Source organism: Eumetopias jubatus, unplaced genomic scaffold (genome assembly GCF_037043125.1).
Source record: "Eumetopias jubatus isolate StellerSeaLion01/CBP00866 unplaced genomic scaffold, mEumJub1_p1.0 scaffold_17, whole genome shotgun sequence".
Lineage (NCBI taxonomy): Eukaryota > Metazoa > Chordata > Mammalia > Carnivora > Otariidae > Eumetopias > Eumetopias jubatus.
In genome coordinates this window covers 80590872-80699172 of record NW_028274823.1, presented here as the reverse complement: position 1 = coordinate 80699172, position 108301 = coordinate 80590872, and the positions used below count along the sequence as shown (strand labels likewise).

The 108301-nt window shown below is 45.0% G+C and overlaps 2 protein-coding genes across 6 annotated transcripts; one reads left to right on the top strand and one right to left on the bottom strand.

The window, feature by feature from the left end:
- The first annotated feature begins 21792 nt into the window (after positions 1–21792).
- Positions 21793–71199, top strand: STAMBPL1 (STAM binding protein like 1). Of its 5 annotated transcripts, none has more exons than XM_028104511.2 (11): positions 21793–21963; positions 45462–45544; positions 49762–49979; positions 53330–53405; positions 55471–55566; positions 57623–57983; positions 59079–59203; positions 61231–61368; positions 65382–65494; positions 66489–66588; positions 67331–71199. In XM_028104511.2, the coding sequence occupies exons 2-11, from the start codon at positions 45515–45517 to the stop codon at positions 67385–67387; spliced, it is 1314 nt and encodes a 437-aa protein (XP_027960312.1). In that variant the 5' UTR covers positions 21793–21963; positions 45462–45514; the 3' UTR covers positions 67388–71199. The 5 variants fall into 5 exon arrangements, 4 of the variants coding, with proteins under 4 accessions (XP_027960312.1, XP_027960313.1, XP_027960314.1 ...); XM_028104512.2 differs by lacking the exon at positions 21793–21963 and adding an exon at positions 22733–22859; XM_028104510.2 differs by lacking the exon at positions 21793–21963 and adding an exon at positions 32327–32652.
- Positions 71200–76446: 5247 nt separating this feature from the next.
- ACTA2 (actin alpha 2, smooth muscle) lies at positions 76447–88777 on the bottom strand. Its single transcript, XM_028104520.2, has 8 exons — positions 88649–88777; positions 87011–87139; positions 84224–84334; positions 82370–82454; positions 81861–82022; positions 80336–80527; positions 78949–79130; positions 76447–76734 (listed from the first exon to the last, which is right to left on the bottom strand). Exons 1-8 carry the CDS (start codon positions 88775–88777, stop codon positions 76591–76593), a joined length of 1134 nt encoding a protein of 377 aa, XP_027960321.1. The 3' UTR covers positions 76447–76590.
- Between the last annotated feature and the right edge of the window lie 19524 nt (positions 88778–108301).

Sequence of the window (108301 nt, the reverse complement as noted above, 5' to 3'; positions counted from 1 at the left end):
GCCTTATATTAAATTCTTTCAGTTAAAATAACTAGTGTGGTTGGGGCGCCCGGGTGGCTCAGTTGGTTAAGCATCCAACCCTTGACTTCAGCTCAGGTCATGATCTCAGGGTTGTGAGATCAAGCCCCGCCTCTGGCTCTGTGCTGGACATGGAGCCTGCTTACGATTCTCTCTCTCCCTCTCCTTTGCCCCTCCCCCAAACTCACCCTGGCTCGCTCTCTTTCTCCCCAAATAAATAAATAAACAAACAAACAAATACAAGTAAAAATGAAAAATAAAAAAATAAGTTGTATGGTTTTCCTTACTGGGCTCTGGCTGATATGGTACCCTGGAGATGTGTAGAAGCTACAGATGGCCGGCATTCTCAATCCGATATAAGCAACCTGCGGAATCACAGATCAAGGAAGGCATGCATGTTCCCGGCTTGGTACCTTTCACCCAAGTGCAAAACACCAGAAGGGGAACAAGATTAGGGAAGGGCTGGGGAGACACGATCTGTCCCAGTTTGCAGGAGTGGTGTTTGAGAGACATCCAATATCCAATGGGAAGTTTGTCATCCGGTCCTGGAATTTTACAGTAAGAGCTGTTCTAGAGACAAAGATTTGGAGAGTGATCAGCAAATAGATCAGTAGTTCCCAAAGTAAGAAATGAGAGAGTTTAGATACCTTATTAAAGTCTTGCCCCCGCCCCACATACAATCTGTATAAATTCCTTCACTGTATAGGGTTATTTCTTCTTTAAATAACATAACAACTTTTTCTTTTCATTTTAGCACCTTTAAATGGGAACGATGGCTATCCAAGCAAATAAGTACTTTTGCTAATCAGAATGTTTGTTTCTGAGTTTTAATCATTGGAGGCCTGTCATCTCTTTCTGCAATTCTCTTGCTTGTGAAAGCTTTTTAGATCGTCTGTTCACTTAAAATAAAGTCCAGGATTCTGAGGCCAAATGGCAATAATTGTTGTTTTGTACTAAGATAGGGTCTTTACCCCAAGCCTTAAAAAATCTTGTCAAATTTGAAATCACTTCTGAATTTTCCAGAAAGAAATTTATGGTAATGGAAAAGGAAATGGGGTCAGCCATCCTTTAAAAAAAAAAAATACATTGGCATTTTAAGTTTAAATTTAAAGTGGGTCACTTAATTGTTTAGCATTTACGCAACACTGAATTCCATGGTGGGCTCTATTGCTGTGTCATCCTCCATCATGTACTCACAGAATTAGTTATTACCATGTGCTTTAATGGAAACACGAAGAGTAAATATCATGCTCTTGATCCCACAGTCATCGGAACGCTGTGATTTGTGTTTTTCCATTTTTTAGATAACTTCACATATCTGAGATGAGAGTTTACTTTTATTTCTTGGTAAAAGCAGAAAGGAAGCTAAAAAGTAACTATATTACCAACAAATCCTGTTATGTTGGATGACTGTTTCGGGATATAACCACCTAATTTTGCAAACGTCCACTATTCTTCCAGTGACTGGGGAATCTGCTGGAAGAATTAAATTATAAGGCTCTTGCCATTTTGCAGTAAAACCAGTTTCACAGTGTAGACAAGCTATACTCTTGAGGGTGTGGATTTACTACTCTGCCCTGGGACAGAGGATGTTACCTACCTTATTTACACTTTGAACTGCAATTTTCTCTTGCGCTTGGTGCCTTTTAGGGCTTGAAAAAGAGAGGACTTATGTCTACTTTCTCGCGGGGCCTTAACGTTCATCCTATTACATTCTCTTCTGAGGTTATGAAATGCAATCTCAACTTTTTATGGGATTTGGTTTGTTTGGTTCTATTTCATCATAAAGGGTTGCTTTCTGGATTTTTTGTTTTGTTTTTTGAATTTAGCTGTTGTTAGGTCAGACCTGTCAGACTGGTGGGCCCAGATTCTGATCCTTCCTCTTTAGAACTTGACCTATTTCCCCCAGTTCTTGGTAAAGCCCAGATGTTTTTCGGCCAACCATTTCTCATAGAATAAGGCAGGGTCCCAAGGCCATTGTCTCACATACCATTCTTTCGGTTCAAGGCATTTCTTCGTTCTCTGTGTCAATCATGAATCCACCAAAACAAGTGAACCTGAGACATTCCATTATGTTGCCATTTTTAAATTGCTTTGAAAGCATTAAGAATGGCAGCATCTAAAAGGCTGAAAAACCATAGTATAACATTCAGGGCCAACCATTCTGGAAGGCACTTAGCATGCGGACTGATGAGAGTTTCTGTCTATGTTCTTAGCCTCTCTTCCCCTTTCTCCATTTTGCATTTCTCACTCTTACAATTATGTTATGAGCCAGCTGTGTGAAGCACTGCTTAAACAGACTCATAAAACTCTGATGGATAGGCATTCCACAGGCCATTTAGAGTATAAGAAACATCTCACATCCTTATTTTTTAAATCAGATTGTAAGTGGGTTGAGCCTATTTTCTGAGGCTTTGAAGAAATCCAAGATTGCTCAAGTTCCCTGGGGTTTCCCCTCTCTTGGGACTTACCAGAACCCTTGGGGTCTCAGCACATATCGCTCTATGCAAGTGAGTTACCATGGTGATTAGCATCATCCTTATCATTATTCCATAGCATGCCTACAAAAAGCTTGGCAGCTTGCTAAAATGTAAATTCCCTACACTCACACCAGAATATGTGAGGACCTGGGGAACTGCATGTTGATAAACATTCCAGATGATTCTGAAGCTGCTGTCCATGGCCACTTTGAGAACTGGTGATTCTTGATCTTTCTGATCTAGAAGCTTGGATAGGAAGCATTTATCTGGCTCCAAAGACAGTTTTGGACTTGTATACAAATGTATCTGTGAAGCGCCTGGCTGGCTCATTGGTGAAGCATGTGACTCATGATCTTGGGGTCATGAGCTTGAGCCCCACGTTGGGTGTGGAGCCTACTTCAAAAAAATAAATAAAATATTAAAAATGAATAAATAAATGCATTTGAGTTTGAGATTCTAAGAATTCTTCACATAAAATTAATGGAGGTGTGTGGCGCCTGGGTGGCTCAGTCGTTAAGCGTCTGCCTTCGGCTCAGGTCATGACCCTGGAGTCCTGGGATCGAGCCCTGCATTGGGCTCCCCGCTCAGCAGGGAGTCTGCTTGTCCCCCCCAATTCATGCTCCTTCTCTCTCTCTCTCCCTCTCAAATGAATAAAATCTTTAAAAAAAAAAAAGTAATAAGGCTGTATAGCAAATACTATTCCTGACCTTAATGACTCTACTCTCTCGATGATGACGCTCATTTTTTTTAAAGATTTTATTTATTTATTTGAGAGAGGGAGAGACACAGCGAGAGCAGGAACACAAGCAGGGGGAGTGGGAGAGGGAGAAGCAGGCTTCCCGCGGAGCAGGGAGCCCGATGCGGGGCTCGATCCCAGGACCCTGGGATCATGACCTGAGCCAAAGGCAGATGCTTAACGACTGAGCCACCCAGGCGCCCCGATGACAACACTCATTTATCGATATAGGCAATTATTGGGCCAGAACTGCCTGCTCATTTCTATTCCAGACATAAAACCGAACAAAAGACCTTATGGTAAATAACCCATGAAATAGGAACAGATTCACGCATGTATCCGAATTGCTGCTACCAGGGCTTTGACCTACTACATTTTCTACCCTAGGTTTTCCTTCCTTGGTCATAAATATTGGCTTGTTTCTTTTAACTAACGTGTGCTCAACGAGAATGCTATCACTCTGCCCTCCCAGCAAAATTACTGCTTGGAGGGAGAAGAAAAACGTAGTTTTCATGAATATAGCACAGATATAAATACAGTACATAAACAGATAATCCAGTATATCTGCAGTACGACAATTTCATGGAGAAGCGTCAATTAGGGAAGGATGCCTGCAAAGCTTCCTTAAAAAGAAACAGGAAGAAAAGTTTGAGAAATACTGCTTCACCTGATTTCAATCTTAAGTTTTCTAGTTTTTAAAATAAACAACGTTTATGGGGGCGCCCGGGTGGTTCAGTAGGTTGAGCACCTGCCTTCGGCTCAGGTCATGATCCCAGGGTCCTGGGATCGAGTCCCACGTCAGGCTCCCCGCTCAGCGAGGAGTCTGCTTCTCCCTCTCCCTCTGCCCCCCCAACCCCCGCTTGTGCTCTCTCTCTCAAACAAATAAATAAAACCTTTAAAAAATAATATATAAATAAAATAAACAACTTCTAAATTTGGGAAATAGAGAAGAAACTGATTTCCAAGAATCTTGCCACACCGACATAACACATACCCATAGCATTATCAAACACATAGTTGGCACTTGGTGTTCCAGGGAGTAGTCTGAGCCGTTTATATATATTAACTCCTCTAATGTGGTCAACAATCCTTGACCACATTAAACCCAACAATGATTTAACAGATGAGGAAGCTGAGGCCCAGAGACTTTAAGTAGCTTGCCAGGGTGACATGACTCTTAAATGGCAACATGACGGTCAAAACCCAGGACACTTGGCCCCAGAATCTGTCCATAGAGCCATTATATTATCTGGTCTCTCTTTTAGTATACAGCCTTCCAATCTTCCTATGGATGTGTATGCACTTGGTTAATTAACTTGCAAAAAGTGGGATTTTTGTTGTGCAATGATTTGCATCTTGCATTTGCCCTTTACTGGTACTTAGTGACTCCCTTTCCTGTTACAAGAAAGTCCTCAGTATAATTTTTTTGTGACCACCTTAACATTTCTTTGGTATCGATGATAACAGCTCTCATTTACTTAGCACTTCCCCTGGCCCACTGTCTGCCAGGTGCTTGACACTTGCTGTCTAGTTCAAACATTGAGGATAGGAATTCCCCGAGATAATAATAAAAAATAATGGCTAGCATTTATTGAGTGTTTACTATTCCCTGGGCACCTCTGAGGGACCTCACCCACATTAGTGCTCTTTTGCAATCACCCAATGAGGTTGACACTACTCATTACTATTATGTAATGTTACGTAACTACTACTACTGTTATCCCCATTTGTACTGAGGAGGAGACTAAGACTTTGAGAGGCAAACTTATCTGTTCAAAATCAGCAGGTGGCAAGTGGCAGAACATAGCCAAAAGCCTTCCTCTAGGTAGACTTCTTGCTGCCATGATGGTGTCTTGATTTCCAGACCTTGATTCATTTTGGCTCCCCAGACATCCCTAGACCACTGAAGCTCCAGATTGCTCATTATGAGCTTGAATTTCCGGACCTTTTTCAAGTTCAACTCGCCCAGCTACTGTCCTGTTGCATTACAACTTGGGCATTATTGACTCTGACCAAATAAATGGCACAGAAAATAAATCCGTAATTCTGAGAATGTTCCCTTCTCAGAGTGGGTCTTCCTGACGTTAGCCCAGAGGCAAACAGCATCATTTGCAGCATTATTTGTAGGTGGTCAAACAAGAAAGCCGAATTAGCTAGGAGCTAGTGTCAGGTTTCCTGTGCAATTTCAACAGGAAAAATGTTAAACCTATAGGAGTCAATATTTTTCATATTTTATGTTTAAAATATTAAGTAGAAGAAAAGTTACAAAAGTATCCATATTCACTGTGGCTCTGTGATGTCTCCAAGTAGAAGATGGTAAAAAATGCTGTTTTCCAACTGATATCCATATTTCAATGTGTCTTCGAAACTGTAAAAAAGAGAGAAATATGCAAAAGCATTTCCTTAGAGGGAAAAAAATAAACATTCCCTAAGGAAATTTATGGTGTGGCCAAGCAAGTTGAGTTCTCCATGAGCTTTTGAACATGATTTGAACCAAATATTGACTCTTAGTTTATAATTCTGATCCTTAGGGGACTATACTCAGGAATTTGTCAGTGATTCAGGAAGAAACAAAGTGTGGGTGTAGGAAAGAACTATCTGGCAAAGAAGGAGGTGACTTAGCTGGTGCTAAGAAATATGAGACATTCTTATACATACATTCAGCCCACAAACTCAGCACGGGGCCCAAGGGCAGGCAGACCCCAGATGGGCCACTTGGGTATGAAGATCATTTTGAGTTAAAAAGCAATCAAAACCCAGCAGATTTGGGAAAAGCTCTTTTACCTCCTCGCTCAAAATAATTCAGACAGAGGACTTGCTCCAGTAAGAGAGCTATCAGTATTGATAACTATGTTATGATATGAACTAGGTGTGGTAACCAGGGAGGAACCTAGTAAGGGCTGTTTGATCAAAGTCCTCTACATCACGTTGTTTCTGAAGGGCCCAGAATGCATTTGTTTATAAACATTTGCTCTTTTATCTTCCTGTGAATTGCATTCCTTCCCTTTCAAGTCCCAGACCCCTACCCCCTCAGTTCTAACTCATATGTATACTTCATTTTGCCTTTGGAATTTCCATGTCCGTGTGGATTCCACATACACATAAAATTAAATTTGATTTTCTCCTGTTAACCTGTCTCATGTCAATGTCAATTTGAGTCTTACTCCAGCTAGAAGGACCTTGAATGGCAGAGAGAATCCTTTCTTCCCAACATCGGTTAATCACACAAAGAAGTCTGAGGATCCAAGATGGAAGATTCCATTCATCTTCAGAGGTTTGATGTTCCTCAAAGTTTAATCCCAGTGCAGGTGGAGTGCAAACTGTTACAGCCACTCTGGAAAATTTTTTGGAAGTACTACTGCAATTCTACACATGAATATCTTATGACCAGAAAATTCTACTCTTAACATTATACTTAACCAAAATGTAAATACCAAAGACATAAAAAAAATTTCAAGTGGCATTTGCAATGGACAAAAGTTGGACTCCACGAGCTCTGGAATAGATAAATAAAATTTGATACAGTAATATAATGGAATACTATACAGAAATACAAGTGAACAGACTACTGCTACATGCAATCATATGGATGAATCCCACAACCATAATGTTGAGTGAAGAAGCTAGACCCAAAAGAGTATGTACATACAATTCCATTTTTATAGAGTTCAAAAGAGCAAACTGATAAGATATTAGAATCAGAATAGTGGCTCTCTTTGAGGAAGAGAAGGAAATGGTCATTGGGAGGCACTTGAGAGAGTTTTTGGGTACTGGCAGAGTTCTATTTCTTGATCTGGGGGTATGACTTCACAGGTATATTCACTTTAGGATAATTAATTGAGCTTATTACCTGCACATGTTTCTACATGCATGTTACTCTTAAACATACAGAATGAATAGACGAAAACCTCCAACAAATATGATTTTCTAGGACCCTCTCCCCCCAGGACTGCTTCCACATTCCCACCAGCCCACCATCCTCTTAGAGAACGTTCCCATCTCCAGTCCTGCCTTTTCTTTGTCACCCCAGGTGGTGGTGACTGAGTCACTCTCTCTTGTCATCGTAGGCCTTGGACACCTGTAACACATGCTTCCTCCTAGCCCTGAATCACCCATGGCCAGAAAACCCATCTTATTTGAGAAATATGATAGGAACAACTGGAATCTGGCCACATAGATCTTCTTTTCCTAGAAGGATTCTGCTATGCCCTAAAAGCGCACCCAACAAAGTTAGGGGAAAGCAGAAGTACAATTACTTCTTAGAGTGCCATCTGGTGTATTTTTTGCCCAGTAGCACAAACATCTCTGCTAGGAGCCATGGAATTTCAAGTCTTTCCCTGAAGCATATTATAGACCTCTGGCTTTGGATTTAGCCTTTGACAAAGTCCTACGAATTTCTGTAATGTATCAATTTGGGAAATATAGAATAACAACTGATGTAGTGGACATTTGTCTGTGTTTTTTTCCCCTGTCATCCTGAACAAGCTATGTTTGGAGACTGTCCCACTATGGAAACTGTAGAAAAACAAGTATTGGATTTCCCAGACTCCCTTTACCTTAAGCATCACATGACCTAGGACCACCAATTAGAAACATCTGCCACCTGAGCTTAGAATTAGAAGCTCAGAAGAGAAAAAGCTGAGACTGCTGTTTCTGTTCTAATGACTGGCTCCCATTTCTAAAGACAACAATGGGAGCAAGTCTAGCAGCAAGTGCAAAAGCTAAAGGGTATGAGAATTTGCCCTACTTGCAGGCTAATAGGTTCTTGCGGGAGCAGAGCAGATGAGCCAGATAGATACCTGAACACACAAGAGAACATACTGGATCCTTTATAATGGGCAGTAAGCATGTCTACCCCTTTGCTCTGTAGGGAAATACTGTTTTTACTTTCCAAGACTTTTGCCATGCAAGCATCCTTTTAAAAAAAAATTTTAGATTTAAATTCAATTAATTAACATAGAGTGTACTATTAGTTTCAGAGGTAGATTTCAGTGATTCATCAGCTGTGTATAACACCCAGTGCTCATTTCATCACGTTGGCAGACACATCTCCAAAGGCAAGGGAGACAAAAGCAAAAATGAACTATTGGGACTTCATCAAGATAAAAAGCTTTTGCACAGCAAAGGAAACAGTCAACAAAAAACAACCTACAGAACAGGAGAAGGTATTTGCAAATATCTTATCAGATAAAGGGCTAGTATCTAAAATCTATAAAGAACTTATCAAACTCAACACCCAAAGAACAAATAGTCTAGTCAAGAAATGGGCAGAAGACATGAGCAGACATTTCTCCAAAGAAAACATCCAAATAACCAAAAGACATATGCAATCATCCCTGACGGATAGTCTAGAAAACCAGCAACCAGGGCCTCTGCTTGTAAGACATGCAGAAAAGCAAGATACCAATGGAGAAATGTCTCCTAACACAGGGTTCAACAACCAGTGTTGAGGAAATTGGAGGCGTTAATTGCAGTGACTCAACTGAACCATGGTGCCAGTGGTGTTTTCACCAGACCAGTTCTGCAGCATTATTTCCAGCATTGGCCCTGGCTACGTTGTCTACAAACCTAGTTCCTGGACCTATTTGGAGTTAGCCAGCTCTGGCCAATATTTTCTGCTTAGCTTCTTTCACTCACACCTGTCTGTCCTGACTGACACACTAATGAAGCGAAGTAGTGACTTTTCACTGGAAAATGCCTATCCATACCCATCTCTTGCCCTTTATTTTGGTTGATTCATTTAATCTCTTAGATATTGGATAAACCATCTGCCTTCTCATCCACCAAAGGCAGGTGTAAGATCTCTCCTGAGTCCAGTCTTAAAGAACAACGAAGTGGGATCTGTACCACCCAAATGTCCTAGACCTGAGGTTATATCCCCAGATCATATGCTTTCTGAAGGTGTTGGATCCCTGGCCTGCAAGTTGCGAGGACCCTGGAGATTTTGTCTTAATCTAGGCTATAAAGAAACTCAACTTCATGAGCACCACTGATGAGTTTCTACATTTGTTAATTGTGTTCTGCAAGACAGAGCTTCCTAGCATAGTGTCTCACGGTTCTTGCAAGATACAGTTTTTCTTCATGGGTTGTTGGATAAGGACCTGAGTTCTAATATTTCTTGAAGGATTGTCTCCCAAACAGTTCGTAATTTGATATTGGTTTTCATGTCTGAAACTGTTATCATTTTTGCATTGTCCTGATAGTAAAGAATACTTTTCTAGCAGTTTTCCAAGATGGAGTGTATATATTGCATCATCTTGCCTCTACGATCAGCTACCTTGATTGTATTTTAACTGCATATTTCATGTTAATTACATATCAAGTCCTTGTCCCTCTTATTTTAAGGACTCATAAGCTGCTGGAGTGGAAAGGGGCTGAAGGGTCGTTTCTAGTTTACTGCTCAATTTTCAATGAAGGAAGGAAATTTCACGTGCTGTAAGTTTTGATGCCCTTTTTGTTTCTTTTAAAAACATGCCATTTGTTAGATTTATTTTGAAGCAGTAAAGTAATACTTGCTTTTATTTTTTTATTGGAAAATAAAGGAACTAGTTTTTAAAAAGTCATCCAAAGAGTATTTGCTCTCAATGCCTACATGTATTTTTTTTCCAGACACTCATTTCTCACTGCGTGCATATTTTTACGATTTAAATGAAAGTATATATCTCATTTACATCTTGGTTATTTTTCCACTTAGCTGTTTATCATGGCTTCTTTTTCTTAACATGCCACTGCTTCTAAAAACGTTCCCCCTTCTTTCCCAAGTGGTGAGGAAAGTTAATGGTTTTAGGAGGCAGTTTTCAGATTTTAAGTTGCCTGCAAGTTTATTTTTCATTTTCATATACAGAGTCACATGAAGGTTTGGCTGGGATGGTAGGGAGTAAAGTGCATGCGGCTATGATGACATGTAAAGTTAGACTTACGTGTTCTAAATGATGTAAGCAAACGCTGGGCTGGAACTTTCTAGACCAACATGGTCACTAATGCACCCAGGATCTATGTCAGCTGCAAGAAGAGAAAAGTATACAGGAATTCCTACTGGGAAATGGACCAGCCATGCAGGATCGGGATGACAGATGTCACTGAAAATTGTCAAGACAAGCATTGTTTTAAAAGATAACAATGGTGTGCCTGTGTGGCACAGTAGGTTAAGCATCTGCTTTCTACTCAGGTCGTGATCCCAGGGTCCTGGGATCTGCCTTCAGCTCAGGTCATGGTCCCAGGGTCCTGGCATCGAGCCCCGCCTCGGGCCCCCTGCTCAGTGGGGAGCCTGCTTCTCCCTCTCCCTCTGCTCCTCTTCCTGCTCATGCTCACTGTCTCTCTCTCGCACTCTGTCTCTCTCTCTCTCGCTCTCTCTCGCAAAAGTAAATAAATAAAATCTTTTAAAAAATGATAACAATGTTATTGAATCTTGGCCGAGGGTTTATTGCATGCCATGAACCATACCTTAAATGCATTGTCTTAGTTAATCATCCCACAGACATTAAACTAGACACTGTTACCATCTGAGACTTAGAGAAGTTCAGTAGCTTATCTTAAGGAGCTTGCAAGTGACAGAGCCAGGACTCCTGTAGCATCCGCCTCAGTGCTAGGCATTTAGAAGTCACCCAGTGGAAATCTGTGGGGCTGATGCAGTTGGATGCAAAAATTATATTGTAAAAAATTATATCGTATATTTAAAGGGGTGCCTGGGGGGCTCACTTGGTTAAGCGTCTGACTCTTGGTTCAGGTGGTGATCTCAGGGTCCTGAGATTGAGCCCTGCATGGGGCTCTCTGTTCAGTGCAGAGTCTGTTTGTCCCTCTCCCTCCCTTTCTCTTCCCCCACCCCACTCATGAGTGCTCTCCCAAATAAATAAGTAAAGATAAAACTTTAAAAAATAAGAATATATTTAAAGATGTGGGGAATGTTCACCACACATTAAGAGAAAAAAGGAAGGTTATTTAGGAGCATGTATACTCTAATATTTATTTAGTAAAATAAACACATAGAGCTATATATGGCATGCACACACACACATAAATACGTGTGTGTGTGTTTGCCTGTGCAGATGAATCCAACAGCAAATATGCCAAGATGTTGGTTGTCCTTGGATAGTAAGATCACGGATGGTTTTTATTTTCCTCTTCGAGATCTCTATTTTAGAGATATTCAAGTTTTATAAGAAGAAGAAGCAAACAGTTGGCTGTTTGCCTCAAAACGTTGGTTGGGTAATTGGTTGAATGGTGTTATCAGTCAGGGTTCTCCAGAGAAGCAGAACCAATGGAGTAAATACAGACATATGTACAGAGAGACATATTAGGAAGGATTGCCTCACATGATTATGAGGCTGAGGGGCCTCACCATCTGTAAGCTGGAGGCGCAGGAAAGTTGATGGTGTAGTTCCAGGCTGGGCCCAAAGGCCTGAGAACCAGGGGAGCCTATGTCTGAGGGCAGAAGAAGACAGATGTCCCAGCTCAAACAGAGAGCAAGTTGGCCCTTCCTCTACCTTTTTGTTGTATTCAGGCCCTCAGTGGATGGGGTGGGGAGTGCCCACCTACCCTGGGGAGAATGATCTTCTTTACTCAGTCTACCAATTCAAATGCTAATCTCTTCCAGAAACATCCTCACAGACACATCCAGAAATAATGTTTTACCAACTCTGGACTTCCCTAAGCCCAGTCAACTTGACACATAAAATTAGCCATCACAAATGGTATCCTATATCCGAAAGCCTGGGCTAGAGGGAAAGAATATTCGCATCGTCATAAAGAGGGAAGCAGATGTGATACCAGCTTTTTTTAAGCCAGATCTCCAGGTCTCACCCAGACTTATCCTGCAAAACACCCACCAGGGGTTCGTAGTTTAAAGCAGAGTGTTGGGAGGCATATCTTCGATCCCCTTATCAGAAGAATCACCGGAGGGCCTTAGCTTTTTTATAAAACCTCAGAGCAATCAGGTCTGTCTCCTAAAGCAAAGCCTTGACCTCCTAACCCACCCCTCTGGTAGCATCAGAAATCTCTGTCTTTCCACAACGAAAAAAATATTTTTTTTTTTCAGTGAACAGGAAGATGGGAACAGGCGACGAGAGAAAAAAAGAACATATTGGAGATAAACTCAAAGTTTTACCACTTTATGCCCAGACGCTTGCCTCCAGGTCTTCCCCTCCCCAAATCCTCTTGAACACGGTAGCCTGACTGCCCTTTCACACTGGCTTTTCACACTTGTGTGTTAGTAAGATGGGAGATATAGTTCCTTCATAACTTTCAATTTGTACTATTATGCAAGTAATAGATGTTCTTGGCAGAAAGGTTGGAAAAATAACACAATTAGAAAAATTACAAAAGGAAGAGAGGAAACTAAAGATCCCACACAAATCCGTTCGTTCCCCATCACCCAAGCACTTCTGGAATTGAAATCATTCTCTAGGCACTGACATAAAGCTAGGGGATGTTATTTCTCTTGCAACAACTTCCTTAGGCTAGGTCAATATAGATTTTAATCAAGCTAAGTCAGAGCTTAATGAAACATCTGCTGAAAGATGCCTTTTGTCTCCTGAGTCTAGTCTGCGTTGCAGACAATCTCTTTTTGGCTCTGACATGGGGGTTGAAAGAGTAACCTGGGCTTCTAAGCAGAGCACAGCATTTTCCAGGAAAGGCAGCTTGGATATCTGCATGTGAAATGGCCCGTAAGTGCGAAGACAGATTCTGTCTCCTCCTTTCTGCTCCTCCCCCAATGCACATTGCTTTGTTTCACCGTGTGGCTAATGAACTTGCAGGACAGCTCAGGGATGTCTCACCAGCTGACTCTACCCATCTGACTGACTTACTAATCAGAAGTTCTCTTTTACTGCTAGCCGTAATGATGACTCTTTATTGAGGGCCCACGGGGTGCTGATCACCGTGCTGAGCATTTGAGTTTGCCAGATCAGCGAATACTCAACAAACTCCCCATGAAATAGTATTACTATCTGTTTGTTTTTTAAGATTTTATTTATTTATTTATTTATTTATTTATTTGAGAATTTGAGAGAAAGAGAGAGAGAGAGAGATCCTGAGCAGGGGGAGGGGCAGAGGGAGAGAATCTCAAGCCGACTCTGTGCTCAGCACAGAGCTTGACATGGGGCTTGGTCTCCCAACCCTGAGGTCATGACACTGGGCTGAAATTAAGAGTCAGATGCCCAACCGACTGAGCCACCCAGACGCCCCTTACAATCCCTGTTTTCTAGATGGGAAAACTGAAATTCAGAGGAGTTAATTTAACAGCTCAAAGGTCACAGGGTGGCTGCAAAGTGCTAGAACCAAGACTCCAACCAAGTCTGTCTCACTCTAAACTCATTCTCTTAACTGATCTAGTTAACAGGCTCTCTCAGGTATAGACTCACTTGCTAAAGACATGGCTCATGTTCTTGATGCTAAATGGTCCAAGTACAGAGGAAAGCCCTGGACCAAGATACTATAAAGTGTCATCCACTCAAACCTTATCTCCCTAAATATCCCACCTTGAGACGTAAATTCCAGTGCTATGAGGTCAATAACTGCTGTTCGGTTGAGTTCAGATGACTGTTGAATTTTTATATTTGTCAAGTCAAGACAACCCTTGACTCCCAGAAGCACCTCTACCTTATGGAATATCAAATAAAAGAACTTCATTTGGGGATGGATAGGATGTATTTTTGAGTCCATACTTTTCATCCTTTCCTTGTGTCTCAGATGAATTGTGTGTGACAAAGATATAAGTTCGTATGTGTTCTCAGGCTTCCACCATCTTCTCAGAGTCGGAGAGGTAATGGGAGGTCCTGAAAGGACCCTTGCTTGCTAGGTTAATCCTGGTTTCTCTTTCCTTGGAAGGAATCTGGGTAATGTGAGAATACATCAGTAGAAAGAGTCTAGGAAGACTTACAGATTTAAAATGAAGAGAAGGAAGAGGAACACAACAAAAACCTTAGAGTGACTGCCCTTTATAAGACACTAAGAATAAGAAAAAAAACCTAATATTGTGAAAACAACCCTTTCGGCATTTTTGTGACACACACAGCACGGATGCTGGGGCGCCTGCGTGGCTCAGTGAGCGAAGCCTCTGCCCCCTGATTTCAGTTCAGGCCAGGATCTCAGGGTTGTGAGATCGAGCCCTGCATCTGCCCCCACCCCACTCTAAATAAATAAATAAAATCTTTAAAAACTAAAAAAAAAATAAAATAAAGTTTGGAGGCTGAATGGATATTTCTTTGAATGCAAAAGCCTGCTAAGGCAGTGTTACAAAGTAGTAGAACATGACTCAAGTTTGGTCTTCTTCCCTTGAAAACGAGTCCTCGCACCTGTATTACTCATCTCAGCCCGTCCCGACTCCTTCAGGATCTTACTCTTTTCCTTATGCCTTTCCGTATTCCACAGTCTTTCACCTTCTTTCTACCAGCTCCTTCCTTCTGCTGCCCTACCTTGCCGGCAGAAGCTGCCAGGCTCTGAGGGCCCCCTGACTGCTCATCTGTCTCTTGCCTCCCATTGGGATAACTGGTCCATGGCTGGCATCCCAGTCCTGCCCCAACACTCACCGATTCCCTGTGACCCGGGGCAAGGGCCCTCTGCCTGCTGCTGCCCAGGACATGTGCACATTTGTTGAGACTCAGTCTTTGGTGCTCAGGCCTTTCCCATTCACTGTCCTTGAGGCTTTCCTCCATCTTCTGGGTTGTACTTATCACTCCTCAGCAGAGGACCCCTAATTCTACATCTCAAGCTTCATTTCATGGCATTTCCATCTGGCTCTTTGCTGTCTTACTCCAGCCTCCATTATTGCTTGACTCGGAAACTTTTGTGCATCCCTCCCCATGCGAGACACAGCGCTACATGCTTTCTAGATGTGATTTCACTTACTCTTCATAAGAGTTGTACTGTATTTATTACTTAAGAAACTGGGGCTTGGGAGAATTAATCGACTTGCCTTTGAAGTCCAATCCGTCCAAATAGAAGTACCCCCATTCTTTGGGATCAACTCCTCTGCCACCTAATAGTCCACTTCCACAAATTCACTTAGCCCTTCATGATATGTAACAGATGCCCATCTGTTTCTAGGTGGCATCTGAGTCCCACTTTAACCTTGACCTTTATTGTCCCGTGGTTTGCAGATTGGCAATCTTCTCCCCACGCCCTTCTGTGTACCATTTCTAAAAACACAAGCCTTCCACCTTTGCCCTAACACAAGGCCTTCCTTTAACAGGGTTGTGAAGAGAATCCATTGGTATCAAGCCTGGGAAAGTATGTACAATCAGTAAAGGTAAAATCTAATCACACTAGCTGGTGGAGAGCTAATCCCATTAATCAACGCCAAACGTTGAGCATTTCCCAACTATAATGGAAGAGCTGTGTGGAGTCCTCAGTGACCTTGACAACTTAACACCACCTTCTAAGATTTCCGTTTCCTCTTCTGTGAAGTCAGGAGGTTGGACCAGCGGATATCTGTGGTACCTTCTGATTTGAAAAATTGAAGATTCCACTTGTCCAGAATGCACTCTATCTCTCACCTCAAAGAATGATAGATTTTTCTGATAAAAAAAAAAAAACCATTAAGTCAGAGAAAGGCAGTATTAACAAGCTTTTAGAATTTCCCCCTTCTCTCTCCAGAGGAGAGGGTATTTCCTTGTTTATTCGAGACTCTTAAAACATAAGTCATGCTATGACAGAGTGACCTATGATGGCAAAGTTTTGACATTTAATCAGAGAAACTGAACAAATCACTGTGTGCCATGATGTACTCATGAGTATTTTGTCCCTTGGAGTACAAAGAATCCTGTAGTCTCTAAGAGACTCATAGGAAACTATGCGGTTTCATTCATGGTTTATTTTGTACTTAAGTTTAAATGGCAAATAAGTTCTATGGACTGAATTCAGCCCCCCCTCCCCCAATTTCACATATTGATGGTCTAACCCCCAATGTGACTATATTTGGAGACAGGATTACAGGAGGTAATTGAGGTTAAATAAGGTCATGAGATTGGGGTCCTGATGCTATAGGGTTGGCGGCCTTATAAGAAGAGGAGGAGATGGGGCACTTGGCTGGCTCAGTCTGTGGACCATGTGACTCTTAATCTCGAGGTTGTGGGTTTGAGCCCCACACTGGGTATAGAGATTACTTAAAAATAAAATAAAATCTGGGGCGCCTGGGTGGCTCAATCAGTTAAGGGTTGGACTCTTGGTTCCGGCTCAGGTCATGATCTCAGTGTTGTGAGATCAAGCCCCACAAGAGGCTCCATGCTTAGCAGGGAGCCTGCTTGAGATTCTCTCCCTCTCTTCCTGCCCTTCCCCCCTGCTGGCATGCTTTCTCTCTCTCTTTCTCTAAAATAAATAAGTAGATCTTAAAAAAAAGAAGTTAAATAAAATATTAAAAAAAAAGAGGAAGAGAGAGATCTCCCCCCGCCCTCTCCCATGTGAGTGCACAGCAAGAATGGGAGCATCCGCAAACCAGGAGGAGAGCTCCCAGTAGGAAAAGAATCAGCCAGCCCCTTGACCGTGACTTCCAGTCTCCAGGCAGTGAGAAAAAATTTCTGTTGTTCATAGCCACCCAGTCTGTGGTATTTTGTGAGGGCAGCCTGAGCAGGCTCAGACCTAAGTATTATCTACCTTATGAGCCTGAGTTTTAAGCCCTGGAGCATGTGCCCCAATATATATTTACAGATCTGCTATTTTTACTATTTGTCCTTGGAAAAGGTCATGTCTTTGCTTATAGAGCCACAAATTTACGAATTGTATTTTAAAATAGTATTATTCACCCCGGCAAAAACTTTACTGGCACCCTCCCTTCCCTTTTTTTTTTCTATAAACAGAAGATAGCTTCTTTCTCTGCTGACCAAAGAGATTTTAAATGTAAAGAACCAATATCACATGCCATCTTCCGTGTTTCAAAGGGATGCCAGCCGAACCTACTGAATAGCTGTTAAATAATAGTTAAAGCCTACCATGGAAGGATTTCTCCTGCATGGGAGCAGTCCCAGGGGAGGTGTGACTGTTACAGGATTATGTTTTGACGGTGCAGGTCAGATGCTGTTCTATGGCTCCCCCCCTTCTCCCTTTCTGTCCTTCCCCACACATCCTTCATAACTGCAAACAAGCCTGTAAAAAAAGGTCTGTAGAAAAAAGTCTAACAATACCCCAAACACTATTAATACTTTTTTAAGTAAGCTCTCCACCCAACGGGGGGCTAGAACTCACAACCCCAAGATCAAGAGCTGCAGGCTTTCCCCACTGAGCCAGCCAGGTGCCCCTATTAATACTTGTCTTACATTCACCAACATCTCATGGGCCTCAATCCAAGGGATCAAATAATATCAGCTGAAGAGAGAACTTACATTTTCACCACATGTCTGCCTGGGTGTTGAAATGTTTGATGGTAGCAAGTCTCTCTACAAAGCACATGCGAGTTTGCAAAATGCTTGCATATTCATTAGCTTCATGACAAACCTCAAGAACTATCCGGAGCCACCATTCCCATGTTTCCAGGGGGAAACTAGGCTCAGGAAGATAGATGGTAGGCGAAGACACAGTTGCAGGAATTTTGAAGGCTCATCCAGTGTACAGGCTACGGGAACATAGTGATCGCGAAGTAATCCGAGCCTAGAGTAACAAACAGGAAGGGAGCACTAAAATAAATCTCACAAATGGAAAAAGTCAGATGTGCCTCCTGTTTCTGTGTTTGGTGCACTTAAGTCCTGCGTTCTGTGACACGGACTAGTTATGAAGAAATTCCTCAAATGAAGAATAGGTCATTTAGAACTTACCAGCTCCGTAATAGCCTAGACCAGTGGCTTGCAAACTTTTTGGCCTGGGGACTTTTTGACACTCTTCAAATGATCTTAAAAACTTTCGAGGACTCCAGACAGCTTTTGTTTATGGGACTTTTAACTACCCATTTGTATTGCATTAGAAAATAAAATTAAAAAATTTTAAATATCAGTTTATTAAAAAATAAGAAGGTGATCACATGGGAAGCGAAATATGTCATTTTTATTACAATAGAACTATATTTTCCCAAACAAAACAAAGATTGGTGAGAAATCTGGCATTGTTGTATAATTTTAGAAATCTCTTTCACATCTGGCTTCAGACATCCGGCTGCATTCTCCTGCCCGGGTTTGTGTTCTAGCTGTGGTGAATATCATACATGTAGCTCTGGAAAGTTCCACCGCAAGCCATGAGAGAAAGAGAGCGAACAATTCAAATGATGTATTCACGTGTTTATGAAAATGGTTTGATCTTGAAATCCGTCTGAAAGGATTTCCAGGGTCACTGAGCCAAACTTTGAGAACTATTGGACTGAACAACAGCAAACCCTTAATTTTAAGAACACACGTTTTTAAGGTACAGGCTTTTAAGCACATAATCTCTGAGATGAATACCACTTCCTGTAGAATCAACAGGGTATTAGAGTTTTTGTTTTTCCCTTGACTTTAAAGATAATCCAGAGCCAGGAAATTCTAAACAAAGAACAAGGACTCTAGTCCATCTGGACTCAGCAAGGACCCCGGGTGAGGGCAGTTATTACGCCAGGGACTGTCACTTTATGTGCAAACACCAAACAATTACAGGAGTGTGCACAAATGTTAATTTTGGTCTCCTGACTTATGTAAATTCAAGCCTGCACACTTAAATCTTCGTACTGTGAGTGCCAACAAATAAGATTCCCCTAGGATGTCAACAGATGTGGCGATTAGAGATTGTTCCAAACTCTTGGACTTTTGGGGCCCCAGAGAGAGGGGCGGTCCTCCGTGTAGCGGCCAATCAGAGGCAAAAGGGGCCTCTTTGTCTTGAACACCAATACCCTGTGGTTCTTCCACCCCAGATCTGTCTCAGACCTCCTGCCCTGGGACAGGAAAAAGTCTGAGTGCTGGCTCCATGTTACTCCTCCAATGAGAAAGATATTCAATGTTTTGCCACATGCCACAGCTGGGAACCACTCAAATGCAGTATTACTTAATAAAGCAATTTAGGGGGCGCCTGGGTGGCTCAGTCGGTTAAGCGTCTGCCTTCGGCTCAGGTCATGATCCCGGGGTCCTGGGATCGAGTCCTGCATCAGGGTCCCTGCTCATCGGGGAGAGTCTGCTTCTCCCTCTGCCTCTGCTGCTCCCCCCGTTTGTGCTCTCTCTCTCTCTCTCTCTCTCTCTCTCAAATAAACTCTTAAACATAAAGCAATTCAGAATGCGCTGTCTTATTTCTATATATGCCATAACTAAGCAAATGACAGGGGAATCACAATCCCTTAATTCATCATTCTTTGTGAAACAGTGTGACCCCCCCCACTCCCTTCGTCCCTCCCTCCCTTCTTTCTACCTCCGTTCTTAAATATTGATTACGTACCCATTATGAACGAGGCACTGTGATAAACAGAACCTCATATTTTTCTGGCTACCAATTCTGTGTGTTTGTAATTATTAAATAATCTTTTTTTCCTAAATAAGAGGAAGGCATGCCCCTTATAGGATATTAAAATTATAGTAAAGTGTAAAGAAGGCAAGTATAATTGCCCATAGCTAATCTCTAGGGGTAATTTGAATAAATTCTAGATATTTTTCCCCTGTGGTTTCACCGAGTTGAGATTATATGTGGACACCATTTTATATCCTGATTTGTTTAACATTGGATCACGAGCAGCTTCAATGTTATTTAAAATTCATCATAAACCTAACTTTTTAATGCCTAGAGTTGATGATAAATATCTCAATGGAGAATTCTTATTTCTCATTTCAGATTTCCTTAGGACCAGTTCCTTCCTGGAGGTAGAATTACTTGCAGGGAAGGCTACATTTCACAGCTTCTGTTAACATACTGACAACTTCCTTTCCTTGGCAGTATCAAGATTACACCACCAGAGGAGGGGGCTCATTTCATTGCACCCTCACCAGTATTGAGGGCAATGTTTATTTACACATGATCCTTGCTAACATGATTAATAAAGGAAACAAATCCTATCTTTTTTAAAAAAAATTGCATATTGGGCTCACCGTAAAATAAAATCTTTTCAAAGTGCCAGTAGAGGGGCACCTGGGTGGCTCAGGGGGTTGAGCATCTGACTTCTGCTCTGGCTGGTCCCGATTCTGATCTCGGGGTTGGGAATCAGCCCGATTCAGTGGGGGGGGGGCAGAGGGGGCGGTCTGCTTGTCCCTCTCCCTCTGCCCCTCCTCTGCCTCCTGCTCTCTCTGTCTCTCTCTCAAAGAAATAAATAAAATATTTAAAAACAAAAAGTGCAGGTAAAATTATAGAACACTTTAAAATTCCAAGATAAAAGTTGAATAAAGACACTTGTGCCCACTTTTCATTAATTCAATTAGTGAAAGGGAGGCAGACCCGGATCATCCCAAAAGTCACTGGATCGGAGTTTTGGTGGCCAACACTGAAACCAATCTTGATCACTTAATCAGAAGAGAAATGTCTTGGAAGGCCAGCAGGTAGCACACCAAAACAGACAGGAAGGCTGGAGCATCAGGTTCATCAAACAGGTAGGGTGGTTGGAATCAGAACATGTCACCCAGTCCACGTAGGACACCGCTTGGTGTTGCCACTGGACATGTCTATTACCTCTAGCACGGCTGCTTATGAGCACAAACATCACTTCCTAGATAATGACATTATTTCTAAAATGTCTCCTGTTTGAGTCAGACTCTGGATTCAAAGACCTGGATAGGAATCTCTGATGGGCTGAACTGAGGTCACATGATGGTGCCGGGGATGCTAGGGGGTGCAGACAGTGAGTACTGGGCCATTTTGGCTTTTATGATCATTTGGATTCTAGGTAGCAAGACCTTGATCAATGACCACTATAAATATTTATGTAAAATTCTTTGTTTCGTAATATTTTTTAGGCATCTGGTTAATCTTCTTAATTACAGCTGAATTTTTAGATTGTCTAGCCGGTCATGAGATAATACAGTCCAGAACTGCAAACTCAAATGTCTATCCTGTCTTCAAACGGCAGTGGGGTGAGGCATACGGGCGTGGTGGGGGCTGTGGAAAACTGAAGAGCATCATCCCAGGGTGAGCGGGACACCTCTGACTTGGCTCCAGCTGATGGTTGCTAGAACCCACCATGAACCAAGCGTTGCCAATTCTTTCGACTTCTCAGAACACACCAAGAGTCTGCGTTTTTGTGAAATTTCCTGACTTTAAAATTTGGAACTAAATTCAAAATGAGAAAAACAATGACACCATGGCTTTTCCAAAATCAGGGCTACAGGCCGCCTCCAAGAATCAAACTTCTTCATTTTCCAAAACCGAAACAGGGAATTGAGGCCTAAGAAGGTGGGGCATGCCTGAGGCCCAGCAGCTCAGCTGGGGCCAGAGGCAGGGCTGGAAGTTTGGTCTCCCCAAGAAAAGGAGATTAGGAAAAGCCAGTGTTTCACTACCTGTCTCTGCAATCACTTCTCCTGGCAATAACCTCCTCCCCAAATTCGGGAAAAGTAGAACAGTGTCTGTGTTTCTTCCAGCAGGAGCAGTGTTTATAAAATGTTTATAAATTCATAGAATCTGCCGGGCCGACAGAAAGAAATACCGTGTAGTGACGTCAGATCAGAATTTAAATCTTAACTCGTACTACTTTCTAAGTGGGTAACCAGGGACAAATTACTTCTCCGGGTCGCAATCAGGGGAAACGTGAGAGCACTTTTCATAAGGCTGTGGAGAGGATGAAAGAAGATTTCACGCTGATCGTGCCGGACACGGTGCCAGGACCATACTAAAAAACGCCGCACAGGATAATAACACGGTACCCAGAAGGTAGCTGACTCGTCCGCGTTACCCGGGTGCGCGAAGCAGTGGGGGGTGGGGGGGGTGGGGAAGGAAGAGGACTAACGCGTTTCACGGTGGGGGTGAGCTATGGATGACCCTCCAGGCAGAATTCCTAACACGAGGACTAAGTGGGGTTTCCACCCACGCGCCAGCCTTCCTCGGACTCCCGTGCGAGGGTCAAGGTCACGTCCAGCTGCACAGGGCGCGCGTACCCCGCAGCGTTCAAAGGGCACCCCCTCGGGGCCACCTGGGTGAAGCCCACGGTGGCGCACAAGCGAGCCCCAGGGGTTCGGGCTGGGGAGGGGACGCGCAGCGTTTCGGAGGAGAAAGTGGCCGCGGGTGGTTTCACCGGCGCCCTAGGCCCGCCCCGGGGACTCGCTGCCTGCCACCCGCGAGCTTTCTCTGCATTATGCGGGAGCCGCCGCCGCGGAGGAGGGGAGGAGGCAGGGGCGGAGGCGGCGCCCAGGGCCCCGGGGCCGGGGAGGCCGGGACCAGCGCGGCGGCGGCGGCGGCGGCGGCGGCGGCGGCGGCGGGGGGGCCGGCTGCAGGCTCGCGGCGGCCGGCCTGCGCGTGGGTTCCCCAGGGACCTGCTCGGCGCGGCTTCTGGGCAGCGCGGCCGCCGAGGGGCGGCGGCGGCGGAGGAGAGCGGGGCGCGGCGGAGAAGCGGCGACCGCACGGCCAAGGCCGGCGAGCGGGCGCTCCTCACCGGGGGGAAGGGGGGGGGGTCGGGGGGGGGGGCACATCACCCGGCTGCAGGCCCTTCCAGCAAAAGCCACCGCGGCCCGTGCTGCAGCGGCCAGACGGATGCCAAGGCCACAGGGCAGGCGCGGGGACAGCCGCCGCAGCCGCCGTCCCACGCGGGCTCCGGACACCAGGGGCTGCTGGTGAGTGGACGCGCGCGTGGGTGAGTGTGAGGGCGCTCCGGCCCGGGGCGCGAGTGCATGCCGGCGGGGGGGTGGGGCAGGTGCCCGCGGGCCCCTTTCCCGCCCGCGGCGTCCGGTCCCGGGCTTTGCTGGGCGGGGAGAAAAGGCGCGCTGCCGGGGCTCACTTCCTTCCTGGCGGTCCTGCGAGCGGCCGCCTGCGCCGCGCTGCCGGGGCGCGGCCCCCGCCGGCCCCTAGGGGTTGCGTTCACCTTGATGGGGAAGGCAGGAAGCCGTGACTCCCGGTGGCGGGGCGGGACTCCGGCGGCGACCTCTGCGAGTGTGCTTCTGATTCCCACTGGGGATGCAGCCTGGGGGAGGGTCCGGCGTCCCGGAGGACCACGGCTCTGCTTCTGGGGCGCGCTGCACAAACAGACCCTCACCCCTGCAGGACGAGCGGCGCGCCTTTCTAGATGGTGTTTGATTTTGTGCCTTCTCTGAGCGACTCTAAGACACGTCCCCTCACCTGGATCATTGAAGCCTTAACCAAAGCCTTTTAATGAAGTCGACAAAGGAAGTGGAATGTGGCTGAGACATAATTTTCCTAAACTCTCTAAAACAACCCCCGCTGCGGATCCAAGCGCCTAAGGTGCTCTAATTACTGAGAAGGAAAAAAAAAAAAATAAAGTTGTATAAGTAATAAGTTGTTTAGCAAACAGAACCGGATCGAGAGGATTGAAGAAAGTCTCGTGTTTGGTTGGCGTGGGGGGAGGGATGGCTTTCTGGAAATCAGTGTTTGATGTAAGTACAACAGACATCTTTCAAAGTAAGCCCCAGCGATCACCCTGCTTTCCAAACATCCTGCTAATCACTGAGAATGAAACGAAGTCCTGGGTTTTGGGGCTGTCCAAAATGATCGTGGCTATCTAGGGTGCGGATTTACGCTCTCATGATTCAAGGCCCTGTCAAGGTCAATATGGCAGATTTGTTCCAGCCGTTAAATTACACCTGGATGTTTGATTTCCTGTTCCAAGATTGGGGGCGGGGTGGGGGGAGGGGAGGAATTACTTTTTCTCTGGTGGTTTTACACAGAGATTAAGCCACTGTGTTCTGTTTCTTTCCAGCCCTCGTTTCGGTTGGCAGTCTTGTAGGCATTGTGTAGCTGCCCTCTAAATATTTGTTTCTTTTTTTTTTTTTAAGGATTTTGTTTATTTATTTGACAGAGAGAGACAGTGAGAGCAGGAACATAAGCAGGGGGAGTGGGAGAGGGAGAAGCAGGCTTCCCGCGGAGCGGGGAGCCCGATGCGGGGCTCGATCCTGGGACCCCGGGATCATGACCTGAGCCGAAGGCAGACGCTTAACCACTGAGCCACCCAGGCTGTTTCTTTTTAATTCAGGTTAGTGCCTTTGAGAAAGACGCTCCCCTTGTTTCCCATTTTCTCCATTGCAGCATCTTCATTCCAAGACATGAAATGTTACTGGAATCTACCTAGAAAATGAATGGGTTCTTGTTTTCTGTCCAAGCATATAGACAGCAAATAGTTTGCCCCTCAGAAATCTGTTTTTGCGTGTACTTCAGCTGTCTTTTCTGTATGAGCTGGTTCTTGGGAATTTTAAGAAGAAATGTGCTTTTTTATACTCCTTCGTGAAATAAGCACCATTCAGATGATCAGGCAGAGAATCCTAGCCCTTTATTCATATTGCCAGCTTCCGGGGGCCAGTTTCTTACCTACTCTTGGGCCTTTTGGTAGGACCCATTACCAGTGAGAGGCTTGGAGGAAGAAATGGCAGAATCATGGCCCCAGCGTATCTTCCCCAGACAAGTTTCTCTTGGAGAGGAGAATGTGTCTGGGGTTGGCTCCTGAAAAGACAGATAAAAATAGTTAGGGAATTGTTAATAATAGCTACCTCTTTTTACTTTCAGCACATAGGACTTAACACAGCTTGGTTCATATTCCTCCTTTAAGGACCCTTCCCGAGCCTACTTACAGCTACAATCCCGGAAGTGAGGTTGCCTTTTACAGAGAAGAAAAGCCTGGTACTTCTTGCTGGAAATGTGAGGGGGCAGGAGGAATGTGAGAGGTGCCCAGGAATCCCAGCTGCCTACCTGGAAGGATACATTTACCAATTAGACCTCATTTTAATCCTCTGGGTTTATGATTCTGTCCAAGGCTAGCATTTTTTTTTTCTCAACACTGTGAGGGATTTGTAAGTAAGTTGGGTTGAAACTATGAGAAATGACTCATGGTCATCCTTGAGAATATGTGAGTCAGTTTGTGGTCCCTTAGGCTAATGGATTACCTCTGCTTAATAAATATTTGTTACATGAATAGCAGTTCTAAAATGTTGATCTTCCCAATTTAGCTCTATCACCTCTTCCAGTATGGATTATTTTTAGCCATCACTTGGTATGAATTACCAGTCATTTCATCCAGTTGAAGCCCAGTTGATACACTCAACTAAGACTGACTTCCTCCACCAGAGGAACAGTAAGAATCCCTCCAAAACAAAACAAAAACAAACAAACAGCAGTGTATTGGTACCTGTTGACTTGCTTATTCCAGCTATCTGAAATTGTGAATTGTCCAGTTGGACATGTGAGTGGCCATTCAGAAATCCTGAGTTGACATCAGAATGTTCAACTCAGGAATAATCTGGATGTAGCTACATCTGGATGTGGCTTTTGTCAGAAATGATTTGCATTCCTAAGCAAATCAGGTGAACTTCTGGTACATTCCTGTATCTCCTCATGCTAAGTAGAAGAGCCAGTTAAACATTTGGCAAATTGCTAAGTCTTCAAAGCCCATGTTGTTTGATTTTTTAAATTTTAAATTAAATCCATGTTATGTTTGTCCATTGATGTGATTGCCTTAGAGATATGAATTCAGACTGCTGGTTACTTAGTAACTTAGATGTATTAAAAGCAGCCCCTGGATATAAATAACAAATAATTCGTATGTTTTGATTTGCTCTGGTTAGCCTCTCAAGTTACTCTTGGGAATGGGTGCATTCTCTGATCTTGAATATTAAGGGTATTATACCTTTCTTTCTTTTTTCTTTAAATAGGGTGACTTTCCATCCCCAGTCCTTAGAAGTTTACCCTGTGGTTCATGATCTAGTTTCAGAGTTAAAGATTAGAAAGCTGTCCGAAATTTACCTGGTTATTAACATTAGAGTGCACATTAGTAAATGCACATTTTCTCTTTGATATCCTTCCCTTTATGTCTTTCAGTCACGCTTGTTTCATTCTGAACAAAAGTCAGATGAGACCCTTCAACACTTAAATTGGTTTTCTGTCGGGCTGTGTTCAAAATAAATATGTAAAATAAAACATTGCCTATCACTGTGGTTTTGAAGTAACATCAACACTGCTGTTCTCTATGTAATGAAGCGTGATCATTTTTTTTTAAGGTTTTATTTATTTATTTGACAGAGAGAGAGACAGCGAGAGAGGGAACACAAGCAAGGGAAGTATGAGAGGGAGAAGCAGGCTTTCCGCTGAGCAGGGAGCCTGATAACGGGGCTCGATCCCAACACCCTGGGAACATGACCTGAGCCAAAGGCAGACGCTTAATGGCTGAGCCACCTAGGCGCCCCTAAGCATAACTATTCTTATTAAGGATTTATTTGGTAAGTAGGCATTGAGCACTTGAACCTGAGTTAAAGGCATGTTCTTTCCACGTCTTATTAAGGCCCTCGAAAGCCAGGGTGTGGCATTTTGATTGGACGAGGTGGCCAATTCAAGGTCGGGTCATTGAAAGGAGTAAGTGACGAAAGCATATCCTTTTAGAAGAGTATTTGGCACCTGGCTTTTTGGCACTTGAGTGGATTCGTAGAAGAAGGGAATTGGGGTGGAATCTAGTGGCAGAAAATGATGGCCTAATGAGGTAGCATCCCAATGACACCGAATGGACAAGGGAGAATGTCAGGCAGTCAGACCGATGTCATGTGTGGACGAGGGTCAGTGCACCTGACCACGACCACGACCTCACTTGTTCCCCATCCGGTTGATCACAGCATCCTTTCCTGCTGAGCCCTGGTGTAACCTCAGAATCTTGCAAACACTGGCCAGATATTGTCACAGGGGCAGACACAATCCCAAGCCAAAAATCTAGAGAGCAGAGCACCTGTGAGGGGCTAAGAGCAGGAAGCAGTGTGGAGTGGGAGCTGGGGTGCGCCTGGGGGACCAGTCCCTGGGCCAGAGGTAGCCACATTGGGTCTCCAGCATGGAGGATGTGGGGTTAGAGCCAAGAGAAAAGGTGGGGGGGTGCGGCGAGAGCCGAAGCCAGACGCTGAGCCCCCCAGGCGTCCCTAAAGTTCGATTCTTTTTAAAGGAACTGTTTTTAAGTTTTGTGAGTTTAAACCTGATTTAAAGAAAAAAAGGTGGGGCGCCTGGGTGGCTCGGTCGTTAAGCGTCTGCCTTCGGCTCAGGTCATGATCCCAGAGTCCTGGGATCGAGCCCCGCATCGGGCTCCCTGCTCTGAGGGAAACCTGCTTCTGTCTCTTCGCCTCCCCTTGCTTGTGTTCCCTCTCTCGCTGTGTCTCTGTCAAATAAATAAAATCTTTAAAAAAAAATAAAGAAAGAAAAAAGACCCATGGGACGGCCATGGGTCTCCCCCTGTGGCCGTGGTGAGCCTGGAAGGCTTCCTGCCGGGATTGATCCCCGGGAGCCTGCGTGTGGGTTGGGAGGAGCCGGCTGGCAAGCGCTATTTTTCTCACCACACCTCCTGCCCTCGTGGGCCAAGCTAGCTCATCAGTCCCTCTTTCAGTAGCCTGGGGTTATCACCGCCGCACCTAGGATGCCACGCAAGTCAGGAGGTTGAACGAGATGCCCCGTGGCCTTGTCTCCCAGGGAGCGAAAGAGCACCAGAGACCAATGTTTTTCTAAATTAAAAAAAAAAAAAAAACAAAACAAAAAAACAACCTTATTAAGGATGAAAGAGCTTGAGTTCCGGGGGATTTGGTGTTTTGTTTTTTTAAAACTTTTGCTATACTTTTGCTCAGTGGTATCATAGTAACTGAACCAGAGAATCAACTCAGGCTCATACAAGAGATAACTAACTGTTCAGGGACCCATCAGGAATTATTCATTTTGATTGCTTGACTTGATGACCCTCTGGGTCATTTGGAAACAGGAGGCCGGTGATGACTCATTATTAACCCCTCCTGGCTCGGGGTGAACATTGCCTGTCTGCTTTCCTTTGCAGGTGCTCAGAAAGCAACTGCAGTGTGGGTCCCTTATGAGAGTGCAGCATTTCAGACATCAATGGCTGGGGCGACAACCAGCTCTGCACCTTTTAGTTAAAGGCAGAAGGAAAACTAGAATCAGTAATCGCATTTATGGTTACATTCAGCTCATCTAAGGACTGTGTGATTTTATTCACCCTGTTGCCAGAGCCATAGCTTTTTTAACACCGGAAATGTGCATTTCAACCACGAAGAAGAGATGTAGAGAGGGCTTTATGTCTGTGGGTTCATGCTTCAATCTTCTGATAGGTTGACTCAGGTTCTTTTTCCAGTCTGTTTTGTCCTTGAAAGGCTGGTTTATGAACTGTTCCACAAGATAAGTTTTCTTTAATAGAAACAAATAGACAGGATGGGTGGAACAAAATTAGAAGAGAGAGGCCTGCAATCAGCTCTTTTTTGTAAAAATGGGTCAGAGAAATGGCTCACTGAATCAAGATAGCACTTTCAGCAAACAAAACAAAACAAAAAAGATGAAAATCACTTGGCATCATTAGTGGGTGCAGACCTTTGTTTTTCCAATTAATGGAAAATCCATAAGATTAAAATGCAGGTTTAAAGACATGTAGATGGCTATCACATTCTTATCACATAAAAGTTATTTTTCTGTTGCCAAGTGTAACGTTATTGAAAGACTTAGTTAAATGACTGGGGTGATGCGTCTCTAACTAGTCTCCAAAAACCAAAAGGGCCTCCATCCCACTGACATAATTCAGTAAGTTTGGGTGGGGCCGGGAACCTTCATTTTAACAAGCGTTGCAGAGGATTCTGATGTGCAGATGGTCAGTAAACCACACTTTGAGAGAAATGAAACGTGAAGGGCTAGATCTGATTTCATACTCAGATTTGTGTTTCTATTTTTAAGTAATAACGTATACAGTCAGGCCATCTTGGAGTTTTTAATAATGGCACTATAGACTGTGTTTCGTGTTCTTATTAATACCACTTTTTGGATGGAGGGAATCAGAAAACCACAGGGTTGGTGGGAATATTTAGACGGAACATGGCGCATCCTGAATGGCGGATGTTGGGACAGAGCAGAGAGGGTTTGATCCAAGAGGGAAGTAGCCAGGAGACATACACCGGGCAACAGTGGAATACAACGTCTCTCCAAGCCCGAGAAAAGGGGTCAGGTCTCTGGCACTGAAGGGCCTCCAAGCAAGGGTACTTAGACCTCTTCTGGCAGGCACTAGGTTACCAGTGTGCCTTGTCGAGCCGGGGACTAACCTGATGAGAACAAGTGTTAGACCCGCGCTCGGGACACACAGCATCTGGTCCAGAAACAGAGGACTAAGGAAGAGGCGAGCAAAGCCAACTGGTTTGTCACCAAAAGGCAGAAGGGAGCAAGGGGGAGCACTTGGGGCCTCGAATTTGGCAGAACTGACACCGGAGGGTTTATGCAGCGGATTTCTCTGTGTTTCTGAAGGCCTGAGCCAGTTCCGTGCTCTTCCCAGCACTCAGCTCGGACATCAGGCCAGGGCAGCTCCTCTGGATTTAGAAAGCCCCTGAGTAAACTACTGCAGCTACCCACTACCTTAACAATATTGTGAAGGAAGAAGGGCACAATTAAGCTCCGTTTGGACTGGAGGAACAGACTCAGGGAGTAATTTACCCAGATTCACACATCTGGAACCTGGCAGGGCCAGGATTAAAACCTGGAGCTACCTACTCAAAATTGATAGATGTCACGAAAGTAGGATTTGTCTGATTATGAAGCGATACCTCCTGGTAACAAACTGTACAGAAATGAATGACTTGAACGTGAAAGGCCTTCATGATCACGTCCTTGAGAAAACAGCTGGGAAAAATTCAGTGTGTGTTGTTCAGACTTTTTTCTTGCAGATGCCAGTCAGTATACATTAACTGCCTATGTATGAGCATCACAAGGTTGGAGTCATATTTTATATGTTACTTTACAACTGGCTTCTTTTCCCACTTAATAATGCTAGAACTTGGACATCTTCCTGGTTCAGCGCGCGTAGGTGTAAGTCCTTTCTAATGGCTTCATCAACTAGAGATATTCTTTATTTTAAGTAACACCCTTTTGGTGGCTATTTTTACTTCCTAAATTTTCATATTTTTAAGCCATGCTGAGATGAGAGAGAGAGAGGGAGGGAGGCGTGTGTGTGTGTGTATGTGTGCGTGCGTGCGTGTGTGCGTGTGTGTGTGTGTGTGTGGTATATTATATGGCCTAAAGGGAAATCTTAGAATTGGAATTGCTTGGTCACCAGGAATGCATATTATTTAAAAAATTGCTAATTTTTCTTCCAATCCTCATCAATGTTTGGTATGATCAATCGTGCAAATTTTATCAATCAAATAAATGAAGCTGTCTTGTTCAAATTTGTGGTTTCTTAATTATTAGAAAAATGAAGCATGTTTCGTGTTACTTAGTTGTTTATAATTCTCTTGTGACTTGTTCATTCCATTTGCCTGTTTTTACTCAACTCTATCTCTTTCTTATTTTTCTGTAAACGCTCCCTATGCTTCAGAAGCAATCGATGTTCTAACGGTCACAAGGGATACGAACTCTTTTCCTTTTGTTGTCCTTCTCCTTTCTGAGGGAATTTTAAGGTACTAATTGAGCATTAAACACAATGCTTTAAAATAATGTCAGACTTTAAAAAGATTACATCATGTCACACTTCCAAAAAATTGCAAAAATAGTACATGGAATTTCTGTATATCTTTTACCCCCCCTTTCCCCAGATATTAACAGCTTACATAATCACAGTAGTTATCAAAATCAGGAAAGTACTACTATCACACTGTCACTGTCTAACGCACAGGTCTTGTTCACATTTCCCCAGCATCCGTCTGGTCCAGGACGCCCTGCAGGATTGTGCCTGGCGTTTACGTGTCTTGTCTCCGAGTTCTCTTTTAATTTGAAACCGTGCCTCAGTCTTTCTCTGTCTTTCATCATCTTGACACTTTTTAAGAGCTATAACCGGTTGTTTTATGGAACCTCTCTCCATTTGGGTGGGTCTGACATTTCTTCATGAGCATGTGTGTTTGTGTGTGTGTGTGTGTGCGTGCAGTGGCAGATTGGCTGTGGACTTCAGGGAGGCGGCAGACACAGGGGGGCTATTTCCCCATTTCGCCAGGGGTTGTGCAATTGATTAGATGTTGGTACCGTTCACTCAGATGGGGGAGAAGTTTCCTCTGTGCGAATCAGACGCGCCACCATCTGCCATTCCTGACAGTGTCAGCATTGACACTATCTTTGCCTGCTTTTGTCCCAGACCTCAATATGTCTGCTTAACTTCCAAGGTCTATGTCTTTTCCTCACAATCTCCCTCAATAACTATTTGTCCTTCTCCAATCATTTCACCGCTCATTCCAGATCTGGGGTACCTTACTCACAATTGCCTCCTATCCTGGGGGGGGGGGCAGTTCCTCTCCTCTATGATTTTATCCATTGCTGCTAGACTTTTTTTTCCCTTTAAGCTTTATTGAGGTGTAATTGGCAGAGACTAGTTTAATTTAATAAATATGTACTAAGTGCCTAGGTTGGGCAGATCGCCTTATGGGGCAGAGTTGTGAGTTAAATAAGAAGCTAAGTGCAGTCGAGGAGTTTCAGGGCCATTCTGCCTAGGGGTAAAAGGAAACCGTAGCCTTGTCTTACTTCTTACAAAAAACTAATTCCACACAGATCAAAGGTATTTATTCAGAAATATCCAACCATAAAATTACTGGAAGAAAAGATTGGTGGACATATTTTAGGACGTTTCTTTGGCATTAGTGAGTTTGAGGACCTTTAAAACCCAGATCCCGTAAAGAAGAGATGGAACCATTTAAGAGGCTGAAAGGTACACATTTTGTACAAAAACTAAACAACCTTCAACCAAAAATGCCACCTAAACTAAGAAATGTCAAAAGGAGGATGGAAATGAAAATTTGCCATTTTCAGATGCCATAAGAATCATTGTTCAGGCAAGAATCATCTTGGATGCTATAATTAGTGGGGCGAGGTGTATTCGCAGATTCTCGAAGTAACTCCCTAAAGATACTTTGTAATTACAAAGGAAAAAATAGTATCTTTGCAAGGAAGAAGCCTGGCAGGCATGATTTAAAACAAGAGATCAACGTTGCCATCACCGATAATGGGGCAAAACACTGCCTCCCTTTGCACTGAGGAAGACCGCTGTTGTTTCTGAGGTATTGTTTTGCAAAAAAAAAAAAAAAAAAAAAAAAAAAAAATGCACAACTGTCTCTGTTTCCTGTATTTTGTCTTTGTAGCAGTTCCCACATGTCTCCGCCTCACCCTGCCCTTAGCAGAATGTTCGTGTCGTAAGATCTGATATGATCTGTCTCTTTGGTCACCATTGTATCACTGGCTCCTAGCATAGACTATCTGTTAATAAATAATGTTGTACAAATAAATGGAGGGCTGGATTTCCTTGGAGCCAGCAATATTTGTAGGAAAGATGCATTTAGCCGTGGAACGTACCGAGTGAGAAATCACAGTTGGGTGTCCTGGTGGAAGGGTATGGAAGACATTTGAAGACACAGGGCAAACACTCGGATGAAGCATCAGTTCGAGTCATGAAAAACCGTGTCCTATGGAATAAAGGTATGTCAACGGGAAAGACAGAAAATTAATAGTTGAGATGCAGGGTGAGGACAGGTGTGGGGGGACACCTCCACTTCACAGAGGTCTAGGCGGGAGCTCCTTCTGCGGTAGGGAATATGCATCTGGTCAAGACCAGGCTTTTTGGGGGTTATTTGTAGCTGTCTTAGGGCAGGTTTATCTGATGTCGTGAGCCTCGGGTTTCCGTGTGCATCAGGATCTGCTGGGCTGCTTGATAAAAATAGAGATTTGTGGGGCGATCTCAGAAAACTGACTCGGTGGCATCTGGAAATCTGTCTTCTTGTGACCAGGCGCTCTCCTCCTCCACCAAGTCATTACGATGCAGGTGGCCCGGGAACCACAGTCAGAGGAAACTCCACGTAGAGGAGGGGGATGACAGCGACAGGGCGGGAAACTAGGAAGCGGGTGAGTGGTGAGCATGCAGGCACAGAAGCCAGCCGGGCCCTGCTAACCACTTTGGCAGGGCGAGGGGCTCATTAAGCATCTTTAAATGGACTGCCTGCCAGGCAAGGCTACGGAAGGACACAGCGGATTTTGCTTTGGTCCACTGCATCGAAGAAGAGATTGTCTAGTACAAAACCGAAAATGTGATCATTCCTGTCCATGGGAACGTGTCGAACTGTTACAATTCCTGTGGTCAGGGAGCATTGGAGAAAGGCTCCTCGAGAAGTATTCGAGGACAGCTTTTGCTTTTGAGTAGTAGTGCTGGGCTCAATTCATCTTGGTCATGGACCGTCCTTAGGAAATCTATGAAAATTAAATAAAATGGATTCATAATGCCCAAGGACTGACCTTGTATCTCTGAGCTTCGGGCAACTGGCAGGCAAGAAAATGAGGTTATTTTTAAAATTTATTCTGGCTCATTATGCTTCATCGAATTAGATAACTCCTGGATAGTATTTTGTTACAAGCTTATTGCAGCAAAAAAGAAGGAAGTATGTTAAAGTTTACATTAAAGCTTAGTGGCTTGCGGATGGCTTAATTTTTTTTTTTTTTTTGGATGGCTTATTTTTAGAAGGCATAATTTCCAGGAAATTTTAGTACCTCAACAGCAGAACGACAAAATTAACATGCTCGTATGGATTTAAGATGACAAAATAATTGTGTACAAAGGTGAATTTCTCCCTGACACCTCAGATTCATTTTCTAAGTGTTTTATGATGCATATTAATTGGATCATCTCATTAAGAAAAAAAAAAACCAGAATCCTAAATTAACACACTTATGTGCATGTGAAATGCCTTTTGAATACCACAATTTAGAACTTACATTAAAAACCAGCACATGTTTGAATTGAACTGAGTCTTGGTAGAATAATTATGTGTTTGAATTTCTCAACTCCATATTCCAGGTGGTCAATCCACAGACTATAAAACAAGTGAAGGGAATGAATGCTCATTTCTTTTTTTGACATAGACAAGATTATGAATCAGATATTTGTAATGGCCGAACTGAAATTTCCTTTCTCTCTTTTCTCTGCTTAAATACATTTGCTGAAAAATCACGAAACATAGAAAACAAGGAACAATCCTCAGGAAGCTAGAAGTGCAGTGGTATCTTAATTCTAAAGATGGTGAAAATAATGAGATAATAAAAATAAGAACAGAAATTAATCAGATAAAGTTGCGAGGAAAAACCAGCCCAAAAGCTGATTCTTTGGAAATCATTGATGACGTAGCTAAATTTCTGACAATGTTAACCCGGAAAGAAAGAGGAAAACCCACAAATAATTAGTATTAGGAATGAAAACTATAACTACAGACCCATTGATTATTTATTTATTTTGGAAAGCTTTTATTTATTCATTTGAGAGAGAGAGAGCAGGGGGCGGGGGGAGGGGCAGAGGGAGAGGGAGAGAATCTCAAACAGATTCCATGCTGAGCATGGAGCACAACATGGGGCTCGCTCTCACGACCCTGACATCCGGACCTGAGCCGACACCAAGAGTTGGACGCCTAACAGACTGAGCCACCCAGGCACCCCAGGACTCATTAATAATTTAAGACATCTGAAGAGAACACTGACTATCTACATTTGACAAACAGATAAAACGGGGGAAAAATAGAAAATCTGAGCTACTAAAATTGACTCCAGGAGAAAGCAGAAAACCTGAATAATACAATAACCATTAAAACACTCCAGTCAGTACTTAGAAGTTTCTCATAGGGGCGCCTGGGTGGCTCAGTCATTAAGCGTCTGCCTTCGGCTGAGGTCATGATCCCAGGGTCCTGGGATCGAGCCCCGCATCGGGCTCCCTGCTCCGCGGGAAGCCTGCTTCTCCCTCTCCCACTCCCCCTGCTTGTGTTCCCTCTCTCGCTGTGTCTCTCCCTGTCAAATAAATAAATAAAAAAATCTTAAAAAAAAAAAAAGGAGTTTTCCCCAGTTGCCCCACCCCCCCACACACCACCTCCATGTATAATCCTTGGGTCAGATGATTTTAAAGGCGTGAACTTTCATTTCTATCATTCTTATCCAAGCCCCAAGGATCTGACTTTGCCCTGATTTCACCATCAACTATCACGTGCTGCTTGAGCTTGAACTCGGGAATCCTAGGCACCTAGTTCTGAGTCCCTGCTCCACCCCTTACTCAGGTTACTTATCTATTCTGGGCCCCCCCTTTTTTTTTAAGATTTTATTTATTTATTTGACAGAGGGAGACACAGCGAGAGAGGGAACACAAGCAGGGGGAGTGGGAGAGGGAGAAGCAGGCTTCCCGCGGAGCAGGGAGCCCAATGTGGGGCTCGATCCCAGGACCCTGGGATCATGACCTGAGCCGAAGGCAGACGCTTAACGACTGAGCCACCCAGGCGCCCCTATTCTGGACTCTTGTTTCCTTATCTGTAACGTGCAGATAATGGTGTGGTCATTTGTTAGCACCAAGCATCGTGTTCTATGTTTTATAGGCATCCACAGCTTTTTCCTTACTTACTGTCCTCAACCCCACTTTGCAGCTGGAGAAGCTGCGATCCTGCATTTAGTGGTTGGAGTCAGAATATGAACCCAGGTGGTCTGACCCTGGAGGTTGCACATCTGATCTCTAGGCTCAAATGCCCCTTATCTTTTCAGGCTTTGGTGAGGGTTAGCGGGTTATTCCAGTCAACCGGGGAAGGAAAGCTTTCTGTTCATAGTCATTATGATGATGATAACTCTTTTGCTATATTAAAGGATATATAGTGCTGCAATAATCCTTCACCTGCCCGGAACTCACCTTGCTCTTATCTAGGACACAGTGGAGAAAAAAAAAGGGGGGGGCGGTAAGAAAATGGTCTTTGTGTAGCCAGTTTGGAAATCATGTAGCACATTCACTGTAATCAGCGTACAGTTTGCTCACAGGGGGACCCCTTGAGATCCATGTCCAGTCTAAACTTTCATTTTACAAATAAGTGTAAATTATTTCATCAGTGATCTAAAATTAAAAGGACAGAAAGACTGAAGTCAGAGGGAAGTTAAGTAAAGCCGTTCTTTTTTAATTGATTTTGTATATAAGAGCAAATGAGAAATGGAGCAAAGCATTGCTATGGGCAGGTATGTTGAAATAAGGTTGACTCATCAAGAAAGAGTTAAATAGTAAATACATCTTAATCAAAGAAGAATGTAATATCTTGGAGATATTAAAAAATGGTTAAATTTTACAAAATTCTATTATTATTATTATTTTAGTGATACAGAATCACTACTTTTTGCCATTGGAAGGAATTACATAGCTGAAGAGTTTGTTATGTTGCCAGAGAAACCCTGTATCAATAAGGCAATATCTTACGGAATCCTGGGAGTGTCCCAAACAATGGCACTTATATCTTATACGGTAACAACAATTCAGAGAAGGATAGTTGTAGGGTAAAACTCGGCAGCTCGGCAGCCTCAGCAAGAAGCCAGCCTCATTCCACCCTTTGGCTCCACCACCCTCTGCACACCAAGAGCTTCTCAGGCTTGACTCCCGTGTTGCAAGACGGCATTTGCATTTCAAGTCTTGCACGAAGACACAGGTCCGGCCAATGAGAAGGCACATACATATTCTCCAGAATGTCTCCTGGTGTTAGAGATGAAAAACCCTCAGAGTCCTCCGAACGGTGTTCCCCCTTTTGGTCCCATTGTCCAAGATTTGGTCACGTACCAACTCGCCAACTAGTCCTGAGCGCAAGGGACGCTGGGAACGGGAAGGTCTCCGGTGAGGTTAGTGCCTGCCGGTAAGGAAGACATGGCAGGCATGGGGGGCAAGTGGTTGCTGTGTGGATGACTGAGAGTGTCTGTCAAAAACTAATTGCCGTGAAACAAGTCCCTCCACATCAGTCATCTCTGATCTCTGTAACAGAAATCAGCACTGGGAGACAGAGGCAATTAACCTCACTTCCCTAATCACCTCATGTGGGAAGGGGTTGGTTTTCTTTGATTTTTCTACTGCGTGCCAGGAACTGTAATAGAACTTCTATTTATTACTTTGTGTTTTACCTTACATATGTCTCTCTCATATATTTAAGCTCAGTCGAGTTCTTCTGGAAAGTTGTTCTTTCCCCCCGTTTAAGAGAGGAAGATTAAGTACACAGAAAAGGTTATATAAGATGTCATAGGGGCGCCTGAGGGGCTCGGTCGGTTAAGCATCTGCCTCCAGCTCAGGTCATGAGCCCAGGGCCCTGGGATCGAGTCCCGAGCCAGGCTCCCTGCTCATCGGGGAGTCTGCTTCTCCCTCTCCCTCTCCCCACCTGCTTGTGCTCTCTCTCAAATAAACAAATAAAATCTTAAAAAAAAAAAAAAAAGATGTCGTGGCACTCCCAACTCATAAAGGCTGGAAGCTGGATTCTCCTACAGGTGTATATGGCCCCAAAGCCTGAGCCGTTGGTGCTAAAGGTCCCCAACCATTTCATTCTGGTGTCAGGACAAAAATGCTATTATGCTACGAGAAATAATTACTTTATGGCCAAAATGAGACTTGATAGCTTTAAATGTAGCCTAGACTTACCTTGAAGTAATTTAAAACATGCATCAGAGCGGTAATTTATTTAATAACCTTTCTTGTAGCAACTGCATTTTTGCTGATTGATCAAATCTAAAGCACACTACTGTGGTATGTTTAACCTGGACTATCCCTCTAGGGATAAGAGACGAGCACCTGACATCTGGTAGGTACTCCCATATGGTACTTACAAGTATAGGGGGAAAATGCAATAAAGCTATTTCTAATATTCTTATCCAGTTTCATATTTATCTTCTCAATGTTTTAGTACAAATAAGGTGTTATCTTATTTGTAAAGGCATATTTATCCGTATCAGCATATTTCTGATTTGCAGATATTTACAGAGGAGAACAAGAGAAAGTAATCTTTGGTTTTAATGTCTGAATTTTTAAATCTTTTGAAGTGAACAGCACGTGTGGGCCTAGGTTATTTCGTTCCTAAAGTCGGTCCCAACCTGCAAGAGAGTGACTTGGGAGATGCTCCTCTCTGCTCCTGTCCTTTAAGGCATGAGAATGACCCTTTACCTCCTTTTCTCTAAATCAGATGATGACAGTGTAGCTCACAGACTAGCTGATGATCACTCCTTTATTTATCTCCACCATTGTAAATTGCCCCGTGTCGTTCCTGAAAAACATGAACTCTAACCCTGTGGGGACAGGAAAGACTGCTGGTCGGCCAGTTAGAAATGAGAGCCCGGGAGGTGGCATGAGGTGCTCCCAGCGTGTGTCACCGGCCGGCAGCATGCTCCTGCTTTTCCAGTTCACCCCAACATTCTGGTCCGAGGGAGTGCCAGCGAGCAGATGCCATGCCCAGGAGCTCGCCTCGCTGCCTCTTCTATGTGCTGGCTCTCGGAGGAGACTGCTCACTGCCCGCTGGATGCCCCTGTATTCTGGAAAATACGGTTGTGTGCATGGAAGTGGGTCAGAATTCTGAGCTTAGCCACAAAAAAAGCGGGCGCGCACGCGCGCACACACACACACACACACACACACACACACACACACGAAAGTTAAGGGACTTAAAGTAAAAAGTCATGAGATAAACAGTGTGCTAGGCAAGATATTTTCTTCTTCATTCTTGGCATTATCTGCGGCTGGTTTTTCTTTTTATTTATTTATTTGTTTGTTTTTAAGGATTTTATTTATTTATTTGAGGGAGAGAGAGAGCACAAGCGGGGTGAAGGGCAGAGAGAGAGGCAAACTCCCCGCTGAGCAAGGAGCCCGATGTGGGACTAGATCCCGGGATTCCGGGATCATGACCTGAGCCGAAGGCAGACGCTTAACTGACTGAGCCACCCAGGTGCTGCAGCGGCTGGTTTTTAATGCAAAAGCAGCCCTCATAGAGCTTTTGTGGGGGAGGAGCAGTTGAGATTTGGAGACAGCCAGTTGGGACCCCAAATTCAAAAGGAATTCTGCTACTGGGCTATAAATCTGTGGGGACAGAGGGAGAATAAACTCTCACAAACTCAGAGCTATAAGACGTCAGCTAGGAGAGGGTTCCTGCCCTCTCCCGGGCCACTCATGAGTGAGACCTGCTTTGTGTCCCATCTGCCCTGGGCATGGTTGGGAATTGTTCCGTTGCTTGCAGGAGGTACCCCTTAGCTGGACAGCAGTTGGCCTGCATGTGTTCACTGTGAATATATATGGTTTTGACCAGTGCCCCAAGCCCTTGAGGGCCAGGATTCATGGAAGGCAGACACTGCCCCTCTTCCTCTTTAAAAAGTCAGTGAGGGCGCCTGGGTGGCTCAGTTGGTTAAGCGACTGCCTTCGGCTCAGGTCATGATCCCGGAGTCCCGGGATCGAGTCCCGCATCGGGCTCCCTGCTCGGCAGGGAGTCTGCTTCTCCATCTGACCCTCTTCCCTCTCGTACTCTCTATCTCTCATTCTCTCTCTCTCAAATAAAAAAATAAAATCTTTAAAAAAAATAAAAAATAAAAAAATAAAAAGTCATTGAAAGAGGAAAATGATGTGTCTGTGGATGCTACAGGGAGGAAAAGGGGCTGGAGGTCCAGGCAAGAAGACAGGGGGCTCTAAAGCAAAAAGAACTCTCCAGAGGTGTGCTACAGGTTAAATGTATCTGTGGGCCATGGTTCAAATTTATGAAGTCACAGAAATGTGGGCTTCCCTGGGGTGGAGGGAGGCTAGGGAGCAAGTTGAGATTGAAGCCGGTGTTCCTGGTGAATGTCTGCAATTGGTTGTGGGCCACTCCGAAGTGATGAGCCCAGTTGTGCAGGAGGGAGGGGAGCCTGGGAGGGTCCAGGAAGGATGAGCGGCAAGGGGACGATGCAGCCAGGACTCCCAGCCAGGCCGGCCGCAGAGGCTGCCTTTGTTCTGTGTGCCCCTCGAGCCTCCGCTTCCAAGGGAACTTAGGTGTTACTGGTGCATGATGCTGAGTACTGCCCGCCCACCTTTGGCATTCTCTGCTCTTTACTTCTGATCCTCCAAATTCCAGTGTTTGTCTTATCTTTAACACCTGAAGTCATCGTTGGCCTGCTTCCCACAATGCTTGCTGTTGAGTGAGGAGCTCCAGAACATGGTGCAGCCAATGTTGGGTTGGCCGGCCTCCTCCAGCCAGCTGCCTTGCTCTCTCTCAAGCACGTGGTGCTTCTGCCCCAGGGCCTTTGCACCATCTCTCTCCTCTCCCTCATCTCCTTCAAGCCCTTGCTTCGTTTTTGGCTTCGGGTAAGACCTACCTTGAGAATTCTGTTTCCTGCTGGCATCTGCTGCCCAGCCCATCCCCTCCACAAGGCCCCTCACTCCCTTGGCTCTTTTTCTTCTAACTTACGATACAGTTTATTTAAAAGGTTTGTTGTTGATCTGTCTCTTCCGGCTAGAATGTAAACTCCACAAAGGGCAGGAGCCTTTGCCAGTTCTGTTCATGTCCCGCATGCTTGGAACAATGCCTGGTATATCCTAGATGTTCAGTTGCTGTTTGTTGAATGAATATGTGACTGAATTAATGAACAGACATGTGTTAAGAGAATTAAATGAGCTATCCGTAAGTTCTTGAAGGCTGGTGCATTTGGTGGACATATTTTAGCACAGATTTAGAGCCAAACACTTACCAAGCGCCTGGGAATGTGATGGGGAGGGTACTGTAGACTTTAAGGAAACTGTTACCTCATTCACACAACAAATACGTACGAGTAGCGGGCACTGTTCTAAACTCAGGATAGAAGATAAAAACAAACAAATGTCCCAAGTCCTGGGCCCAGTGGTGCCGGATCCTCTGATCTTTTTTTTTTTCTTTTTTAGGAGAAGCTAAAACCTGAATTTTTATATGAAATCTCCCGATTTTTAAATATTGATAACTAACTTAGAATTTTTTTAATTTACTATAACAACCAAATTAAACGTTTATAACAATCAAATGTTGCCCTTGGGGCTGTAGCTTAATAATATCTGAAGAAGTCCGAAACTTCTGGCTGGGCCTGTGGGATCTCCCAGGCTGGGCAGGATTTGGGTGAGTTGTAAGGTCACGAGGAGGGAGGAAGATGTTTCTGCTACTGCCTGTCCCCGGAGCAAAGACGTGGACGCAGCCCAGCCGAGCGCTGGGGCATGGGGGGCATGATGGAAGATTATCAGTATGGGCCACGGTCTCCCTTGGGCCATGCTGCGTCATCCTTTCCAGGTTAAACCACTGCATTTGTCAGGACGCAGGTCCAGCTGCCTAAACAAGACACAGTATTGCACAAGATAGACGTTTGTCTCTCTCACGGTCTGTGAGCATAAGCAAACTGGAGTGCTTCCTTTCTCTTCTCGCTTTGCTCTACCTCGGGCTCCTGACCAGCTCCCTGCACCTGCTCGGCCACATTCCAGCCGGCAGGAAGGGCCGGGGTGGGTGGAGGAGACCGGGTTCCTCTCTCTAGAGGGCACGATCCAGACTTTGATCCCAGTACTCCTGTTCACACCCCACTGGCAGGGCTTGGGCACACGGCCACGTCCAAGGCCAGGACAGGCTGGAAAATGTAGGTTTTTACTTGGGCTATAGATCAGCAAAAAAAATTGTATTTTTCTACTAGAAAAAGAGAGTGGATATGACAGATATCAAGCAGTGTGTGGCATTTGCTCTTCTGGATCTCAGGTTCTGTGAGGTCAGGCACCTCTTACAGTGCCCTCAGTTTTTTTGGTTTTGTTTTGTTTTTAAGATTTATTCTTTTTTTTTTCTTTAGAGAGAGAGAAGGGGGGCGGGGCAGAGGGAGAGGGAGAGAGAATCTACAGCGGACTCCCCACTGAGCCTGGAGCCTGACGTGGGGCACAATCTCAGGACCCTGAGATCACCAGCTGAGCCGAAATCAACAGTCAGACAGTTAACTGACTGAGCCACCCAGGAGCATCTGCCCTCGGTTTTTTTAAATTATTTTAGCGGACCCTAGTAGTGCCAATGGAAGGTGATACTCAACATGTATTTTTTCTCTTTTAGATTCTTCTGGACCATACTATTTGTGTTTAGATTGAAGTCACGCGGCGAGATTTTGTTTTGTTTTATTTTCGTAGTTGGTCTAGAGCAGTGTTTTTCAAATGTCTTGGTCTTGGGAGCCCTTTTCACTCTTAAAAATTACTAAGGATACTAAAAATCTTTGCTTATGTGGACTATATGGATTTATAGTTACCATATTGAAAACTGAAATGGACATTGACAGGAATATGCAAATAAGCATTCCATTAACTTGGGCCCTCTAGAAGTCTCCACTGCAGAATTGTGACACACTGATAGTAAAGGAGCAAATAACGTTTGAGTGATATTATGAAAATAATATTGACCTTGCACAACCCTTAAAAGGGTCTTGGGGATCCTGTACCACACTTGGATAGCTACTGGTCAAGAGAACATAACTGGTTATGTTGACTTGGGTAATAGTTGGTGTTGAAACTGATACATGCTAAGATTAGAGGTTAAAAAACAAATTAAGACAGGACCACTGCCATTGAGTAGTTAGTGGTCCAAAGAAATAAGTCGACCGACCAATCTATAAACTTCTTTCATCTTAGATTTGAGAGGAGTTGGTTTCTATTTCTGAATTATAAATGAATTTATGTGTGGGCGTTAATAGTGATGGGTTTGCATCTATGGCAAATTAATAAAATCTGGTGTTCAAGATATATTGAATCACGCATTTTGTACATTCAGAAGCTCACTACAGAGAAGTTTGTTTGAGTCTTGTGCGTGCTTATCATTGTTTTTGGCCACCCAGGCCTGGCCACCAGGTACCTTTTCTCACTGGGCACATCCCACTGCCTCCTGTGGAAGTGTCAAGTGCTGGGGGTTTGCATTTTTCCGGTGCCGGGCTGTGGGCGTGTGACCTAGGCTCTGCCAGCCACGCACCCTCATCCCATACTTTGAACTAGAAACTGGTGACATCAAGCCAAGATATGGCTGCTGGTGGTGGTGCTGGAAGCTGGGGGGCCCCCCTCCCTATCAGACCAGTGCTGCTGAGTGATTGGGGGGGGTGTTTCTAGATATGTAGCCTCCAAGCCCCATTTCCCTGGCCCTCCTGGAAATCTGTGATCTTTCCACTATCCTGTGAATTCAAGAGTCAGTGCCTTCGCTTGCAACTAAGAACCCTGCTTGATGCATTCCCAAAGACAGCGTCTCTGCAAGTATTGTTTGGAAACCTCGCGTATCGGATTTACCTGGGCCACATCCTAACCATCAGTGCCCATTGGTGGGCTGACCACTGATGGATTCAGATTCTAGGAATCTGCGTTTTAAATAAGCCTCAGGCTTGCATAACTTTTAGATACAGTAAAATTTAAGAACCGCCGTTATAATGTTTTTAATTTTAAAAATTATTTGTTCTCCACTTAAGGATCTGAGTAACCCCCCAAAAATAACTCTAGGCTTTCACAAGACCCTAGTCAATGACTAACTAGCGTTCCGTTGTCCCCTTCCCCCCACCCAGCCCCAAATTCGCCATAAGCCTTTTTGTTCTGTCTCCTTAACTGTTTTAATGTCTTTGTTTCTTTCTCTTCCTTCTTTCCTTTCCTCTCTCCCTGCCTTCCTTCTTTTCTTTCTTTTCCTTTCTTTCCCTGGTTTATTTCTTCTTACTGAGGACTGGTAATTCCCCAAATGAGGTTGCCTACACTCTGTGACACCAGAACACCAGAATTAATTAGGGTTTTAAGCTACACTGTGACTGTGGCACTCCCCGGGTCATTTCTTTCCCAGCCATTTCTGCAGCCTGCAAGCTTAGATCTCCCTGTTTATTCCAGGCATCACTAGAGAGGGTGAAGCACATGCCACGTGACTTTCCTTGGAGGGTTTCTCCGGCATGGATTCAGGCCAGAGAAAAAAAAAAGAAGGGTTGAATGATCTACATGTGGGATTTCTAGAATCACAGAATGCTGTGATCTGAATGAATGAATGTAGGTTAAGCCCCTCTTGTCATAAATGAGGAACTAGAGAGAAGATGTGCCCAGCATCACATAAATGATTTAGTGGAGTAAAAGGCCAAAATGAATTTAGAAGAAGTGAGAAGTGGTGAATGCAGAGCCTGACCTGAAGTAGCATAAGAGAGGAGACTAATTAATATTCATGAATGACTCTTTGAACTTGGGCACATTCACGTAACCCTGAGCCTCAGTTTCTAAAACTGCAAAATAAAGATTTTAATAATAGCTGACACGTCTATAATCTTGACTGTGCTAGGAACTATTCCAAGCACTTCACATGCTCCCTGATTTCATCCTTATCACAAAGATATGACATAGGTCATATTATTTCCCCCACTGTCCCTTGCACGTAAAAAGGCCATATCACTTACGTAAAGTCTCACAGCTGGCATATTTGTTTTCTTGTGCTGCTTTACAAATCACCACAAGCTTCATGGCTTGAGCTACCATACATTTATTATCTCCGAGTTTGGTGGGTCTGGAGCCTGGGCCCAGCGTATCCGGGTGCTCTGCTCAAGATCTCACAAGGCAGCAATGGAGGTGCTGACCAGGGTAACGGTCTCATCTGAGGCTTGGGGTTTTCTTCCAATCTCACATGATTACTGGCAGAATCCATTTCCCTGTAGCTGTGGTATTTATAGCAGCTGAGTCTTCAAGGCCATCCGGAGACTGTCTGTCTTTGAAAGGTCTCCCCTGATTAGGCCAGGCCCACCCAGGATCGTCTCCCGCTGGTTAGACGGCTTAATCTGTTTACGACATCTCTTCATCCCTGCTGTGTGACATAACGTGAACATGGGGGTAGTATTCCATCACCTTTGCTGTGTTCTGTAGTTTAGAAGTCAGTTACAAGTCTCCTCCGCACTCAAAGTGGGGGGGGGGCGGTTTACACAAACCCCTGGATACCAAGGGGAAGGAGTCAGTATTATTAAATAAATAAATAAATCTTAAAAAAAAAAAAAAAAAAAAAACAGAAAACAAAGAAACGGAGGGCCTGGTCTTATAATTCTGCCTTCCACAGCTAGTAAAGCTCAGCCTAGGCCCAGACGGACTCCAGGTGTCGGAGTCCATGGCCCCAGTGTCCAAGCTCTTCACCGTTAGGATCTGTCTCCCTTTGAACAAAGTAAACCCGCTTTATAACCTTGCGTGGAGTTCTGAGTAAGAAAACCCCCAGAAGACACACTGGGTGCTAAGCAATAGTGTATTTCTCGTCACACCCCTGCTTTAAAAGGTCTGCTCTTAAGGTCTGCTTTTAACCACCTGCCGTTGTGTATTTTCAGGAAGAGATTTCCAAAGTCTCTCTAAAAACTCAGGTTATATAAGTCATTTCGATGTGTTTATATTCTGAGCCAGAAATAACCCTGGGGTTTGAGATTTGAGACTCGCATTCTCAAAAAAAAAAAAAAAAAAAGATAAATAACTGTAGCTCTGTGTTTTGTCTTTGAAACAGATGAAGTGATTGAGAAGAAACAGTGAACACCTTCGTTCTGTGGAAAGGACAACATGGATCAGCCATTTACTGTGAATTCTCTGGTAGGTAGCACCAACCGATACCTTACATATGGCCTGAAAACCCAGAAAGAAGAACAGAAACATAGCACATGTGAAATGAGTCACCGTTACTTCACGAAGTTGAGCACTTGTCGCTCCTCATCCATCTGTGGGGTCCTCTCCTTTGAGGAAGTGACTAATAAAGCCATCTTCACTAGAGCTAAAAGTAATTCTTTTTGTCCACAAAAGTGTGAAATTTTAATCTCTCTGGTTAGATTCCAGGAGTGTGGGGGAGAGGAACTTCAGAATTGACTTTGTAAGCAGGGACTTCAACCTCTTTGTGCGTCAGCTTCTTCATGGATAAAAATTGGAAGCTTCCCTTGTGTGGTAATGACCGAGGGAGACGTTCTACATACGACACGCAGATGTTACTTTGGGAGCCAGCGTGAAGTTCCACACACTTGAAACTCTCGTTCTTCTCACTTTGCCCTGTAGAGCCCAGCGCGGTCCGTGCCTTCTCTAGCTACATCTCAGAAGGAACAACATGCCCGAGACGAAATAACAGGAGGCCTGGGATCTCAGGGACATATTGTGAGTCCCAGATCATTCTCTGGGTGAGAATGTAGGCACATTATATAACCAACATGGCCCCATTTTTGTACTTTGCACATTACGACAGTTGGGAACAATATTTTTAATGTTCCCAGCCGATCATGGGGTCTTGATCAAGGGAAGCTCTCACGACTGTTAGCCTTCTCCTGATGACCAGCAGTATACCGAATACCTGCACTCGCAAAGCTTTAGCCCCAGATCACAAGGAAATGGAGGGGGCGCCTGGGTGGCTCAGTCGGTTGAGCTGCTACCTTCGGCTCAGGTCGTGATCCCAGGGTCTTGGGATCGATCCCCGCATCGGGCTCCCTGCTCAGCGGGCAGCCTGCTTCTCCCTCTGCCGCTCCCCTTGCTTTGTGCTCTCTCTCTCTGCCTTTGTCAAATAAATAAATAAATAAATCTTAAACAAAACAAAACAAAACAAAACAGAAAACAAAGAAATGGAGGGCCTGGTCCTTGCTCTGAAATAGGTTGTGACCCACGCCCTCCTTGCCAGGAATGTCCTTCACGGATGCTCAGTTGCTCTGACAGGATGAGGAGCAGAGAACTGTGGGAACTTCTTCACTTTCCGACCTCATGCTGTCGGGGCACTGTGGGGGAATAAAGGCAGCCCCCTTTTCCACCTGCAGAGGAAGGGATCATCCTTTTGGCACGTCTTAGGTGTTTTCTAGAACATTAGGTAGCAATGATTAAAATGTCAGTGGACATGTCACTGTGAAATGAACACTAAGGCTTTTTCACCTGGAGATTTTGTATTTCGTAAGGTATCGCAAACCCAACATTATAGATCTATGAAGACATGAGGCTCTTTCCCCATTTACTTCTGAAATCACTTTTGAATTTGGGAAGGATAGGACCATTCAGGAGAGCGAAAACAAATCTTACTTTTATTTCCTGGTAAAAAGATAATCCAGTTACAATCACATTGCACCTGTTTCTCTCTTCCTCTTTTATTTGGTACATGTTTTGATTATCATCTGTGCTGCAAAGAATATGCTACATCCTAGGGAACAGGGATGGATGGACACTGCACACAAATAATTATAATTCAGTGCAGACTGTACAGTAATAAAAAGTGGGCAAATTACTTTTGCACATTCAGGAGCCTGGAAGCCCTCTTTGGAAAAATGTGCTGATTTCCATAGTTTTTTTCCCCAGTCATTTTCTGATGTCATTGACGCCTTCACCTGTGGTCGAATAGCAGCATTTTCCTTGAGGGCTGCTGGGCGCTCTGGGTGAGGGAAGGGCGGGCTGTGGCTGCCATGTCCTGGGCTTCTCCCTTGGACAAGATGGCACACACTCAGGTCTGAGGCTCAGACGTCAACAAGCTTCGATTCCTGCTTCGGAGGAGGGGAGGCCTCCAGCAGCTTCTCAGAAATTAGGAAGTCTTTTCGAAAAGGAGAGGAGCAGCGTGACAGGGTTTGGCTAGAAGGAAGTGTGCCTTCATGGAAGGTGAGGTCACTGAGGCAGGGCTGGGGGTTATGTTCAGGCACACCTCTCCGTTCTCAGAATTCTGGACCAGGGGGAATTGACTGAAGATGCCAAGGTCAAAAATCCAGTGTATGCTTTATTCTTTATCACTTGGCCCTGGAGACAGACTCTGGGAGACTGGTAAGTCTCCTTATCCCTTCCACTCTAAATTGAACTGGCCACCCAGTTGCGGGAAGGATCGCTGGAGACTTCAGCACCAGGAAGCCCAGGCCCTGAGAGCTTCCTCTTGGGAGAAGGAAATGGGGAAGAGAACAGGTTTATGCCTCTCTGGTTGGTTATAAATTTCACCTTTAGAAACAAGAATCAGGGCACCTGGGGGGCTCAGTGCGTTAAGCGTCTGCCTTCGGCTCAAGTCATGATCTCAGGGTCCTGGGATCGAGCCCCGCATCAGGCTCCCAGCTCAGTGGGGAGCCTGCTTCTCCCTCTCCCTCTGCTGTTCCCTCCTGCTTGTGCTCACTCTCTCAAATAAATAAATAAAATCTTAAAAAAAAAAAAAGAAAGAAGAATCGTTCCAGGTCTCTAGGGTTCTCTCTGTTACAAAATTGCCACCACAGTGGACCCCAGGGCATCGGAAGATTCATTGCAGCCTGCCCTGACAGCTTGGATCCGTCATTCATGGCCAGACAAAAACCATTCCACCTGGATTTCTTTTTTAACTTTATACAGACCTTTTAATCAAATGCGCTGCCCTTGACTGACAGAGGCAGACTCGGGGAGCTAAATTTGCTCTGGGCTAATTCCATTCCTGTGGATCAAAGGTTGCTAGAGGGGTTTAAAGCAGCGTTTCTCAAACTGCAGCATGCATCAGTGCCTCTGGGAACACCAGTTGAAACATGGGTTCTTCAAGCCCGCCTCCAGTCTGTAGATGCCAGGGGAGGCCTGTTGAGAATTTGTACTTTTTTTTTTAAACATTGTTTTTTTAAGATTTTATTTATTTATTTGAGAGAGAGAGAGAGAAAGCAGGAACAGGGGAAGGGGCAGAGGGAGAAACAGGCTCCCCGCTGAGCAGGGAGCCAGACACAGGGCTCTATCCCAGGACCCTGGGACCATGACCTGAGCCAGAGGCAGATGCTTAACTGACTGAGCCACCCAGGTGCCCCGGGAATTTGTACTTTTAAGAAACTCCCAGTTGATGCTGATACTGCTGGGGTCAGCAGACTGGTCTGAGCGCCAAAGTCACCTGCTTGTTTTGAAAACATTTTTGAAAATAGAGCCAGGATCATTTGCTTACATGTTGTGTGTGGCTGCTTACGCATCGGCAGAGCTAAGTAGTTGTGAGGGGACTCAGGGCCTGCAAAGTCCAGAAGGTTTGCTATACGGCCTTTAACAGAAAAAAATTTGTTGACTTTTTTGCCTTTCTGAAGCGCTGAGCTTTTCATTGAATCATTGAATAATTATCCTGAATGCATACGTTCTGTGTCTTCCCAAATGTGTACGGATACTATTTTTATGAATAAAGTACAAATGTATGTCTTAATATCACTGACTTTTTCTTAGTAATGATTTTCATTATTTTCTCACTCAGGGACTAATTAACCATGCCTGTTAATGTACTATCATTATTATGTGCAGATCTAAGAGTTTTTTTTATGTTAAGAAGAAATAGGGGGTATCCTTGAAAAGGACTTATTGGTGAGGTTTCATTCACTTGGTGAAGAAACAGGTCCTAAAAGCATCTTATTAAACTGGATACATTGTGGAAGAGAATTGAATCCTTAGAGTAACTTTTGAATGCAGACCATCTCTTGGAGACCCTTCAGAGGAGCATGACGTGAGCCCTCCCCAGACAAGAGTCCACCTGCTGGACTGCTTCACATGAGCCGGAATGGAAGTATCCATGAGGACATAAGGGTCAATGATACTTTACCTAAAATGACCTAAAGCATTTGCATACCCAGGAACTGCCACATAATTGTACCCTGAACCCTAAAGGAGATTTGCCCCCAACACGAAGGTGTGTTTATCCTAGAGATGCATGTCTTCTTGGTGTCTGGCCCATGTGTTTCTGCACAAAGATTGCACTTCTATGGTATCATTAACTCTTAGGAAACGCTTTCCTTAGGGACTGGTGTCGAGTATTTAGCGCAGAAAACACACCTGTGATTTCAGTCCTGTTCCTTTCTTATTTCTACTCAGGGATTCAATTTTTTGCTTTGCAGAAAAAGTTGGCTGCTATGCCTGACCATACGGACGTCTCCCTCAGCCCAGAAGAGCGAGTCCGTGCCCTCAGCAAGCTCGGGTGTAATATTACCGTCACTGAAGACATCACCCCGCGCCGCTACTTTAGATCTGGGGTAGAGATGGAGAGAATGGCGTCGGTGTATTTGGAAGAAGGAAATTTGGAAAATGCCTTTGTCCTTTATAACAAATTTATAACGTAAGTCTTTTGTTTGGGAGGTCTTCGAAATGGGAAAATATTTACGTGCTGTGTTAGTGAAACGGTCTGGACTTCAGGAATATTTTCATATTCAGACCAGTTTTGCAATCTTCACAAGCATTAAATGTCCCACGTTCTTAGGTTACCAGGTAATGCATTCAAAGGCATCCCCACACCATCTCTGAGGCTCAGGCATGGAGCGAGCCTCAGGGATGTGAACAAGTCTCTCAAACAGCCCCGTGTGGTGGCACGCACGTGCCTGTGTTTGGCACTCTTCACCAAGAAAATGCCCTGTTTTATGCTGTCCTCCCCCCACAGGAATGTCAGCTTTGTGAGAGCAGGAACCATAGTGCAGCTCCATCCACAGCGCCTGGAACAGCCCAGCGCCTGGAACAGACCATTAACGGTTTTAAAATTTGACTTGATGGGTTGGGACGGGGCGGTAAGTTGGCAGCTATAGGAAGGATCTGATTCAGGGATACAGAAAGGAGCAGTTTCACATTGTAGTTAGTATTTTTTTAAAGATTTATTGATTGATTTGAGAAAGAGAGAGAGTAGGAGGGGGCAGGGAGAGAGGGAGAGAGAATCTCAAGCAGACTCCCCACTGAGCTTGGAACGTGACATGGGGCTCGATCCTAGGATCCTGAGATCATGACCTGAGCTGAAATCAAGACTCGGCCACTTAACCGATGGAGCCACCCAGGCGCCAATAGTTAGTATTTTTTAAAAAGGCAATTTACTGGGGCGCCTGGGTGGCTCCGTCGGCTAAGCATCTGACTTCAGCTCAGGTCATGATCCCAGGGTCCCGGGATCGAGCCCCGCATCGGGCTCCCTGCTCCGCGGGGAGTCTGCTTCTCCCTCTGCTTCCCCCCCCCGACTCGTTCACATTCTCTCTTTCTCTCAAATAAATAGAATCTATTAAAAAAAAGAGGCAATTTATTTAGCTGTGTAATAGTGCTATGTATAAAAGAGCTTCCAAAGTGTTGAGTGAAAGCAGCTACCCGAAACCCGTACTTTTAGCTTAATTAAAAGTCACATGATGATTGACTCCCTCGTTCACTTGGGGATTTTTAACCTGAGAACATCTGAGAAGTGGACAGTTGGCAACACTCAGCCTACATGTGGAAACCACTGGTTTCTAGAGAGCTAACAATAAATACGAAATCGGAAGCTGTTGGGTATCACTGACAGCACACATTCTCCAAAAACTTCAATTTCTGAACTCTAGGTCACCAGTTGCTAATATTTCTGTGTTGCCTTCTGCTGGTGTTTTCTTTGCCCACGTTCCTGTGGGGTCATAAGCGTGGTTAAGCGAAAGACCACTGCACTGTCCACATTATCGAGTCACCGGAATGTTGGAGTTCCCTTCTGTCATGAACCCCGTGGCAATTCGTAATTCACGTATCCCCTGTGGGCCTCAGTTCCTCATTACAAATGGAAGACGTAGGGGCAGAAATCTCTCTTCTCTCCAAGTGGAAGATTTCTCTGAGCTGTCTTCAACTCCAAACATTTGTGACTTTAGTCTATTTATAAAGAATAGCTACTCTAGGCAACTTACAATTTCTGTAGCCTCTTTAAACCCATAATTTCCTCATTCAAGAAATGAGTTATTTTACCGTCGCCATGTCCCCTGTAGGCCACAAGACGAGAGCATGCGTGATCTGTAAGCGAGAGGACACCAATTATTATAAGGTATCACGTACTAGTTGATCTTAAATAGCATTTATAGCCCATCATGGTCTATCAAGGAAGAACTTTTCGTTTATTCCGCAAATATTTACTGAACACACATCATGAGCTGGACACTATTCTGGCTGCTAGGGACACATCAGTAAGAAAAAAAGAAACCCAGAATTCCCTGCCCTTGTGAAAGCAAAATCTTCATGTTACGTGGAAGTGATGCATCTGGTTTGGTCTAAGGATTTCCCTTTACCTCTGCTGTGCCTTGTTCCTCAAAAAGGTGATGAAAAATAATGAACTCCTAATTTAGCACCTCCTCATCCGCTGGGGATTCTGACTGTCATTTCTCTTAGTTGTGAATTTTCAGTTAAGAGTTTCTGGTATCAGGGCGCCTGGGTGGCTCGGTCAGTGAAGCGTCTGCCTTCAGTCAGGTAACGATCCCAGGGTCCTGGGATCGAGTCCCGTGTTGGGCTCCTCGGCTCCTCCACCCCGTTCTCCCTCTCCCTCTCTCTCACACACACATAAATAAATAAAATCTTTAAAAAAATAATTTTTGATATAGACACATAGGCACCATGGCACTCCTGATTCATCAGTGGTCCTTTGAGTCTTCTTCAACCGTGAGAAGAGATTACATTGATCTTCCTAAACTCTTTTTTTTTTTAATTTTTTGTTGTTATGTTAATCACCATACATTACATCATTAGTTTTTGATGCAGTGTTCCATGATTCATTGTTTGTGCATAACACCCAGTGCTCCACGCAGAACGTGCCCTTTTTAATACCCATCACCGGGCTAACCCATGCCCCCACCCCCCTCCCCTCTAGAACCCTCAGTTTGTTTCTCAGAGTCCATCGTCTCTCATGGTTCGTCTCCCCCTCCGATTTCCCCCCCTTCATTCTTCCCCTCCTGCTATCTTCTTCTTTTTTTTTAAAACATATATTGTATTATTTATTTCAGAGGTACAGGTCTGTGATTCACCAGTCTTGCACAATTCACAGCGCTCACCGTAGCACACACCCTCCCCGATGTCTATCACCCAGCCACCCCGTCCCTCCCACCCCCCCACCACTCCAATCTTCCTAAACTCTTAACATTTTTACATGATCCTCTGTGTTGCCAGCAGCACACGTGAGTGAGATAGTGCTCTGGCGGATCAAGCACCCAGGACCTGAGAAGGACCAAATTGACACGGTCTCTTAGGGAGCATCCTGACCCTCTTAACCTCAGCGCTCAGTGCACAGAGCTTACTTCCCTGGAATGCCAAAATCAGACTCATGGCAGCCTTTGGTGGAAAGGCTGATGGAAAGAATATAGGTTAAATAATAATGTATTAAGCACGTCCTTTTTGAAAAGGAGTTTCGTCCTTGTATTAGAAACCTTCACTGACGGGGCGCCCGGGTGGCTCAGTCCGTTTAGTGTCTGACTCTTGATTTCAGCTCAGGTGGTGATCTCAGGGTCGTGCGATCAAGCCCCGCACTGGGCTCCACGCTCAGCAGAGTCTACTTCTCTCCCGCTTCTTCTCCCTCTGCCCCTCCCCCTGCTCATGCATGCCCTCTCCCTCTCTTTCTCTCTCAAAATAAATAAATAAAATCGTTAAGAAAAAAAGAAACCATCGCTGAGCTTTTTCTGTCATATAATGCTAAGGATGTGCTTTCTCTTTTCCTAGCTTGTTTGTAGAAAAGCTTCCCGGCCATCGAGATTACCAGCAATGTGCAATCCCAGAAAAGCAGGATATTATGAAGGTATTGTGAGGTCGATTCTCCCCCCGGGGGTCAAATGCTCCACACGTCTCCTCCTCCTCCTTCATCTCATCCTCTGGAGAGTTTGAGCACAGAAAATTCATTCCATTAGCCAAGATATTTCAATTTCTTCTTGGACCTTTAATCATTGTTCCGGAGCCAGTGTGGGATGTCTAATTGAAACTGGAACGGAGGAGAAAAGAAAAAGATCGAGAATGTGCTCAGTCTCTTTGTGGCGTGAGGAAGGAATTATTCACTGTTCTTCCCAGGGATTGCAAGAAAGGTGGTCCAATTCCCCGGATTTGTTTGAGAGTCATTTTGGCGGGTCTTGATTCTTCCGTACAGTCCTGAACCTCAGAAGTGTTTGAAAATCAGTGTTGATTATTAAGGTGGCCCCAAAGTTCTAGTTCTTTTCTTGTAGTACCCCGAAAAGCAGGATATTATGAAGGTATTGTGGGGTGCTAGCCTATGGCATAATCAAGTGTTTAAGGGTAAGCGGTGGCTTGAAATAGTCTCAAGGAAAAGGAAGATGGTTGCTGAAAAGTTCTGAATTCACCATCAACCATCAACCTTGGTGACCGATAGAGCTTCAGGTATTTTTAGAGGAGAATATATATATATATATATAATCCTTTTAAATAACATTTTTAAAATGTTTCCCACGTATTTGTGTTAAGTAGTGTGGGTTGATCTTATGTGGAGGAAGATAAAACGGTGTATACAAAGCCATGAAATTTTAAGTAACTCTCCAGAGATGCTTGACCATATAATGGATGACAGGCTCTCTTACCAGCATGTCTGGCCTGAGGCTGCCTGTACGAACTCAGATTGTGCCCAATGGTCATCTACATTTGTAAAAATTTCTATACACACTTACCTGAAGGGGCACTCACTGCCATGCCTTGTGTAGCCTTTCCACCAAATTCTCTTGTTCATTCAGACTCGGGCTGTTCTGTATGTTCTGCCAAGCTGACTCTTTTGCTCTGATTTAGTTTTATTCTTATTTCTTCTCATAGGAAACCTTTCTCCGAAAGTATATACATTTTCTTTGTTTATGCTTGTTGAATAAATGGATGGGTGTGAGGATGGGAGGATGGATGGATGGATGGATGGATGGATGGATGGATGGTTGGTTGGATGGATGGATGGATGGATGGATGGATGGTTGGTTGGATGGATGGATGGATGGATGGATGGATGGATGGATGGATGGTTGGTTGGATGGTTGGTTGGATGGATGGATGGATGGATGGATGGATGGTTGGTTGGATGGATGGATGGATGGATGGATGGATGGATGTTTGGTTGGTTGGATGGATGGATGGATGGTTGGTTGGTTGGATGGATGGATGGATGGATGGATGGATGGTTGGTTGGATGGCAGAAGATTAAGAGAAAAGAAATTTTAGTGGAAGAGCCTGGCCAGAGTCAGATTTGGATTCTAGTCATAATGGGGCCACTAGTGGTGGGGGTAGTAGTACTTCTAATCTCTATTAGAAGGGCCTTTGTTCCCTCATCTCTGAAAAAGAAGGTGGTACTTGGACTTAATCAGATTTCCCAGATTTTCTGTCCATTAAGAAGAATCACAGAGAAATTGTTTGAGATCCAGATTCCCCAACCCCTTCTCTAAACATGTTGACTCGGGGAAACTGGGAGGAGGCCTAGGAATCTATTTGTATACAAAGTGCCTCAGCCTCTTTTTTGCAGTCAAGCCTAGCAAACCCTACCTACTGTTTTCTCCAGCATCGCTTTGAACTATGATTTCATAGCATTTGCACACAGTGGAATGTGCAGTTACAAACCCACTGCTTGAAAACGGGGTACCTACCTAGACGGAATGCTTACCCACCCGAGTCGACTGAGGTCTTACGAGAGGGATAATGCTTTCCCTTCCCTATTGAAAATTTGTGTTTTGGAGCCATAGCAAGGAGAGGTTTATATGTCCACCATCATCTTTGGTTACTTGTGTCTTGATTTTCTAATACACATACAAGCTGTTTTTCTTTCTCAGCTGAAAGACTATACTGAGACTCCCACTAATCAATATGTATATATATATTTTTAAAAGAAACTGAAGGAGATTGCATTCCCAAGGACTGATGAATTGAAAAAGGACCTTTTAAAGAAATATAACATAGAATACCAAGAATATTTGCAAAGCAAAGTAAGTTCAATTGGTACATTTATTTCATGACTGTTTTCTGTGCAAATATTTTTTTTAATTTCATGTTCATGTGAGTTTTTCGAATGGCTTGTGCACTTAAATTAAAAATTAAAGACACAGAGATGTAAAACCAATAAAAAATTCATGTTGATATACAGGTTAAGCACTTGCACCAAAGATGTGGTATTTTTATTACCCCGCAACATCTAATCATGTGATGCATTAGAAAATAAACTTCCCACAGCGATTTAAATGGAGCTTTTTGACCAACTCTTGCCACTGTAACCTTGAGGCAGATGACTGCTCTTTGGTGATGAACAGAGGCAATGGGACATAGGGAGAACAGTACATAGTTTCTGATTTATCTTATTACACAGGCCTTGGAAATGGGAATTCGATTCTTCCATCTTACAGTCAATATTACATTGAGAGGGAATAATAGCTAACCATATGAGTGAAATGTAATCGTATCACCAATGGATGGTGGCTTCTGCATCATTATTACATAAAGAGTGACAATGATAATGATGTCTAAGAGATTGAGTGGCATTAAGAGAAAAAATTGATCTCTAGGACCTCAAGTTCAAAACTCAAACTCTTAATGTCTTTAGCAATGTTATAAAAATCGCTTTGCTTTTTTTGTTGGACTGCGTGTTTATGTGCTTTGAAATTGTCACCTGTGCTGGCTCTCGCTTGAGTTCAGTCTCATGAATGCTGAATGTGGCCCCGGGAACCTCCGGGCTTCCTGTGGGCGTAGCTGGAAGTCAGGGTTGAGTGCGGCGTTTTGACCAAGGGACAGAGGGAATGTTGAAATCCGAACGTCCCCTCAAGTGCGGCTATGGATGATTTGGATTTGACTTGAACTATGTTAGATGAGAAGGCTCTTGGAGGTTCAGACAAAGCAACCGCAAAGGAGAGAAAGGCCCGGGCCAGTCTTCCTTCCCATCAGCAGTGTGGTCGTCACCTCAGGGTCTCCCAGGGAGGGACAGCCTGGTCTGCCTTTGATGACACCAATTAGGTCCCAGAGGGCAACAGTGTCCCGAAGTATATGTCACCGAGAAATCCGTGTGGAGATAGAGTGGCAGCCTTTATGCCTAGGAGAGATGGACATGCCCATCAGTAAGCCCTTGCTATAGGCAGCATGGGCATCATCGGGAACTTGTTCGAAATGCAGACTCTCAGGCCACCCCCCCACTCCTGCTGAGTTGGAATCAGCCCTTCTGACGAGACCCTGGGGGATTCGTGCGCACCCCCAAACTGCTGCCATAAGCTGTGTCCCCCACCCCGCCCCTCCCAAAGTGACTTTTAATCAAAACCATTTGAGGAGCTTATTAAAGATTTACATTCTCTGACCTAATAATGCCTGGATTTTTTTTTTTTTTAAGACTGGGGAGCCTGGGAATCTTCATTTTAACAAAATTCCTGGCTCGTCGTGATGGAGATGATCGGACCCCATTTTGAGAACCGTTTCCTAGGGCTTCCCCCTTCTCCGTAAAGTTCCAGCAGTCTGAGCTCTAGAGTCCAAGGCAAGAGGTTCTAGGGCAACACCGGCCAACAGAACTTCCTCCCATGGTAGAAATGTTCCGTGGGGGAAGCTGCCAGCCACGTGATACTTAAAAGGTGGCTGGCAGGACTGCGGACCTCAATGTCTAATGTCGTTCGACTTGAATCAATTTAAACTTAAGTAGCCCACAGGGCTGGCGGCTACTGTATTGGCCAGTGAGGTCTAGGGTGAGAGAACCGTTCCCGAGATATTTCGCTCCGGTTATCGGTGAGGCAGGCCACGCCGCCAACCGGGTGACCTTGATTTGCTAATATGCTTCTAACGCGCAGGGGCATGGAGGGGACGTGACTGTCACGGCCTGCCCCCGGTAACATAATGAGTGGACATGGAGCTGCCGCCTTGATCAGACTAAGGGGCTCTTGCCGTGATGGTTTCTTATTTCCCTCGCTGTCACCTGCGTGTCCCTGCGTGCGCACCGCAGCGTCTGTGTCTCTGTCCTTGGCGAGCCGGGAAGTTAAGTGTCTAATCCCAGTTGGCTGGCGCCTTTTCCAGAACAAATACAAGGCGGAAATTCTCAAACAACTGGAGCATCAGAGCCTGATCGAGGCCGAAAGGAAGCGGGTGGCTCGGATGCGCCAGCAGCAGCTGGAGTCGGAGCAGTTCCTATTTTTCGAAGACCAGCTCAAGAAGCAGGAATTAGCCCGGGGTCAGATGCGAAGCCAGGAAACGCCGGCGCTGGCGGAGCAGATTGACGGGAGCGCTTTGTCCTGCTTGTCCGCGCCGCGGAACAGTGCCCTGCTGAATGTGTTCGCAGACCAGCCTCCTAAGAGCGAGGCGGCCCCTGATGCCAAGCACTCTCCTCCCGTAAACCGGGCTTCCAAGCCCGCGGCCGCTCTGAGCGCCGCCGTGCACAGTAAGTGATGGGCGGCCTCCGGGCCAGGCCCGGCCTTGCTTCTGACCGAGCCTCCTTTCCGCGATGGCTGGGACGGGGCTCCTCTTCCCATTATCCGCGGTGGTGGCGCGGCGGCAGGGTGTGCTGTGAATTTCAGTGCCATGCGGCTTTCCCGCGGCGGTAACCTAACGTTCAGGCAGCACGATTTAACCGCCCCCCCCGCCCCGCCCCCGTAGAGCAGCAACCCTCTGATAAACGGGCCCTATGTGGTCATGGGGCCAGAGATTTGAAAAGAGAATTCCGAGCATTTTTTTTTTCTTTCCTGTATTTTCACCAAGAAACACCTGAATCTTAAAGGTGGACACTTAAACACTGGAAAGAAGATGCCGAGAAAATGGTTGGCACAGACCTCGGCTTAAAACGTCAGTGTTTCACCTTTTCCTGCCCCAGGAGGGTCTTGCGCACACAGGTAGTCAACCTCCAGGTGGATTATGTGCTTCTGCTGCCCACAGTTAGGGCTGTGCGGGGGCGGCTGCATCCCCGCTGACAAGTTCCCAAATCCAAAGGCAGACCCTGTCGGATGGCGTCTTGTTTCCATTTATTTTAAAAAGAGTTGTGGTAGGCAACCGCTTTATAAATTACCCCATTGCGAATTATTCCTGAAAACAGTACTCTTATTTAACCATGACCAACTTCCATAAAGACATAAAGTAACATGTGGAAGACGTAGTGAAGAGCATCTATCCTTCGGGTCTGTGAGATACATGCTCTGCAGCCTCAGCACTTAGCAGTGTACTTGCTTTGTGCCGCAAAACAAAACAAAAACAAAACCCTCACACATACGTGTAAATAGTTGATCTAAGGTGTAAAGGTGTTAAAGTGCTGGTGCCTCCCCCCCCCTTGTTCATGAAACAATTTATAGGCAAAGAGGAATTTTACCTTCCTTCTCGTTGATGCTTACTGTCAAAGAGTTTAAAAAAAAATACAGAAAGTGGAGCACCTGAAAATTTCATCGTTTATGTTTCGATGGCCCTGCAGTTGCTTGCCAAAAACAGCTCTGACGGATGGGGTGTAAGATTTGTTTCTTTAGCTTGTTCTGCCTTTCCTGTTTCTTAGATTTAGTGGTCGAAGGACTGCGGTGTGTAGTTTTATCAAGAGACCTTTGCCACAGATTTCTGCTTCTGGCAGAATCTAACACACTCAGAGGAATAGAAACCTGTGGAATACTCTGTGGAAAACTGGTATGCCCTTTGTTTCATATCTTTCTGCCCACGATACATTCAGTCATCGTGACTTTATCGTCATAAGCAGAACAGAATAAACGCATCCTAAGAGTTGCAAAAATTATGAGGTTATCTTTACCTAGATGAATGAACACAAAACCACTGTCATTATTCGTGGAATGGTCCTTCCAGGAAATGGGTTGTAAAATTTTAGGGATACCGTAAAAGCTTGTTGTAAAGAATAAATCAAACCACATGCTAAAACTTTGTTTAGAAAAATGACAGATTAGGGGTGCCCGGGGGGCTCAGTCGGTTGAGCATCCAACTCTTGGTTTCAGCTCAGTTTATGATCTCCGGGTCGTAAGATCGAGCCCCGAGTCCGGCTCCGTGCTGAGTGCGGAGTCTTCTTGAGAGTCTCTCTCTCCCTCTGCCCATCCCCACCTGCTCTCTCTCTCTCTCTCTCTTTCTCTCTGTCAAATAAATAAATAAAATTTAAAAAAAGGAAAAATGATGGATTATAGGTCTCCAGATTTCCAAAGCCATCTAGTTTTCTAAATCAGATTTCTATTGCAATTGTTAGTTTCCCATATATTTATCTAATTAACTCCCTGTTCTGATCCGAGGCAAGTGTCATCTCACCACCATTTTGCAGATCCATATGGAATAAAACTAGGGTTCCGTTGTTGTTGTTGTTGTTGTTGTTGTTGTTTTAGTTGCAGACAGTAGTTTGAGCAAGCTGAAATCTTACGGCACAGGTCCTATTTACGTATGGAAGATTTTACCAGAAATATGTGATGAAACACAATGTCAAAATAGAAGGAGGACCACAGAGAGAAGATGCATTTAATTTGCTAGTTGCAAGAAGGATAAATAATGTCTTCTGGAAGGTGCCCTTTATAGTGTCACTTGGGTCCAGGCGCATTTTCCACCCTAAACATTTAGCTTGGGAACCGTTGCTTAATCAAATACGTTCTATTCAGCACACATTGTCCCCACCGTATTCCCGTTCTGCATCTTCATGTGTCCTCCAGGAGAGAGGAAGCACAGGTGACCGACACAGGAGTGTGACCCACCCTGTGCTCCCCTCAGCCACCTTGTTTGTCCTTCAGGGGCAATGTGCTCTGGATGCTTCCTCAAGACCATATGTGGTACCTAGTTTGATTGATTGATGGAGTCATTCATTCATTCTTCACTCATTCCTTCATTTGTTCCTTCACCCGACGGACATGTACTGAGTACCTAGATGTGCCAGGCACTGCGCTTGGTGTTGGCATTCTGTAGCCTCCAACAGCCATAGTCTTTTCTCACATGATGCCTCTGAAGAACCAGCCAGATGACTAATTCTCAGTGGGGCAGGAAAGCCCTCAGACCAGAGAGAAGGGGGTGTTTGTGGAGGGCGGACAGTCCCTCCCAGCACCAGCATCTCTTCCCTGAGCATCCTATCACTTCTTCTCAGCCCCCTTCCTTCAACTCTTCCGTTGACCTGAAGGGAGTAATGCGTTTTTCCTTTTTCGTTTTCTAAATGCAAACCCAAAACATCACCTCAGTTATGGAAAAATCTCAGTGAGTTCCCCCGGTCGCAGGAGGAAATTTAGGTCTGGATGTGAAATGAAGTATGATTAATAAAATAAAAGCGAGACCATCAACCTCCACAAACCTTAGAAATGTCCCTCAGTAAAGCCACAAAACCATTGAACTAGTATCTCCCCCTCCAAATAAGCCTGCTGCTATTTTGTTCGGATTTTTTTCCCCTGTAAATGTAGTATATCAAGACATTATTTATTAACTGAACGATCATGGACCAGCCCGGGATGCGAACTCCCATTTGTTATACATTTTCTGTTGTGAAAAGAGGTTTTGAGGTCCAGAGAGGTACTCCTCAGCTTTTTGGCAAATTATCTACTTTTAAGTGTGAGGCTTTGATTTTGAGGATGCGGGTGGTGGGGCACTCTCTAGTCTTACAGCAAAACATTGTACTTCCAGCTCAGGCTGTGGGTTTTTTTTCTCCCAGATGCTTGTTATTCTTTTTGCTGATTGTTTTTTAGACACATAATGAGTTTACTATCACCCATGTAATTGTGCCAAAGCAGTCTGCAGGGCCGGACTACTGTGATGTGGAGAATGTGGAAGAATTATTCAGCGTTCAGGACCAACATGGCCTCCTCACACTGGGATGGATCCACGTACGTATGACCTTTGGCTTTCAGTGTATTTTCCATGGGGTGCTGTTTTCCTCCTTGAGGAAATTTAGCTTCCTTTAAACCGTTTCTTCTTGATTTTTTTCAGGTGGAATAAATGTCATCATATTAAAGCATTCTCTTCAATGTTAGGCCATGTCTAAATCTGTCAGGTCTGGATTTGGACAGAGTTATATTAGGCTTTTTTTTCTTACCATCCAATGTTAAAAGAGAGAGAAACATTTGGAAATTGGGTGACTTGCTTTGATGATTTTACATAGTCTAATGGAGACCTAGTCAGATTTTTAACTAATTCGATGAGACCATTATTAATGTTCTCTTTCTCTTTGCCATGGGTCAAAAGTAGATTGTTTTAAGAAAATTTCTGAAAATGTTTCTTTGAAACAGATGTTTTTATATATCAAACAGGAACCATACATTCTTCCGCATCTCCCCTACAGGCCAAGGAGGAATTTATCACTGTACAAACAGCGATGGTGGGGCCAAAAATTTTGGGTTCCAACATCCACTGGGCCATCGTAGGAGCGAGAAAAGGCTTGGCATGAATTAAAAGACATGAGTTTAAATCTCAGTTCTGCTAAAACTTCCTTACAGGAATGTTGGTAAATCATGTAAACAACCTGGGCATCAGCTTTATCATCCATAGCACAGATGTCATAATAATTGACTTCCTGCAGTGGTCCATAGTAAATGAGATAATGCCAGTGAATTTCGTGACACATTTTTCTAGGAACTCAAAAAATGGTAGCCATTGGTTTTGGTGATGATGCTCTACTTTTCCTGTCCATGGTTTAATCTGTCTGGGGGACATTTTTCCATTCAGGCTTAGATACATGTGGACCTGGGGTAGGGACAAGTCATCCCACTATCATGGGATGATGCCCAAGATTTTGAGAGAGAATGTGGAAGAATTCAAGAGCCCTTGAAGAGAGACTAGTGGCCATTTTTCATTTTACTTGCTTTATAAGGATGCAGTAAGGAGGGGCAGGACACACACTTAGATGGCCCCGTCCCTCCCCGCACACAAAATCGGCAAGAGCTTTGGTGTTACATAATTTCAGAGGTAGAAGAGACTTTAGTCCCAGCTCTACCTAAGTTCCTTTTTTTTTAAGATTTTATTTATTTATTTGCGAGAGAGGGAGAGAGCATGAGCAGGAAGAGGGGCAGAGGGAGAGGGAGAAGCAGGCTCCCCGCCGAGCAGGGAGCCCGATGTGAGGCTCCATCCCAGGACCCTGAGATCATGACCTGAGCCGAGGGCAGACGCTGAACCGACTGAGCCACCCAGGCACCCCCTCCGCCTAGGTTCCTATGTGTTCTTCGTCACTTCCTTGCTTCCAGGTGCCGCACTGAGCAGCTGGGGCTAATGAGTGCCCTCCTCTCTCCCTCACTGGATTTGTGTGAGCCGTAAACAAGACATCAAGAGTGAAAGCCCTTTGAAAAATATAAACCACCTCTCAAACGCAAGAAATGATTTATGATGAAGAGTTGGCAAAACTTTCCATATGTCTATTTGTTTTACTTAACAGTAAGTAATGTGCCTTAGTGGGTGCTTAGAAATTGCTGAATTTTAAAAGCGCTCTTTAGTTTAATGTGATTTTCTGTAACAGGAATGTATTTTAAAGCAAAATAAATTGTAACAAAGAAATTATAACACAAACTGAGAAAGAATGACAGTCCATTATATTATACTTACACCGGAGAGTCCATGTTAGTTTATCTTATAAAACATTTCCCAAATTAAAAACAGGTTTTCCCTTTATGACCTGTGTATATAATATATGCAATAGGGAAGTTAAGTCATTTAGATGATGAATTTGGCAAAATTTTTGAATTCCAGGATTTTGCTTTTTGTTTATTTCACCATGGCAAATCATTTTGGTTCAATGCAAACCCTAAAACATTGTATTTCTAAATTTTAATGGTTGCAAATGACATTTTGTGATTTTTTTTTTATCGAATAATAGTAGCAACACATTCCAGAGCTAGCTTTTTTCAGATGTAAGCTAGTCTTAGGAAAGAAGGGCTGAATCAGAATCAAATAGGGCTAGGTTCGCATGTGGACTTAGCTTAACTGGCTCCCTGCACATCGGCATTATTTCCTCTTGTGCTTAGCTCAGTCTTCTCATCTGTGAAGTGGACATGGTAATAGCACTTTTCTGATGTTGTTGTAGGAGTTGAATGAGGTAATGCGTGGGAGCTGATTCGCTCAGTGCCTAAGCGAATGGAATCTGCAGCCATCATCATCATCATGGTTCTGGCCATGGTCATGGTCATTTTTATTTCTATCGAGGGGGTGAGGTGGGAGCGCCATTCTCCCATGGAAGAGCTATTATTATCTGAGTGGCAGTGATTCCTCCTGGCAGAAATGTGCATTCAGTCTGCAAATAAATGGACAGGCAGAGTGATTTGTCTCTTTGACAGTCTGCTTGCTGCCTCCACAGCGCTGGAGTCCCACTGAGCAATCCGTACTTTCTCACCGAGACATAGACGGTTCTATGAAGTAACAGAAGGTTTGCATTGAATCAGATGAACAGGCAGTCAGACCCTCCTACTCATACTCTCACTAAAGCTTTGGGTTTTAAAAGGTAGGATAATTTCCAGTCCTCAGTTGACCTACATCTTTGAGACCAAGACCAAGAGTTACTTTTTCCTCACAGAATACGTAACTTCTGTAAATAGATATCAACAACTTTTACTTTCATTCTGTTAAATCTGTTAGATAAAGTGGAAATGAGTTGTAATATCTTGCATTTCTTTAGCAGACCATAGTTAAGTGTAAGGGCATGAAGCCATGCCCTTTAGTTAATAATGACGATATTGGGGCACCTGGGTGGCTCAGTCGGTTAAGCGTCCAACTCTTGGTTTCGGCTCAGGTCACGATCTCAGAGTCATGAGATCGAGCCCCACATGGGGCTGTATGCTCAGCGGGGAGTCTGCTTGAGATTCTCTCTTCCTTCTCCCCCTGCTCCCTTCAAAAAAAAAAAAAACGAAAAAAACAAAAAACAATGATGATATTAAAATAACAACAGCAATAACACAGGGAATGATTTTGATTCCTTTCTGTGCGAGGCACTTTTCTAAGAATTTTACATGGATTGTCTCATTTAATTCTAATGTAGCAACCCCATGAAGAAAATGATTACTCTCCTTATTTTATAGCTGATGAAATGGGCCTGAGGGGGTTAATCTTAGTGTCATACAGCCAGTGAGCAATGGGCCCAGGACCCAGACAGTGCATGCTGGGGGACCTTGGTTTCATGCTTAAAGTGGTCACATTCCTTTTTCAAGGGTAACTGGGGTTGACTATGAATTTTAAAATCATGCTGGGTGCATGTATTTTTCATATTCAAGTGTGAACCTCTGATCTGTCTCTCGTAAACACAAGCTTGTATATAGCCAAAAACCTGGAAGATACATCTTTCGATTCATAATCTCCCATTCCTTCTCATCATATGGGTATTTACTCACTGTGGAAGATGAGTCCCAAACGCCTCCAACAACCCGGAGAATTCTGTCCTCCCATTTGTAGGGAATGATGATCCACGAAAGGACACACAGCACAATGTGGTAAATTCATTGAAAGCATTCCTTTCGTGTCCATGGTTTTGTATAAAGTATCTCTGTGTTTCCAATCACAGCTGTGTTCCTGACCAGCTGTGTGACCACGGGCAAGTTACTTAAAGGAACCTCGGGATCCTGTGTGTGAAACTGAGATGCTAATAGAAGCATCCCCTAGCTGCGTTGTGATGAGAACAGTTCTGTTTGTTCTAATAAGCAGAAAGTACATGAACACTTCCAAGAGCCTCTTCTCAAAGTCGTGGTTATTCCCAAGGTGCATGAGGGGAAGGATTATGTCAGCGACACATTTTTTTAAAATCCTGATTTGATTAATGACGGTAAAAAAGAAAAAGCCAATTACAAGAGATTTCTCTGCAAATGCGCTGTGGCCTCGGCTAAGACAACTCCTCCAATAAGATTGTCCTCTTTTCTGTCCATAGACACACCCGACCCAAACTGCATTCTTGTCCAGTGTTGATCTTCACACTCACTGTTCCTATCAGCTCATGCTGCCAGAGGCTATTGCCATTGTTTGTTCACCAAAGCATAAAGAGTAAGTGTACCTGTGGGCGGGGTCCGAGTGAGGCGTTGTCCGGGGCTGCTGGGTTCAAGTGCGTCCACGTGGCAGGTGGTGGCTCTTGGATAGGCAGGCACCCGGTGCCCTTGGGAAGCGGAGATTGGTGCCAGCCAGCTCCCCTTTCCCTATAGCTCAGCAGTCTTTTGGTTTTTAAGGTCCTTTCGTAGTAGAATTACTGGTTCTCTTTACTTAGTGAGCATGATCTCCAAGTGGATAAACTGGATGTTGTATCAGTTTGCCTTTTGAGATCGTGATTCTCCTGTTGTAAGAAAATTTCTAGCCTTAGCTTAATGACCTCCAAAGCCTTTCTAGGTTTGGGAGACAATGACTGTGAGACAGTGATTATGAGCAGAAGAGTCAGACTTTGAGTGGAATCCTGCCTCCAGCCTCAAATGGTGTGTGGCTAGCCGGATGCCTGACCACCATGGGCCTCAGTCTCTTTATCTCTGACACCACCCGTCGGGATCGATGTGAAGAAGCTGATGTGTAGAAAGGGCTTAGCGTAGTGTCTGGCCCCACAGTTAGCACTTGACAAATATTTGCTGTTTCTTTAAACAGTGTCTGTGTTATTAGAGAAAGTAGAAATATCTTCCATCTGTGATTTCCTCCCACGGGGCCTCCATTTTCCATTCTAGTCTCACAGGACAGTTCAGCTGCCCCTCTTCCCCATTGCAGCCCCGCAGGTGCGTGGAGTTCGCCTTGGCCCCTCGGGAGTTTCTCTGCTCTGGGCCAGTGGTTGCAAAATTGGTTTAAAAGATCACTATGGAGAGCGCCTGGGTGGCCCAGTCGGTTAAGCGTCGGACTCTTGATTTCAGCTCAGGGTCATGAGATCGAACCCTGCGTCGAGCTCCTCGCTGAGCGTGGAGTCTGCTTAAGATTCCCTCTCTCCCCCTCCCCGCCCCCCACCTGCTCACTCCGGAAAGCCAAATGGTCTTTAACTTATATTCCCTTTGTTTCAACCCTGAAACAGCACGGGCATTTTCAGGCTCACCAACGCTGGCATGCTCGAGGTTTCTGCTTGTAAAAAGAAGGGTTTCCATCCACACACCAAGGACCCCAGGCTGTTCAGTGTGAGTAGACTGCGCTGGCTATGTTTTTTTTTTTTACAGATACTTATTTTTCACCTCTTCCTTTTTTCCTTTCTCCTTGAAGGAGAGAAACAGTTAACAGTGTAATATGGGAAAAAACACTGAAGTGCTTAGTTTGGGGCTTTCTTATCCTGAAAATTGATCAAGCTTTGTAGTTACTTCTGATTTCTTTGCACGATCATTTTATTTACAAGAGAATACCAGTGTTTCTATAGCCCAGCTGATTGTGCATAAAGTTACCTTTCCATTTCTAAATGTTTCTGTGTGATACTTAAGGAGATGCAGTTTTCCTCAGACTCCAAGTAAGCAGACAATGAAAGAAAATGATATTTAGTGTCTCGTGAATTCCTTCTGTCCGATGTGGCCAGGTTAATTTTTTCATAACAGTACACTGAAAACTGTAAGCATACTTCTTGATTAGCTAGTGTAGCCCCAGAGAAACACTATTTGACTACCTTTTTTCTTTCTAACTGCTTGCCTGGTGGTTCTCTGGTGGTAACGTCAGAGAAACATTGTTTTGAAGTTAGAATCTACGTAAAATGACAATTACTTGGCAACCTCTATACGTGTGTTTCGGTTGGAAATGAATAAATACGATTCTCTTTGTTCTGATCAGAAACCTTTTCAAAATTAGGAACGTTTTTAAGCTAAGAAATTCATATTCCCTTTCTGCAGAGAACCAGGGTAAACATTACGATGTAAAACCAATTTTTTTCTCACCTAGATATGCAAACATGTGTTGGTAAAAGACATAAAAATAACCATGCTGGATCTAAGGTGATGTGTTCCGAAGATTAGCACCGTCGACCCCAGACACCTACCCGTGGACGTGCGGTTGTGGATTTTCTTAAGACGTTTCCTGAAGTGACTGATATTTTGTATTTATACATTTTAGATCAGAAAGTTTGATATTTATTGTTCTTGCCCATTTTGAAGTTTCCTTTTCGGGGTGCTCTGTCTCCGGAGAAGTCACAGTTGGGTTACATCAATAGCTATGAATGCACCCAGATACTACAACCGCACCATAAATAATGCTGCAAACAACAACATGTCCGGTGTTCGTAGAGGTCTCCGCGCGTGTTTTCAGAGCTTCCCATGCTTCGCTGTATTTTTCTTTTTCCTCGTTCCTATTAAAGGTCATTCCAAACAAGAGATGCTGAGTACCAGGGGGTCTCCCAGACAGGCCGTCTGTTTCTGCCACGCTTCCCTGTGGTCGAAAATGAGCAGTTTCCCCGTGTGAGAAGAAACGTGGCTGTAGACGGTAGAGCCGTCTTGCGTCCAATGTCAAGCTCAGAAATACGTCTGCAGCGGATCCTAGTGGAGGATACCAGAATAGCGAGCTTCTACTCAGGGAAGGGTACCAGAGGGCTTGGGATTAGCAGACGATTCATTAACTTGACTGAGAGGACTAAAAGCAGAGACGCTTGAGAGAAGAATGAAAAAAGACTCAGATGAAAGTGTACAGCTTGTTCCCGTGAAAGTTAATACGGGTGACGGGGAGAAGAAATGAAGTGTAGGAAATAACTGATCATTCTCAGCCTGAGAGAATAAGAAAATAATTTGGAAAGTGTGCTTGCAATTAAAAGCACCTCCCTATAAATCAAGGCACAGGGAACTGGAAGAAAAATACCTTTAAGCTGAATAAGGTGACATAAATACAGCATTATGGTTTTACCGAGGCTTGGATTGGGATTTGTGACTGGTATCTAGATAATAAAAGCATTTACCTGGGTCAAAAGACAGTGATTAAATAGAAGGAAGGGGAGGTTTGTGGAGACAGAATGTGACTGTATTCAGAGGTAAAACGTTTAAAGGGGCAATTAAGGGGCGCCTGGGTGGCTCAGTCGTTAAGCGTCTTGCCTTCAGCTCGGGTCATGGTCCCAGGGTCCTGGGATCGAACCCCGCATCGGGCTCCCCGCTCCGCGGGAAGCCTGCTTCTCCCTCTCCCACTCCCCCTGCTTGTGTTCCCTCTCTCGCTGTGTCTCTCTCTGTCAGATAAATAAATAAAATCTTTAAAAATAAAAATAAAAATAAATAAAATAAAAAATAAAGGGGCAGTTAAGGGAAAATGAGGCCACTAGAGGGCGCTAATCCAACCTGACTGGGGTCCTTAAGTGGAGAAGATGCAGACGCAGAGAGAAGACCCCGAGAGGACACAGGGAAAAAGCAGCCCTCTCTACAAGGAAAGATGCTTCCAAAGAAACCAGACCTGTCCACACCTTGATCCCAGACCTCCAGCCTCCAGAACCGTGAGAAAATAAATTTCCACGTCGTTTGAACCACTCAATCTGTGGTATTTTATTATGGCAATCCAGCAAACTCATAAAGTACCTAATAAATAGTTACGTTGTTTTCTTTTTTCTCTCGCGGACGGAATTGGAAATGACTTTCTTTGTTGTCGTGCAAAATTGCTCTCTTCTCCAGGGACCTTGTCAATTATAGAAGAGCAAGGCAGGTTTCTGTGGGTTATTCTCAGCTCCTGAAGGTGCTCTTGGATTCTTCTGAGAAGTGTTTTGTTTGCAGAACAATTGGCATTATATTCAAGATGCAGTGTCAGTGAAGGCCATATCCTGGGGCTGGTTCCATATGTCCCCCCAATTCATCCCACGCTGCAGACACACAGGTCATGCCGGAGACTGTGTTATTTACAGCTGCTTAGACTGAGACTGAGGTTTTTTTTGGGGGGGGGAACCAGGCACAGTGACCCCAACACGTGGAAAGCAGATGTTTGTCACCTGGCACGTCTTATAGAATTATGTAGCGAGAGAATGTTTTATGTGAAGAGGATGCTTGAGAAATGTCACGTGTTGGGTACTGATCAAGGAAAAGAGGAAAACGTTCAGCTCCTTGTTCTTGGAGTTTAGTGTGTTATTTGTCACGAAGACAACAGATAAGCCAAAAAACTCTCCTCTGTTCCTTTAAGAAATGTGTTTCCTTTTCTAGCGTCTTGGCTCTTCATGAGGCAAGAATGTCTTTTCCTTGGGGACAGTTGACAAAAACATTAGTGGATGTGAGTCATCATACTGATGTCCGAGAAGACTCTTTTTTTAGTTATCAAAAGGCACGTCTTCTTTTGGATTGTTTTGACAAAAATACCACAGACTGGGTGGTTTAAACAGCAGACATTTATTTCTCTCCGTTCTGGAGACCCAAAGTCTGAGGGAATGCCAGCACGTTTGGGTTCAGAGCTCATCTCCCTCCAGTGTCTTCTTATAAGGACACTAAAGTCCCATCATCAGGGCTCCGCCCTCCTGACTCAGCCACCCCCTCACACCATCACACTGGGTGTTCGATTTCAACATACGGATGTGGGGGCGGGGGAGGGAGGTACAAACATTCAGTCCATAGCAAGGCAAGTGCCAAAAAGCTAATGTTTTATCCATTTGCCTTTTTTTTTTTTTGGAAACGTTGCTGTACATCTGAAATCCCATAATTACATTAAGAAGAACCATTCATGAGAATGTGAATAGCTGTTATTCTGTTCCCTGTAATCTGGTGTTCAAATGCCTTCAAACAGATTTACGGAATTAAGAAGATAGTTGTCAGTTGATTAAGTCATACTAGGTATTAGTTTCCAAGAACAAATTTCTCCAAAAGAAAGGGTTGTGTTTTTTTTTAATTAAAGCAATATATCTTATATTAAAGTTTTATACTTATGCTTTTAATCTTATAATATTTTTATAATTAAAAGAATTTAATAAAATCCATGTTCCTGTATACGATTGATCAGAGAGAAGCTAGAGAAATGGAAAAGATGACAAAAATCCAGGGGAGAGAACATTACTTAGAAAGGAAACTAGCCAGAATTCAGCGTGCAGCTGGGGCAGTGTGGAGAATGAGGGAGAGAAAACAGAGAAACAGGGAAGGACCCTGGGGAAGGGTGGGTAGGATGAGTGTTGTAGACCGCCGTACCGAATTTGCTTGAAGTAAATACCTTGGGCATTATCTAAACCAAAAGACGCTCTAAAACCATGGAGATAATTGTTCCCCTCCACCAGGGAGGATTACCTACACAGCCACATTTATTCAAGTTTAAAAATCTTCCGTGCAGTTATTCCAAGACAGAAGTGCATGGACAGACTGGTCAAAAAATAAGTTTCACAGGGTTTTCGCTCACTAAAAGGCTGATGGACAAGACAAACAAAACAAAAGAACTAGAAGACATTTGCTCTATTCCTGAGTTCAGGCAAGGTTTTCTCACTTCCGGAAATGAGGTGTATGAATTACTGATTTCGCAGGTTCCTTGCAGCAATAAAATGTTGTACTTATTGAAGTTTTTTTTGCAAGGCAATACACTATATTTGTTTCCTGTTTTTAAAAAAACTATCTGTTGAGGTAAAATTCATGTGACGTAAAACTAACCATTTTAAAGTGAACAATTCAGTGACACTCAGTACATATGTAATATCGTGCGACGGTAATATCTGACTGGTTCTGAAACGTTGCCGTCACTCCGAAGTGAAACTCCTCACCCGCTAAGCTATTCCCCCCCATTTCTTTCCCTCTGGCTTCTGGCAACCACTGACTTGCATTGTCTTTATAAATTTATCTATTCTGGAGATTTCATATAATTGAAATCATGCAATGTGTGAACTTTTGTGTCTGGTTTCTTTTACCTTAACACTGTGAAGGTTCATCACGTTGTACCATGTATCAGTACTTTGTTCCTTTTTAATGTCTGACTAATATTCCACTGAATGGGTATGTCACAGTTTGTTCGTCCATTCATCCAGTGATGGATGTTTGGAATATGTCCCCCCTTTGGGCTATTGTGACGAGTGCTTCTGTGAACATGTGTGTAGATGTACTTTTTGAGTATCTGTTTTCGCTGTTTGGGGATATATACACAGGAGTAGAATGGCAGGGTCATATAGTAATTCTATCTTTAACTTTTTGAGGGACCGCCAAACTGTTTTCCGTAGAAGCTGAACCACTTTGCATTCCTGCCAGCAATGTACAAGGGTTCCAATTTCTCCACATCTTTGCCAACACTTATTTTTTTTTTTTTATGATAGCCATCCTAGTAGGTGTGTTTTGTAGTATTTCATAGTGGTTCTGACAGAGCGGTACATTATTAACTTAATTCTTTTAAAGTCAAAATTTTAAAAAAAATACTTATTTATTTAATCTCTACACCCATTGTGGGGCTCGAACCCACCACCCCGAGATCAGGAGTCACACACTCTTTGCCTGAGCCAGCCAGGCATCCCAAAGTCAAATTTTAATAATAAAGTCCAAGCTGATTCTGAAGATGCCTGAGGCTTCTAGAACTCTTTGTCATCACAGATTGTGGGGCACCCAGTCCCAGGCATTTATCAAGTTCACTAGAATATGTTTAGAAGAATTATTTTATCAAGGACAGTCGACTCTTTTGATTGGGTAGGATTAGAAATACAGGAGAGAGGGCCGTCTGGGTGGCTCAGTCGGTTGAGCATCTGCCTTCAGCTCAGGTTGTGATCCCAGGGGTCCTGGGATCGAGCCCCACGTTGGGCTTCCTGCTGGATGGAAAGTCTGCTTCTCCCTCTCCCTCTGCTCCTCCCCCTGCTTGTGCTCTCTCCCTCTTTTAAATAAATGAATAAAAAAATCTTAGAAATACAGGAGAGAGAAGTGACAAGAGCCATACCAATGGCACTTAAATACTACTTTTATTTGTGTGAAACTCAGTGGTTGATGTATTCACACGGGAGAAGGCTACCTGGGGACATCCATCTGAAATCACAAACTTTTTTTTTTTTTTTTTTTTTTAAGAACAGGGGCTAGTTCTTAATTTGAAGCATAGAATTCACCAGCTTCATATACTTTTGTGTGGACAGGTGATGCCATTTTGTAGAGGAAGATCTGACGTTGGATGATTTTAGGCCATTTCTTAAGGGGTTTTAGGTTGTAGCCTCTGCAGAGCAATCTAAGGAGGGGAGGAGATGATCGGTCCAATGATAGGACAGAGGAATAAGCTCCAAAACCAAATGTGGAGTGTAAGAAAGAGACATGACCTAAGAAAGAATACGAAAACACCATCTTTGGATTTGGTGGGTCTAGAGTGCCACCGATTTTTCTCAAAGTGACATCTGAGCTTCAGCCTCTGAAAAACTGTCATTAACTACACTACATAAAAGCCTGTGTCCTCATCAGTTTTCCTGAAAGATAGCATAAGTTACAAAAGCAACTGGCAAACTATAATCATTCATATTCCCTTCAGACTTCAAAGGGGGCATGGAGTTATTACAAGAACATTCTAGAAGAGCTGTAGCCATCAGGAACAAATCCGAGAGGTGGCAGTCCTTGGATGTTCATTTTCCCGGATACATTTCTGAAAACGGGATGACGAATTCAACCCGCCAGACGAAGCACTCGTGAATGGCACATGAATCCGACAGATAGCAACTTTCTCACTCAGCACTCGGCGGAGCTCTCATGGCGTGTAACAGCTGTCTGATTTCAAGACCGACGTTTCACGGAGAAAACGTTACGAACTCCGCTTTGGAAAAATCACAGTCAAGTCATAGTCAAACTTCTAAAGTCTATGTGTGATTTGATGCTTTGGGGTTCTTTTTCCAGTTCCACGTAGGGGTACCCTGCTTCATCCCGGCCTCTGCGGGGAACCCAGGCCACCTACATCCCACTTCTTCCCCAGCCTTAACTCCCCCCCCAATCAGCTCCCCACCCTGTTTTCCCGGTTAACTCTAAGTTTCTTGTAAGCACCACCTCCTCAGGGGGGCCTACTGGTCCCCCATATCCATATTTCCCCTTTTGTGATCCTCACACGGCGCGCTAGCTACCAGTGTAATGTCCGTCTTCCCGACTAGACCCAAAGTTCCGCCCGCCAGAGCCATGCCTATTCCTCGGTATGGTTCACCGCTCTCCCGGTCCTGGCTGACAGCAGGTGGCTCTTCAAGCAGCACCGGAATTGAGTTGGGTCTCCCGGGAATGACCATGACTTGTACATCCGGTTTTCAGACTCTGACATGTAACAGCCACATCTAGGGCTGGGTCATTCCCTCCTCCTCTCTTCTGCATATCTTTTTGAGTAAGCATAGCTGCAGCCATGGCTTCTGGTGGAACCGTGTATGTTGGCGCAGGCAGCCTTCCTCCCTCACTGCAACCGGGACTGCTTCTCCGGGCTGTTCCATGTTAGAAATCCTCCTGAAGATACTCAAGCTCAGCCTGGCTGCGCACGGACAACAAAGACTCATTTGGCTCCCAAAAAATAAATGAATAACGCTCCCACTCATCTGTTCACAGCAAAGGTGTGAATCAATGTCCCTAGAAACCCATGTCATCTTTTGGGGGGGAGGTTTGCAGAAGCCTGTTATAGGAAAATTCATGGGTTTGAGAATCTGGTTCCCTACTGTTAAGGGAGGGAAGGGGGTTCAAGAGGCAGCCAAATATATTGCTGGTTTTATCTCCTCGAGATTCATATGAAGCTCATCCACAAGACTCTGACACCTGTCCAGCCCTTCAGGTCACCGGGCATCTTTGTGGAATCAGGGGGAGGAGGCATTGATCTGAGACTGGGCAAAGGTGCGTAGGCACTTAAGCTGGGTGCTCACAGGGAAGGAACATTTCACGGATGCCCATTTAGTGAATGGTTCTGGCTCTCCTGATTCCTGCCTCTGGCCATGGCGCTTTCAGATTCTTGGACTTTTCCAAGCCCTCATTCCCTTATCAGAGAGCTCGCATCCTGTGGTGACAGATATGAAGTACAACAGTGCAGCGGATTGGTTTTACTCTATGTAAGCCCTATAGTGAGGATGGGAACAGTTGGTGACTTTTGCCTGAATTACAAGAGCGATCTGTTTACAATTATCTGTGCACTAATGCCCAAGTTTAGGTTCTAGTAGGTATGGAGTGCCCTTGCCTGGTAAGTGTAAATCTGCATTTGGGAAATTTCCCTCAATCATAGCATGTTACAATGGTTCTCAAATTTTGATGTGCGAAGAAATCATCAGAGAAATCTGATTAAAACTTAGGCTCCCAGCCTCGGATCCAGAGATTCTAGCTCAACTGGGTTTGGATTATGACCTCGGAATCTGCCCACTTAAAATGAGCCCCCAATGAAGTTGACCTGTGTGGCCTACGTCTTGAGACCCGCTGGCCTAGGGGCTAAGAGTTGGGCTTGGAACCAAGGTCAGGTTGCCCCTCTGCCAGAGGTAGGACCACTCAGAGTCTCAGGTCCTCCATCCGTCGAAAGGCAGTAAGAATATCAACTCCATAGGGTTGTCGTAGGACAACATGAGGTCCTAATATAAAGGGTTTGGTATGTACCCAGCACATGCCAACTCTTTATTATTTGTAGTACTAATATTAATTAGCTCAAGCTACAGGGCCAGAGAAGACCAGGGAAAGCTTGGATTTTCTGGGCCAAACAGGCATTAAGTCTTGGGTAAATCTGTGCAGTCAGATGCTGCAATGGACAGAGACGTCCCTCTCGAAGGACAGCCAATGATTGCTGACCCCCACTTAGACTTTCCCACGCAAGAGAAAAGCGGCGCCCAGCTGGGGGGCTGCGGAGGGCACTGAACAGCCTGGGCAGAAAAGTGCTTTGAGACTAAGGCCCTTATGAGTAGGGAAGATGTTTCTATGCCTCTTTGTACCTCCCAGGCCAAATGGGTAAAAGAGAAGTTGAAGTTGACAGTTTCTCTGTATAATGATATTAAGGGAACAATTTCTGTTTTTTCCTCTGTAAAACGGACACGAAAATAATATTGTGCCCACCTTGTTCTGAAGAACAGATGAGGGAGGCGATGTATAAAACCTTTGTGTGATGACTGACAGAGGTGGGCCTTGGAGAGTTTTGTTAACTTTCCCATCCCTTCTGGTGTGAATATATCTGTAGCATCTTATTTGGACAGATATCGATCAGGGGAAAAGCAACTGATGATCGAGATGCGTAATGAGATTTTAGAGCAGTGTTTCTTATTCTTTTAGGAATCTCTTCCCCTGAAAGATTCTATACTTTCTTTTAATACACCTACAGATGGTCTCAGCTTACAATGGTTCGACTTAAGATTTTTCGACTTTATGATGGTGTGAAAGCAAAAGGCATTCGGTAGAAACTACTTTGAATTTTGATCTTTCCCCGGGCTAGCGCTGTGCGGTAGATACGCCCCCTTGAGACTGGGTGGGAGCAGCGAACAGAGCTCCCAGGGTCCAGGACAAACATATTTCCCGCTATTTCGGACCCATGCAGTCATCCTGTCTTTCACTTTACAGTATTTCATAAATTACCTGAGCTATCCAGCACTTGTTCTTTTGTTTTTTTTTTTTATATAAAACAGGCTTCGTGCTAGATGGTTTTGCCCAACTGGAGGCTACTGTCAGTGTTCTGAGCACATTTGAGGTCGGCTGGACTCATCCACCATGTTCCGTAGTTAGGTGCATTAAATGCATTTCGACTTGCGATATCTCCAACTCAGGTTGGGTTTGTCGGGATGTAAGCTCGTTGCAAGTCGAGGAAAATCTGTATGTTTATTGTTTCATGTGTTTCATATATATTGTAATCATACATCTGTGTATCTATAATACACAGAGTTATTGTAATTCTGTTTTCGCACATCAGGCTCCCAGTACTGAGGTCATAAGACAGCAAGGTAACGTAATGACCCGGCAGGTTGTGAAGTCAGGGTGGGCTATCCTATTGATACACTTTCATCCACATTTCCATTTATCTCCCGTGTATTTTCAATTCTTCCCACGGACAGCATTTAGCCGGACTTCCCAGGTTAGTGTGAGCGAGCCCGTCCTACCCGTGTCGTGCCCCAGGATCCACCACTAGGGGGAGCCACCGGTCCACCTACAGAAACAGGGGCGCGCTGGGTGCCCGTCAGAGGCCAAGTCCGCAGGTTACCAGTAACATATTTCAGATTTATTAAAAAACACATAGGTAACAAGTCAGGGCTTTGGCTAGGAATGATTTGGAAAAGAACTGAAGGCATTACTCCACATAACATTCACAGTTGTGCCAGAGACAGAGAGCAAGGACGTGTTTTAGAAGCATTTGCGGTGGACAATGGACGGCCCGGCCTCGTCGTATTCCTGTTTGCTGATCCACATCTGCTGGAACGTGGACAGAGAAGCCAGGATGGAGCCCCCGATCCAGACAGAGTACTTGCGCTCCGGAGGGGCGATGATCTGTTGGCCAGGATGAGAAAGAAGGACCGTTAGCATACTAAAACAGGGCCGGGCATTCCCCCAGGGTGCAGACTGGGTGGACCTCGCTGGAGGCCCGTGGACAGCAGGGACGGTCTCAGCTGTCAGACGCCTGGCCCTAACCGCCCCCCCTCCCGACCCCAAGCCAAGGGAGGCGACTAGTGAATGTAGAAACTCTCCAATGAGAGTCTCCGAACTTACTCTACGAGTCTTCTTCCACCTGTTTAAGGCCACTGAGATGCACTGTTTCACACTGGAGGGCTCAGGGTCCCCTGCTGGATGACCATTTCCCTGGAGTAGGTGCCAGTAAGCTGCCCTGGCTGGCTCTCCCTGACTCATGCCAGGGGTCCCGTCTACCCGCAGGAACCCCGAAACATAGCTACAGCTGAGCACTTCCCAATCTCACTCCCGACTTGGATACTTAGGTAGAGACGAATATGGACCCTTGGGCAAAAAGACAAGGTATTTCCGAAACCACGGTGGAAAGGTTTAATTTCTGTGTATCCTCCAAGCTCTGTTTGAACGTTTATTTTTCATACACGTAGCTGATATTCACTGAGCACCTACTATGTGCCTAGCACGATGCTAAGCGTTTTACACGTACTACCTCAAGCCAGTTTAGAGAGTATTGAATTAGTGCCATGTTACACATGGGGAAACAGAGTCTGAGAGAGGTTTACGTAACTGATGTAGGTCACACTGGTTGTGCACCTGTCAGACCCGATATTCAAACCTGGATCTCTTCCAGGTGTGGTTTTGTTTAGCTTCATTTTGTTTTAGAAACAACCTTTCCATTTGGGGGTAATTTTAGCTGAACAGAAAGGTGGTAGGTAAAAGACAGTCCAGAGTTCCTATAACCCCCACCATCCAGTTTCGGTTTTCCCTAAAGTCATCACCCTATGGCCCCAGATTTTTTAACGGGTTTTCTCTCCCCACACGGGAGCCCCACATTCCACATTTGTGTTATTCGAGAAGCCAGGTTTGGGGAAGCAGGACCGGGCCAGCTTTGGCTGCCGCTGCCGTCTGTAGTACACCCCCACCTGGGCAGGCTTTGTCAGTGAGCCCAGAGCTGGTTGCATGTCCCTCCGGCAGGTGTCCAAGGGAGAGGGGGAGACAGCCGATCAGAGGAGCATTCAAGAAACACCAGCCTCAGGAAACAGTCTCTCCTCTTACCACGCAGTCTTTCAGAGCCTGTGATGCAGGCAAAGAGCTCCGCTCTCTTTCTGTTATCTGCAAACCCTCTTCAAAAAAGGACAAGGGAGTGCAAATAACAGAGAAATGTGTTTGAATACTTCTCGCGCGCGCGGGTGTGATCTGCAGGCGGAGTGTCCTCTCTTCTGCTCCCTGGGACATGGGTCAGAGAGTCCCAGCGTGGCTTCTGATTTCAGAGCGGGATAACAGCTTTTGAGAAGTCGCCAGGCACATGTAAGTTGCCTCCAAAGAACCATCTCCTTTTAATCTCTGAGTTCCCACGACTGGGACTCAACACATAACATAAGGGTCTTTGGTAGCTCGGGGACCGAGCTTGGCCATCCTGGAGGGATTCCGTGCTTCTGAGCACCTAGATCAAAAGGAGTGCCAGACAGAGAGCTGAAGATACTGCTCTAATTCTTGGCCACTGAGCTGTGATCACTTTTGGAAAAAGAGTACATGCTATAGAATCTACAGCATTTAGACCTCTTTGGAAACACGTCTGGCTCATCTGATTTTTCATAATGTTCTATGTGTGAGATGCACTAGTTCTGTGATGGGGGAAAATGACACCGTGTCTATTTTTAAGAGATATGATGGGAATCATCTAGATTTACCGTGGGGATCATTTCACAATATATGCAAATATTGAATTATGTTGTACACCTGAAACTAATAGAATGTTACATGTGAGTTACATCTCAAAAGAAAAATGAAGGGATATGCGCACACGGGGAGCTCTGATGAACTTCACTCCTGAAAATAGCTGAGGGACAAGAGTAATTACAGATTAAATTTTGTGCAAAATAATTTAGCTTCTCTGATGAACCGGATTGACTTAAATCCTATAAAGAGCAGAACTTGTGGATGTGGACCTACCGCTTAGCCCTGGAAACCACGAGCACACGTGAGCACGACGTGGCCTCTGAAGGGCCCGTCTCGTCTGGTGATGGAGTTGGTCTCATAGCCTGAAGCATAGCCGTGGCACCTGACCCAGAACCATACCTTGATCTTCATGGTGCTGGGCGCCAGCGCGGTGATCTCCTTCTGCATGCGGTCAGCAATGCCGGGGTACATGGTGGTACCCCCCGAGAGGACGTTGTTAGCATAGAGGTCCTTCCTGATGTCAATGTCACACTTCATGATACTGTTGTAGGTGGTTTCATGGATGCCAGCAGACTCCATCCCTGCAAAGGAGACACGGGCCATGATCCTTGGGTGGTGGGCAAAACCCAGGAAGAGCTGCATGAGGGTCTTACGTTGGACTGAAGCTAGGTAGGCATCGCAGTGTGGGAAACCACCCGTCCTTAGAGTCTCCATGCGCTCCCACCTCTCATCTAGTGAGGAAGCCTCGCTGCGGCACCTCTAGGGGGCAAGGGCTGATTGTTAACAGACTCACCACTATGTGGGATTCAAGTAAGGGCAGAGTCTCAGGCTCCCTGCAGGAGGTCCGGTGCAGAGCTGGTGCCCAGGCATAGCTCAGGACTACCCCAAGCCTGCTCTCTTTGCTCGCACCCCTCAAAGCCAAAGGGCACCGAATCCCAGGGAAGGTGCTTCATCTGATTTGGACAAAGTCTCCTTTCCCTTCAATTTTGATAATAGCTGTTTGGTTGGGGTTGTTGTTTTCTTTTTTCTGAATTTTTAAAAATTTCTGATGTGGGTCTTTGGCAAAGAACCTCCAGGTGGCCCTTCACCTTTTGCGATGCTGGAATGTAATCGTAATAATACCTAATTATTCATTATTAACAATATCTAATAGTTACTGAGTGTTTGTTTCGGCCAGGCGTTGGGCTACGTGTCCCACACCGTACTTCTTACAGCCACCCTGTGATACAGGTACCATCACAGCCCTCATTTTATACATGAGGACATGGAGGCTTGGGGACATTGAGTGACCTTCCCGAGATCATGACAGGAGAACTGAGACCCAAGCCTGGGCTCATCCCTCCCAGAGCCCACCCTCTGTAAACAACTATGCTAACCTTTGTCCAAGGTCAATGCTAATGTTTTAACGTTTTCCTCTCCCTCCAACCCTTCACTCCTCCCAAAGTCTCAGCATTCAGCACATTCTTCCCATCCATCGATGGCTCCACTGTGTCCTCAGCACAGGCAATATCTGATTTTTTCATCATACTCCCCACGCCAAGGATGCTTTTGGCTTGACTCCAGCATAGACCATGTTTGCTTAGAAAGAAAACTCCTTTCCTGACGTCCTTCTGCTCTCCCTAGAAATCGGACACTCTTTCCCTTGCCCTGGTTTAGAAATGCATTTGGTCTTGTGGCCCCTGGCCCAGGTCCCCACATGCAGAAGGGTGCTGAGAGCCAGGGGCTGGCTGGATTCGGGGGGCTAGAGTGCTCCCCCCCCGCCCAAGGACAGGACATTGAAGCCTACCGATGAAGGAGGGCTGGAACAGGGTCTCCGGGCAGCGGAAGCGCTCGTTCCCGATGGTGATCACCTGCCCATCAGGTAGCTCGTAGCTTTTCTCAAGGGAGGAAGACGATGCAGCTGTGGCCATCTCGTTTTCAAAGTCCAGAGCCACGTAGCAGAGCTTCTCCTTGATGTCCCGGACGATCTCACGCTCAGCTGTCAAGACACAAACATAAGGGTTTGTGCAGGTGGTGAAAATCCACCCACCTTACTTGGGTCTCTCCTCCAAGAAGGGTTCCTTCAAAAACATGTGTAAATTCGATATCCTGCAACCCCAAATCCATAATGGCAATTAAACTCTAGGTCCTCGAGGGAGCCACTTCTGTCCGTAGCAGAGAGGTAGGCTCCTCGAAAATACGGTCTGGAAAATGCATGACAGGAAGAAAAGGAGCTAGCTAAAGGCACAGAGCAGGGCATCCTTCTATACGTTACATTTGGGATTTTTTTTTTTTTTTCAGGATTAACTATTCACTCTCTGTTACAATTGTCTTATAGTAGTTTGTTACATTGGATTTTCAGTTGACCAGGAAGTCTTATGCTTTGGGGCCCCTACAGTTTTCAAAAAGCTCCAGACACCCATGTTGCCTGGCCCGGGTAGGTCCCAGTTCACACCGCTGGCATATTCATCACCTTCCAGAAGGAGGCAGGCCCTGGCTCAGGACCGGTCCTGACCCGGGAGGCTCAGTGATGCATAGTGAAAGAGGTGTGGAAGAAGCAGGCAAGCAGTACCTTTCAGACTCCTGCACTCTGAACTTCTAAGCTATTGGTTGCACCTGGCCCCTGGGGCCTTTTGGAAATTTTCTGGGGTTCTTTTGTGGCGAGCAGAAGAGGAATGTAGGAACGAATTCAACTCCTTACCCCAGAAAGAAATTTAACACCCACAAGAGCTCAAGCTCAGAGTCTAATAAACCTCAGGCATGTCCAGACATGGAAACGTGTGGACAACACCAGCTCGATGGGGGGGCAGGGCAGGCAGCCAGGGCCATGGGCGCTGAGGACGCCCTAACGTGTCAGCACCTGCTGAGGTCACCTCTTGCAGATACGGCCGGGGCGGCACCAGCTTGGAGGCCAAAGACACGTGTGAACAGCTTCCTGCTGGGTTGGCCTTCAAACTAGCTAACAATTATGGACTTACTGACTTACAAATGTGGAATTACTCAGTGCTAGGAATTCCATGTGCTTGGTGTCATTCAATACGACAATCATGTGAGGGGTGACCCCCCCCCATTCTACAGATGGTTTGGTGAGGTTGGGTCACCCCACTGGCGAGGGGCAGGACCGGGCCCCGGGCCCTTCCCTGGTGTCTCCAAGAGCGCCAACCATCACTTTGAGCCAAAAAGGCCGTGCTTTGTTGTGGGCCTTGGAGTCAGGCCTTGCCACCCGCACGGGCCCCTCCCATTGTTTCCCCGGACGGTCACCAGGGTCCTGCACGGCGCTGTGAAGGAGACGCGGGCCCTTCACCCCCGGCCCTCCCTCCCACCCGTCTCACCGGTGGTCACGAAGGAGTAGCCGCGTTCAGTCAGGATCTTCATGAGGTAGTCGGTGAGGTCGCGGCCGGCCAGGTCCAGACGCATGATGGCGTGGGGCAGGGCGTAGCCCTCGTAGATGGGCACGTTGTGGGTGACGCCGTCCCCGGAGTCCAGCACGATGCCTGGGGGACAAACGGGCGCGATGAAAGGGAGCGCGGCAGCAGGTGCGCGGGCCCTGGCTGGCCGAGCGGCAGGGGAGTTTCTGAGCCTCTGATTTGAAAGAGAAGAGAGAGAGCCTGTGAGAGCGTAGAAGAGGCAGGACAGCGCTTGGGGAAGACAGAGAAAGAGGAGAAAGAGAGAGAAAAAAAGGCCTGCTGGAAATAGGAGCTCGAGAGCTTATTTTTCAGGGTGGGCTGGGATCAGGCTTGTCAGTTCTAGCTACCCCCCCAGTCCGTCCAAACGCCACGTTTACAGCCATTACAACCAAACCCCGTCATGGACGGTGCACCCAACCTGGGCTCCCACCTACCGGTCGTGCGTCCAGAGGCGTAGAGGGACAGCACTGCCTGGATAGCCACATACATAGCCGGGACGTTGAAAGTCTCAAACATAATCTGCAAAGCAAGCCAAAGCGCTAAGTTGGTGACGCTGCTGCCAGTCTCGGCCAGGATGGTCAAGAGAGCGCCCCCTGCAGGTGGGCTCAGAATACAGACGCGCCCGCCGGGCTCGGGGCAGAGGACGCTGTGCCCTGAGGGTGCAGGGAAGGGAGGGGGCGCGGTGCACACATGACGGGTGGGGGTATGCAGCTGACCCCTGTGGGCCTCCTCCCTGGTCGCTCAACTGTAAACGGAGGGGTCTGGACTAGGCGAGCTCCCAGTGTGAGCAGCCTAGGACCTGTTCATGATATCAAAGCCAAAAGACAAAGAGAAGATGACATTCAGGTTCGGACTTCTCTGGTCTTACAGAAGGAGACCTTTGACCAGAAGCTCAGACCGGTTGGGAAAGAGCCCATTTCTGTGATTCGCCTGAGGTTCCTGTTCATCTGTTCCATTTTTTTCATGTAGTTGCTGAGTCAATGTCAGCCGTAGAATCCAAGGCCACTTTGGCTGCAGTGGAAGGGACCTTGATCCTGGAAGATGAGAAATGCCTGCTTGGTAGCAGAGGGCCCTATATGAACACCAGTGCCTCAGCTCACACAGTCTGGGGACAAGACCGGAGCCACCGCAGGTCACTTGTGAGAAGGCCACGCACCCAGAGATGCCCACGGGCCTCCACTTCTCCATCCACCAAACCCTGCCTGGTCTATCCACCAGAATGTCTGACACCGTTTGCTACACCTCCGTGCTTCCCAACTGCTTTTCTGCCCCCACACCATTCCCAGGAACAAGAACGCCCATCAGAAACGACATCGCTCACCACGTGGTGGGACACCCAGGCGCACAGAGGTCCCCCTGCAGAGGCTGACCGCGCCGTGTGTTGATGTAAGCATGCCAATCAAGAGCTCTTCTGAGGAAAAGGCCCTGCAGTATTTACATTTATTGATCCCAGAGATCCAAGGTCAATTGCAGCCTCTGCCGCTTCTAGCTGTCTGACCTGGGGACACTCATCTCGTGCATGCGATCCTTGAATTGTTCATTTGTGTAATCAGATATATCATTGTATACTCATTTATAGAATATAACCTGCTTCACGTGGTTCAGATTTAAAGAGACAAGGCACGTAAACCACTTAACCCAGAGCTTCACCCTAGCAAGCACTAAGCTGACATGGGATGTTTTTATATGATAGTTCATCCAAACTGGAAGGCTTGTCTGGCTGGTGAAATGGATGATCTCCTACTGGAACGTCTTTGAGCTTCAGACAAGTCACAATGATGACAGTAAAAACTATTATTTGTGAAACGTTTATTATATCAGGCACTGCAAAACACGCTTGACATTTTGCCTCATTGATCTTCACATCAACACTTTGAAAAAATAATAGTACTAGTCTTATTCCCGACACATAGACAAGGAAACCAGGAATCCAAGAAATTAAGTGGATTCGTTAAGCTCACGTAGCTGAGAAGCGACAGATCCCTGGCTGTGTGTGACCCCGCATTTTGAAATGATTTCTCCTTAGAAGTTGTTAACTTAACACATCCAACCTTTCCCATTACATATTCTAATTTCCTATTGCTTTTGGAGTCGAGGGGCAGTTCCCCCGGTAAGGATCTGAGTACCATCAAGATGTTTCTGTCCTTGGGAATCCCCAAGTTCCTGGAAAATTGTTGGTCTGCGAGTGGGCTGTCGGGGTGGGCCTCCTCTCTGCTGCCCTGTCCCATCCCTTTCAAATAGGACTCTCCCCAAGCCCCAGAGTGCTGGATCCTGGAGTGGCTATTTACCTGGGTCATTTTCTCCCGGTTCGCCTTGGGGTTCAGGGGCGCCTCAGTGAGCAGAGTTGGATGCTCTTCAGGGGCAACGCGAAGCTCATTGTAGAAAGAGTGGTGCCAGATCTAGTGGGGGACCGGGGAGAAACACAATGAGGTGATGTTGTGGAGGGCTGCGGACCCCCAGAAGGAGCTAGCTGAAACTAGGACCAAACTGCATGTTACAAGCCCTCACGAAACATCCACATTTCTACTGGCCTGGGGACTGAAACTCAAAGACTAGGGGTAACTTACCCAAGGATTCACATCAAGGAAGTGACTCAGCGAAAACCCAAACCGAGGTCAGTGGGGCAGGATGGCTTAGCGGTTGAGGGCACGGGGTCTAGCATCAAATCTGGGTTCAAATCCCAGCTCAACCACTTCTTGGTTGTGCAAGCTAAGGCACATTTTAATCCTTCCCAGCTCACCTCACATGGGTAGTATGAAAATAACTAGTATGTCTTGGCGAGAACCCTAGAGTTACTATTTACTCCAGCACCTGGCCCAGAATAAATATTATTATTATTAATCAACCGTACCTTTGTTTAAAGTAATCTCTACGCCCAGTGTGGAGTTTGAACTCACAGCCCCAAGATCAGGAGCCTCATGCTCTTCAGACTGAACCAGCCGGGTGCCAACTGTATCTTTACCCCTTCTACCACTTTAGTTAATATTCATGGGAAAATGATTTAGTTTAGCAAGTAAAGGGACAAATGAGTGAATGAATGAATAGATGAATGAAACTGACCTGAAAATCTAGTTACCATTTTTAATACTTTTTGGGAAATTTCCCTCTGTAACCCATGCTAAGAAGACAGGTGTCCCTGTCTCCACCTCCGCCCCTCCGTCCCCTCGCTACTCTCCAGGGCTGGGAGAAGCCTGCCTTCACGGGCACGCTCCAGACCTTCCGTTCGTGGGCAGGTATTTGGCCTTCAGGTGTTTTGAAAATAGCCTGTGCCTATTGATAGCGCAGCCGTATGATGCACTTTGGACACGAGTGTGTTTGCTTCATGGCTGAGCATCCTCTTTAAGCATCAATGCCAAAAAGAACAGACCATTGTAAAAAGGGCCAAATTAATTATTTTTAAGGGCCTGAAAAGTCTCCGTTAGCACTAGGAATATTAGGTTCATCCAGAACTGCAACAAACAAAACAAAACAAAACAAGAACTGCTTGCAAAAGTTTTTATAAATCCACAAAAGCCAGATTGACTTTAAAGATTCTTTATCTTGTTCCAGTTTCTTTGGTTTTGAAGTTGTGGTTTCTAAAAAGGAAAGAAGGCTCTTGAATGTTGTACTCCTTTGATGGAATAAAAGTAGCAGAGTGCTCAAGAAATTCTGCCAGTCATACTATATACTGTGGTTACCCCGAAATGTCACACTGAGAAAACAACCAACCCCTCCCCGCCCCCCCGCTGGCAAACCTCTCTCCCAACCCCCTCTCTCGCCTCTCTCTCTCCAGAAGACACTCTAAATTTCAGCTTTAGAAATGACAAAATTCTTTATTCATCCCAATTCTCTAGGTGCATGCATGCTGAGATGCTGCCAGCCTCATGGAGAAACTCTTAAAGAGTATTTCCTACTTAGCTATTAATACCTTCTCCTCTGTGCAAATTGTAGCTTTAACCAAATCCGGCATCTCAGACAAAGCAAACCTAGTAAAATGCTGTTGAAGAGAAGTAGAGTCCTTGGCATTATTACTGATAAATTCTAGCAATACTATTTTCTCTTAAACTGGTGAGACTGTGTGTGTGAGTGTGTGTGTGTGAGTGTGTGTGTGTGTGTGTGTGTGTGTGTGTGTGTAGGGAGCTGACAAATAAAAGTCCAGATATTGTGGTTCTAATATTTTGCTACATTAAAAAAATTAATGTCATTTTCTCATTAGCCTGTCTGCTTTTTCTCCAATCACTTGTGTTTCTACGATGCCTAATAACAAACATTAAAATCCTAGGATTTGGGGCGCCTGGGTGGCTCAGTCGGTTAAGTATCTGACTCTTGATTTCAGCTCAGTTCATGATCTCGGGGTGGTGAGATCGAGCCCTGCACTGGGCTCCGCCGCACTGGGTGTGGAGCCTGCTTAAGATTCTCTCTCTCCCCCTGCCCCTCCTCCCCTCCCCACCCTCATTTGCTCCCCACCAATCTAAAAAAAAAAAAAAAAAAGCCCTAGGATTTAACTCTTCCCACAAGCTCTATTTATATGAAATTGGGAGATAAAGCATTCACTTAATGCGACACAGAGAGGTACTTTCTAAAATATTTAAAAATTTTTGTCAGTTCCTTGTGCTTCAGTATACTGGGGAACATTCAGGAATGTACCAAATCATGGGTCCCGCTTCTATAGTGAAAACTAAAACACTTAAAAAAAAAAAAATGTTCGGGGTGATTAGTGAAAAGCTTTGCAGCATGGGTGGGGCAGAGGTGGCCCGGCTCCTCTCCTCCCCTGGGAGGCACAGCCTTTTTGCTGCTGGTGAGCAAGGGGGGTGGGGGTGGGTTAATTCTCCTGGCTGCTGGCCCTGGGAGGGTAATCCAGTTGACTGAGCCAACAGACTATTAATTCCCACCCCTGGCAAAGGGCTACTGTTCTCATCTGCAAAACAGTCTCCCTCTAACTAGTTTATAAACCCTGTTAGGCAAGGGATTTTTTTATTTTTTTTAGAAGCATTTCGGGATTTTTTTTTTTTTTTCAACAGTAGCAAGATGTTTTGAACCAGGCCACGGAAAATTACGCATCCCAAAGGCTCAACCTACAGAGAAGCTCCCGGTACCTTTTCCATGTCGTCCCAGTTGGTGATGATGCCATGTTCTATCGGGTACTTCAAGGTCAGGATTCCCCTTTTGCTTTGTGCTTCGTCACCCACGTAGCTGTCTTTTTGTCCCATTCCCACCATCACTCCCTACAAAGATTCAACACAGCCCGAGTCAGCCGCCCCCAGAACTTACGAACCGACTATGATCCAATCACAAAGAGTTAAATCATTGCAATAGGAAGTTCCTCTTTTGGTGCCAGCCGCTTGACATTCTGTCTTATGGTCACTATGCTCTTAAACAACGTCGTGCCTCCGTTGATGGGCAACAGGCGTGAATCGGTCTCTAAATAGCAGAGGGCCCCGTGGGTAAAGCAACTTTACATTGTATTTTTTTATCTGCTCTGTTTCTTACTGAGCTCTGTTAGGGCGGAGGTTGTCCTTGTCTTGTTCACCATATTTATCACTCAATAAGTACTTGTTAAATGAATGCATGAAATTTTACATATACGTTAAATGGCACTTTGCCTCTTACAAATCCTTGAAACTATACTGTTAAAGTTGTCACCCACCCAAGAGATGTGAATATTTTCTAAGCACTATATAAGCAAGTGACCATTCAGTGCTTGATTTCTAATAAATAACTCCATACCAATCAACATTAAGACATTTGCCTAGTCAGAAGTATGTTTTTAATCATTAAAGTGAAGCTTAGAAAAAGCAACACGAGAAAGGAAATTCTCATTGTTGGGATTTTAAACAGCACCGGAGTGACTTTCGGAATTGCAAAGCAATCGTGGTTACTAGAGAGCCATAAATAGTGGTTTGTGCAAAGTATCTCCATTGCACACAGCTCAACAAAGAGACTGAGTTCAGATTTCATTCATTGGAAGAGGCTATTATTTACTCTTATGACTATATGCCAAACTGAGAGCCATAAATAGCAATCAGATAGATAGGCTCAATGAGCAACTACGTAGCTGATGCGAAGGAGAATTTCTAAGGTGAAATTCTCCCGTTTTTACCATGTGGCTGCCCCCAACGTTTTGTGTATAATTGTGTAAAATTACTATGTGGCTGTCCCCTCTGTCACTGACCCCTAAAATATGTGAAATTACATTTGGTAGCAATGCCTCCTTCCATCTAATCTCAAGATCTTTGAGAGTGAGTGATCTAGGCATTTATTTTAATTTCTTTCCAAAGAGTGGCTGTGGCATGCGTTACTAGGTAACTCACGGTATTTCTGATGATGATGATGATCGTATTGGGACAAAAAGGAATTGTGAGAAAGGGTTAACTTTACGTCTGATAGACACCCACCAGATAAGCTGTCTACATGGTGTAGGAAATTCATACTTATTCCTAGACATCGATCATCAGAGGTATGTTTATAACAAGGTTACATAATTTCTGGGCAGACAGCAAGAGACGGTCTGTGGATACCCACGGACACACAGACATAGAGGGACCTAATCTACAGCCTCGTTTCTCTCTATTCCAATCAGAATTTTTTTACTGAATACATTTGATGTGCAACATTGTGTGAGTTTAAGGTGCACAGCCGTTATCTTGATACATTAGTACATTTCACTGTTGTCATGTGATTGTCAATGTAGCAATATGTATTGCGTTAGGTAATTATGGTATGATATTGCTCACCTGATGTCTGGGGCGTCCCACGATGGATGGGAAAACAGCCCTGGGCGCATCGTCCCCAGCAAAGCCAGCCTTACAGAGCCCAGAGCCATTGTCACACACCAGGGCAGTGCTGTCCTCTTCTTCACACATTTTGATGGAGCTGCTTCACAGGGTCCTAGGGGAACAGGGACGAAGCCCACGCAGCTATCATCCCACAATTTTGGCGCTTGACTGACCACTCCTTCTCTGTACTCCTAGAGCGCACACCACAGGCCCTTATCACAGCATTTATTTCAAAGTAAGTAGCCTGAAAGCTCTTTACAAGCCACAGCTCAGAAGTCCATGTTCATAACTGGCCTCCAACACAGTGGCTGGCCCATCATCTGAGAAGCACTTTAAACAATGACCAAGCAAGGGGCGCCTGGGTGGCTCAGTCGGTTAAGCATCATCAGCCTTCGGCTCAGGTCGTGATCTCGGGATCCTGGTATTGACCCCACGTTGGGCTCCCTGTTCAGCGGGGAGTCTCCATCTCCCTCTCCCTCTGCCCCTCCACCTGCTCGTGTTCTCTCTCTCTCTCTCTCTCTCTCAAATGAATAAATAAAATCTTAAAAAAAAAAAAAAAAGAATGACCAAGCAAGTGAATGAATGAGCAACTGTAGAGCACAGATGGGAATATCAGACTAGGAGACCAGATCTTCATGGAGACAAGTCATTTGTCATATGTTAAAGAAGTTTCTGGCATTTGCTGTCTGTATCAACCCAAACACATTTTTCTAGATAGGTTATCACGTTTAAATATTTTCTTAACAGGGCAGACTTTGAAGGACAGGCAGCATGGGAAAATTTGGAAATGTTGAGATGTTGAAATGTTTAATGTAAAGCGTTGAGAACTCTCTTCTGGGACCTGAGAACTGTTATTTTATGTTTGGAAAACCATTAGAGCCATTTGAAACTTTCTAAGAAGGTGCTTTAAATTTTAGGGGCCGCCGTTATTCTCCATTAATAAAAATCACAGCTAACCTAAGCATCCCAGTGAGGGAGAGTCTAATAAATTGCACATCAGGTAGTAGAATACCTTGCTGCCATTAGAAAAGATAAAGGATAGGGAAAAGTATATTCCATGTAAGAATAAGAGATTAGAGAAAATAACATCGTATGAGTCTATTTAAAAATGTATTTTTATGCATTGAAAAAAGATTAATTATATTTACCAAGACATTGATGGGTATTATTTTGAAGCGGTGGGTTTTGTAAGTGTTTTTAATGATCTTTCCTGGGTCCTGTCATGGTTTCTAAATTGACCATGTATTCTTTTAGTAATAAAACAATATTTTTAATATTCTACTCTTACGCTTGGATCCTATCACCAAATTTGAAAGGTTGGAGCAAAAGTAGCAACTTTATAGATTTGGGAAATCGCAGGTTTGTTAGAGAGACCGTTTTCATTCACCGCCCTCATTTTTATTAATGAGAAAACCCAGAGGAAGTATTTTGCTCAAGGGCACGCAGGGCGGTTGGAAGGGAGTTGAATCAGAGGTCAGGTCCCTTTGGCTACCTCCTTGACTTTCAGTTTAGATTCCCTTGCATTTTTCCAAGCAGAATTAGGTGGAAATATCTCGTAAAGAGAGGGACACCCAGAGTTCTCTGCTCGACTTCGAGATTTTTAAGATTTCAAGCTGAGGAAGATTCTTCTAAGTTGGTGAACTCCCTGCACACCCAGACCCAGATATAAAAGGCAATTCCTTTAAGGAAATTTCTGGGGTGTGAGGAAAAAAAAAATGCTTTTGCAGTTGGAGTTCTTCCAGATCATTCCCAGGAAATCAGTGTTGTATCTTTCCAATTGCCGTGTAACCCTTTGCAAAGAGCATGAACCTCAACTGAGACCATGCATTTTAAAATCTGGGACGGGTGCTCTTCTCCGCAATTGACAAACAAGGAAATCAAGACTCAAGGAATTGAAGTGACTTGTCCAAGATTCCAACACTGGTAAAGGTAGGACCACGGAGATGACAGAGCGTGATGATTAGGGGCTTGTGCTCTGCAGTCAGACTGCCTGGGTTTGAGTCTGGACTCCAATCCCTTCGAAGCCGGGTGACTTAGTAAAGTATTTAAATCTCTAAATCACAGTTTCCTTCTCTGTAAGACAGCAAGAAAATCAGTACATGCTACATGGAGTTCTTATGATGGGGGGTTAGATTTTTTTTTTTAAAAAGCATGGAAAATAAATTGTGGTGGCATACACACTATGAGTTCTCGATAAATTTTAAAGTTATGATGATTGGTATCAGTATATAATTACCCTCGGTATCCACACCTTTGTATTTCTAGTCTTTGCTTTCTTTCCAAGCATAGTGTGGAGATGCTTGACCTCTGGATTCCACTCGTGAGAATGCTCTTTCCATCCCCACCCACCTCTTCCCTTCCCAGACACCGGATTCCGTTGGGCATTCGTGTGATCTGGCTTCCGTCCTTGCAGAATAAGAAGCTGGAGGAGAAGTGAGAAATGCAGAGGAGACGAGACAAAACAGGCAGTAAGAGTTGGAGGCATGTATGAGATGCAGCCGGCTCCAAGCGGCAGGCTGTCTGTGGATGTGCTAAGCAGACTTTCCAAACCAAAAGAGTTGAAAACAGGATGAATTATTTGGAAATAGGACAGACACTCTGAAAATGTGACGAGACGATCACCATGAGTGCACATGTCCTTACTAACTCTCTTCTTGGCCAGGAGGGCTTGAGGGGGGTGGGGAGTGTCTGAATATACTGCAGAAAAGAGAGGCTGACCCTCAGCATCAGCAAGCATGCAGAAAAAAACATCTCAAAATTCAGTAAATTCAGTTTTTATTTGGCAAAAAAAAATGTCCAGAAGGGATTTTCTAATCTCTCGGATGAGCACTGTCATTAGAGAAGAAGTCTCTGTGTTCCCAGAAGGAAGTTGGCTCAGTGATTTACAACTCTTATCTATAACCTGAATGAGCAGCTCGGTTTGGAGGTTTGGAGCAAAGCATTTCCTAATTAGGTAAAACACACTCGAGTGTCTGCTTTTGGAACTGCCCCCTGGTCAGGGGGGTTGCTCCAACTGCCTCCAGTGCATCTTGTGCCAAAAATGAGTAGTTAGTGGCGGGGCGGGGGAGGGGGGTGGGGGGTTGGGGAGAACACTACAGTTCCCAGCTCATCCATCTTGAAAAGCAAACCATATTTAGTCATGGATCACAAAATGGAAGGAAAATCTCAGCGTGAAAACTCCAGTCTGGGCTGAAGCAAGCCAAACCCTGATTTACAGCGAAGTTGAAGCTCAGCCTGGGGCGGCAGGGCTGGCTCCGCAGTCCTGCCCGCTTCACCAGGGTGAGAGAAATGCAAACCAGACTTCCCATAGGCTGAGATGCGAGAGCAGTTGTCAGATGCACGCCCTGCTCCCTCCCTCTTTATTCACAGAGAAAGATGCAGTGGGTTTCCTGCAGCACTCTGTGACAAATGACCAGGGAACCGTGCGATGCACATCCTGAAGTATAAATGCACAGACATTCTCAGGAGACGTGCCTTTCCTACAGAAGCCACTACCAGTCAGAGCCTAGGAACCCGGAGGCAAACGCACAAATAGTCAACAGCAAAGACCAGGCAAGTAGACTCTGTTCACTTCTAAAACCCACTTCCAGGCACCTTGGCTGCCCCCAAAACACAGTCCAGTGAGAAATCCCCACACCAAACCTAACTGCAAACAAGTGCTGGAGTTTCCAGTGTCTCAGTATAAATAAATGTATGATTTACTGGAAATAGCTAGATTGCATCTCTGAAACGCCCTGCAAGATCTGGGCTGCTGACTTAGTATCAAGAGAGTGACACAGAGATTCCATTCCATCTCCTTTTGCCCTGCTCCCCCACACCCACCTGCAACGTTCGGTAATTAGAAGCTAAGAGCTACAGTCTTTCACTACTACAGTGTTCATTCAGAAATTTCAGAGCGCACCAGCCCAGCCAAATCTCCGTAGATGACGTCTGGTTGTCCTGAGTAATATCAGAGCTGCTGGGATCGGGGAAGTCACATCCCTGGGTCCGTGCCACTTACCCTGACGATGCTTGGCTGGGCTCCTCCGCTCTGGGTGGTGTTCGGGAAAGCTGAACGCTGAAGGGTTATATAGCCCCTTGGCCTGCTTCCCTCCCACTTGCTTCCCAAACAAGGAACGAAGACAGACTTGGGCCCGGCATTCAGGCTAACACAACCATATAGGGACCTCAGCGCAAAACTCTCTAATCTGTGTGGCCCGAGGTCTGGGTCTCTTCCACTGCATTCCACTGCTCTGCTCAAGGAACGGGAGGCAGCTCAGCTGCTTGCGGGGAGATAAACAGCCCAAGCCTCCAGAGCACCTGCTGAGATGCCCAGAGACACTGAGCTTGTGCACCCGGGGCGGAGGCAGGCCCGGGCTGCACATTCCTGTTGTTGCGCTGGCCTTCCAGGGCATTTCCTCACGACCTGAGCACGGAGAGGAGTGGCCTCGAGAAGTAGGGACTGCAAAAAACTCTTCTACAAAGGTGGACTGCAATGAAGATATTGCTTCAACTGTTCGTAAATAGAGAGAGAGCGCCGTGATTTAATGGGCGTCACGCTGTGTTTCTAAATCGAGTCCACATGTGGTGTTAATGGAAATAGGAACTGAAGTGCAGACAGGGTTGATGGGCCCATGTTTCCCAGAGGAGCCTGGGAGTCAGCATGACCTTAACCACTTTAGTCCTTGGGCACATGGGAAATGTCCACCATATGTCACCGAGTGATTTAGCAGAATGATGAGGGGCCACCGTTTGACCAGGCTCCACACAGCGCCCTGTTACAGAAGCAGTTTGAGAGAGAAAGGGGCGTGTTCAAGGGTGGGGGGGGTGTCTCTCCAACCCTCCTCTCTACCTGCTGACCCATTTGACAGGTGACAGAGAGAGACAGGTGACCCAGGCATTTCTCAAAGACAGGGAGTCAACGGGCGTGAATCTGGCTTTAAGCTCTCATTCCCAAGGGTGAGTGGGTAGCCTCAGCGTTTGACATTTGTCTGCTCCCTTCCTCCAAGCCAGGGCTCTAACTACATTCGTAATAGAAATCTTATTGATGGATATCACGAGTGTTTCTGGACGGCTGATACGTGAGAACGGTCCCAGAATGAATGGCTTTATTTTACAGCTATGGCAAGCTATTCACTTACGTTACCGGGTCTGGTACCTTGGATCTGTGGCACGCACGCACTTGCACGTGTATTCATGTTGGAGAAATGGCACTGTTGATTATTAGAAAATTTCAGATGGCTTAAGACTACATAAATAATAACAGGTTTCTCTGTGTTTTTCAGAATCTGTCAACCGTGTCTAGTTTTTATCAACCAGGACACACAACGGTTTGAATGTTCAAGTATGAAGACTTCACGATATAACATAAAACTGGGTTTGGGGGACCAAGCCAGTGGTTTTTGATCCCGGGGACCAGGTGAAGCAAAAGTTCCTTGTTTTCCTGGTTAGAGGGCAATTTGACTAGAGGTTGTCTTCCCATCTCGGGCAGTGTCTGTGTCATGCTTGGTCACTTGGTAAAGTGAATATTCCTTTAAACACCAAAGACAAGAGTTGTGGTATTCACCTTACTAGTTCTTACATCAATTTCTGCCTTGATTATAGTGCAGTACATCCACGGCCCTGACCATAACCAGACTACGATGTAAACAGACATACCGGGAGACTCAAGATTTAGTTTTCCTTATGAGTTTCTTCCTTTTTTCCCCTTTCTCCTTCCCCTCCTTCCCACCCCTCTCCCCTTCCGGCCTTCCTTCTCTCTTCTCGTCCCCCCTCCTTTCTTTTCTTCATCTCTGATACTAACCAGGGAGGACCTATAACTGAAAATAAATTTCTCAGCAAGTGATTAAATGGTCTCATTGTCTGAGTCTGAGATTTATACTTCCATGCCCCATCCAAGTCCCTTCACTGAGAGAAAGCAGCACTGCCTGAGTATGTGTGTGCACAAAGAAATCTCCAGCCAAGGGGCCAGTTACCTTCTGTATCCAAGGAGTTATGAGGCAATTAGCAAAACAGAAGTGTCTGATGACTTGGTTGCAATTCAGGAAAACTCTAAAATAAATTCCAAACCCTAAGCACACAGTCAAGAATCCTCTCCAGATGCACTGTTCTACACACATCACACACACCATCTTGGTGACATTATCTGATGATGATTTATTATTGTCAATCCCTGAAGATCTGGGATAAGTTTCATCCTCTCGGGGGCCCGGTCTAGAGCTGAGTAAACAGTGAGTGCTCAATAATTGCCTAACAAGTTCTAGATTATTCTCTAGCCCCATCACCTTGTTGACTTCAGTTAGACCATGTCAATCCTGGCAAACAGCTATACCATCCGGATTCTGGTAAGGAAGATGATTTTCTGCTGCTATTGAAAATTTGGGCTGTAGGAATTGCTTTCTCCAGACTGATCACACTCACTGGCTATTTTGTATTTTAATCAGCTCGTAGAGTTCATCTCATCTGAGAAGACACAGTGAGAGAAAGGCACCCTACCTGTCTCCCGTTCTTGACATTCTCCAGGTTCTGGAAATCTCAGATCCAAAGGCTGGGTTGTCTTAAGACAGCCCAAGCAGACAAAGGCATGGAGCCCATACCTGCACACAGCCCCTCTCACTTCACCTGCAGGCCTTCGCCGGGCTCTGCTCTGCTCTGCTCTTCACTTGAGCATCACAGGATCTTCATGGCAAATTTGATTTGACGCCTCCTATGGAGGTGGAAGGGCTGGTGTTTGGAGGTCATGCCAATGCTCAGTAGATGGCTTTAATGTTAGTAGGCTTCTCATTAATTCAAAATCTGAGAGGCCCAAGTACTCTCCCATAAGAGAGGACACTTCGCACGCTACACACAAGAGGAATAACGTGCAGCGTAAGGAAGGAATGCAGTGACAATCAGCCCTCACACCTTGGCTTTATACAAAGGCAAACATTTTTGGAGGGATTTCGGTTCAGAGATCAAGTTCTGGATCTACTGCTTACCAGCCCTGTGTCCTCTGTCTGCCTTAGCTTTCTTTCTTTTTTTCTTTAAGATTTTATTTATTTATTTGATAGAGAGAGAATGAGGGGGAGGGGCAAAGGGAGAGGGAGAAGCAGACTCCCCACTGAGCAGGGAGCCCGAAGCGGGACTCGATCCCAGGACCCTGGGATCATGACCTGAGCCGAAGGCAGCAGCTTAACCGACTGAGCCACCCAGGAGCCCCTGCCTTAGCTTTCTTACAGGAAAAATTCCTTTAATAATCCTACATTATCACAAGGTTATGAGATGCAGAGAATAAATGAGCGGCGGAGCCTGGGACACCGCCCTGCCCTCGGATGTTCCGTAAGAGGAACCTGGATCTACAGGTGAGGAAGACTCTTTCTCAGACAACAAAGGCAGAGAGGAAAACCTGACCAGAAGAAGAGGACACGCTGTGTTCACTTCCTGTTGCTTTAACAAACCACAACAAACAGACTGGCTTCAAACAACAGAATTTATCATATTCCGGTTCTCGAGGTTGGACGTCCACATGAGGTTTCACGAGGCTGAGGTCAAGTCACCTCTGGGGGAAAATTTCCCAGCCATCTGGTTTCCAGAGGTGGCCTGCATTCCTTGGCGCGTGGCCCCTCCATCCCCAAGGCTGACAACGAACCATCTTCAAATCTCAATTTCTGACTCTACCCATCCTGCCTCGCTCTTGGAAGGACTCTTGTGATTCCACTGGGCCCTGCTGGATAACACAGGATAATCTTCCCATTTTAAGATTAAAAACTTAATCACATCTGCAAAGTTCCTTTTTTTTCTCTCCTCATCTCAGCTACCAAGCCCCTAGGCTTTGGGATTAGGATGGGAGCATGCACGTGTGGCAAGCCTGTCCCAGCACACACACAGATGTTTCCTGTTGCACGCCAAGGCATTTGTAACAGTTTCTCAGTTAAAAAAAAAAAAAGAGGATTTCCATGCATGATGTTAACATTAAGCATACTTACTAACATTTAATAGACACTTCGGAGATAGTGCCCAGGTCCTGTCTTAGAAGAGGGATCTGAGCACTTTATAAAGCTGTCTTTCCATGATCCCATTAAGCCAGCGAGGAAAACGGAGGCAGCCTGTGGATTCCTAGAAGCTTTTCAGAGTGTCTAGAATGTGTAATCTGTTTCAAGGTTAAGAGAGTGCTCTATTTTATGTTTATTTCATTGCATTGCTTTTGTGAAAGCACAGAATACCTGCTGGACTGCAGAATAGCACCCTGCTGGGTTTTGGACCCAGAACAACTTCAACATTCTCGTTGTCACCAAAAGATGACTCGGGAAGTGCGGCTTTCCCGTGCATAACAGAGAGCTTTAGGAGCTGAGTTAAATCCCTGGAGGAGAAGGACAATCTCTATTGTGTCTTTCTCAACAGCACTTAATTTCTCGTGCTTCTTCCCCCTTTTCTACCCTCCTCACAAGTACTATGCTCCAACATTGCCCCGATGATACTGAATGATAGATAGACTTTTCCACTGACGGATCAGACCAGCTTCCAGCTCAGGACCTTTGCTCACGCTGTTCTCTCCCTGGGGCGACCTTCGCCCGTTCACCTTTCTACATTTACCCCCACCCCCCACCCCAGGTCTTCTTCTGCTACACTATGCATCCTCCCTAGCTCAGTTAGGTGTCCCGGCCCTGTAGGTCTCCTGTGCCCACCCCTGCCCCCCAGACCTCCCCCAGCTCCCGTACCACGCTACACTTACCTCCCTCACAGGACTCATCACGCTGTTCTGTAACAACACACCTCATTCCCAGGCTAGACTCTAAGGCGTTTGAGGGCAAAGACTAAGCTGATTTCATCTTTGCATTCATAGAGCCTGGGACATTCAGTAAATGTTTCTTGAGTGGAACCGAATCAAGCACAGAAAATGCTTAGCAATGGGTTTTCAAACACTGAACGTCAAGAGCATTCTGAGGAGAGGGCGAATAACATTGCTTGCTATCGCATAGTACTATGAGCTATTTTCTCTACATCCCTGAGCTCATCTGATCATCACAGCAGCCTCAAGGCATGTCACTGTTCCCTTTTGTAGGGGAGTATATGGAGGCTCGGGTCAGCTAAACCTCTTGCAAAAGGCTTCAGAGCTCGTCAGTGGTGGAGCTGGGATTCAGACCGGACACATCTGAGTTTGACCGGAGACTGAGTTCAAGCACATACCCAGACGTGTGGGTAGTGGCCTGTGTCAGCATCAACCATGACAGTGGGGAGCAAGAGGTTAAATCATCACGCAAAGGCAGGTGACGTCACTATTCAACGTCCCTGCGTCACGAAATCCTGGGCACCCAGGACAAAGCTGGTGGCAGCAACTGCCTCCAATGAGAGAAACGTCTCAACACCAGCTCCTGCCTCCTATCCCCACTTGGCTTGAACCTCGCAGAGTCCTCCTGGCCGAAACCCTTCTTTACAGAAGTCTTGGATCACTGCCTCTAACTGAAGGGGTTCCAGGGTGCGGGACTTTCAGTGCCTGAGAAAGTCCTGAGCCAACCAGGACAAGCTGGTTACTCTGATCTTCATTAGTGGTTCAACATGGCCTTTCCCATGCATTACTCATAGGGAATCCTTAGGGACTCTTCCCCTCAGAGGCTCTTGGTGAAGATCACAAGCATCCCCTTCACACCAATGATACAGAGCAGTGCTGTCCAACAGAACTTTCTGCTGTGATGGAAGGGTTCAGTATCTGTGCGTGGCTACCATATTAGACAGCACACGTCTAGGAAGTGATTTTTAAATTTGATGGCCTTGAACTAAAATCACCTCGGGGGTTTTCAAAAACCTCAAATGCCCAGGCCACATTCCAGATCAATTAAATCAGAGCATCTGGAGAGGGACACAAGCGTCCAAAGTGCCACCAAAAACAAGGACCTTCAGAGGAACCCAGGGTTCTCAAAGCATCCAAATTACAGATGATTGGCTTGCATCCCAATCATCAAGAGAGTGTGTTAATAACACACAAAAACTGAAACCCCTCCCACTCAAACACATCTTCTAAATCAAAATCCCCGGGGAAGATCCCAGAATAATACTTTTAAAGTAAACTTTCCACTTTATTTTAAGATTTTATTTATTTATTTATTTTAGAGAGAGAGCACATGTAAGGGGAAGGGCAGCAGGAGAGGGAGAGAGAGACTCTCAAGCAGACTCGTGGCTGAGTGGGGAGCCCAATGCAGGGCTGGATCTCACGACCTTGAGATCACGACCTGAGCCGAAACCGAGAGTCGGATGCTTAACCGACTGCACCACCAGGCACCACCCCTATAAACTTTCACTTTAGAACACATTTAGGTTTATGGAAATGTCATAAAGGCAGTACAGAGAGTTCCCACATACCCCACACCCAGTTACCCTATTATTAACATCTTACATTAGTATGGTACATTAGTCACACTCAATGAACCAATAGCAATACCTTATTATTAACTAAAGTCAATGCTTTGTTCAGATTTCCTTAGCTTTTACCTAAAGTCCCCTTTCTGTGCCAGTATCCCACCCAGGACACCACATTACAATTGGTTGTCATGTCTCCTGAGTTTCCTCTTGGCTGTTTCTTAGACTTCCCCTATTTTTAATGACCTTGACAGTTTTGAGGAGTACTAGTCATGTATTTTGTAAAAAGTCCCTCAGCTGGGAGTTGTCTGATGTTTTTTGCATGGTTAGACTGGGGTTATATGTTTTGGGAGGAAGATTCCAGAGGTCAAGTGCCATTCTCATCACTTTTTATTAAGTGTACGTGCTATCAAGAGAACTTATCACTGTTGATGTTAGTCTCAATCACCCGGCTGAGGTCTGTCAGGTTTCTCTCCTGTAGTTACTCTCCTCCCAGCCCCTTCGATACTAAACCTTTCAGAAGGAAGTCACCAAGCACAGCCCACACTTAAAGAATGGGGAGTCACACTCCACCTCCTTAAGGGCTGAGCATCTACACAAATCATCTAGAATGGAATCTACTGTTGATAGGATCCTCAATGATTTGTATCCATGCTGGAGTTTGGGAATCGCTGGGCTGAAGGGGCAGAATCACGTGATGTCCTGGGGTTCCTTCCAACTTGGTAACTCTCTGATTCTCTGAGTGTGGGTGACATGGTGAATGGGTGGATTTGCTGGACTCCAGTGGAGACTGGTAGTCACTTATTTAGTCTAGAAACCAAGTCGTGGATCCTCTAGACACAAAACAGCGAATAAATATAGAATTGTTGATATTACCACCATGGAGTGTTTTGGAATTGGAACCCGGTATGTTGGAGGAGAAAAAAAGCCACACCATGGAGGATATATACATTTGAGGTTTTTGAAAACCCCAGAGGTGATTTTAGTGTATGTATGTATATGTATATATACATATATATATACAGTGTATACACACACACACACACACACACACACACACACACACACACACACACATATATATATATATACACACACAGTGCTTTGGGCCAGAGTCAGACACTGTTGTGGACCCAGCTAAGGAACAGAAAGTGTTCGCCCCCTGGAGAAAGGGCGCTATGGAGGAGCAAAGGACCCTGGGATGTAGGAGGCCACATGAGCAGAGGAGCGGTCTGGGGGAACTTCAGAGCTACTCTAGCATGAAGAACAACAGTAACAAAGATTTATTAAGCTATTAGGACGCAGCAGGCATCAATTGGACTAATAACACACCCATTCTTTAAATTACGAAGCAGAAGCTGGGTTTCCATAACTTACCCAAGGTCACACCATTACTGAGGGATGGGTGTAGGATTCAAACTCAGGTCTGCGTGACCTGAGACCTGAGGTGAAAACAAAGGATCAGGCCAGCTGCCTTCTTAGAGGAACAGGATATTCCCAAAGACATGCGGAGAAGGTAGAACACCTACGGCAGGAGAGAAGTAACCATGTTCCCCCTCAGGAAGTTGGAAGAAGGAGGTAGCCTTATTCACATCCCTGACTTCAGAGAAACAGCATAGGAAAGGCAGGCCGAAGATGGAACCATCAGCCAGAGTGTGGACACATGAACTGTTGACAGACTTTGTGGCGTAAAACGTAATTCTGAAACTCATTTGTCCCACTAATGGAAGCCGTGGACTAGTCACAGAGCAGTCTCACCAAGAGGAAAGCATTCAGTTCTTGCTGTTTATAAGCCACAGAAAGTTTCTCTAAACTGGATCCTTGTTTGGCTTCAGCAAAGCTAAGCTTAGAGACTAACCCTATCGGTTTCTCAAGTCATGGATCCCTGAAGTGTTCCTTTTATTTTATTTTATTTTGTTTTATTTTAGTTTATTTTAGTTTAGTTTTTGGAAGTGTTCTATTTTAACAGTCAAGGAAATGACCAGTGATGGGTGGAAGGGTTGGGAGAGGCCCAGAAGCCTGGCCACACAGAGGAGCACGGCTCTGAGCAACAGAAGACACAGTGGGAGTCAGGACCTCGGGGAAACTGGGGGCAGCCCAGATGATGCACTATGAAGGGGGACCGCTGGCATCTTCGCGTTCCTTGTGAAGGTAGAACCAGCACCCATGGGTCACAAGGAAACAGACTTCTTTTGCTGTCACCAAGAAACTGAAATATTTCTAACAACCCAACAACAGAGAGGACAGAGTGTCTTGTCCATTGAATTAATTAATTGGAAGCAAGATGACATCGGGGCTATTAGAGAATGAGTTCCCGTACTATGGAGAACCTTTGCAGAGACCTTTGAGTACCTTTAACTACTTGACTCTCCAACCTGTGATACAGTATGAGTGACCCTGTACTAAGTGTCCTGATGAGGGTTCCTGCCTATCTCCGTTCCTTAAAAAATCAGACTGATCAAAATCCGCCACTACCAATACGCAACATACAGCTCTAACAGTGGGATGGTTTTCTCGGTGTGGCCGATTTGCACACACATCAGGCGAAAACTTAGTACAGGCGAGCAGAGAACAACCAGCCACCCGCAGTGTGAAAGAAAGACCCCTGGGGCAGGAATTCCACAGTCCCCACTCTGCCACCAGGAAGTCACTATGGCAAGATCTGTACGTCTCTGCATCTCAATCACCTGTTTCTAAAGTGAAAGTTTGAGCGATTTCGCCTGTGTTCGTCCGGTCCTGACATTCTATGCCACCTTCCCTTTGTCCTTACCTTCAAACAGTGTTTCCCACATCTCAGCGAGGAAGTACCAGGCGTTACCATTGGGTGAAAAGCACAAAAGCCTGGAGACTAGGGTTTGCTGATGGTGCTCCAGAAAATATAATCAACGGGATTAGCACTGCTGCATTAATGGACCCTTATACTTGCATAACCTATACATAACATTTCTGCCTGGTGCCAGTCATCTATCTTGTGTCTCAAAATCCAGGGCAAGTTTTGCAAACTCAAATGCCTTTAGCGGCAAAAATAACTGAAAATGGCCAAGTGATTGATGCCTCTGATGAACGGGGGCCCCAGGAAGCCTGTAAAGGGGTCAGCTACCTCTCAGCTTGTCATTACAATCATCATTGTCTCTCACTGGTTATGGGTCCCAGGCATACATCCTCAGAGAACAGAGTGGGTAGGAGACACACAGCCATGGGGAGGTAAGCTCTGGACAAGACTGGAGGCCTGTCTTCTATTTCAGTTCTGCCACTAACTCTCTGTGTAGCTTTGAACAGTTCGCTCACCCCTCCAGCCTTGGTTTTGTCACCCACAAGTATAAGTGTGTGGACTCACCTATTTTAATGTCCTTTTTCCCTCTGCCAATCTCTGGACTATTAAATTTTTAAAATATAAACTCTCCTGATGGCCTCTGTGAGGTAATGGGCCAGAGAGGTTGATAGTTTTCACAAAAGGAAAGTGTGGGGCACGTGACTTGTGCCTCAGTTTCCCCATTCGCAAAATGACCATGACTTCCGCTCAACCACTTTGTGGGGTTCCTGAGCTTATAGCACTTACAGAAAGACATAAACTGCTCAAGTGTTTCAAAAACTATAAAGTAGCAGTCAAGGGGCACAGTACCTGTTGTCACCTAAATTAGGATTAATTCAGGCGTGCCTCAGGTGTCAGGATATGCTCACGTGGTCGCCATCCAGAGAGAGGTGGGAGGCACTAGGAACTTAGGGTTCCATTAGAAGATCCCGGGGCTTGAGTGAGAAGACCCTACAAGGAGCAAAGTGGCCTGGGAGGTACTGAGGGAGGGCAGGCTGTGTGCCAGGATGGCCCCAGAGTGTATACAACACTCTTTTTAGCATCCGACATGCTTTAGCTCCTAGAAAAGAAAGCAAACAGGAAGAACCCTGGGAGATTTCTTTGGATGCCTCAAGAATTCCAAAAGCTGCAACTTGGAATTCGAGGCATTCACTTCCTTTTTCAACAAAATTGAGACCCTATAGGGTAATTTCACGCCGAGGAGCTCCCCCTTCTTTAAAGGCTGGTTGGAAATTCGAGCTAGTCGGAAGAGGCCAAGACTCTCATTCTCCATGATGACAGGCATCATCAAGGAGAAGCTCTGGAATTCGGTTGGTTCAAACACCAGTTTTCCAACTTACTTTGGACCAATCTTTGGTCCAAATCACCCAGCATGCCAGCTCTTTTTCATCCTTTGGACCAATTACCCAGCATGCCAGCTCTTTTTCATCTGAAAAGATGGGAACGATGTGACATCCACTTCATTGGGCCGTTGTGAAGAATGTCAGATTCTAGTAATTTTCAATCTTCTGCCCCTTCGCATTGCTCCATCCCTGTGTGCATCTTCACCACAGCCCACATTGCTTAAATCCAAATCGCTAAATGCAGCACATCCTGGCAATCACAAACAAAAAGAAACATAAGAGCTAAGCTTTCAGAGCTGGAAGATGAACATATGAAGTAAAACATTTTGTTTCATGATTTTCTCCCTTTAAAGTCATGTCTCGTAAAGGCCCGTATGAGGGAGGGGGCTGAATCTCTATGAATTACTTCAGCCAGGCCAGAAGACTGAAGGTCCACACACCACACCTGCACACGTTTTAATTGTCACCACACAGGAAGACGGTTGACAAGGTTTCCTTCTTCCTGACCCCCCACTTGGGGAAACTACTTGGAATATGCCTAAATCGGAGTTTTTTGAATGAGATATCTCAATATTTTGTCGGGATGATCATCATACTGCAAGTTTATGCTTTACCCAGAATTCAAACGACCAGAGTGCCCAGATAATATCTGCTTTTTTGATGTCACATACAACAGTAATTGGGATTTTTCCAGTTGTGACCTGAAGGCATGGCATGATCCTGCCAAGTGCTTCTGAAGTCAAATATTCACTTCAGCACCTTTGTATATATAGTAAGTTGTATTTAACTCATATGTTGTATGTTAAGCTTGCATGTAAGTCTCTGAAAGCTGTTTATTCAGATATGTCAGATTTAGCAACTCTCATTTATCCAGAATACTGGACTAACCACAATATCTCATTCTATATTTGTGCGATCAGATCTGTGCAATTAATGAACTTTCTGATTCTGCAGCAAGAACTTATGATATAGGTGATTTCTTTCAGGGAAGGAACCCGCCAAATCTACATGCAGAGTCTTTGGTCACCTTAGGCTTAACATTCACAATAGAACAATTGAAAATATGTCTTCCTGAGTCCATGACAACGAGAACTTTATCCAAAAACCCGCCATGGATGCTGGTAACACGGGTTCTCCACTGACCTGAAGGAATGCAGGCGAGGGCTGCATTTTGCGCACATATTTGTCCATGGAGGGCTTTTTTGGTATAGAGGGACAGAAAACTCTGGCTTCTTCAGACAACTGGATGCAGGCAGTTCCTCCTCCAAAAGTAGTCAAAATACCACTCTGGAGAACCTTGACTTTATAAGGGAAGGCAGCTTCTGAGTCACAGAGAGGCTTTTCCTGGAATGAGGCTCTGCTAAAAATGTTTCAGGCAACTGTTGGTGTAGGAATTTCTGCCCTCTATTCTAGTAACAGAATGTGTACATGGTACAAAGTTCGGCAGGTCCCTATACCTCACTCATGCCTTTTAAAGCCCTCTTTTTGGAAAGTGGCGTATGGAAGGAAGGCTTCTCAGACTCTGAGAAGGAAAAGTTTCCATCCACCAGAACTCGGTATGGGTTTGGAATTTGGGGTAAAGCGTTACATTATCTTATTTGTTCCCAGACTCCATGCGGATGGAAAATGCGTCTGGGTAGAGGATCCTTCTGGACGAGGAGAAACATCCCAGTAAAATGAAGTGTTAGGGGTTTGGAAAGCTATTCTCTGTGTTGTTTGTGTTTTGTTTTGTTTTATTTTGTTTTTTTTTTTTTGTTTTGCCCCACACAAAACAGTACTCAATCCTACTCAGTAAGTAGGATTTTGATTGTTGACCAAAAGGTAAATCTTAATGGTAGAGATGGGGGAAATGGGAGCACGGGGTTATTTCCATAAGATTAAAGTAGATTTTTTCCCATGCCCTGTTGGCCTTCATTTCTCTCATCTCCCAGAAAACTCCACTGACTTTAGTGTCAATAATCCATCTCAAAAAAACAAACAAACAACGACAACAACAACAAAAACCCCAGAAACCAAAAACCACAAAACAAAACAAAACAAAAAACAAAAAAAACCCCCAAAACTGCTATGGAAGAAATGAACATCTTTACCTTCTGGCACGTTTGTGGCATCAGCCGTGCCTAAACTCCTGTTGTAATCTAAGCAGCCACTCTGCCTCAGTGTGTCTTTGAAAGGAAAAAACACACCCAGACGGGCATATTGTCTATTGTGCAACAGAGACTTTCAGAGCTTTGGGCTTCCTTTGTCAGGAGCCTTTGTCGGGGGAAGGGTCACTCCTACTCAGATTTTTCAGATCTCTGGGATGGTGGATTTCTCAAAGAAGCCTTCCCTGACCCCCTGACCCACTCCCAACTACGCTCTGCTAGCATCCAACCTTCCTCAGGTAGGACTTCCTTGCGTCTGTAGTAGCATGTGTATGTGTGATCATTTCATCCACAGCCCCCTCTCTCACTCACCCGGCTAAGGGCAGGGACTCTGACTGCTCACCATCGTATCTCCAGCGTCTATCACAATGCCCCGGGGCTCGCAGGTGCCCAGTAAATGTTTCTCACATGGATGTTGGTACGCGATAAACTCTGCTTGGGCTTTTATGATGAATGAATGCTTCCAATCCTTCAGAAAACACACACGTTTTGAAAACTATGCTAATGACACACCCGAGCTGTCAATGCACCCACAACTGGAAAGAATAATGAATTGAGATGAGTTTTTAGAGATAGAACATTGTCCCCAGTATTCAGACAATCCATAAATCCCCCACGTTTAATGTTAGGATGTAAGATACCATGCTTAAGAAAAATCTTTACTCTTAGGTAGCCCGAGAAGACACATAATTTTCTTACCCTCCCTTCCCCTACAGTTTAAAACTTCAGTTGTGTGGATGGGTGAGTGTGTCACTTCCAAGTGCATGGGGTAAGAGATGGCATATTTGTTTTTTCATCTTGTTCACTCGATGAAATAAGAACAGCTAAGGACAAATACAAACACAAAATGAGCACACCTCACGTGGGATGTTTTGCAGAGGGACTCAGTGGGGTGGCGCCATATGATTTTGTTTTAATTCTTCAGTGCAGCCCATTAAAATTTAAGTTAGGATCCGAGTGTTTGGGTAAACAGAATAAGCTAAGAATGAGTGGGAGACGTGTTTCCTTAAGTTCCATCTGCTAAAGGTTTAGCTCCAAATCTCGTTATCTGACTAACTCCTTCCTCTCCAGATCATGTGGGTTTGATATTTTTCTGATGGGTTTGCAAGAAGCAAGAGGCAACAGCATTAACCACTTGAAGAATTGTTTGTTGTTCAGATCTGTAGCTTTTCCAACAGTTTATTTAAGCCAGATTTCTAGTTTCTGGAGAACCAGAAGGCTGCTGCCCGATGGAACCACTTAGTAATTACCCATTTCTAGTGACAAGAAACAAATTGCTAGCAACTAACAAGAGAGGAGTTTAAATTCAGCTGGTCTTCAGGCAGCAGGAAAATAAGAGATTGGCTACTATTATTTTTCATAGTGATTGATGTCAAAAAGGAGTTTGGGGGACAGAGCATTTAGGAAGAGCAATCAATCTCCGTTTATTTTTTTTAGTCCCTTAACCTCTAATGTCATATTTGATATGGTTGGATTTCAATCTACTATTTTAGGATTTATTCTGTTTGTTGCCTTTGTTTGCTCTCTCTCTTCTCTCCTGCCTTCTTTTGTATTATTTGAATATGTCCTAAATGTCATTTTAATTTCTCTACTTTTGTTTTAGTGTATCTTTTTGCATTATGTGTAAGCTGGTGCTCCAAGGTTTGCAATATACATCCTTACATATTCTCCATCCACTTCTATTAATATTGTACCACTTCAAGGGAAATGTTGAAATCTGACAAGTGTCTAAGTACATTTACCCCCTCATCCTGTTACAATGTACATGACAGATCCCATTCAGTGGTAGAATTTTTGCTTTAATATTCTCTGCGTTATTTCTACTTTAGTATACGTGCTGCCAAAGTGAGCATCCTATTTAGCTTTTGACCTATTTCTTTTTTTAAAAGATTTTATTTATTTATTTGACAGAGAACTATGGCCCCAATACCCATTTTAACTGAGAACCCTAAAGGCAGCTTTGTAGCATTCAAGATATTGTGGGTGGCTGATACAAAGACTGTGTGTGTGTGTGTGTGTGTGTGTGTGTGTGTGTGTAGCTATTGAAAAGTGCCACACAGGGGCGCCTGGGTGGCTCAGTCACCAAACATCTGCCTTCGCCTCAGGTCATGATCTCGGGGGTCGTGGGATCCAGCCCCATATCGGGCTCCCTGCTCAGCAAGAAGCCTGCTTCTCCCTCTCCCACTCCCCCTGCTTGTGTTGCCTCTCTCGCTGTGTCTCCTTCTGTCAAATAAATAAATAAATAAAACCTTAAAAAAAAAAAGTGCCACACAGAATACTAAAGCAGATTGTACCCATACGGAGTTTGTGGTTGTTTTATTTTAAAAGCTAAATTCGTAAGTCCTTAGTTTTTCCAAAAATAAGTTTGTGGAAAAAATAAATGAAACTTCTAAGTTTCATTTTCCTATTTGCATTTCGCCGGGACCTTCCTTCCCTTCCCTTCGCCCCAGCCCCTAACCCCCTTTGCTCCGTGAGACTCACTGAGTCAGAAATTCCTTAGCGGGAAAATTTCTGGCACTGCTCTGGAGGCAGAATCCACCAAGATTGACCCTTGAGGTCCCTGCCTGGATCTACTGGATCCCCACTCTCCGCAACCTCTGGCTCATTGTCATCTGAGCAGGTTTAAGAGAAACAGGAAGTGGGATGTCCTGGTGGGGAGTGACAAGGCAGTCCCAGAGATTGTTGGGGGGAAACTGTGAAATCCTTTCATAGAGTTCACAGCAAAAAGCGCACTTTCTTATCAGAAACTTATCAAAACCTCCCTCTTTCTATTTTGTTAAATTTTTAAAAAATTTTTTAAAGATGTGTACCTATTTGAGAGAGAGAGAGACAGAGACGCTCAAAAGATAGCCAGGCAGAGCCCAAGCGGGAAGGAAAGGGAGAAGCTGACTCCCTGTTAAGCAGGAAGCCCAATGGGGGGGAGGGGGGAGGGGGGGCTCAATCCCAGGACCCTTCCCAGGACCCTGGGGTCATGACCTGAGCCGAAGGCAGACACTCCACC

Excerpts from the sequence above, each read along its gene's own strand:
- STAMBPL1 (XM_028104511.2), top strand. The coding sequence starts at position 45,515 with ATGGATCAGCCATTTACTGTGAATTCTCTG. Across the intron at positions 45,545-49,761 it reads CATTTACTGTGAATTCTCTG|AAAAAGTTGGCTGCTATGCC; the intron begins GTAGGTAGCACC and ends TTTGCTTTGCAG. Across the intron at positions 65,495-66,488 it reads TGTTCACCAAAGCATAAAGA|CACGGGCATTTTCAGGCTCA; the intron begins GTAAGTGTACCT and ends ACCCTGAAACAG.
- ACTA2 (XM_028104520.2), bottom strand. The coding sequence starts at position 88,777 with ATGTGTGAAGAAGAGGACAGCACTGCCCTGGTGTGTGACAATGGCTCT. Across the intron at positions 87,140-88,648 it reads TGGGACGCCCCAGACATCAG|GGAGTGATGGTGGGAATGGG; the intron begins GTGAGCAATATC and ends GAATCTTTGTAG. Across the intron at positions 84,335-87,010 it reads ACTGGGACGACATGGAAAAG|ATCTGGCACCACTCTTTCTA; the intron begins GTACCGGGAGCT and ends GTCCCCCACTAG.